Below are 144,179 nucleotides of genomic sequence, written 5' to 3'. Positions count from 1 at the left end.
CATACTTGATACAATTTCAATTTTCTGAAATTTACCAAGGCTTGATTTGTGACCCAAGATATAATCTATCCTGGAGAATGTTCCATGAGAAGTTGAGAAAAATGTGTATTCTGTTGTTTTTGGATGGAATGTCATGTAAATATCAATTAAGTCCATCTTGTTTAATGTATCATTTAAAGCTTGTGTTTCCTTAGTTATTTTCATTTTGGATGATCTGTCCATTGGTGAAAGTGGGGTTTTAAAGTTCCCTACTATGAATGTGTTACTGTCGATTTCCCCTTTTATGGCTGTTAGTATTTGCCTTATGTATTGAGGTGCTCCTATGTTGGGTGAATAAATATTTACAATTGTTATATCTTCTTCTTGGATCGATCCCTCGATCATTATGTAGTGTCCTTCTTTGTCTCTTCTAATAGTCTTTATTTTAAAGTCTATTTTGTCTGATATGAGAATTGCAACTCCACCTTTCTTTTGATTTCCATTTGCTTGGGATACGTTTTTCCATCCCCTCACTTTCAGTCTGTATGTTTCCCTAGGTTTGAAGTGGGTCTCTTGTAGACAGCATATATATGGGTCTTGTTCTTGTATCTATTCAGCCAATCTGTGTCTTTTGGTGGGAGCATTCAATCCATTTACATTTCAGGTTATTATTGATATGTATGTTCCGATTCCCATTTTCTTAATTGTTTTGGATTCGTTATTGTAGGTCTTTCCTTCTCTTGTGTTTCTTGCCTAGAGAAGATCCTTTAACATTTGTTGTAAAGCTGGTTTGGTGGTGCTGAACTCTCTCAGCTTTTGCTTGTCTGTAAAGGTTTTAATTTTCCATCAAATCTGTATGAGAGCCTTGCTGGGTAGAGTAATCTTGGTTGTAGGTTTTTCACCTTCATCACTTTAAATATGTCTTGCCACTCCCTTCTGGCTTACAGAGTTTCTGCTGAAAGATCAGCTTTATCCCCTTATGGGATTCCCTTGTGTGTTATTTGTTGTTTTTCCCTTGCTGCTTTTAATATTTTTTATTTGTAGTTAATTTTTGACAGTTTGATTAATATGTGTCTTGGTGTATTTCTCCTTGGATTTATCCTGTATGGGACTCTCTGTGCTTCCTGGACTGGATTAACTATTCCTTTCCCATATTAGGGAAGTTTTCAACTATAATCTCTTCAAATATTTTCTCAGTCCCTTTCTTTTTCTCTTCTTCTTCTGGAACCCCGATAATTCGAATGTTGGTGCGTTTAGTGTTGTCCCAGAGGTCTCTGAGACTGTCCTCAGTTCTTTTCATTCTTTTTTCTTTATTCTGCTCTGCAGTTCTTATTTCCACTATTTTATCTTCCAGGTCACTTATCCATTCTTATTCCTCAGTTATTCTGCTATTGATCCCTTCTAGAGTATTTTTCATTTCATTTATTGTGTTGTTCATCGTTGCTTGTTTCATCTTTACTTCCTCTAGGTCCTTTTTAAATGTTTCTTGCATTTTGTCTATTCTATTTCCAAGATTTCGGATCATCTTTACTATCATTATTCTGAATTGTTTTTCAGGTAGACTGCCTATTTCCTCTTCATTTGTTAGGTCTGGTGGGTTTTTATCTTGCTCCTTCATCTGCTGTGTGTTTTTCTGTCTTCTCATTTTGCTTATCTTACTGTGTTTGGGGTCTCCTTTTTGCAGGCTGCAGGTTTGTAGTTCCCGTTGTTTTTGGTGTCTGTCCCCAGTGGCTAAGGTTGGTTCAGTGGGTTGTGTAGGCTTCCTGGTGGAGTGGACTAGTTCCTGTGTTCTGGTGGATGAGGCTGGATCTTGTCTGTGTGATGGGCAGGTCCACATCTTGTCTCTATGTTTTGGGGTGTCTGTGGACTTATTATGATTTTAGCCAACCTCTCTGCTAATGGGTGGGGTTGTGTTCCTGTCTTGCTAGTTGTTTGGCATAGGTTGTCCAGCACTGTAGCTTGCTGGTCGTTGAGTGAAGCTGGGTGTTGGTGTTGAGATGGAGATCTCTGGGAGATTTTCACTGTTTGATATTACATGGAGCTGGTAGGTCTCTTGTGGACCAGTGTCCTGACATTGGCTCTCCCACCTCAGAGGCACAGCACTGACTCTTGCCTGTAGCACCAAGAGCCTTTCATCCACACGGCTCAGAATAAAAGGGAGGAAAAGTAGAAAGAAAGAAAGAGGATAAAATAAAATAAAATAAAGTAAGGTAAAATAAAATAAAGTTATTTAAAAAAATTATTATTAAGAAAAATTTTTTTTTAAAAGTTAAAAAACGGACGGATAGAACCCTAGGACAAATGGTGATAGCAAAGCTATACAGACAAAATCTCACACAGAAGTATACACATACACACTCACAAAAAGAGGAAAAGGGGAAAAAATCATAAATCTTGCTCTCAAAGCCCACTTCCTCAATTTGGGATGATTCGTTGTCTATTCAGGTATTCCACAGATGCAGGGTACATCAAGTTGATTGTGGAGCTTTAATCCGCTGCTCCTGTGGCTGCTGGGAGAGATTTCCCTTTCTCTACTTTATTCTCACAGCTCCTGGAACTCAGCTTTGGATTTGGCCCCGCCTCTGCATGTAGGTCGCCGGAGGGCGTCTGTTCTTCACTCAGACAGGACGGGGTTAAAGGAGCCGCTGATTCGGGGGTTCTGGCTCACTCAGGCCAGGGGGAGAGAGGGGTACGGAGTGCGAGGCGAGTCTGCAGCGGCAGAGGCCGGTGTGACGTTGCACCAGCCTGAGGCGTGCCATGCATTCTCCCAGGGAAGTTGTCCCTGGATCCCGGGAACCTGGCAGTGGTGGGCTGCACAGGCTCCCCGGAAGGGAGGTGTGGAGAGTGACCTGTGCTTGTACTCGGGCTTCTTGGTGGCAACAGCAGCAACCTTAGCTTCTCATTCCCGTTTCTGGGGTCCGCACTGTTAGCCGTGGCTCACACCCGTCTCTGGAGCTCCTTTAAGCAACGCTCTTAATCCCCTTTCCTCGCGCACTGGGAAACAAAGAAGGAAGAAAAAGTCTCTTGCCTCTTCAGCAGGTCCAGACTTTTCCCTGGACTCCCTCCCGACTAGTCGTGGCGCACTAACCCCTTCAGGCTGTGTTCACGCTGCCAGTCCTCTCCCTGCGCTCTGACCGAAGCCCGAGCCTCAGCTCCTAGCCCCGCCCACCCCGGTGGGTGAGCACACAAGCCTCTCGGGCTGGTGAGTGCCGGTCGGCACCGATTCTCTCGGCACCGATCCTCTGTGCAGGAATCTCCCCGCTTTGCCCCCCGTAACCCTGTTGCTGCGCTCTCCTCCGCAGCTCCGAAGCTCCCCACCTCCACCACCCACAGTCTCCGCCAGTGAAGGGGCTTCTAGTTTGTGGAAACCTTTCCTTCTTCACGGCTCCCTCCCACTGGTGCAGGTCCCATCCCTATTCTTTTGTCTCTGTTTATTCTTTTTTCGTTTGCCCTACCGAGGTACGTGGGGAGTTTCTTGCCTTTTGGAGGTCTGAGGTCTTCTGCCAGCGTTCAGTAGGTGTTCTGTAGGAGTTGTTCCACATGTGGATGTATTTCTGATGTATCTGTGGGGAGGAAGGTTATCTCCGCGTCTTACTCTTCCACCATCTTAATAAATCTCCTCCAAATTATTTCCTTTAATAATCATAAAAGTTTTACTTAAAAAGGAAAGAAAGTATTTTGTTATGAAACTTGTATGTAGAATTTAGATGTTAAATGCAGAGCTGGTTATGTTTTTGCCATGCATAATCACAACACTAAATGTTAGGTTTGTGATTTGGCCACCTGTAAAAGGGTGCATATGATTGGAAGTTTTCTTTCTTATTCTATTTAGTGATTCTTCACCCAACAGCTGTGAAATGTCGCCCTCTTTGTCATTCAGAAGTGGATGCTTTGCGGGTTGTCAACCACTGCGCCACCAGGGAAGCCCGATCTACAACTACTTTGAAAAGAGTGAAATATCCCAATAGGGGGCTTCCCTGGTGGTGCAGTGGTTGAGAGTCCGCCTGCTGATGCAGAGGACACGGGTTTGTGCCCTGGTCCAGGAAGATCCCACATGCTGCGGAGCTGCTGGGCCCATGAGCCATGGCCGCTGGGCCTGCACCTCCGGAGCCTGTGCTCTGCAACGGGAGAGGCCACAACAGTCAGAGGCCAGTTTACCGAAAAATAATAATAATCATAAAGCAAAATACCCCAACAGGGCATGTAAGAAACATGTGTTTAGTGTTGTCTTCTTGGTGCCTTGTGGAACATATATTGTGATCAGTCACCTGGTTTTTCCTTATTGAAAAAGGAAGATAATCACAGAAGAATTTTAAATGATGACTGTATCACAGCTAGCATTTATCGATTGATTACTATGTGTCAGGATCTGTGCTTATAACTTTACATAAATTAGCTCATTAACAATTCCAATAGGTATTGTTATTATCTACATACTATGGAAGCAGAAACTGAGGCTTTGTGAAGTTAAATAGCATGTCTCTAGCAGCTAGTACGAAGTGAAATCTCAGCACCCACCACTTATTGAGGAGACTGTCTTTTCTCCATCGCATATTCTTGTCTCCTTTGTTGTAGATTAATTGGCCATAGGTGCCAGTTCATTTAAACCTATAAACATACATAGTAACATTAATAACTTCAGTTAGCATGCTATGTTCCAGCTATCTCTACAGGCGTTTCAGGAGTATTTGTCCTTGTATCTAATGATCCTAGAATTCTGTACATTTATAAATTTGATGTCCATTCTCTGATATCCCAGTATCAATATTCATTTTGCAGAGCCATCAGAAGACTCTGTTAACCAGTCTTGCTTCCTTTTTTTTAGCCTGTTTCATATTATCTTTAATTCTACAGACTTAGGATAAACTCCTAAAAGTAGATTCATTTTCACCTATGATTATAACACATAAGTTCTTTTATTTGTTGCTCAAATACTTTATTTCCCACTAATTCCTATCCAGGTGGCTATGTTCCAGATATTATTAATAATGTATGATAATCGCTGCAAATTGAGTGTCTCCTTTATTCTGGCTTTGTGTTAGATGCTTTATATTCATTGTATTTATTCCTTACAACAGTCCTACCAGTATGTAATAGTATTTATGCATTCCATATGTGGGCATTGAGGCTCACAGTTGTTAAGTAAACTTGACAAATGCATTTACGTATTATGTGTTGGAGCTAGGATCATATTCGAGTAGGTAGTTCTGATTTGCAAGCCCATGCTCTGAAAGAAGGATCTTTGAATAAATAGTAATACTGCTGATTTATCACATATCTTTCTTTTAAGTTCAAACTGTCACGTGATTTCTTGTTAGATATAATGACATTCCTGTTTGAGAAAATAGACAGCATTCCCATTTTATAGATAGAAAAGGAAGGTAAGTGATTCAGTTGTAATAACAGATGCACAGCAATGTGGTTTAGCTTAGCCCTCGTCATTTCAGGTGTCTTTCATAAATGATTGCTTTACTTTGCCTATAGTGTTTTTGTCTGTTTTGGGTATTAGTGCTTGTAGCCTTAGAATATTGTATGTTTCAGGAAAAATCATTTAAATGATAATACATTTCTATTTCCTATCGTTATGGTCTGTAGGTGGCAAAGGCATTTATGTAAAATCAGCACTTTGGCTGTACATTACTAGGCATAAAGGAAAAGCACTCCTAGGTTTCTATACCCACCAAAATTGCTGTATTGTAGGAAAATGAATGGAAGTATAAATTTTGGGTGAAGGAAGGAGGCAATAGTGGTTCTTAAATAAGGTTTATATTTGCTGCCAGGCAATCCTTAGAAACCAGTGGAGTTTTCTTGGCTAAATCTCCAGGGTTGACTTCTTAACTGAATGGAATCTAAAAGGTGCATTCATCATGAAACACTGATGTATCAAAAGAAAAAGAGAAAGAAAATTTTATAGCTATGGTTTCCATTTAGAAAGAGTTGAGAACCAGATTTATATTCCAAAGTTTTGCTTTGAAGTTACCTGAAAAGTATGAGCTAATTGGACTAATCATATGACTGGCATACAAAAATGCAACTCTATAAACTTTTGATGATAATTTATAAAATGGGAAATCCAGATTCTCTTTATTCAATGGGGAGATTCTAATTCAAATAATGTACATAGTAAGTGTGATGTGAAATACTATAATGTGATGGTATTGGATATTGGTGTAAAATGAATCCAAATAAATAGCAATAATAAAAATGACTGGAATTGACCACCTCAGCTTCTGGATGATATAACATACACTGTAGGATTATTGGTAGGGTTACATGATTGCCTCTTAAATTTGTTACTATATATTCTTGTATGTACAAAATATATACATACATGAATCCGTTATACTTTAATATGCATCTATATCTATTTAATATTTATCTATCTACCTACCTATCTATCTACCTACTTATCTATCTATCTAATCTCAATATGGATATCAGTATCTACCTCAAAGATAATTGCTATTTCAGTAAGTAACTTGGATCTCATAGATAGAGTTATAGTATTTATCATAAATGCTAGTCAGGTTGGACATTATTATTGGATAAAACCAGCAATACAGTGAAATTTGTGGCTCAAGATGTCCTATTTAGTAGGGTTATTATAATAACCTATCAGCAAACAAAGGATAATTTATTTTTGGCAGATACATTTGTCTCTATATAAAATAGGGAAGGACTTGCCAGCAGTATTGAGAGCCATCACTCTAGGCAGCGATTTTCAGACTGTGATCCCAGGATATGGAGCAGAGCAGCACCAGGGCACATGTGAGAAATGCAAAGTCTTGGGTTCCACTCCAGACCTCCTGAGTCAGAAGCCCTGGGACTGGGGTCCAAGCCTTCCAGGTGATCAAATGATGCACGCTCAAGTTTGAAAACCACGGCTTAAATAAATGAACCTTTCACTGAGGGTTCCTGAACCAAGATGGCAGAGTAGAAGGATGTACTCTCACTCCCTCTTGTGAGAACACCAGAATCACAGCTAACTGCTGGACAATCATTGTCAGGAAGACACTGGAACTCACCAAAAAAGATACCCCACATCCAAAGACAAAGGAGAAGCCACAATGAGATGGTAGGAGGGGTGCAATCACAGTAAAATCAAATCCCATAACTGCGGTGGGTGACTCACAAACTAGAGAACACATACCACAGAAGTCCAACTACTGGAGTGAAGTTTCTGAGCCCCACATCAGGCTTCTCAACCTGGGGGTACAGCAATGGGAGGAGGACTTCCTAGAGAATCAGACTTTGAAGGCTAGTGGGATTTGATTGCAGGACTTTGACAGGACTGGGGGAAACAGAGACTCCACTCTTGGAGGGCACACACAAAGTAGTGTGCGCATCAGGACACAGGGGAAGGAGCAGTGACACCAGGGGAGACTGAACCAGACCTACCTGCTAGTGTTGGAAGGTCTCCTGTAGAGGTGGGGGATGGCTGTGGCTCACCATGGGGACAAGGACACTGGCAGCAGAAGTTCTGGGAAGTACTCCTTGGTATGAGCCCTCGCAGAGTCCACCATTAGCCCCACCAAAGAGCCCAGGTAGTCTCCAGTGTTGGGTTGCCTCAGGCCAAACAACCAACAGGGAGGGAACCTAGCCCCACGCATCAGCAGTCAAGTGGATTAAAGTTTTACTGAGCTCTGCCCATCAGAGCAACAGCCAGCTCTACCCACCACCAGTCCCTCCCATCAGGAAACTTGCACAAGCCTTTTAGCCTCATCCACTAGAAGGCAGACAGCAGAAGCAAGAAGAACTGCAATCCTGCAGCCTGTGGAAGAAAAACCACATTCACAGAAAGATAGACAAGATGAAAAGGCAGAGGGCTATGTACCAGATGAAGGAACAAGATAAAACCCCAGAAAAACAACTAAATGAAATGGAGATAGGCAACATTCCAGAAAAGCAATTCAGAATAATGATAGTGAAGATGATCCAGGACCTCAGAAAAGGAATGGAGGCAAAGATTGAGAAGATGCAAGAAATGTTTAACAAAGACCTAGAAGAATTAAAGAACAAACAGAGATGAACAATACAATAACTGAAATGAAAAATACACTAGAAGGAATCAATAGCAGAATAACTGAGGCAGAAGAACGGATAAGTGACCTGGAAGACAGAATGGTGGAATTCACTGCTGCAGAACAGAATAAAGAAAAAAGAATGAAAAGAAATGAAGACAGCCTAAGAGACCTCTGGGACAACGCTAAATGCAACAACATTCGCATTATAGGGGTTCCAGAAGGAGAAGAGAGAGAGAAAGGAGCAGAGAAAATATTTTAAGAGATTATAGTAAAAAACTTCCCTAACATGGGAAAGGAAATAGCCACCCAAGTCCAGGAAGTGCAGTGAGTCCCATACAGGATAAACACAAGGAGAAACATGCCGAGACACATAGTAATCAAATTGGCAAAAATTAAAGAAAAATTATTGACAACAGCAAGTGAAAAATGACAAATAACATACAAGGGAACTCCCATAAGGTTAACAGCTGATTTCTCAGCAGAAACTCTACAAGCCAGAAGGGAGTGGCATGATATACTTAAAGTGATGAAAGGGAAGAATCTACGAACAAGATTACTGTACCCAGCAAGGATCTCATTCAGATACATGGAGAAATCAAAAGCTTTACAGGCAAGCAAAAGCTAAGAGAATTCAGCACCACCAAACCAGCTCTACAACAAATGCTAAAGGAACTTCTCTAAGTGGGAAACACAAGAGAAGAAAAGGACCTACAGAAATAAACTCAAAATAATTAAGAAAATGGTAATAAGAACATACATATCGATAATTACCTTAAACGTGAATGGATTAAATGCTCCAACCACACGACACAGGCTTGCTGAATGGATACAAAAACAAGATCCATATATATGCTGTCTATAACAGACCCACTTCAGAGCTAGGGATACATACAGACTGAAAGTGAGGGGATGGAAAAAGACATTCCATTCAAATGGAAATCAAAATGTAGCTGGAGTAGCAATACTCATATCAGACAAAATAGACTTTAAAATAATGTTACAAGAGACAAGGAAGGACACTACATAATGATCAAGGGATCAATCCAAGAAGATATAACAATTATAGATATATATGCACCCAACACAGGAGCACCTCAGTACATAAGGCAACTGCTAACAGCTATAAAAGTAGAAATCGACAGTAACACAATAATAGTGGGGGACTTTAACACCTCACTTACACCAATGGACAGATCATCCAAAATGAAAATAAATAAGGAAACACAAGCTTTAAATGACACAATAGACCAGATAGATTTAATTGATATTTTTAGGACCTTCCATCCAAAAACAGCAAATTACACTTTCTTCTCAATTGGGCATGGAGCATTCTCCAGGATAGATCACATCTTGGTTCACCATTCAAGCCTCAGTAAATTTAAGAAAATTGAACTCATATTAAGCATCTTTTCTAACCACAATGCTATGAGACTAGATATCAATTACAGAAAAAAATCTGTAAAAAGTACAGACACATGGAGGCTAAACAATACATTGCTAAGTAACCAAGAGGTCACTGAAGAAATCAAAGAGGAAATCAAAAAATACCTACAAACAAATGACAAAACACGACGATCCAAAACCTATGGGATGCAGCAAAAGCAGTTCTAAGAGGGAAGTTTATAGCTATACAAGCCTACCTCAAGAAACAAGAAAAATCTCAAATAAACAATCTAATCTTACACCTAAAGGAGCTAGAGAAAGAAGAACAAAGCCCAAACTTAGCAGAAGGAAAGAAATCATAAAGATCAGAGCAGAAATAAATGAAATAGAAACAAAGAAAGCAATAGCAAAGATCAATAAAACTAAAATCTGGTTCTTTGAGAAGATAAACAAAATTGATAAACCATTAGCCAGACTCATCAAGAAAAAGAGGGAGAGGACTCAAATCAATAAAATTAGAAATGAAAAAGAAGTTACAACAGGCACTGCAGAAATACAAAGCATCCTAAGAGAGAACTACAAGCAACTCTATGCCTATAAAATGGACAACCTGGAAGAAATGGACACATTTTTAGAATGGTATACCTTCCAAGACTGAACCAGGAAGAAATAGAAAATATAAACAGACCAATCACAAGTAATGAACTTGAAACTGATTAAAAATCTTCCAACAAACAAAAGTCCAGGACCAGATGGCTTCACAGGTGAATTTTATCAAACATTTAGAGAAGAGCTAACACCCATCCTTCTCAAACTCTTCCAAAAAAGCAGAAGAAGCAACACTCCCAAACTAATTCTATGAGGCCACCATCACCCTGATACCAAAACCAGACAAAGATACTACAAAAAAAAGAAAATTACAGACCAATATCACTGATGAATATAGATGCAAAAATCCTCAACAAAATACTAGCAAACAGAATCCAACAACACATTAAAAGGATCATAAACTATGATCAAGTGGGATTTATCCCAGGGATGCAAGGATTCTTCAATATACGCAGATCAATCAATGTGATACACCATATTAACAAACTGAAGAAGAAAAACCATATGATCATCTCAATAGATGCAGAAAAAGCTTTCAACAAAATTCAACACCCATTTATCATAAAAACTCTCCAGAAAGTGGACATTGAGGGAACCTATCTCAACATAATAAAGGCCATATGCGACAAATCCACAACAAACATCATTCTCAATGGTGAAAAACTGAAAGCATTTCCTCTAAAATCAGGAACAAGACAAGGGTGTCCACTCTCACCACTCTTATTCAACATAGTTTTGGAAGTCTTAGCCATGGCAATTAGAGGAGAAAAAGAAATAAAAGGAATACAAATTGGAAAAGAAGAAGTAAAAGTGTCACTGTTTGCAGATGACATGATACTATACATACAGAAGCCTAAAGACACCACCAGAAAACTACTAGAGCTCATCAATGATTTTGGTTAAGTAGCAGGATACAAAATTAATGCACAGAAATCTCTTGCATTCCTATACACTAATGATGAAAAATCTGAAAGAGAAATTAAGGAAACACTCCCATTTACCATTGCAACAAAAAGAATAAAATACCTAGCAATAAACCTACCTAGGGAGAAAGAGACCTGTATGCAGAAAACTATAAGACACTGATGAAACTGAAATTAAAGATGACACCAACAAATTGAGAGATATACCATGTTCTTGGATTGGAAGAATCAATATTGTGAAGATGACTACACTACCCAAAGCAATCTACAGATTCAATACAATCCCTATCAAATTACCAATGGCATTTTTTACGGAACTAGAACAAAAAATCTTAAAATTTGTATGGAGACACAAAAGACCCCGAATAGCCAAAGCAGTCTTGAGGGAAAAAAATGGAGCTGGAAGAATCAGAATTCCTGACTTCAGACTATACTACAAAGCTATAGTAATCAAGACAATATGGTACTGGCACAAAAACAGAAATATAGATCAATGGAACAAGATAGAAAGCCCAGAGATAAACCCACGCACCTATGGTCAACTAATCTATGGCAAAGTAGGCAAGGATATACAATGGAGAGAAGACAGTCTCTTCAATAAATGGTGCTGGGAAAACTGGACAGCTACATGGAAAAGAATGAAATTAGAACACTCCCTAACACCATACATAAAAATAAACTCAAAATGGATTAGGGACCTAAATGTAAGACCAGACACTATAAAACTCTTAGAGGAAAACATAGGAAGAACACCCTTTGACATAAATCACAGCAAGATCTTTTTTGATCCACCTCCTAGAGTAATGGAAATAAAACCAAAAATAAACAAATGGTACTTGGTGAAACTTCAAAGCTTTTGCACAGCAAAGGAAACCATAAACAATACAAAAAGAGAACCTTCAGAATGGGAGAAAATATTTGCAAATGAATCAATGGACAATCGATTAATCTCCAAAATATATAAACAGCTCATGCAGCTCAATATTGGAAAAGCAAACAACCCAATCCAAAAATAGGCAGAAGACCTAAATAGGCATTTTTCCAAAGAAGACATACAGTTGGCCAAGAAGCACATGAAAAGCTGCTCAACATCACTAATTATTAGAGAAATGCAAATCAAAACTACAATGAGGTATCACCTCACACCAGTTAGAATGGGCATCATCAGAAAATCTACAAACGACCAATGCTGGAGAGGGTGTAGAGAAAAGGGAACCCTCTTGCACTGCTGGTGGGAATGTGAATTAGTACAGCCACTATGGAGAACAGTATGGAGGTTCCTTAAAAAACTGAAAGTAGAACTACCATATGATCCAGTAATCCCACTACTAGGCATATACCCAGAGAAAACCATAATTCAAAAAGACACATGCACCCCAATGTTCATTGCAGCACTGTTTACAATAGCCAGGTCATAGAAACAATCTAAATGCCCATCGACAGACGGATGGATAGAGAAGATGTAGTACATATATACAATGGAATATTACTCAGCCATAAAAAGGATCGAAATTGGGTCATTTGTTGAGACATGGATGGATCTAGAGACTGTTATATAGAGTGAAGTAAGTCAGAAAGAGAAAAACACGTATCATATATTAAAGCATTCGATAAAAATGGAAATCTAGAAAAATAGTACAGATAAACCAGTTTGCAGTGCAGAAATTGAGACACAGATGTAGAGAACAAACGTATGGACACCAAGGCTGGAAAGCAGCAGGGGGGTGGTGGTGGTGGTGTGATGAATTGGGCGATTGGGTTTGACATGTATACACTGATGTGTATAAAATTGATGACTAATAAGAACCTGCTGTATAAAACAGTAAATAAAATTCAAAAACTCAAAAATAAATAAAATAGTGAAATTAAAAGTAATAATAATAACAATAACTTATGGTAATAATAATAATATTGTAATAATAACATATTTGTAGAGCATAGAAGTTTACAAAAACTTTTAGTCTTCTTAGTCTACCCTGACATTGGTATTTTTAACTTATCTCTTCCTTCTAGCTCTTTCCCATCACCTGTTCCAGTCTGTCTCTTTTGCTACCATTTTATCTTTACTTCCCTTCTCAGCATGTCTCTTGAAAGATTAGTAATTTAGTCTGCTTTCATTTGTTTTCATCTCCCACTCTCCTCACTTCATTTTGTATCACTCAACCAGTATGTACACTGTTCTTTCCATTGGCATTCTTAGCTTCTTAGTGTAGCTGACATTTAGCTGTTTAAAATAGAAGAAGTAATAAAAACTTCTTCATTAAAAAGGATTCATTTGTTCTGATTCTAAAATCAATGCACTCATTCCTTCATCAAACATACATTGATGTTCTGTGATGTAGGTATTGTTCTGTGTGCTGGAGCAGTGACTAATAGAGAGGATCTTAGACTTCCCTGGTGGTCCAGTGGTTAAGATTCCATGCTTCCAATGCAGGGGGCACAGGTTCGATCCCTGGTTGGGGAAGTTCTGCATGGTGTGGCAAAAAAAAAAAAAAGAGAGAGGATCTTGCTTCAGAGAAATAACATTTTAATGGGAGAAAAAGAAAATAAATACCTCAAATATATAAATAAGTGAATAAGATAATTTCAGATTATAATAAATGAAGAAAATACAGATGGTTCCCAATTTACAATGGTTTAACTTACCATAGTGGGAAAGTTATACACATTCGGTAGAACCTATACTTTGAATTTTGATCTTTAACCAGGCTAGCAGTATATGGTACAATACTTGCTCCTGATACTGGGCAACAGTATCAGGGCGAAGAGTATACTGGGTGAACTGCAGCTTCCTTCAGCTAGGTGATCCCAAGGGTAAACACTTCTGCACTTAGAACCATTCTGCACCCATACAACCATTCTGTTTTTCATTTTCAGTACAGCATTCAATGAATTAATGAGATATTCAACACTTCATTATAAAATAGGCTTTACGTTAGATGGTTTTGCCCAACTGTAGGCTAATATAAGCATTCTGAGCATGTTTAAGGTAGACTAGGCTGAGCTATGATGTTTTGTAGGTTAGGTGTATCAAAGCATTTTCAACTTACAATGGGTTTATCTGGATGTAACCCCATTGTAAGTTGAGGAAGATCTGCACTACAGAATATTGGGAGCAAGAGAGACTGGGGTGGGTGTCTCTGGACTCTGAAGGGCAAGATGCTCAGGAGGTGCTCTCTGTGGAGGTGGTCATGAACTGAAATTGACCGTGCAAAGACTAGAGGGAGAGCCTTCAAGGCAGAGCTAACATTTAATGTGAGGTCTAGAACAAGCTTGGCACAGGGCATTGGTTTGCACCCTTGGAGCTTCCAGGGTGAAATCTGAAACCGGCTCCAATATTTGGAGGGCAAGGAGAGACCCAAGAAAGAGAGACCACTGCAGATTGCTAGGTGGCACATTTAACAAGCAAGAGAACTTACAAGCTTGTCTTGGGTGCTAGAGGATGAGTAGATCTCCACACCTGCCCAGCAGATCTTAAGAGGTTTTACTGGGGTTCAGTCACGTATTCAGTCCAGATGGTCTCGGCAACACATTACTCTCAAGGCTACATCCTTGGAACAGCTCCCACTATGGGCACGGTGGGCAGAATGTACATTCCAAGGACAGGGGAGGGAGTGAGGAGCCTCAGACTGCCTGGGTACAGCTTGAGGGTCAACTGGTGGTCATGTCCTCTGACAGAGGGACAGAGGGAAGGCCAGTGTGGCTGAAGTGTAGGGAAAGAGGGGAACAGGGCTGTGAAGTGAGGTCAGAGAGGTTGAGGGGGGAGATGCTGAGCTTTCTCTCCAATGAGAAATTTAGATTTTTAATCTCATTTTAATAGGTAGGTAAATTCTGAGGTTTTCATCAAGGAGTGGGGTGCAGTATTATCTGATTTACATTCTTTAAGTCTCATTCTGGTCCCTATCAGGAGAGAAGGAACTTGACTTATCAGTTGGAGAATGCTACCTCAAGGTTAAATTCCTGTACTAGATTTGGCAAGTAAAGTTCATGTCATTGTAATTAGTTAATACTAGGTGGGTATGAATGTTAGACCAACGTAGAGAAATGTCCAAAAAAAGACTTTTGTTATGTATTGCCACAGAAGTGCCTTAAGCTCTAGGTGAGGCCAGGTGGTTGGATTCTGGGCAGCAGCTTTTATCTCCTTTGTATATAAGCCTTTCCCACCTTTTTTCCCCTTCCATCTTCTCTTCTCTAGATCAGTTAAACTTACCTTCTTTTTTTACAGGGAAGTGATTTTTCTAGCAGCATAACAGTTTTTCAGCTCTTGCTTATTTATAATTAAGTGCACTTTTAATATCAGTGGGGAGGCAAAGGGTTTTAACACCATTCAAACACCTACATCTCAGTGAATAAAACTGAAACATGTAATACAGAAGAGAAGAGCAGAAGAAAGTCTGGAGATTTAATTGTCAGTCCTCTACTTTGACAACTTTTCACTTCAACATCTTTCACTGTCAAGGTTACCATTTCTGAATTATCCTGTTTCCCTTGTCTTGCCAGCTGCTGCTGCTTGGGCAGCAATTTCAAAGTTTCATCCTCTCTGAATTTATCCTTCAGTTTCCAGTTTCTTCTTCCCTCAGCTTTTGCTGTTATAAAATTCACTTAAATTTTGCTTTTTTTTTTTAAACAGATAAATGTGACAATTCTGAAAGTGCTTTCGGCCCTTGACTGTGGTGGAAGTTTTTAAACTGATACCTGGTGTTCAGCACATTGAATGAGAAGTGAATGCCCCCTCCTTCTGTGCTCTTGTACAAAGTCCAGAAAAAGTGTATCATTCAGCTTTTTTTCTTTTGGGTTTTCCTCTTTGGTGATGCCCCTTTGTCCAAATTCCTTCATTGCCCTATTATACTTCAGTTTGCTGAAACTTGGTTGTTATTTAAAAGTCAGTTAGAATAAATCACATCACAGATTGGATTTCTCCCTTCTCTTTTTCTTCTTGTCCACGGTGCCCTTTCTTTTCTTCCTCCCTCCTACCCCTTTCCCACTTTCTTCTTCCTGTGTGTCCCTTCCTAGTTTTATCCTAAAATAGTGACACATACTTGCTTGTTGTTGACAAGTACACAGTATATTTGGGTCTACCACATGACATGACCAGTGTTCAGCAAATACTCATTTGCTAGTTATTGAGCTGAAACTTGGGCCATGCCCTAGGTATTTCCAAATGTGTGGCACACAGTCCCTATCTTTAGGAATCTTATATGACAGGGAAGGATGGAGATAAGTAAATAGAAAATTATATTACACGTGGCAAGTGCCTAGTATGTAAAAGTAGGGCACTTAACGAGGTCTTGCCCAAATCCTATAGGAGGAATTCTAACCTGCACCCTGACCAATGAATAGAAGTTAGAATTTTGAAGAGTGGATGGGGTGAGGGGGGTGGGTGGCTAATATGTTTCAGGTGACAAGGAGGTGCGATTTAGCTGGAAGCCCTGGAAGAAATTTCGTAGAGTTAAAATGCTGACTATGAGTGTATGTGGAGAGAGAGATGGAGAAGAATGGAGTAAAATAAGACTGGAGATGTAAAGAGAAAGGTTTTTTTTGTTTTTATCCCTGATACCAATACAAGTTTTGTGTAACCCTGCTAAGGATTATGGCCTTCTTTTTTTTTTTTTTTTTAAAATAGAAGGGAATCATGTGAAGGTTATAATCATATGAAAGGTGTCTCATGATCATAGTTACATGTTTGACTACAGCATAGAAAAATGCATTACACTCAGTCAACAGTATTTATCAGGCAGTTACTAAGTACTACATATGGCAAATAGAGTCATGGAAAAAGCAGACACAGACCCTGCCTTCAATTCCAGAGGATGGCAATATTGGCAGCAGGAAGTCCAGTTAGGAAGCTGTGTGTTGCCCATGAGAAATTTTGGTGGTCCGAATTGCAGTATTGCAGTAGGTATGGAACTAAGTGTGTAAGATTAACAGATATTCAGGAAATAGTATTGACAGAACATGGTAATTGACTGGACTGGCGTGGGGGTGGTATGAGAGGGAAGACAGGGGTCTTTACAGACTTCCAAATGTTGACCGGCATTCTCCTTCCTTTTTTAGTTTGACAGCCTGGTGACTTTGTGGTGTTTCTGTTTCCATATGTCTAGTTACCAGTTTGACCAGCTGTCACTTCTGTCATCCCATTTGGTGGGTGGACAATGGTATGGAAAATACAATGGGTCATTGACCTTGTAGCAGAGGCCATTTGCTATGGGAAACCTATTATCAAGAATTATGCTAAGCAGCTCTTCTTGTCAGATGAATTTTGCTAAACTGTTCATTCTGTTATAGGATATGCAGTCCAATATAGTCACAGGGATTGGATGTAGAAGAGCAGGCAGGATAGCTGCAAAAATGTGAGAAAAGTAGGAGCTCATAACAAAGCTATTAGTAAGAGTGCCCCCTCTGCAAAACAAACACAAAGGCAATAGAATGGAAGATTTTAAATGGGCATTTGGTTTACTGAGAGTGAATAATAAACCAGATTATTTCTTTAAGACACTTCCTGAGGACATAAGTATCCTGTATTACACCGTGAAGAAAGGTTTCTGGAAAATGCTGCACACTCATATATGCCTCTGGTTAAAAAAAAGAAAACATCTGGTTAAGTTTGTTGAACCCAGAATTTTGCAAATCTATTTGCCCCCTTTGTTTTTCACTAATACCGTATTAACATTCTGTGAAAGTGATGCCTCACAGAACACACAGATTAGGAAAATGCTGGTCTAATCAAGTAATGACCATAGTAATGGTTAATACTTATTGAGCATTTATTATCTTCTATGCATAGTGTTAAATTTTTTTCATGAACTATCTCATTTAGTTTTCATACAAACAATACTATGAGGTAGATATTGTTGTTATTCTCTCTTTTTTTTTTTTTTTGGTTGCAGAATTTATTTTTTCTAAATTCTTTTTTTTTTAACATCTTTATTGGGGTATAATTGCTTTACAATGTTGTGTTAGTTTCTGCTTTATAACAGGGTTAATCAGTTATACATATACATATATACCCATATCTCCTCCCCCTTGCATCTCCCTCCCACCCTCCCTATTCCACCCCTCTAGGTGGTCACAAAGCACCAAGCTGATCTCCCTGTGCTATGCAGCTGCTTCCCACTAGCTATCTATTTTACATTTGGTAGTATATATATGTCCATGCCACTCTCTCACTTCATCCAGCTTACCCTTCTCCCTCCCCATGTCCTCAGGTCCATTCTCTGTCTACGTCTTTATTCCTGCCCTGCCCCTAGGTTCTTCAGAAACTTTTTTTTTTTTAAGATACCATATATATGTGTTAGCATACGGCATTTGTTTTCTCTTTCTGACTTACTTCACTCTGTATGACAGACTCTAGGTCCATCCATCTCACTAAAATAATTCAATTTCGTTTCTTTTTATGGCTGAGTAATATTCCATTGTATATATGTGCCACACCTTCTTTATCCATTCATCTGTCGATGGACACTTAGGTTGCTTCCATGTCCTGGCTATTGTAAATAGAGCTGCAATGAACATTGTGGTACATAACGCTTTTTGAATTATGGTTTTCTCAGGGTATATGCCCAGTAGTGGGTGCTGGGTCATATGGAAGTTCTATTTTTAGATTTTGAAGGAACCTCCATACTGTTCTCCATAGTGACTGTATCAATTTACATTCCACCAACAGGACAGGAGGGTTCCCTTTTCTCCACACCCTCTCCAGCATTTATTGTTTGTAGATTTTTTGTTGACGGCCATTCTGACTGGTGTGAGGTGATACCTCATTGTCATTTTGATTTGCATTTCTCTAATGATTAGTGATGTTGAGCATCCTTTCATGTGTTTGTTGGCAATCTGTATATCTTCTTTGGAGAAATGTCTATTTAGGTCTTCTGCCCATTTTTGGATTGGGTTTTTTGATTTTTTGATATTGAGCTGCATGAACTGCTTGTAAATTTTGGAGATTAATCCCTTGTCAGTTGCTTCATTTGCAAATATTTTCTCCCATTCTGAGGTTGTCTTTTCATCTTGTTTATGTTTTCCTTTGTTGTACAAAAGCTTTGGAGTTTCATTAGGTTTATTTGTTTATTTTTGTTTTTATTTCCCTTTCTCTAGGAGGTGAGTCAAAAAGGATCTTGCTGTGATTTATGTCATAGAGTGTTCTGCCTATGTTTTCCTCTAAGAGTTTTAGAGTGTCTGGCCTTACCTTTAGGTCTTTAATCCATTTTGAGTTTATTTTTGTGTATGGTGTTAGGGAGTGTTCTAATTTCATTCTTTTACATGTAGCTTCTTTTACATGTAGCTTCTTGGATCGATCCCTTGATCATTATGTAGTGTCCTTCTTTGTCTCTTGTAATAGTCTTTAAAGTCTATTTTGTCTGATATGAGAATTGCTACTCTTGCTTTCTTGTGATCTCCATTTGTATGGAATATCTTTTTCCACCCCCTAACTTTCAGTCTGTATGTGTCCCTAGGTCTGAAGTGGGTCTCTTGTAGACAGCATATATATGGGTCTTGTTTCTGTGTCCATCCAGCCAGTCTATGTCTTTTGGTTGGATCATTTAATCCATTTCCATTTAAAGTAATTATCAATATGTATGTTCCTATTACCATTTTCTCAATTGTTGTGGGTTTTATTTTTGTAGGTCTTTTCCTACTCTTATGTTTCCTGCCTAGAGAAGTTCCTTTAGCATTTGTTGTAAAGCTGTTTTGTGGTGCTGAATTCTCTAAGATTTTTCTTGTTTTGTAAAGGTTTTGATTTCCTTGTCGAATCTGAATGAGATCCTTGCTGGGCAGAGTAATCTTGGTTGTAGTTTTTTCCCTTTCATCTCTTTAAATATGTTCTGCCACTCCCTTCTGGCTTGCAGAGTTTCTGCTGAAAGATCAGCTGTTAACCTTATGGGGACTCCCATGTCTGTTATTTGTTGCTTTTCCCTTGCTGCTTTTAATATTTTTTCCTTGTATTTAATTTTTGACTGTTTGATTAATATGTGTCTTGACGTGTTTCTCCTTGGATTTATCATCTATGGGATTCTCTGAGCTTTCTAGACTTGATTATTTCCTTTCCCATATTAGGGAAATTTTCAACTATAATCTCTTCAAATATTTCTCAGTCCCTTTCTTTTTCTCTTCTTCTTCTGGGACCCCTATAATTCGAATGTTGGTGCATTTAATGTTGTCCCAGAGGTCTCTGAGACTGTTGTCAATTCTTCTCATTCTTTTTCCTTTTTTCTGGTCTGAGGTAGTTATTTCCACTATTTTATCTTCCAGGTCACTTATCCATTCTTCTGCCTCTGTTATTCTGCTATTGATTCCTTCTAGAGAATTTTAAATTTCATTCATTGTGTTGTTCATCATTGTTTGTTTGCTCCTTAGTTCTTCTGGGTCCTTGTTAAATGTTTCTTGTATTTTCTATTTCCAAGATTTTATATCATGTTTACTATCATTACTCTGAATTTTTTTTCAGGTAGGCTGCCTATTTCCTCTTCATTTTTTGGTGTGGTGTGTTTTTACTTTGCTCCTTCATCTGCTGTGTGTTTCTATGTCTTGTCATTTTGCCTCACTTACTGTGTTTGGGGTCTCCTTTTCACAGGCTGCAGGTTCATATTTCCTGTTGTTTTTGGTGTCTGCCCCCAGTGGGTAACGTTTGTTCAGTGGGTTGTGTAGGGTTCCTGGTGGAGGGGACTAGTGCCTGTGTTCTGGTGGATAAGACTGGATCTTGTCTTTCTGGTGGGCAGGACCGTGTCCAGTGGTGTGTTTTGTGGTGTCAGTGACATTATTATGATTTTAGGCAGCCTCTCTGCTAATGGGTGGGGTTGTGGTCCTGCCTTGCTAGTTGTTTGGTGTAGGGTGTCCGGCACTCTGGCTGCTGGTTTTGAGTGGAGCTGGGTCTTACCGTTGAGATGGAGATCTCTGGGAGAGCTTTTGCCGTTTAATATTCCATCGAGCCGGGTGGTCTCTGGTGGACTAGTGTCCTGAACTCAGCTCTGCCACCTCAGAATCACATGCCTGACACCCAGCTGGGCTCACCAAGACCCTGTCAACCACACAGCTCAGAAGAAAAAGGAGAAGGAAAGAAAGAAAGAAAGAAAGAGAGAAAGAGAGAGAGAGAGAGAGAGAGAGAGAGAGAGAGAGAGAGGGAGGAAGGAAGGAAGGAAGGAAGGAAGGAAGGAAGGAAGGAAGGAAGGAAGAAAAGAAAGTTATTAAAATAAAAAATAAAAATTATTAAAAAGTAAAAAAAAAGAAAGAAAGGAGCAACCAAACCAAAAAACAATCCACCAATGATAAGAAGAGCTAAAAAACTATACTAAAAAAACACAAAAAACAAAAAAACGGATAGACAGAACCGTAGGACAAATGGTAAAAGCAAAGCTCTACAGACAAAATCACACAAAGGCCACCGCCTCAATTTTGGGATGATTCGTTGTCTATTCAGGTATTACAGAGATGCAGGGTACATCACGTTGATTGTGGAGATTTATTCTCTTGCTCCTTGTGGCTGCTGGGAGAGGTTTCCCTTTCTCTTCTTTGTTCTCACAGGTTCTGGGGTTCAGCTTTGGATTGGCCCTTCCTCTGCGTGTAGGTCGCCTTAGGGCATCTGTTCTTCGCTCAGACAGGATGGGGTTAAAGTAGCAGCTGATTAGGGGGCTCTGCCTCACTCAGGCCGGAGGGAGGGAGGGCATGGAATGTGGGGCAAGCCTGCAGCAGCAGAGGCCGGCATGACGTTGCAACAGCCTTAGGCGCCCCGTGTGTTCTCCTGGGGAAGTGGTCCCTGGATCATGGGACCCTGGCAGTGGCGGGCTGCACAGGCTCCCAGGAGGGAGGTGTGGATAGTGACCTGTGCTCGCACACAGGCTTCTTGGTGGCTGCAGCAGCAGCCTTAGCATTTCATTCCCGTCTCTGGTGTCCCCACTGATAGGCGCAGCTCACGTCCGTCTTTGGAGCTCGTTCAGGCAGTGCTCTGAATCCCCTCCGCTTGGGCACCCCAAAACAATGGTCTCTTGCCTCTTAGGCAGTTCCAGACTTTGTCCCAGAGTCCCTGATTGCTAGCTGTGGCATAGTAGCCCCCTTCAGCCTGTGTTCACGCAGCCAACCCCAGTCCTCTCCCTGGAATCTGACCTCCGAAGCTGGAGCCTCAGCTCCCAGCCCCCACCCATCCCAGCAGGTGAGCAGACAAGCCTGTCAGGCTGGTGAGTGCTGGTCGGCACCGATCCTCTTGTGGGAATCTCTCCGCTTTGCCCTCTGCACCCCTGCACCCCTCCGAAGCTTCCGCCCTCCGCCACCGGCAGTCTCCGCCCACAAAGGGGCTTCCTAGCGTGTGGAAACTTTTCCTTCTTCACACCTCCCTCCCAGAGGGGCAGGTCCTGTCCCTATTCTTTTGTCTCTGTTTTTTCTTTTTTCTTTTGCCCTACCCAGGTACGTGGGGAGTTTCTTTCCTTTTGGGAAGTCTGAGGTCTTCTGCCAGCGTTCAGTAGGTGTTCTGTAGGAGTTGTTCCACATATAGATGTATTTCTGATGTATTTGTGGGGAGGAAGGTGATCTCCACATCTTACTCCTCTACCATCTTGAAGGTCTCCCCTTCTCATTTTAAATACAATAAAAATACTCTTAGTTAAGTAATTTGTCCAAAGTCATATAGAAAGTAGGCAGGAAGCCAGATTTTAAACCAAGCAATCTAATCTGAAAGATCAAACACCTATTCCTTTGTACATTATCTAGACATGTCACAAGACCAAGGTCCGTGGAGGACTTGCAGCTATTGGGGCCACTGAAATTCTCTCCAGTCATCTCCCTCCACAGGCCTCTCATGCATTCAAGGAACAAAACATCCAAATGACTGAACACTTTCCGGTCTCATTCTTTTTGAGCCCTTATACATGCCAGCCTTTGGGCCAGGCTTTTCACATACATATCCCACATTAGAGAAGAAGAAACTGAAGCAGGAGATCCAGAAACTCGCATAAGATGACAGAATTAAAAACCAGGAGGGCCTGGACTCAAATCCAAACAATCTGACTCGGGGGTAAGTCTGTGTTCTTAGTCATACTGCGCTGTCTCCTCAACATCTGAATCGGCGCGCACAACTTCCCCAGGCCAAGAAGTGTTCATGTATACCCATATTAAATATAAGTAATATATCAATTTATTTTTTCATCCACTTATTGATGTGAATGACTTCTCTTCAAAATTATACAACCATTATTGCCACCACTGAGTCATACTTTTGGATATAGTATATTTTGGAAGTGAAGGTGTAAGGAAAAAGATAACTTAGAGAACTCGAGGAAGGGGAGTCAATCTAGGTCAGGAAGTGACCTCACAAACTTGCAGTAGAGTGAAGGCAAGAATGTAGGTCAAACAAGATTAGAGTTCAAAATAGGATCCGAGAAGGCACAGGGTGATGGATGTATATTTTATCTGCCTCATAAATAAATGCAGATGGATTTTATCTTATATATTTCACTTACCCCTTAGCAATATAGTCGTTAATATAAAGATTTTAGATTTAGACTATTTGAGATTTGACTTTTTACTCTATCATTAAACATGACCTCAGCAAATTTCCAAATTTCATCATCTACAAATGGGGTTAGACATACCAACATCCCCAATTCGTCCTGAAAAACAATTGGAATAATATTGTATTAGGTGCTACAGAAAGTAGTTGCTCAATTTTTATTATGGGTAGCTATTATTTTATTATAACTTTGCTTCGCTTTCCTGAGTTTTGTAGTCTCAACTTGAAAATGTTAACCTGATATTTTTCATTTTGCTTTCCCATTTTTCTTCTACTTCTCATAAAGTACAGCATGGTAGATTCCAGTAATATTAAAATATCTGTGTATCTCTAGTAGTAGTGTTGTACAGTAAGGTGACTTTTTTTTTTTTTTGCGGTACACGGGCCTCTCACTGTTTTGGCCTCTCCCATTGCGGAGCACAGGCTCCGGACGCGCAGACCCAGCGGCCATGGCTCACAGGCCCAGCCGCTCCGCGGCATGCGGGATCTTCCCAGAACGGGGCACGAACCCGTGTCCCCTGCATCGGCAGGCGGACTCTCAACCACTGCGCCACCAGGGAAGCCTGTAAGGTGACTTTTTAAAAACACATTAGGAATAATAGATTTGAAGTGACTTTATTCTATGCAGGGATTCATCACACACATTTTATCTAAACTGTTTACCCTGACCATTTGACCTGGCCTTGAAGAAGGTTTTGTTTTGTTTGTTTTTCTTAAAGTAGAATAAGTCACTTATTTAAAGATTATTCAAACAACTGTGCCTTGGATTTTTTGAATAAGTTGAATCTATATTTATATGGAAAGAAAAATGGTAATGTTTCCCAGTTGATTTAGGCTGTTAAGTGAAATAAGATTGACTGAGGTAGGGCCTCTCTTACCTCTTGCATTGTATCAAGGTACTTTATTTGGAAAACTTTAATATTTTTTCTGTTCATAGTTTATATACAGTGAATAGCATTTTAATATAAGGAATGCAAATTGAGGTGTTAAGGTGTCATGGGAAGCTTTAAATGTAGCACAGTTATAATGGAAAAGCAATGGTTTCACATACTTAGGATTTTTATTTTTATTTTTTTTATTTGCAGGATGAGTAAGAGATACTTACAGAAAGCAACAAAAGGAAAACTGCTAATAATAATATTTATTGTAACCTTGTGGGGGAAAGTTGTGTCCAGTGCAAACCATCATAAAGGTAAGCTGTTCTGTTTTCTTCCTCAGCTCTCTGAGGAAGGGGACTCCCTTTAACACAAACTATTATGTTCTGCTTTTACTGGTCAGTTAATTTTACTAAATGTGGGTCTGCCCATGGCAATTCTCTTTAAGTAAAAATGCAGAAAGAGTTATTCTTAATATGGCTTTGATAGGTAATGAATGATTATTTAAATGTTTCCAGGATTACTGACACTTCTGCAAATAATGTTCAAAGAGTATGGAATCGTGACTTTGTTTTCTTCTTAGCATTTCCATTTTTCAGATAATGATGTTAAAATGTTGACTTGACACGTAATAAAGATGAGTTTCAAATTGCAATCATCCTATAATGAAACCATCTTTAATGATATGTGTCTTAATAATACGTATACATGTAAATTTCCTTTCCGTGCTTTTTGTAGATCATATTTCTTCATGCCAGAGTACATCTTTGGCCACTCTTTTGATTCTACCCCAGTATGATACTGAGAAGGCTCAATTCTGCCATAGAACAGGGTGACGATATTTGTTTTATATGTGTGTGTTAAGCTTGACAGCTCAAAATTATGCCCTTTCTGTTCTCTTTTCTGAGCATAAGACTCAGTATAGTGAATACTTTTTCCAAATGAATTAAAATTCCATTTACTTTTATTTTAGTCTATTTCTGGACTGTCCCTACCATAATCAAGTATTCATAACCTGAAAAGTCAATTTAGATTTTTCTGTGAAATATGATTTTACAATTCTGTTCTCTTTCCTCTGTAAAGTCCACAGACTAGCAACTTACTTTCTTGTTTTATTTTTGATTGAAGAGAAAGTTAAGACTGCCTTGAATTTTGTAACACTTAAAATAGTTACACATGTGCATTTAATTACGGAACAAGTACACCAGGGAATGGAAAGAGGTGGTGTGAGGGAGGTATGCTTATAAGAGAAAATCTTTCCCCCCTGTGTTTAAAACCAAAAAGAGTCATCTTTCAAAATATGAATTTTATAAAGAGGTCCTTCATATTTCACAATCCTGTTTTTGCCCCACAGTGTGTGTGTGTGTGTGTGTGTGTGTGTGTGTGTGTGTGTGTGCATTTCTTCTTTTCTTTAGTACAGCACCTGGATCCACAGATAAAACTTTAAATTCTCTTGAATGAGGGTTACTGGTATAAAATTAAGAAGTTGTTAAGGAAGATGTTATTCACGTGTCTCCAAATTGGCTACAGTAAACCAAACTGAAGGACAAAGCAGCCTTAAATACTTACCTTGTAAAAAGGGGCAAACCACTGGGTCCAGGCCCCATGCCTTGGGCTTAACAGGAGAAGACACATCACCCATACATGGTCACCCCAGTGCACCTTCCCAGCCTATAAAAGTAGAATTGAGAGCTTTGGGGGAGATTCATAGTAATTGTGGGTGTCATTCCAGCAAAGCAAGGGTTCATGATAAGGATGCTTTCTCATCTCCAAAGCCAAGTGATGGGATCTCTAAGAGAATCATTCATGAGGACTGCTCTGCAGTGAATATTGCATACAATTTTTAAAGCTGTTTTTAAGACTTTTTAAGTTGTGTTATGCTCTATGCTAACTCCAAAACTAAGATCTTTTCTTACTTTTTGCCGAAAAATATATTTCTTGGACATAAGAGATTATACTTTGACTCAGAAAACTCAAAGTGCCAAACTCAAAGTTCTAAAACATTATAGAAGATAAACTTTTGTGTTGTTTTGCTGATCCATTTCCACCCTACCAAGAATATTTTGGAGGAAGAATTTAGGAAAGGTTTCTCTGCCTCTCCCTCTTTCCCCTTTTCCTTTCTTTCTTCCCTTTACATTTTCCATGCAAAATGCCCCCTTTGTTTAAACTGTTTTACATTTAATAAGTGTAATGTACGTATATGTTTTAGGACCTATTCATAGAATGAACACAAGTGTGCTCATCCCCGAGTTGAGACATGTAACATATCTAATTCTCTTGAACCTGATGATGTCTGCCACTCTAATTTCATTCCTTTGCCTCCTTACCCAAGAAAATCACTATTCTAAATTTTGTGATTATAATTCCCTTGCTTTTATTTATAATTTCACCATGTATTTATACCTATCCAAATGGCATGCTGCTTAATTCTGTTGTTATTGAATTTACATAATAGTATTATACTGTGTTTTTCTGTAATTTGCTAATTTGCCCAACAATATATTTGCGACATTCATTATACTGGATGGTAACTATAGTTAATACTAATTTTTTTTTTTACCGTTGCCCCATATTTTGTTGTATGAAGTCATCACAATTTATGTATTTATTCTCTTGTACCTGAACAGTTGGTGTTCTATTTTCTTGTCATTATGAACTATGCTTCTATGAATATTCTACTTCTTTCCTGGTGCACATTGCAAGGGTTTCTCAAGAGCACATTGCAAGGAGCAAAATTCTGGGTCACAGGGCATTGCATATCTTCAGTCTTACCAGATTATGTGAAAGGCTTTTTTCCAAAGTGGTAGTACTAAGAAAGTTGTTCAAGTTATTTCTTTTTACTGATGTATAGTAGATTTACAATATTATATTAATTTCAGGTATACAACATAGTAATTCAAAATTTGTATAGATTATATTCCATTTAAAGATTTTATAAAATATTGGCTATATTCCCTGTACTGTACAATATACCATTGTAGCTTATTTTATACATAATAGTTTGTACCTCTTAATCCTCTATCCCTATGCTTCCCCTCCCTCCTTTCCTCTCCCCACTGTTAATCACTAGTTTGTTCTCTATATCTGTGAGACTGTTTCTGTTTTGTTATATTCATTTGTTTATTTTAATAACATACAGTATTTGTCTTTGTGTGACTTATTTCACTAAGCACAATACCCTCCAGATCCATCCATGTTGTTGCAAATGGCAAATTTTCATTCCTTTTTATGGCTGAGTAGTATTCCTGTGTGTGTGTGTGTGTGTGTGTGTGTGTGTGTGTGTGTGTGTGTGTGTGTGTACTGCATCTTCTTTATCCATTCATCTTTTGATGGACGTTTAGGTTGCTTCCGTAGCTTGGCTATTGTAAATAAGACTCCTTTGAGCACTGAGCGTATGAAAATTTCGAATTAGAGTTTGCGTGTGAATTTTTTTTTAATTGAAGTATAGTTGATTTACAATGTTGTGTTAGTTTCAAGTGTACAGCACAGTGATTCAGTTATACACATATATGTCTGTGTGTGTGTGTATGTGTATACACATTCTTTTCTCAGATTCTTTTCCCTTATAGGTTATCACAAATATTGAGTATAATTCCCTGTGCTATACAGTAGGTTGTTGTTGGTTATCTATTTTATATATAGTAGTGTGTATATGTTAATCCCAACCTCCTAATTTATCCCTCTCCCACCTCTTTCCCACTTGGTAACCAAAAGCTTGTTTTCTATGTCTGTGAATCTATTTCTGTTTTGTAAACAATTCATTTGTATCTTTTTTTTTTGATTCCACATATAAGCAATATCATATGATATTTGTCTTTTTCTGTCTGACTTACTTCACTTAGTATGATAATCTCTAGTTCCATCTGTGTTGCTGCAAATGGCATTATTTCATTATTTTTTATGGCTGAGTAGTATTCCATTGTATATATGTACCACATCTTCTTTATCCCTTCATTTGTCGATGGACATTTAGGTTGCTTCTATGTCTTGTCTATTGTAAATAGTGCTGCAATGAACATTGGGGTGCATGTATCTTTTCAAATTATAGTTTTCTCCAGATATATTGGATATATACCCAGGAGTGGAGTTGTTGAATCATATGGTAGATCTATTTTTTTTGTTTTGTTTTTGGAGGCAACTTCATCCTGTTTTCCATAGTGGCTGCACCAATTTACATTCCCACCAGTAGTGTACAAGAGTTGCCTTTTCTTCACATCCTTGCCAACGTTTATTATTTGTGATCCTTTTTATGATAGCCATTTTGACAGGTGTGAGGTGATATCTCATTGTGGTTTTGATTTGCTTATCCCTGATTATTAGCGATGTTGAGCACCTTTTCATGTGCCTCTTGGCCATCTGTGTGTCTCCTTTGGAAAATTGCCTATTCAGTTATGCCCATTTTTTTAATCAAGTTGTATGTTTTTTTGATTTTGAGTTGTATGAGTTGTTTATGTATATGGTATATTAATCCCTTATCCATCATATCATTTGCAAATATTTTCACCCATTTAGTAGGTTGTCTTTTGTTTTGTTGATGGCTTCCTTTGCTGTGCAAAAGCTTTTAAGTTTAATTAGGTCCCATTTGTTTATTTTTGCTTTTGTTCCCATTACTTTAAGAGACAGATCCAAAAATATATTGCTATGATTTATGTCAAAGAGTGTTCTGTCTATGTTTTCTTCCAGGAGTTTTATGATTTCAGGTCTTACATTTAAGTCTTTAATCCATTCTGAGCTTATTCTTGTATATGGTTTGAGAAAATGTTCTAATTCCATTCTTTAACTTGTAGCTGTCCAGTTTTCCCACGGCTTACTGAAGAGACTATTTTTTTTTCCCCATTGTATATACTTGCCTCCTCTGTCATAGATTAATTGACCATAAGTTCATGGCTTTATTTCTGGGCTCTCTGTTCCATTGATATATTTCTATTTTCATGCCAATACCATCCTAATTTGATGGCTGTAGCTTTTAAGTCAGGGAGTGTGACACCTCCAGTTCTGTTCTTCTTACTCAAGTTTGCTTTGTCTATTCAGGGCCTTTTGTGTTTCCCTACAAATTTTAGAATTATTCATTCTAGTTCTGTAAAAAAAAAAAAAAAAAAAAAAAGTGCCCAGCAGCACATTCCCCTCTTGTCATCCAAACGATATGCTCTCAGAATTCCCCCTGAGAGGGCTGCCTAGGTCCTTCTGTTGTGGCAGGCTGACTATGTAGGCTGACTGGTGGGCTTTGTTGGCCCCTAGCCCAGTTGATTACCAGACCCTGCCTTGTGTGGATGTTGCTAGCTACTGACTAGTGGGGCCTGGTCATGAGGCAGCTGACTGCAGAACCCCAAGGGGCCCTGGGGCTAATGTTGCCTCACTGGCGGTAGGAGTGAGGGTCCAGAAGACTCTGGAGCTGTTGCTCCACCTACTGGCAGGCAGAGCTGGGTCCTGGAGTCTGGCTGCAGGGCCCAGGGATCCCAGAGCTGGTATCAGATCACTGGTGGGCAGGGGTCTGGTTCCTGACACAGTTGGGTATGTGGTCCATGGTGTCCTGAAGCTTGTGTTGGCCTGCTAGTTGCAGGGCCAGGGCCCAGGGCCCAGATCCCAGGCCCCAGGCTCCACTGGTCCCAGGGTAGGGTCTAGCTTGCCGTAGGTGGACTAGGTCTTCAGGCTGAGGGACTGTGATTTTCTTGCATCTGGTGTCTGCCCCCTAGTGGGTTAGGCTGGTCTAGAGGCTGGTGCAGGCTTCCTGGATGGCAGGGCTGGTGTCTGCCTACTGGTGGGTGGAGCTGTGTCTTGGCCCTCTGGTCGGTAAGGCTGTGTCTAGAGGTGGCCGTGGGTTCAGGAAGTCATTAGGCAGCCTGTCTACTGATGGGTGGGGATGTGTCCTCACCCAGTTAGTTGTTTGGCCTGAGGCGCCCTAGTACTGATGCCTACAGGTTGTTGGGTGGGACCAGGTCTTGGCACTATTGAGCCAGAGGGAGGATCCCATGATGCCAGCTGCCGGCAGCAGTGTCCGTGTGGTAGAAAGCTCCCTAATATGGCTACTGACAGTATCTATGTCCCAAGAATGAGCTACAGCCACCCCTCACCTCTCCAGGTGACTCTCCAAGACCAGCAGTTAGATCTAGCCCAGGCTCCTGTCAAATTACTGCTTTTGCCCTGGGTACCAGTGCATATGGGATTTTGTGTGGGCCTTTAAGGGTAAAGTCTCTGTTTCCCTCAGTCCTGGCACTCCGCAAATTAAGCTCCACTGGCCTTCAAAGCCAAATGCTCTGGGGACTTGTCTTCTCAGTGCAGGACCCCAGGGCTGCAGTTCGCCCACCCAGGGGTATGGGAATTGATTATATTGTGAGCCCACCTTTCCTATCCTACCTGTCCCATTGTGGTTCCTTCTTTAGGTTTTTAGTTGTGAAAAATCTTTTCCTCGTTCTCGTCTTTTTCATAGATTGTTGTTCTGCAGATAGTTGTAATTTTGGTGTGCTCATGATAGGAGATGAGCTCAGGGTCTTTCTACTCCACCATCTTGGCCAATGCACCTATTCTCTCTTTATTTTTTTCCATTTAAATTACAGTGTGTCTTGTTTTGTTCCTCTTTGAGTTGATCCTCTTTGGGACTCTGTGCTTCCTGGACCTGGATTTCTGTTTCTTTTCCCAGGTTAGTGAAGTTTTTAGGTATTATGTCTTCAAATATGTTCTCTGTTCCTTTTTCTCTCTCTTCTCCTTCTAGGACCCCTATAATGTGAATGTAAGTATGGTTGGTGTTGTCCAAGAGGTCTCTTAAACATCCTCATTTCTTTTTTTTTTTTCTTTTCTGTTCAGCTTCAGTGATTTTCACTACTGTGCCTTCCAGTTCACTGATCCAGCCCTCTGTATCATATAATCTACTGTTGATTCCTTCTAACTTATTTTTTATTTCACTTATTGTATTCTTCATATCTGTTTGATTCTTCTTTATATTTTCTAAATCTTTCTTAAAAACTTCTAACTTCTCATTCTATTCATCCATTCTTCTCCTGAGTTCTTTGATCATCTTTATAATAATTTCCTTGAACTCTTTATCAGATAAATTGCCTATCTCCATTTAGTTCTTCTTCTGGAGTTGTATCTTGTTCCTTTGTTTGGAACATGTTCCTCCATTTGGAACATATTCCTCTGCCACCTCATTTACCACTTTTAATATCTATGTATCTGGTAGTTTAGTTGTTTTTCCCAACCTTGGAGAAGTAGCCTTTTGTAGGAGATGTCCTCTGCGTCCCAACAGCACACTCCTCTCTGATCACCAGAGCTACATGCTCTAGTGGTGCCCCCCTATTGAGACTGTGTGGGTCCTTCTGTTGTGGTGGGCTGACTACTGTGGGCAGTCTGGTAGATGTGGCTGGCCCAGGGTCTGGTTGGTTGCCAGGCTCTGCCTTGTATGGAGGCTGGCTATGGAAGCCTTTGGGGTTCTGGAGCTAGTGTTGACTCACTGATGGGCAGAGCTGGGTCCTGGGGTTGCAGGCCAGGGTTCTTGGATCTAGTGTTGGCCTGCTGGTAGGTGGGGCTGGTTCCTCACATGGCTGGCTACAGGTTCCAGGGTGACCAAAAGCTGATGTTGACCCACTCGTAAATGGGACTGAATCCCAGGGCAGCTTGTTGAGAAGTCCAAGGTATCTCAAGCTGGTGTTGTCCTGATGGTGGGTGTGGCCAGGGTCTGGGGGTTCCTAGGGCTGGTTATCATCCTGCTGGTGAGTGGGGCCAGAGCCCAGGGTCTCCTGGAGCTACTGCCAGCTCACTGGTGGGCTGAGCTGGATCCTGGAATCTCTGGCTGCAGGGACCTGGGGGTCCTGGAGCTGCTTTTAGCCTGTTGGTGGGCAGGGACTGTTCCTGACTCAGCTGACTATGTGGTCCAGGGTGTCCCAAAGCTTTTGCTGGCCGACTGGTGGGTGAAATCAAATCCTGGGGCAGCTGGCTGAGGGTCCCAAGGTATTTTAGAGCTTGTGTTTGGCCTGTGGGTGTTCTGCAGGGCTGTGGTGGTTCTGGGGATGGTATCGGCCCACTGGTGGACAAAGTTGTGTCCTGGGGTCTCTGGTTGCAGGGCCCTGGAGGTCCCAGGGCTAGTGCCTGCACACTGGTGTTTGATGCAGGGTCCTGGTCAGTCTGGTAGACAGGGCCATGTCCTGGGGTAGCTGTGGCATTGTAAGGCAGCCTGCCTGCTGGTGGGTGGGACTGTCTCTCTTCCTGGCTAGTTGCTTGGTCTGAGGCATCCCAGTACTGGAGCTGATAGGCTAGTGGATGGGACTGGGTCCTGGTGCCAATAAGCTAGAAGGCGGATTCAAAAATTGCACTTGCCAGCACCTGTGTCCACATGGTAGAGCAAGGTCCCCCAAAATTGGCTGCCACCAGTGTCTATGTCCCCAGGGTGAGCTCCAGTTGCCTCCTGCCTCTCTGAGAGACTCTCCAAGATCAGCAGGTGGATCTGACCCAGGCTTCTTTCAAATTACCACTTCTGCCCTGCGTGCCAGAGTGTGTGAGAGTTTGTATCTGCCCTGTAAGAGTGGAGTCTCTATCTCCCACAGTCCACATGGCTTTCATCATGCGTAAGGCTTAGAGCAAGGAAGGCCTATTCGCTTATTTCTATTTTTTATTGTGAGATAATTAATAAGAAATCTGTGTCTGATTGAGAGCACTTTGTGTGAGCATTCAAGGTAAAAGTAATACAGTTGAATATTAAAAATCCAACAGCTCTATTCTAAGAGCTTTGTAGATAATAACTCATTTAATCCTTATGACAATCTATAAGGTAGGTACTATTATTCATCCTATTTTATAGATCAGAAACTGTGGCAAAGAAAGGTTAAATAATTTGGCCCAAGTTGCTTAGTTAGTAACCATTGAGAGCAGGATTCAAATCTAGGAAGTCTTGTTCCATGTAACATGATAAATATCTAGCAGTGAATTCTTTTTATTTATACTATTTGGGATTTAGTTGACTTCCTGAATCTGTGGATTGATGTCTTTCATAAACTTTGAAAGAATTTCAGGCATTATGTCTTGAAATATTGCTTCTATACCATTGTTACTGAACTAGAACTCTGGTTAGGTATATGTCAGCTTTCCCTCTCTATTCTCCATATATTTCAACCTCTATTTTATATTTTACACCTTCAAGTCTTTCTGTGCTATATTCTGGGATATTTATTCAGATCTGTTTATTTCTACCACACTATTTCTATGTTCTCTTGGGTCTAATCTGCTCTTTAATGCATATATTGAGTTTTAATTTCATCTAGTACATGCTACTAAAAATTCTTTTTTTCTTACAAATTGTCTTGGCTTTTTATATATTTTGTTCTTTATTTATTTAGTTTATATTTCTTTTTATACATTTTATTTCAAATCTCACATATATATAAAATTCGATGCTTCTATTTTATGAAATTTTTGTGATTTCTTCCTGTTGACTCTCACTCATAGCACTTTATTTATTTTAGGGTTTTGTGATTTTTAAAAATTTTGTGAGCTAATGTTCACTGGAATCATATTTGTGAGAGTTTTTAAGGCCTATATTTAGAATGCATTCTTCCAGAGATGATTTGCATACACCATGTGTCTTAGGTTTCTCTAAAAGCAGAGCCAAGTCAGGAATTCTTGTTTATGTGATTTATAGAAAGAGTGCTCTCAGGAGACAGAGAGCAAGGACAGCAGGATAGACTGGGAGACAAAAGATGAGCACAAATAGAGTCTCAGCTGGAGAACAGCCTGGTCAGGTCCTTTGGGGAGGATCAGAAACATAAATTGCTCCACAGAGTGGAGCTCCTTGAGCTGAGATAAATAGTCTCTTGTACACTTGTGTCCATTTGTCATTGGCCATTGATCTGTTACCCATGGTAGGGAATAGCCTTCCTGGGGAAGTAGCTTCTCTTTAGCAGAGGGTGGATTTCTGAACAAGGGAGGGGCTGTGAATTGTAATCCCCTACCATTCACAGCAAGTGGAGGAAAGGTGCACTGCTGATAGAGAGGATGTTGGCAGTGAACCAACAGCTACACATCACTGCGGTCAACTGCTCATACCCCTCAGCTCTGCTTGCTTCTTACTTTAAATTTACTCTGTTTAGGCAAAGCTTATCAAAGATTCTGCTTGGTTATAATTTCCAAGAAAACCTACGTGAGGAGGAATAGTGGGGCTGCTACTAATGCAGTTGGTACCAAGGCCTTTATTGATACTCATTATCTGCCCACTTCCCTAGCCATTTTAGATTCCTCTCTCCTTCCTGTTCACCTAGAAGGCTTACCTGATGTTTTACGCAGACCTCGTACCTGAGGGTTCTGAGCTCTGGATTATCATGTTCTGAATTCTGGGGTTGTTGTACTTATAAATTTATGTACTTATAAATTTATAGTTGTAACTGGGCATTGGGATGCCAAGAAATACCTCAATGGATCATCTGAGAGCCTAACATATTCTCCCCTGCCCTGGTTCATAGCAGCTACCCATAGCAGTGATCACTGGGGTCATTAAACTCATCAGTATTTAAGTCCTTTTTTTCTTGCTCGTCTATGGGGCTGACTATGCAGCAATTGGAGCTATATGTTTAGCAGGACTCTTACCGTTGCCCCTGGTAAAAGCATTCCCTTTCTGGGAATCAGGACTTCTAGGTTCATAGAGTCTATTGGTAGTTGTCACAGGAATATTTTAGATTGGATAATTCTGATGGAAAATTTGTTTTACTCAATAATTTTCGAGTACCCACAGTAAGGACTGAGAATATAGCAGTACATACAAGAGGCAAAAATTTTCTTTATGGAGTTTTTGTCCTAGAGGTGGGAAGATAGATAATAAAAAGGAAAAGTAAAACAGTTTTATAGTATAAATGCTATTTATAGGAAAAAATAAAGAAAGAAAGAGGTATAAGAAGTGTTCAAGAGGGACTGTAGTTTTAAATAAGGCCTTTGGGTAAGACCTAAATTTTCCAATGGAGCCAGCCATGAAAATATCTGGGGGAAGGATGTTGCAGGCAGAGCAGTAAATAAGTATGAATGCTTTCAAGTAGGAGCATGCCTGGAGACATGAGGAGTAGCAAGGCTGCTGTGTATAGAGCAGAGTATGTAAGAAAGAGAGTGGTAAGAGACTGGGTTATTACAGAACAGGTAAGTATAGGAGATGAAACAACAGAATAAGTAGCTCTTCCAAATACCAGTGCAATAGCACTGTGTTCTCAAGAGCAACCAATTGGAGAATTGTCTTACTCTGTTTCTTGAACATAATGTAGAAACACTGTAGAAATCTAGAGCATTTGTATTTGAAAAATGAGATATGTAAAAATCAGAGAATGTTGTCACCTGCTTAATAAAATCTTCTGAGCTTTGGGAACTAAAAGTCCCTCACACACAGACAAACCTCCACAGAGATTCTGTCCTGAATTCTTACAATTGTCTTCAGCTGGGCATTTTGGGAGCAGGGTGGGTGGTGTGTGGAGGGTGGGGGGGTAGTGGTTAACTCAGAGCATTGTGACAGCCAATCAGAAAGTATAAGCAGTATTTCCCACTTGGAAGCAATTACATTAGGTACAGCTTCAGATAGTGGGGATTAGAGAGGAAATATTTCAGTTTAGAACTCCAAGTTCCCAACAGAAAAACATAGTCATTAATCTTAGAAGGCCAATATGTTTTCTTGCCTTTTCTTCCTTTACCCATCACATCCAAACTAAATCTAAAGAGAATGAGTCATCATTGAATGTTTGGGTTGGAAAAGTATTTAGTATGAAAGAGATTATAAACAGATGAGAGTTATATGTAACAGAAACAAGTTTTTTAAATGTTCATTTGATTAGCTAATATTGAGTGTTATTCCCATTATTATACTAGGTGTTTACTAATCTGAATTGCAACTTTTGATTGAATGAAAAATTTTCAAAGAAAAACAAATTTAAAATAAAGGTGATTTTGAGCCCAAAGCCTAGATGAGAGAGCAGCCATTTAATTTGTTTTGGTAGCTCTTTGTTTGTTGGTTCATTTGATAGTTTATTCATTTCTCTAACCAACAACCCAGAAAACAAAATATATATATATTTTTTTCATTAAAACAAAATTTGTTTTAATTCTAAAACAATAAATATTTACTATTGACATTTTTAAAAATATAAATAAGCAAAGGAGGGAGAAATAAAAATCACCCATAATCCTACCTTCCAAAATAACCACTGTTACCCTTTCAAAAACAGAATACAATTTTGTGACCTCCTTTTCTCACTTTGAAATATACAAAATACTTATTGAGTATCTGTCAAGTGTTGGGCTTTAGGTCAAGTTCTGGAGGTTAATAAGTGACCCACACAGGCATGATCCATGCCCTATGGAACTTACAGAAAAGTAGGCATGAAAAACATTAATCTGATAATCAGACAAATAAATATTTAGCTATAAATTATTAAAGTGTTTAGAGATAAGATTTCAGGATAAGAGTATGTAAACTGTAAAATGGGTAGAGGGAAATCTGGGAGGTCTTTTCTAGGGAAGAGACATTTGAGCTGAGATCTGAATGGGGAGTGGGAGCTGGGCATCCAGATAGGATCAGTAGCCTGTGCAAAGGTGCTGAGACATGAAGGAATAGAATGCTTTGGAGCAAAAACAAGATCACTGTGTCTGAAGGACAAAAAGCAAGGAGGATGGTAGGCACAATTAGGCAGGGGAGGTGGTGGGGCAGATCCTTTGGGGCCATATTCAGAATGTTGGTTTTCTTATAGTTAAAATTGTTTGAACCAATTTCGCTAGGATATTACTAGGTTCTCTTGGGCTGGTTTGCAGTTGACTATGATGTACACCAAAGTTTAAGAACCCTGATTATAATGCATAGTGTTCCAAGGACCTTGTTTATGAGAACAATTGGATTAATGTCCTAAGAGAAAGAAAAATGGCCATAACATAAACTGACTCTACTTTGGACTTTTAACAATATATTTTATTTTTCATTTTATTGAATTTTCAGAGTAATACATGTTCATTGAGAAACTTTGGTAAGAAAAAAATATATCAAAAGAAATCAAATTACCCATAATTCTTACACATAGAAATTATTAGATGCCATGTGGGCATATTTTCATCTGGTTTAATTTAGGAATGTATTAAACATATTTGAGAGCATGATGTTCATTCATTTATTTAATTATACATTTATTGATATGGACTAGGTGAGAGACTATGCTGCTCTGAGCTGGTGATTCTGCTTTAAATGATGAGATAAAGTTGCTGTTTTCTCTTTTTATTTTAAGTTATCTCATTTATACAGAATAATGCATAAAACCCATATGTACACTCAAAATAACAATCATAAGGCAAGCGGCTGTGCAAATACCGACCAGGACAATAAAATATTAGCCCCCCAAACCTCCTTATGCCTCTGCCCTAATTACAACCACTCCTCCCGCAGAGGTACCCCTTTCCTGACTTCTTATGCCTAAACAATAGAGTATTATTTTGTCTGGTTTTTAATTTTGTAAAATTGGGATCCTATTTTAGGCATTTTTTTTTTTAGTGTGATTTGCTTCTTCCCTCAACATTTTTTCTTGAGATTCGTCCATGTTGTGACATAGGAGTCCATTGTGTGAATAGAATGTGATGCATTTATCTTTTACGGTTGATGGGCATTTGGGTTTTTCCAGTTGTTGGCTGTTATTGCCCATGCTGCTGGGGACATTATTTGCACATGTACTTTGGTTCACAGGTGCAGAATTTCCCCCAGGTATATTTTTAAGAATAAAACTATGGGCCGTATGATAAGTACATATTCAACATTACTTTTTTTTTTTTTTCAACATTACTTTTTTTTCCCCCCACTTAGTAGTATAATTAGCAATAAATGATATGTATTTACTTATATATCTAAAACTATCCATAAAAACATATTTTAATTGGGGCATGAAAAAACATTGTAATAATGTGCCCTAAATTACTTAAGAAGACTCTTTGTTGTTAGATTTCTTTGAGACTTTTTTGTTTGTTAATACTAATCTAAAAACATTTGTGTGAGAATTTTTGTTTACATTTAATATTAATTAGCTATCAATTAATTAAATTTATTAATACATTTTGTTCATTTTTAAATTTCTTTACATGGTTAACACAGATGAGAACTTTTGAGGTCAAAGAGAATGAAATTATTAGGTTTGTATCGTTCGACGTTCACTCAGGAAAAAGAAAATCACACTAAGGGGTTTAAAATAAGGAACTGGTTACAACAGTGTTGAAAGAGCTGGAGAAGGTAACAGGGAATGGTGATACTACTACCCAGACATTGGTTAACTGCAGAAAGCTATTACTGCCCCTAGAGGTGGGAGAGCAAAAAGAAAAGCAGAATTACCCAGCGCTCCGGACTGTAGTATTTGCTGTTGAAGTTACTGAAGCACTGCTGCTGCTTTGGGAATCACTTCCACTGCCACTGAGCAGGAAGCCTGGAACCAATTCCCTCGTGATATTGCAAGAGCCCAGGAGGCTGAGTGCTGCCAGCGCTGCTACACTCTCTGCTAATGCTGCTGAAGTCCACAGGCATTCATGTGATCTCCCTTAGCATTTCTGAAGCCAGAAGCAGGGGAAAAAAAAAAAAAAGGTGGCCTCTCTCTTTCTTATGAGTGCCTTCCTCTAAGAAGCAGACTGTAGGACAGAATTCAATATGCAAGAAGTTTATTGGGGGAAACGCTTTTGAAATATAAAGAGGGAGGGAGGAGGAGTAGATGGGGTGAGGCTTCAAACCAGGAGGAAGGGTTGACACCTGTGAAAGAAGAGAAGGAAGGAAGGAGGCTTGAGTAGGAAGAACCCCAAACTTCAGCACAGTTTTGAAAAAGTCTTGGCCAGGCCAATTTGGGGTCCTGGAGCAAAGGCTGCCCATTGCAAAGACTCCCATAATGGGAAAAAAGGCCAGGCTGTTGTGTTCCTGCCATGCTCAGTCACTGACTGATAGCAGCCCAGACAAAGTGTGTCCTGTGTAACTCCACAGGTGGGGTTACTGGAGGCCATTAGTCAACTGTGTTCTTCGCAGTGGGTTCTTTTGAGGGAGAACTAAGCAGACATCTTTGTAGTTGCTACACTTCCATGGGCAGAATCTAACCAGAAGCCAGCTGGCAAGAAAGTCTGAGGAATTTAGTATTTAAGCTTCCAACCCATTTCAACATACAGAGGAATATAGAAAGATAAATGTTGGAAGAAAATGACAAGTGTCTGCCACAGGAACATTTATACATGTTGTTAAATTACTTTTGATTCCCTCACAGAGGTATATAAAACTTCCCTTCTCACCAGTCTGAAAATATTGGCTACAAATAAATATCATTGTTAATTTAGAAGGTCCTGACATAGTCTCTTATTCATATTTTAATTTATATTTTTGAGTTAATGAATGGATAATTTTTGAATTATTTTCATTTTCCATTATTTGAATTACTCATTGATTCCTTTGCCAATTTAATATTTGTCATTGATATGTTTGAAAACCTTGGATAACTTTTAAAGCTTGGTCACATTCATTGTAAATTTTCATGCTTTTCAAATTTAATGTTGTTTTAAAATCGTGTTTATAGCTTTTCAGAACATAAAGTATCCTACACTGTTGTTAGAAAAAATTTGAAAATATATAAAAATATAAAGTAGAAACTTTAAAACACCTGAAATCCTATGCACATGTCACTATTAACTCTCAAATATTATTCATATAATATTAGGAATATACTGTATCCATAGATTTTTCTCCTTTCTTATTATATTTTGAGCATTTCTTCATCTTTCCTGTGAAAATTATTTAAACATACTATATAATTGGATATTAGAGCTGTTTATTTTTCCTCTAATAAAAATAATGCTGCAGTGAACATTTATATTTGCAGTTGCTTTTCCCCATATCTGCTTATTAGGCTAGGTTTGCAGTGATGGAATTACTAGTTCAAATGACTTAAATTTTAAAATATTATTATGTTTTGAAAATGGTATTTTTAACTATAAAATAATTTGTGTTCATTTTAGAATATTTGGAAAGTATAAAAGAAGCACTAACAAAATTAAAATGTAATATATTCATATATGAATTCATTTGAATTCATATAATTCAAATAAACATTCATATGTTTATTTGTTAATATTATGCATGTTAAAAGGTATGCATTTTGATATATATTGTCAAGTTGCAAACATTCCTATTCACATTCCCATCAGCAGGGAATTTACACACCTTTGTCAACACTTGGCCAGATGAATTTGGAGTCCTTGAGATTTATCATTCTATTTAATCTTTGTCAATTTCATCCTGTTTTAATTTGCAGTTTTAAATTATTAAAGATGATAAAACTTTTATTGTTTATTGACCATTAATATTTTTATTAATTACCTTTTCATGTATATTATCCATTGTTTTTATTAGGTCACCCTATTTTTCTTTATGTTTTTATGAGAGCTCTTTATAAAGGATTAACACTTTGTGTTGTTACCGGTAGTTTACATTTTGCCTAATCAACGCGTTAGCATATGGTGTGCATGAGCACAGCTTCAGAACTCCAGACAGTCTGCGTTTTCATCCAGGCTTGTCCTTTTACTAGCTGTAGGTAATTTTTCTTTTTTTTGTTCTTTTTTTTTTGGTTGTGGTAGGGTGATGGTGGGAGTGGAGTATCTGAATCCTTTTAACGTAGTTTCTTTAACCTTAAATTTAAAAAAAGATATTGCCAGTATATATCTAGGTTTTGTCTCTTAATTATTGAGTGACTCTTTTCAAGCTTAAAGTTTTCAAAGAAAACCTTACTTTCATTTTTTATTTAACTAATGCTCTTATCTTTTTGTCCCATTTTATTTTTTTCCTCCTCTGTCAATTTTGGATCTCCTATCGTTTGGCTGTTTGACCTCCCGAATTTGTTTTGTAATAGTTTTCTTTTGTCTCTCTGTTCTTTTGCTCTGTTTGTTTGGAGGAGGGGGGTTGGGAGATTTTGTCACCTTTATTGTAGAAATTTGTGCAAAATTTTATGTCTTTTACAGTTTTAATTTCTGTGTGCTCTCTACTTTTGTTTTCTGAGTGTTCTCCTGCCACCCCCCACCCCATTTATAAGTATTTCTTCTTGCAAAGTCTCTTTTTCTTCCTAGATTTTGTCCCTACTTTATTTTAGTTTCTACTTTTCATGCTAGAAGCTTTCCTCAGATAGCTGATAATCCCAGACTGTCTGTTCTGAAAGCTCTCAGCCTGTTAGTGGGGCTTGTAGAATTTGAGATTCAATGTAAGATGATGTGGCAGGGCTTTTATTGGAGAACTCCAGGTGTTAGTATGTTTACCTTTTCTCTTTTGGATCATCCAGATTCCTTCGAGAGGAATCCTTTAATCTCTTGTCTGAGGTCGTCAAGAATTGAGAGGTGAAAGCAGCTGAGGTGAGGAGGTATGCCCACGTCAACATTCTGTAGTTCATTCAGTACAGTGCCTACAACCTCTGCTGTGTCTTGTGGTCCCCGGTCCAGAGACCACCTCTGTTTCCCCACCCGACCCCGCCACCACAATAAATCTTCAAGCTTTTGCCAGGTTGGCAGGTAAGACGGCTGCCCAGTGACATGGAATGATAGAGAGTAACTAGAGATTTAATTGCTTCTCAGACAGCTTTCACCAATGCTTCTAATTATAGCCCTCAACCCCTTGTCCCTTCCAGAGCTACCTGATAAACTCTCAGTCCCTCGCTCTTTTGATGATTCTCTACTGCCAGCCTAGAGATTCTCTTTCTTGAGTCCCATAAGTCAGTTCTAAAATTTTGTTGCTGTTGTCTCCTACTGAAATGCATTTTTTTCAACCCACCATCTTAAATCAGAACACTAATAATGTTTCTAATTTTGCTATTTTCTTTTAATTTTCTTATCCTCTTCCTTCTCTTCTTGGGCTCTCTTTTATTTCCACGTGTCTCTTTCCCGGTTTCAAAATTTTCCTCCACATCCTGTTGTTGTAGCTCATTCTTCATCTTTGCTTTGATCAACTTCCGTCTTTCTTGAATTATATGGATGTACAAAGCAGGAACTCTATAAATTTTATTTTTAGTTCTTGTAGTATATTTTTAAATTATGCTGTCACATTGCTTGTATTAGAATACTATGGTCTTTGTCTTCTCTGAACTGTTGCAATTCCCTCCTCATCCAAAGTTTCCTGACTCCAGTCAGTTCTCCCCACAGCAGGTGAAATGAATTTCTAAAAATAAATATTTGATAGTTTTACTTCTCTACCTAGAACCCTTAAGATAAAGTTAAAAACTTATACATGACAAATCCCTGTGTGATTTGTCTCTTCTTCAGATACTTTCGCTCTTACTCAATGTGATCCAGACACATTCTCTTTTGCAGTTTCTTGAAGGCCCTGTGCCCTTTTATGCCACATTTCCCTCTGTGTGCTTTTCACATTTTTGTTGCTTTATTTGTCTAGCTAACTGCAGGCCATCATTGATGTCTAGTATCTCCCCCATAAAGCTTTTCTTATCCTTCTAGGTTAGTTTCTCTGTGATATGATCACATAGCACCTTGCTTCCTTTACATCTCTCGTCACAATTGTACTGAATGAATTATTCATATAATTATTTGTTTATGCTTACTTTTCCACTTATTTGTAAGCTCTATGAAGATGGATTCAAGTATTCAGACATCACCTATTCAGACATCACCTGTTCCTAACAGTATCTAACATAAATGAAATTATGATATGGTCTCTTCTTTTAAAGATTTCATATTTCAAAACATTGAACAGAATCTATAAAAGGGTTTGAGAAATTAATGGTGGTAGCAGGTATTCTTAGTGTTTTCTTCCTATTTTAATGGTGGTGGGTCTAGTGTTCCAAGATTAATTATTGACTTTTAGAAAACAGTTTAAAAAATTACATTTAAGCAATCTTTTTCTCTATATTTCCTCTATTTTAAGACATTGGATTTTGCTTTCAGTTTAGAATGTACTTGGAGGTATAGAATTAGGGAAATTCTGAGCATTTAAAGTTAAAACAAATGAAGTAATCCTACATATTATTTCTAGTATGCTTTCATATTCATTATTTATTTGGGCTATGAAAGGAATATTCTTTTACTGTAGTTTCTTTTCATGCATTCAATAATTTTTTTTTTTTTTTTGGTAATAAAACAGATCTGCTAAGAGGAGAGTGAATCTTACTATTTCAGAAGAGAGAGTATAGTTTTCTGGTGTTGGTGGGTTTAATACTCACTGAATGAAGTTATATCATTATTGCATAGCTGTGTGCTTAAAAAAAAAAGAGATGAAAATCATGAAGCATTTGTTCTCTTTTGACTGTGAACAATTCGTTAATTGAAAAATGTTTAGTCATTTCCAGGCATATATACTGGACACTGCGCAGTTATCAACAAGCATTCCATAACATATTTTGGGAAATTTTTTAAATGTATTCCTATGACTGATCCTCATCACCTAGCAACAATTATAGGAAGTCAAAGGAGTCTCGAATTTTTTTAACTTGGCGTAGAACTTGCTAATGGTTGTTTACTGTGTATCTGTTTATGTGCTGTATGTATATCTGTGATTTATAGACAAAGTAAGATTTTTCCATGATTATTTTCATGGTTCCCATGAAACAATGTTCACCCCCTTGGGGGATGATATTACCCTCGTTGCAAGTACATGACCCAGAGTTAATCAGTTTTCTTTACTATGATACCTTTTTCATCTTGCTATTGTTTATCTCATTAATCATTTTTATAAAATTCATAATAGCATATCAATATAACAGACCTTAGGGACTTGGAGGAGTTGGTATAACCTACTAGATCAATAATCTATACATTTGTGAGTTCATATGACAAAATATTTGAGGAAAAAAGTTCTTTTCTATATCTTATAATTTGTTTTCTTTGTATTTTTTTCCACAGTGTCATAATAAAAAGATGATGGCCTGCTGAAGTACTTAAATTTTTTTTCACTCACACCAGGCTTCTAGTCTTGGTCCTGTGAACACCTTTCTTATCAAGTCACCAAACTGTACTGTTCTATAATTTTTATAATAACACAAGTTATCAGGCCACTGGTAAATATGTTTAATATCTTCTCTACTCTCTACTTTTTCATACTGTGAGTTCCATTTGTGTATCCCTAAGTACTGGATGTCTATATAATAGGAAGTCATTTACTTACTAATTCAAGTCTGGTCATGATATTTGGATGTTAATAAAATAAAATCAACAGGACACAAGACTAGATATTAAATTACCAAACAAAATGACTGCTTAGCTGATCACTCATGATGAACATGTCTACTTCCCCAAATAAATTATTTATAAGTTCACAATGAGTATGAGAGAAGACTGCATTTATAGGATAAACAGATTGAAAAACTAATTTGAAATGGTGCCTAAGCTACTTATCAGCGTGGTGAAAAAAAGAAAATTTGGAGTCAGGAGAATTTAGGGTTTGAGCTGAATGCCCTTGGGTGAAATATACTACCACTGAAATTTTAGTTTACCTGTAAAATAGAAGTAAAAGGTGCTCATTTTCCTACACTGGATTGGTGAAGAGATAAAAAATGATAATGCATATGGAATTTCTTTTAAATTGCCATAAGTTATTATAGTTTCTATTATACACAAAATTTTAAATTTTACTGATAATACTTTTATAAATATTGATGGTTTTGAAAGGTATTTCTTGGGAAATAAAATTAAAGTATGAGTCATATAGGGAACATTTTCTTGCTTTTTTGAAATGTGATATATATAATAATCAGTCCCTTAATTCTTTGCCCGTACATGAAATTAATATGCTTTTGAAAATGTATATCTACAAGGGTATTTTGAGGAAGCTGTTACCAGTTAGAGAAAAATCTATCTGCTTTATAATATATTTTCAAGTTATAACTATTGTAGTTCACTGGGAGGTTAATGCTGAGAAAATCAATCAATTGATCAATTTTTTTCCTAATTTGAAACATTGGAGTTATAAAGAGAAGTGAAAATCAACTATAGATAAAAGTGACAGCCCCACTCATAGAGGACTCAGGGAGAAAACATCTATTTAAACATGCTATTTAAACATCTATAAAAAGCATGCTATTTTAATAAGTTATTCAGTTATTTGTGTAGTAGGTACAGCCTATGTGTTATTTCCTAACTCTGCAAATGTCTTATCTCAAAATAGATGTTACTTAAGTAAAATCACCCTTAGCATTGTTCTTGTTTCCTAACAAAGATATGCTACTCTAACATTATTATGAAACACTGTAGCAAATACTCCCCGAGAATGCTCGTGCCCTGGGGATATTTGCGTCAAAGATAGATAAAGCACTTTTTTTCTTTGCAATTTATATATTCCTCAAATTTATGTTAAATAAAATTTGTAAATGAATTCATTTAAAAAATGAAGAAATTTTACTCTTTTTAGGTCAATCATGTTGACGTAGGAATACATATATCCTAACATATTTCTCTTAAACATTTTACATATTATAGTTTTCTCAAAGTATTTATACATACCAGATATTGAAGATAATTAACTTTCAGAAATAATATCAAATTCTCATTGGTTTTTTTTCTTTCCAAACATTTAGTTCCCTAATAATTTATGTATCATTCATTCATTCAACAAATATGTGTTGCATATTTATTATATGCCAGGTATTACTTAGGCACCAAGAGACTATCACGATGAATTCGATCATTGTGCTTTTGAGGAGCTCATCAACTAAAAGAAAAACACATTTGTGTAATGAAAGTCTGAGCACAACAAGTATTTAATAAAATCTTACCTATTCACAGACAGATAAGGACAAAGCATGGGCACATGTGTATAAACAGCAGAAGAAATGGTAAAGTCCACCTTAGTGTTGAAAAAAAAGTAAAATTACTAGACACTGAATAAATATATGTCAGCCTGAGAGGCTCAGTGAAAGTAGGATATGGCCGATATGTAATGGATGAGTGAAAGACTTGTAACGGGAGGAAATGTGTGGGTGGTTGGAAGATGGCTCAGAGAAAGATGAGAAACGTGTGTAAGAAGTAAGAAGGAAGGGATGACTGCAAGCTATGATAACAACATGACTTATTTGATGAAATACTCTGGGAGATGAACTCGAGTCTTTAGGTTTCCTAGAGTAACAGCTTGGATTTTGAAATTGCAGAACTTTGACCACTGTAACTTAACAGTCATTGAAACTCTGTATTTGTATGGAGGAAATGAAATATCTCTCTCAAATATGACTGTCATTCTCAGAGCTGCCATTGACCAGGTGGTTGTTTTAGGTTACAAATCTCATTTAATCACAAATCAAGTTTTTATTTTAATTGAAATAATATTCAAGTTACATAAACAAAGACAGTAACTCTAATCAAGTCAAACTTGATATCACGGAAACATTTAAAAAGTTATCCTTTACAGATTTCTTACTTGAATTTGTTTTGGGGTTGTGATCTTATTTTATCAGAGTACAGAATTCTCACATAAGTTGTAAACTTTTAAGAAATTGTGTCATTAATGAAAATTCTATATTACCTTAGTAGAAGTACTAGAATGAGGCCCACTCATCTTTCAGAAGTATTTTTGAACTTGAATCTAACCATTTAGAGAATGCTATTGAAAGTGAAGATGTATATTTGTTTGAATAGAAGAAACATTGAACCCAATTTCTTAAAAACTTGGAAAAAATATGCTATGGGATATCAGATGTCAAGCCACAATAATATTTACACTACGTTAATAAGCATAGGGAAAAAGTCTATCCATCTGGTATATCAGACATGCAATGACAGCACCTATGAAGATACTCCAGGATATTACTATTGACCAGTACTGGAATTGCCACTTTTCAAGACGGACTTTTTTGTTCCTCAGCTAAAGTTTCAGTTTTCAAAAAGGGTCTGGACTTCTAATCTGGACTCTAAATATATTTATTTCAAAATGTAAGTTAATATTACTTTTTTTTTTTTTAATTTATTTATGGCTGTGTTGGGTCTTCGTTTCTGTGCAAGGGCTTTCTCTAGTTGCGGCAAGTGGGAGCCACTCTTCATCGCGGTGCGCGGGCCTCTCACTGTCGCGGCCTTCTCTTGTTGCAGAGCACAGGCTCCAGACGCGCAGGCTCAGTAGCTGTAGTGCACGGGCTTAGTTGCTCCGTGGCATGTGGGATCTTCCCAGACCAGGGCTCGAACCCGTGTCCCCTGCATTGGCAGGCAGATTCTCAACCACTGCGCCACCAGGGAAGCCCAATATTACTTTTAATATCATCAAGCAAAGTGGAACAAAAGCTTATTTTATACAATGAATTCTGTGGTTAGTTCAACACAAACATTCTATTGTAGTGTTAGTGAAGGAATTATGATCTTATAAAATGGGATTAGGCAACCATTTATCTATTCTATTAATAGGAACATCCTGGACTCTTTCCATACGGTATGTTGGATGTTTTGTATTTTATAGAACCTTATTTTGTGGATTGTTTATATGAATGCTAGTGGCAAAGTGCTTTAGACTTTAGAGTTATCAAATGATTGCTTATGCCTCTGGACACACTGGGGAACTTCAGTAATAAGTTGTATTTCCAAGGGCTGAGATACTCTGTTTGGAAAATGGGTAGTCTTCCCCAGAGGATGCAAACTTATCTCATCCCTTGAGGGGATGTTTAAAAATTGAAGTACAGTTGATTTACAATACTGTGTTAGTTTCGGATGTACAGCAAAGTGATTCAGTTTCATTCATATGTGTGTGTGTGTGTGTGTGTGTGTGTGTGTGTGTGTGTGTCTGTGTATATATATATGCTTTTTCAGATTCTATTCCATTATGGGTTATTACAAGATACTGAATATAGTTCCCTATGCTATACAGTAGGTCCTTGTTGTTGAGGGGATTTTTTTTTTTTAATGTTTCTAATCTGCCTTCTCTCAAAGCCCTGATACCAACTCCTCACAGGGACGATTTCTGTGCTAAAGATCCTATTCTTGTTAATAAATCAAAGGTTGATCGTAGAGCCACAATGTTTCATGATGTGATATTTCAAGGTCTCTATGGCAGTTGTCCTGACCCTATAAGGCAATGAGAAACTTGAGTCTTGGGATATTGGGAGCCAGAATCTGGGGGTGACTAAGCTCTTGGGCATATCTGGAGTCTCCATTTGCTTTTTTTCCCAAAGAGATAGTGTCTCTGAGTAAACAAGGGAACCTAAGTAAAAAGTATTAAGAATAATATAAATTTAAATATATTTACATTTTAGTAAGTCTCACTGAATGGCTGGTGTCACAATAAAGGAGCTCCTATATTTTTGTCACTGCTACAACTGCTAGCAGTGTAGCAATCGCGTCCTATTCGCGGACACGATCAGGCTGCAGCTGTCTTAGACACCTGAGATTTACAATAATAACTGAACTACTTGCCTTGGAAACTTCTCAGTTTATCATCTGACTTTCTTCTAATTATGAAACTTCTGTTTATTCTCTGCTGTTTTCCCAGGAACCAACAGCTACCACATCAAGGAGACTATTTCATCATTCTTAATTCCTTTTGACTCACACTCATTTCTGTAGCTGGTCCTGAGCTCAACATGATAGTAACTTTCTTTGAATTTTAGATAGTCTATTTGTATTATGTTAAGATATAAATATACACTGTGCATATACTTATAAGTTTTGTAATACTGCCAGATAAGGTTGCTTTGTGGAGTGTTTTTAAGGCAGGCAACAATATACCATCTAGGGATGAGGAAACAGCCAGTTACCCCTCATAGACAAAGCTGATTTTCTATGAACTAATAATGGATTCTCACATGGCTGATAATTGTTCACGAGTTGTGCTTTTTAGCCAGTTTGTTAGTTCTCTGTAACTGTGTTTTGTGATATTTTGTTGAAGCACAGTGACTTCTTATTTTAGCAGAATAAAATTACTGTTTGTTTACTTTCATTTCAAATTAGATCATAATGGAAATCTTTGGGTGTAATGAGCTTTAAAACCTAGTTTCTGTAAAAATGATTCATTTTAACCTAAATAATAAAGACCTTAGTCTCAGTAATATAATAATATAAATTTAGGTATCTCAAAGGAATAATAACCGGTTGAAAATATGTAGAAAATGCTGCTTTCTTTTCTACTACTGTAACAATAAAGCAAACTTTTCCTTCTGTTTTGAGAAACAAATGACTCCATATATGATTCATTTCTGAATACTGCAACATTGAAACACTACTTGACCAGATTTCAGTCTTGCTGCAAATGCCTTGAAATATTTCTCAGAAAACCATGTAGGTAAGAGTCTTTTTCAAACAGGAGATGCCTGCCACTCCATGTCAGTCTGAAGCTCAAGGCTGAAGTGTTTCTCTACTGGCTGAAATGTAGAAATAATTTAAAGTGGAATTCTCATGAAGTCTCATTTGGCTTTTCTAGGGAAGGAATAATTAAATGAATAATGAGAAAGTACCAGTTTATAAAAAGTGTCATCTTTAAAGCACCACCTGCCCCAATAATCTACATAAATTAAACACTTTTAGAACCACCTCTTCGAAGCCAAGTATGTATTATTTTTCCAGTATTATTATTAATACTGAACATTTTCTCTTCCCAAGCTAACCAATTAACTCAAAATTTCAGAACTGTAAAATCTTGGAGGTCATATACCATAACCACTAATAAGTGCGTGACTCTCCTCTATGATACTCCTGACCGGTCTTCAGCTTTTTCTATGTATTGCCACAATTTGCTACAAGTTCATAAACTTCATTTTTTGAAATATCGAAGTGTTTGAACTTATTCGAAAGCTTTTTTCTTCTGTCTTTATATATTTATACGTTTGTTTACTTGTTTATGTGTGTATGTATGCAACTACTTCCAAAATTAGAAGTAATTAACGTCTGCTGCACAACTGCAGCCAACTGAAAATAGATAACAAGGCATCGTACGACTATTCCTTCTGTGTAATGATCCTTTAAATATTTTCAGGCACCTGTCTTCTATTAGTCCTCCTTTCTTTAGAATTAATATCCCCCAACTTCCTCAATTCATCTTCAAAAACGGGCTCTGACCTTTATGATCCTTCAAAGACTTACTTCTCTGTATTATAGGTTACTCTAATTCTGGACTATTCAAAGCAGAATAAAATGAGAAATACAATGTTCTGAGTTTTTTCTGTTGCTTTTTCTACAATTGTTTGGGTCAACCTCACTTTTCTGGATTTTCCTAAATAACAATTTCCCCAATATCTAGAATCCCACTGCTTCATAAACAGGATTCTAGCCCCCTCTAATCCATGGGGGATGTGTTCTAAGACCCCCCCAGTGGATGCCTGAAACCATAGGTACTACCAAACCCTGTATATACTATGTCTTTTCCTATGCCTACATGCCTATGATGAAGTTCAATTTGTAACTGAGGTACAGTAAGAGATTAACATTAATAACTAATAATAAAATAGAACAATTATAACAATATACTGTGATGAAAATTATGTGAATCTAGTCTCACTCTAAAAGTATCTTACTATACAAATTTAATGCCTTTTCCATCTTAATTAAGCACTTATGTGCTGTGGCTTTAACTTTTGCAGTTTGAGGTGCGACAGCAAAGCTAGCATGAATTTTGTTTTCCTTCTTCACAATTTCACAAATAGAAGATTCATTCTTATCTTAGATCTTGACAACCTAGGCACACGATATTTTTTCTTATTAAGTCAAGAACTTTCACCTTTTCATTTAAAGAAAGCACTCTGCAGCTTCTCTTTGACATCTCTGAATTGCTAGCATCACTACTCTTGTGTTTTGGGACCGTTATTAAGTAAAACAACGGTGACTTGAACACAGGCATTATAATCCCCCCACAGCTGATCTGATAACGTCAGTCACTCCTAAGTGACTAACAAGCGGGATACACTGAACAAAGGATGCTTCACATCCAGGCGGGTCTGAGCAGGACATTCTGAGATTTCATTATGCTACTCAGAATGGGGTGCAATTTAAAACTTATGAATTGTTCATGTCTGGAATATTCCAGTTAATATTTTCAGACCACATCGCTCTTGGGTAACTGAAACCACAGAAACTGAAACCGTGGGTAAGGGGGAACTACTGTATCCCAACTTTGTTTTAAGAACAGAGTGCCGTAGAGTAATTCAGCAAACAAATAATTTATCTGACTCAGGGATCTCAGACTTGTATTTACAGACAGAGAAGACTTTTCTGAAATAAGCTTTCATGATTGCTGTCTTCTTCCTCACGTGCTTTTAGTGAGATAAGTTTGTTCGGAAGTTTGTCCCTGTTCTCCTGTAAGACCTAATGAACATACTCTGATACAAAGGCAGCCCGTCCCTTAGTCTCCCTCTCCATGTGGTGATCAATCTCAACTCTTCTCTGCATGTCCGATTCCATCTTCCCTCTGTTGACCTACTCCGCTTCTCTGTGCATGTGGCCACTCATCTCCTCTCCAGCTGAAGCAACATCAATTGTTGCCACACGCTGAATCTGAGGCTAGTGTATTTCAACATCAAGTGAAAACTCCTCAGAGAGACATCCTATGTAACTGTGGCTTAATTTTAAATCTGACTTGCATAGGGCTTTGCAGAGAAGGAATGTCTTCTTCAGTGTTGAACAGTTCTTCGGTTTGCCCCAATGTTTCAGTCTGTGGCTATTATTTTGTATTTTTGATGAAATTAAAACATCAAATATTTAGGGCTCCTCATGCTTTGAGGTTTTTGAAAAATTGAGTCTCATCGTATGTGTTTTAGTTTAATTTATTGAAAGTATTGCACTGAGTCCATTGGGCCTTGACATGAGAATCCTTTAAATGGCCTCATTATAAAAATCTCACAAATCTGAATAAACTCAGGTTCTTAACTTGGCCTCTTGTTCTTCATACACATTTATGCTATCCATTGTTTGGAAACTGAAGATGTCAGACATTTCAGAGGATTTGTACCTGACGTTTTCAAGACCAACAGAGTTCAGCTTTTAAAAAAAATCAAGAACACACTGTGCTAAAATAGCCTCTGCCTTTAGAATATAGACACTTAAGTTGCACTTGATATTGACCATTTGACACCCCGCCCAAAATAAAGAGCAAGTTCCCCAATGTGGGAGAAGCTCTTTGATTGAACAAACCAAATGGTATTTTTTTCTCTCCTATCTTTTTCCCTATGTGCTTTTGTAGGTGGCTGAGGAGATTCATAATCTAGTGTTAAGTGTAATTGTTTTCTATACACCTTTGCATCACGAGCAAAAAACAAAAACAAAACTTACCTATGAAGACTGTGCCGTTGAAACCCCCGGTCCTTTTCTTAAAACTTGAGCTTTATCTGGCAGTGACCAGTCTTTAATTTGAGGGTAATACACTGAAAACATGGCTTGGTTTATCTGGGTTCTATTTGTCCATTTACCTCCCTTGACCCATTTGGATACCCTATTATCAGTTGGTCTTTTAACTTTCTACCTTTTTGCTCTTTGAATTAGCCTCAGCCTTAAGAAGTATGCTGGATTGAGAAAGATTTTTCCAAAATACCTTTCTTTTGGGAAGAAAAGAAGTCCTATGTCGACTATTTAAATTTTGAATAAAGGGAGAGAGCTTTTGGTATAATATAATGAAGCTCTTTTGCCAGAGTCTATTCTTGCCATGGCTGTACACTATCCACGGCAGATACAGCGCTATGGACCACGTTTATACTGGGACTCACCTACTGGTACACGCAGACTGTGGCCTGACCTCTCGCTAGGGCTGACCCTTGCTCCAGCAGGAGACATGGACAGGCATAGTACCTTGAGGGTTAGGCACTCCATCAGTCTTTGCTGAATTAAACTGAAGAGGCTTTGTGCCAGTATAAGAACTTTTTTGTAACCGGGATCTTGACTGTCTCATGCTGATGGTTGACCTTGCTTAGCCTTTATTTCTGGCATCTCTATAATTTTTGGCTTCTGACTGCTGGCCTTGACCTTGCTTTCATTCTAAATTTCCTTCATGCTGCCTGTTCCTTGTCTCTTAAGTATTTGTGTATCACCATCCTCACTTTCCCACTGTCTTGGTAAAACAATCTCAGAAGAGAAACTGAATTAAAAGAAACATTATTGTTTTCCTTTGCTCCTTTACTAGAAAGCTGGTCATGAAAATAGTAAAATTTTTGTTTAACTGGAGATCTTGAATAATTCAAAGAGAAAAAGACCTTTAAGAAAAGAAAAAAGCCTGAAATTTTTCCATAATATTATAGATACTGAAGACAGCAAGTTGTGGTGGGAGTTACCTTAGAAACAGATAATTCCCGGCAAACTGGTATCAAATTGTTTTGCTCTCTACCTGAGATTTTTCATTTGGCTTATTTGTTCTGTCATCTCTCAACCAGTGTCTTTAGTAAGGCTTCTAGTCCCAGAATCTGCGCTGCTTATTGTCTTTTCTCTGGTTGAAGGGTATCTATTGCAGATTAACATGTATATAAAATTAAAGGAAGGTTTGTCAAGGAACAATAGAGGTGGGTGTTTCATATATCCAGCCTTATAACCAAAGTAAATTTAAGAAGTTTTAAAATATGCGAGGTTGATTCCTTATGTCAGTCAAACTGACTGGTTGCGAAACATGCCAAATAACATTATCACTGATTTATCACACTCTTGATATAAATATCCAGGCACAGTGAAATACAGAACTCAGGCATTTCAGGCACATGTATAAAAATAGACTTGAAGCATATTAAGTCAGAATTAACCTAAAAATGCCACTGCTTCCCGCTTCACAATACACCAGGTCACAACTCTGTGCTTTGTTAACTCGATTGCTGCTTTCAGTTTGAGTTCCTGCCTCTCTGAGGACAGCAAGGATTTTCCCCTCCAGCATTCTCTCCGCTAGCCTTGACCCTCCTGGGCTCTCTGCTTCAAATGTCCTGAGGACCTGAGCCCCATGGACATTCCATACACTCTTACAGCTCCAGATCTTTGCATTTCAGCCTTCTTCTATGTGCAGTTTTCACCCTATGTCTGCTCCAAACTTGCTTGACTAATTCCTTCTCATTCTTCTGATACTGATTCTGATCCTTCTCTTACCTCCTTAGGCAGCAACTAAGACATCTCTCCCCAAAAAGTGTTCCTTGATCCCCTAGACGGAGTTGGATAGTCACTTCACTGTTCTACAGGATCACATGCTCATTGGTATCTTAGGATTGATAGTGTTGCTGTCTATTCATCTTCACATTTTTCTGGCCTATGGTCCCCCATTAGTAAGTTTCTAGAATGCAGAAGATGGCCTGCTTCAGTGCCTCAGAGGCTTAGGCAAGTTTTAACATCTGGTAGAACAAGGCTGAATGAAATCTCTACTCTGGCTCCTTCATGTCTAATAGATAGTCTTACTATCGCCTTGCTTCGTCTAAGGCAGGGTTTCTCAACCTTGACACGACTGATACTCAGGGGTGGATAATTCTTTGTTGTGGAGGGCCTGTCCTATGCACTGCAGGACTTTAGCAGCATCCCTAATCTCAACCTATTAGAGGCAAGCAGCCCCTCACTTCAGTCCTAATAGCCCAAAATGTATTCAGACATTGCTGAACGTGTCTGGGGGTGGCAGGGTGGGAGGTGGGGTTTTTCCCAGTTGAGAATCTCTGCTCTTAGGTTATTCATAACAATCTTTACAAATGTTACATTTCTTCAAAATTATTGAAAAATGTACCTTTAAAATTTTTTTAATTTATTTTTTTAACTATTTAAAAAAATTGAAGTATAGTTAATTACGGTGTTGCGTTAGCTTCACATGTACAGCAAAGTGATTCAGTTATACATATATATATATATATATATATATATATATATATATATATATATATATATATATATATATACGAACAATGTACCTTTTAAATAATGTTTTCTGGGAAATCAAATACTTATCCCTCCCCCTGCTGCCCCAGCCCCTGCTACACTTTTGCAGCACCTGACATATAATAGGTGCTCAAAAATGTTTGCTGAAAATATTTTTTAAATGCCTGGGAGGAACATATTTTTCAGTCAATGAATTGCTTTTTTTGTTTGTTTGTTTCCTTCCCTTTCTGCTTTAGTACGAATGGTGTGAACATTTCTCATAGGCTATATCCCCAATTCTGTATATGGCCCATAAGGCACCCCAAGATTCCAGCTCTTCCTACCTGACTAGTCTCATCTCAGATGATTTTTCTTTCCATCTTAAAGGATTCTTTCAAAGTCTCAGTCTTTCGTCTGCTTTGAGCCTTGGTGTATGTTGTCTCTCTGTCTGCAGTTCACTTCCCCCCATTTAACATGCTTTTGTGACTTAGCTTGCTTTGGATTGAAAGTTACAGAAATTAATATTCAGCAAGCTTTGGAAAAATAGGGATTTATTGGAAGCACACTGCAGCATCTCACATAACTGCATGAAGGGCCTTGGGGACAACTGGCACAAGAAACTTAAATGCTGCCTGGATCCCCTTTTGTCTCTGCCCCTCATGTCCATTCCTTTCTGATACAAACTTCATTTTCTTCTACAGTTTCCTTCCTCCTCATGCAGAGAACAGCGACAGCAATGTGCTGGCTTTCCCTCCTGTGTTGACTCTTTTCTGACCGGAGTGGCATTGATTCTCCTCTCTTAGGTTTAGTCCCCAGAATTAGCTCACCTTGGATCAAATGTCCATGCCTACTTTAATCAGCTCGGGCTGTGGGCCAAGCTCGCATAAAACAGTTGTGGTAGCACAGAGTTATTCTGAATTTTGTGAGCCACTCAGCCAACTCCAATGGTGTCTAGTCTACTGGCTAATTATTTCCAGTCCTTCAGTGCTAATCTCTGAGAGCATTTCCTCAAAGAACCCTAATTACGAGCTCTTGTAGCGCTCTGCACTTCTTCATAACACGTATTAAAGTTATAATTCCTTTTTATTGGTATAATTTGTTTGCCATCTCTCTTCCCCACTAGAATGCAAGTTTCAGCAATGCAGCAACCACATCTGTTTTTTCTGTGTTATTTTCAGCCATTAGCACAGAATCTTGCTAGGAGTACGTATCTGATTAGTAGTTATTGACTGTAGGAATGAATTCCTGGACTCAGTCACAAAATTTCTAAACAAACATATCAGAAATAAAAGTGATGGATATTGGGAAGTGTTCAAAGGTTCCAAATTAGTTTCATTTAAGAGAACATTAGTGGATTTCATATAATATTTTCACCCTGTCTAAACCGGAATATGACTCATATTTACATACTACTGCTAAATGGTTATATACCAAAGTGCTTTGCAATTTATGTAACTGTCAGGTAGCACCAATGGGTTAAGGGTTATGATGTGAAGAAAGAACAATGTTCAGTTTTATCCTTGTGAGGAGAGATGTTAAAGAATGGAGAAGAAACCACACAGGGGAATAACAAGGTGTGTCAGATAATCTTTGATTGTTAAAACTCAAAGAAATAGTAATAAAAGAAAAAGAAAATGAAAATAAAGTAAAATGGCTCTGAGATAGAACATTGACTGTAATCCCTATCAAATCTGTTGATTGTTATATCATTTACAAGATAGAGATAAGTTTAGAGATGAAAGTTACGGAATGATGAATTTGACTATATGAAATGAATTAAAACTTTGGTCAGTTAACTAACAGACTTCAAAAAATATTTATGACAGATAACGAGGTAACAGCTGAAATACCTTAAGAATGTTTTACAAATCATTAAGGGAAAACCCCACAAACACTCTTACAGGGTAGCAGAAAATTCACAAAGGAAGAAATACAAATTCCCAATAAACATATAAACATAAAAATATTTGTTCCATTTTACTATTAATTTGCTAAAAGCATAACAGTGAGATATATATATATATATATATAATTAGCAAAGATTCTGAATACTAAGTGGTAGCTAATTTATGGTAAATAGACATGAATTAGTTTTGAGGAATAGAATTAGACTAACTTTCAACAAAGCAGTTTGAAATTATTTTATAAGAGCTTTGCTTTTGTTAAGGAATAGTTTATCTTTTATTCATTGTCATTGAGACCAGGAGTGATTAGTTAGTCCAACAGCTGACTTAAGGAGGACACTGTAAAATTTAAAACTGGCAAAAAGATACATCAGTTCATTCAACTTTTATGGAGGGCTAAGGCCTTTACTTTGAGACTGGTCCTCTGAATAGAGTTTTGCCTTATCTTCCCTGTATAAACAACATTCATAATGTATCATCTCAATTTCCAGGTTGGGATTCAAGAATCTGAGACACTTGCTGAATAATCTGTGTGCAACATCTTTCCAGATCTCATTTTCTCTAATCTTTTACACTTTTTCACTCACACCTAACTCTTCAGAAATACATTTTTAGTTATTCCTCTTTCTTGAATCTTACCAAAGCTTTCACATTCAAATAGCATCAGTTTTTATAATAGTTAATTGAATTATGTAAGTGCAGTAACAAGTACAACGGATATAGACATGTTTGGGGACACGCACAACTGAGTGTTGGTAAGTACACAATTCCACTGGGAAAAGTAGCCATTAACCAAGAGTATGCTACTCTTGGTGTTGGGGAATCCACTAATCAAAGGCTAGGAATGAAGAACATCAAATAATCCAGAGTTGCTTAAATGGAAGTTAGTTAAGGGAACATCTACTGTACTTAGTATTATTTCAGTACTGAAGATGCTTAGTTCAATTGTACAATTACTGTATCTCCGGCTGAACTGTTGGCCTCTTAGGATGGGTGCTGCAACTTGTCCATAGCTGTATTTCTAGAGCCTAGGATAGGATCTGGCACCAAATAGGTGTTAACAACCTATCTTTTAGGTTGAATGAAGGAAGGAACAGAATTTTTGTGCTCTTTCATTCAGTAATATTTCCCTCCTATAAATCTATCTTGGGAAAAATTCAGACCTATGTCAGATATCTATGTTTAAGGATAAAAGTTCTTTTTGTTAGTTTAAAAGTAGCTATAGGGTTGCTCATAACATTGTTTGTAATAGAAGTAGAAGATGGAAAGTATCCTAAACATTCAACAGTATGAAAATAATTAATCATAGTAGTGTCTGGTAAAGTATTATAGTCATTAAAAATAATTTGCTTTTTAAATATTAAGTCTCCTTTCCCAAAGAACATGGAAAGTGCACAAAATCTGATATATATAATTTAATTATAGTAAAAACTATGTATAACATTATCCTAATTGTTAAAATATAGTTATTCATATATAGATATATCAAAGCCTGGAAGGAAAAACACATTACTGTTAGTAGTGGCTTAGTTTGGGTTGTAGGTAGTGTTTATTTTCTTCTTGATACCTGTTTGCAGGTTTTATGTATTTTATAGTCAGAAGAGAGTAAAGTTTGGTGTTGAGCTGAAATTTCTCTCAGGCAATGAGAAGAAATGGATTAGCATTTAGTTAGAAGTGTAGAAAATAGTCAAGACAGAGCAGCTGAGACAACAAAAGCAATTATAGAGGCTCATAGTCACAGAGGAAGAAAACTTCAGAAAATGACAGAAAAAAAGAAATACTGTGTTTCAAGAATTAAGTTTGGAGTGACCAGAACCATGGAAGAAATAAATTACATGATTTGATGGAAAAAAAAGTTGCTGTGGCTTCAGTAAGTTGTATAGTATTATTGATTTTATTGCATAGGGAGTGATAATAAAGAGAAATAGCTGTCACTTAAGCCAGAAAAAATAAGAATCCAGTTAAATGATAAAATCTACTATTGGTAGGATTTTAAAGCTGGAAATTTCTTGCAGTTTTTCCCACTTATTTTTACCTGCAGGGTTTGTTCACTGTTTGAAGTTATCTAATTAGGATAGTCCCCCATGAGTTGATGTTTTCCCCAAGAAGAGACTTGGGAAAACATGTACTGACCTCATAGCAAAACAATGTACCAAGCTCCGTACACCAGGTCAGTACACAACTGTATTGAGATACAACCTGAGGGTGTGCTCTATTGCAAATGGAGCTGCAGACTGGCCTGAAGGTGCAGTCAGTTCACCAGATTTCCCTCTGCAGAAGCCAAAGTCACTGGGTCAGGCTAAGTTCAACACTGTGAATCACAGGAGTTATTCATAGCAGAAATAAGAGCTGATGTTCAGGTAAGGCATTCAGCAGCAAGTCTCAACATCAGGCAGCCTGATGCTATTGATTTTACTGACTTCCTGCTCATTCTGCCACATTCTTATTTCTCTTGAGTGAGAAGAAGCAGGAGATTTCTATAAGCTGAACACTTGTCTATGCTAGGCCCAGGAGCAAAATGATGAGAGTAAGAAGGAACTATATCTAAGCTATGTTGATTCTCGGTGCTTGTGAGGATTAAGTGAGATAATATGTATGAAAGCATTTAGATCAGTGCCTGGCATATAGAAAAAATAAACATAGTGTAAATGAGAAAGGGAGTAATGAATTTCAGCAAGAAGAGTAAATGATAAAGAGATATTCCCTGGATCTTGAAGTATGAGAAGAATTTTAATGGGTTCATTTGGTACAGTGGTTTTCATCTTTGGTTTAGGGATCAATTTTGGCTCTGTAAGAATCATATGAGAATAGTGAGACTCTCTAGGCGCTACTCCAAATCTTGCAATGGGGCTATTTCATGTGTATTTTAGACCTCCCCTAATTATTCTGATGCACAGCCAGGTTTGAAGTCATTAAAATTTTGGAGCTGTGAAGTAGTAAAATAGTATAATGAAACACAGGGAGTTGTGAAGGTTTGTGGAATGTTTGGAGTGTTGACTCAGCCCAGTTTATCTGGGCAAGAGAGTTCTGGAACATTATAGATGGAGATACATTCAAAAAGGTAGTTTGGGGCTATTATATAAGGTCTTTTGGGTGCTATGCCACAGATATTTGACTTTACTGTCTAGGCAGTAGAGACTCATTGAAGAATGAATAGGGACTAAGAGTGAGGTCCTTGGTCCCAAGAATCAGGAATATAAATTTTACCATTTCTGGACACAACTAACTGCAGAACAATCATCAACAGAAAGACACTGGAACTCACCAAAAAAGATACCCCACATCCAAAGACAAGGGAGAAACCACAGTGAGACGGTAGGAGGAGCGCAATCACAATAAAATCAAATCCCATAACTACTGGGTGGGTCACTCACAAATTTGAGAACAGTTATACCACAGAAGTCCATCCACTGGAGTGAAGGTTCTGAGCCCCATTTCAGGATTCCCAACCTGGGGGGTCCAGCAACAGGAGGAGGAATTCCCAGAGTATCAGACATTGAAGGCTAATGGGATTTGATTGCAGAACTTTGACAGAAGACTGGGAGAAACAGAGACTCCACTCTTAGAGGGCACACACAAAGTAGTGTGTGCATCAGGACCCAAGGGGAAGGAGCAGTGACCTCATAGGAGACTGAACCAGACCTACCTGCTAGTGTCGGAGGGTCTCCTGCAGAGGTGGGGGGTGGCTGTGGCTCACCGCAGGGACAAGGACACTGGCAGCAGAAGTTCTGGGAAGTACTCCTTGGCATGAGGCATTCTGGAGTCTGCCATTAGACCCACCAAAGAGCCTGTAGTCGCCTTAGTGCTGGGTCGCCTCAGGACAAACAACCAACAGGGAGAAAACTGAGCCCCACCCATCAGCAGACAGGCAGATTAAAGTTTTACTGAGCTCTGCCCACCAGACCAACACCCAACTCTACCCACCACCAGTGCCTCCCATCAGGAAGCTTGCACAAGCCTCTTAGATAGCCTCATCCACCAGAGGGCAGAGAGCAAAAGCAAGAAGAACTACAGTCCTGCAGCCTGTGGAATGAAACCCACATTCACAGAAAGACAAAATAAAAAGGCAGAGGACTATGTACCAGATGAAGGAACAAGATAAAACCCCAGAAAAACAACTAAATGAAATGGAGATAGGCAACCTTCCAGAAAAGCAATTCAGAATAATGATAGTGAAGATGATCCAGGACCTCAGAAAAAGAATGGAGGCAAAGATTGAGAAGATGCAAGAAATGTTTAACAAAGACCTAGAAGAATTAAAGAACAAACAGAGAATTCAGCACCACCAAACCAGTTCTACAACAAATGCTACAGGAACTTCTCTAAGTGGGAAACACAAGAGAAGAAAAGGACCTACAAAAACAAACCCAAAACAATTAAAATGATAATGGGAACATACATATCAATAATTACCTTAAATATAAATGCATTATATGCTCCAACCACAAGACACAGGTTTGCTGAATGGGTACAGAAACAATGGATATGCTGTGTACACAGACCCACTTTGGACCTAGGACACATACAGACTGAAAGTGAGGGGTTGGAAAAAGATATTCTATGCAAATGGAAATCAAAAGAAAGCTGGAGTAGCAATACCCATATCAGATAAAATAGACTTTAAAATAAAAAATGTTACAAGAGACAAGGAAGGACACTACATAATGTTCAAGGGATCAATCCAAGAAGAAGGTGTAAGAAATATAAATATATATGCACCCAACATAGGAGCACCTCAATACATAAGGAAAATGCTAACAGCTATAAAGAGGAAATCGACAGTAACACAATAATAGTGGGAGACTTTAACACCTCACTTACACCAATGGACAGATCATCCAGACAGAAAATTAATAAGAAAACACAAGCTTTAAATGACACAATAGACCAGATAGATTTAATTGATATTTATAGGACATTCCGTCCAAAAACAGCAGATTACACTTTCTTCTCAAGTGCACACAGAACATTTTCTAGGATAGATCACATCTTGGTTCACAAATCAAGCCTCAATAAATTTAAGAAAATTGAAATCATATCAAGAATCTTTTCTGACCACAATGCTATGAGACTAGATATCAATTACAGGAAAAAATCTGTAAAAAGTACAAACACATGGAGGCTAAACAATATGTTACTAAATAACCAAGAGATCCCTGAAGAAATCAAAGAGGGAATCAAAAAAAATACCTAGAGATAAATGACAAGGAAAATATGATGATCCAAAACCTATGGAATGCAGCAAAAGCAGTTCTAAGAGGGAAGTTTATAGCAATAGAATCCTACCTCAAGAAATAAGAAACATCTCAAATAAACAATCTAACCTTACACCTAAAGGAACTGGAGAAAGAAGAACAAACAAAACCCAAAGTTAGCAGAATGAAAGAAATTGTAAAGATCGGAGCATAAATAAATGAAATAGAAACAAAGAAATCAGTAGCAAAGATCAAGAAATCAGTAGCAAAGATCAATGAAACTAAAAGCTGGTTATTTGAGAAGGTAAACAAAATTGATAAACCTTTAGCCAGACTCATCAAGAAAAAGAGGGAGAGGACTCAAATCTATAAAATTAGAAATGAAAAAGGAGAAGTTACAATGGACACCGCAGAAATACAAAGCATCCTAAGAGACTACTACAAGCAACTCTATGCCAATAAAATGGACAACCTGGAAGAAATGGACAAATTCTTAGAAAGGTATAACCTTCCAAAACTGAACCAGGAAGAAATAGAAAATATGAACAGACCAATCACAAGTAATGAAATTGAAACTGTGATTTAAAATCTTCCAACAAACAAAAGTCCAGGACCAGATGGCTTCACAGGTGAATTCTATGAAACATTTAGAGAAGAGCTAACACCCATCCTTCTCAAACTCTTCCAAAAAATTGCAGAGGAAGGAACACTCCCAAACTCATTCTACGAGGCCACCATCAACCTGATACCCAAACCAGACTAAGATACTACAAAAAAAATTACCAGCCAATATCACTGATGAATATACATGCAAAAATCCTCAACAAAGTACTAGCAAACAGAATCCAACAACACATTAAAAGGATCATAACCATGATCAAGTAGGATTTATCCTGGGGATGCAAGGATTCTTCATTATACACAAATCAATCAATGTGATACACCATATTAACAAAGTGAAGAATAAAATCCATATGATCATCTCAGTAGATACAGAAAAAGCTTTTGACAAAGTTCAATACCCATTTATGATTAAAACTCTTCAGAATGTGGGCATAGAGAGAAACTACCTCAACATAATAAAGACCATATACAACAAACCCACAGCAATCATCATTCTCAATGGTGAAAAACTGAAACCATTTCCTCTAAGGTCAGGAACAAGATGAGAATGTCCACTCTCACCACTATTATTCAACATAGTTTTCGAAGTCCTAGCCATGGCAATCAGAGAAGAAAAAGAAATAAAAGGAATACAAATTGGAAAAGAAGAAGTAAAACTGTTACTGTTTGCAGATGACATGATACTATACATAGAGAATCCTAAATATGCCACCAGAAAACTACTAGCGCTAATCAATAAATTTGGTAAAGCTGTAGGTTACAAAATTAATGCACAGAAATCTCTTGCATTCCTATACACTAACAACAAAAGATCAGAAAGAGAAATTAGGGAACAATCCCATTCACCATTGCAACAAAAAGAATAAAATACCTAGGAATAAACCTACCTAAGGTGACAAAAGACCTGCACTCAGAAAACTATAAGACACTAATGGAAGAAATCAAAGATGACACAAACAGCTGGAGAGATATGCCGTGTTTTGTATTGGAAGAACCAATATTGTGAAAATGACTATACTTCCCAAAGCAATCTACAGATTCAGTGCAATCCCTATCAAATTACCAATGGCATTTTTTACAGAACTAGAACAAAAAATCTTAAAATTTTTATGGAGATACCAAAGACCCCAAATAGCCAAAGCAATCTTGAGGGAAAAAACTGGAGCTGGAGGAATCAGACTTCCTGACTTCAGACAATACTACAAAGCTATAGTAATCAAGCCAATATGGTACTGGCACAAAAACAGAAATATAGATCAATGGAATAGGATGAAAAGCCCAGAGATAAACCCACACACCTTTGGTCAATTCATCTATGACAAAGAAGGCAAGGATATACAATGGAGAAAAGACAGCCTCTTCAGTAAGTGGTGCTGGGAAAACTGGACAGCTACATGTAAAAGAATGAAATTAGAACACTCCCTAACAACATACACAAAAATAAACTCAAAATGGATCAAAGACCTAAATGTAAGACTGGACACTATAAAACTCTTAGAGGAAAACATAGGAAGAACACTCTTTGACATAAATCACAGCAAGATCTTTTTTGACCCACCTCCTAGAGTAATGGAAATAAAAAGAAAAATAAACAAATGGGACCTAATGAAACTTAAAAGCTTTTGCACAGCAACAGAAACTATAAACAAGATGAAAAGACAACCGTCAGAATGAGAGAAATTATTTGCAAACGAATCAACAGACAAAGGATTAATCTCCAAAATATATAAACAGCTCATGCAGCTCAATATTAAAAAAACAAATAACCCAATCAAAAAGTGGGCAGAAGACCTAAATAGACGTTTGTCCAAAGAAGACATACAGATGGCCAAGAGGCACATGAAACATGCTCAACATCACTAATTATTAGAGAAATGCAAATCAAAACTACAATGAGGTGTCAGCTCACACCAGTTAGAATGGGCATCATCAGAAAATCTACAAACAACAAATGTTGGAGAGGGTGTGGATAAAAAGGAACCCCCTCCTACACTGTTGGTGGGAATGTAAATTGATACAGGCACTATGGAGAACAGTATGGAGGTTCCTTGAAAAACTAAAAATAGAATTGCCATATGACCCAGCAATCCCACTACTGGGCATATACCCTGAGATAACCATAATTCAAAAAGACACATGCACCCCAATGTTCATTGCAGCAGTATCTACAATAGCCAGGTCATGGAAGCAACCTAAATGCCAATCGATAGATGAATGGATAAAGAAGATGTAGTACATATATACAATGGAATATTACTCAGCCATAAAAAGGAGTGAATTTGGGTCATTTGTAGAGACATGGGTGGACCTAGAGATTGTCATACAGAGTGAAGTAAGTCAGAAAGAGAAAAACAAATATTGCTTATTAATGCAAATATGTGCAATCTAGAAAAATGGTACAGATGAACCGGTGTGCAAGGCAGAAATAGAGACACAGATGTAGAGAACATATGTATGGACACCAAGGTGGGAAAGGGGGGGTGGTGGTGTGATGAATTGGGAGATTGGGATTGACATATATACACTAATATGTATAAAATAGGTAACTAATAAGAACCTGTTGTATAAAAATAAAATAAAATTCAAAAAAAATATTGCACTCACTCAAAAAAAAATTACCATTTCTGGAGGGGTTTGGAAAGAACCAAGTTGCCTTATCTAACTTAAATTCATGGTTATCAAATTAATTGAGACTTAGTTACAATTAATAATTTCATTGGTAGCTCTTAAACAATAACTGTGCCTTGGTCAGAGTCCCTGAAAATCTGATTTAATTGTTCTGGGATATTGTGGGCATTGATTGCAAGTAAGGTTTCCCCATGTGAATCCAATATGCAGCCCAGATTGAGATCCTCCACCCTCATCAATTCACCTATAAACTGGCAAAACTGTTTCACAATTTCTTTCTCTGTGTGCCCTTAATCTTCTTACCTCATGACTTTCAGTTGTTGACTTTGTTCTTTTTTTTTTTTTGAGAAAATAAAAACAATCAGATGAGAACTTTGACATTCTCATACAACCAAACCTGTAAACCCACGTCTTACTCAATCCTCTCCCTTTTCTTCTGTTAGAGAAGATGAACTTTCCGTGCCTCTGTTCATGGCAAATCCTCTACATATACACTAAATAAACCCTGCCTTAACAGTGCAAGGACTTCACTTCTTTAGCTGTTCCTTTTTCTGCCCTGCATCATTTCCTCTCTATTAGATCATTCTTATTAACATAAAAATATACTTGTATCTCATAGCTTAAAAAATTTCTCCTGACCTCACATTTACTTCCTGCTTTATTTATTCACTCCGAATTAGAGCAAAATTCCCTGAAGGAGTTGTCTGAATGTGCTGTCTGTACTTTTTGTCTTTACATTTTCTCTCTTAACCACCTCAGTCAGGCTTTTGTTCTCATCACTCTTCTGAAATTGTTCTTGTCAAGGTCAGCAATAATCTCCATGTTGCCAAGACGCATGGTATATTCCCAGCAGTCACTTTACTTGACATCACAGCAGATACTGACACAGGGCATACTTTCTCTTAAGATATTTCTTCACTTACTTTTCTTGGAGACTCTTTCTGTCCTGGTTCTCTTTTAACTTTATTTGCCATCGTTTTTCAGTCTCCTCAAAGGATCCTTCTCATCTTTCTGGCTCAGTCCTTGGACCTCTTCTTTTCTCTATCTAGACTCCCATGATTTTGAATGCTATCTATATATTCATGACTTCTAATTTTTTTATCTCCCATCCCAACTTTTCCCCTTATTTATGTAGCCACATACCCAACTCCTTAAGTGACATTTCTCCTTTATATCTAATATGCACTTCAAACCTAACTTTTCTTTTTTTTTTTTTTTTTTTTTGCGGTACGCGGGCCTCTCACGGTTGTGGCTTATCCCGTTGCGGAGCACAGGCTCCAGACACGCAGGTTCAGCGGCTATGGCTCACGGGCCCAGCCGCTCCGCGGCATGTGGGATCCTCCCAGACCCGGGCACGAACCCATGTCCCCTGCAACGGCAGGCGGACTCTCAACCACTGCGCCACCAGGGAAGCTCCCCTAACTTTTCTAATATCATATTTTGATTCCTTACCTCCTGCCCCGAATCTACTTTTTCTTAGTCTTCCCCATCTCCATTCTTCTCCTGCTAAGATACAAGCTTGAAATCATCCTTGACACCTCTCTTTCTTTCACTTTCAACATTCAGTCCATCAGCATATCCTATTAATATCTTTTAAATGGATTTATATATGCTTGTTTAACTTTTCACCATCATTCTCTTTTACTCTCAAAGTTATCCTAATTTGGATAATACTCATCCTAGTTACCACCTTAATCTGTTTCACTATCATCTCTCTCCTGAGCTATTCCTATTGACTCTCACTCATCTCCCTGATTTTATTCTTTTTCCCTACAGTCTATTTTCCACAAAATAGCCATATGAACTTTTCAAAATATAAGTCATCAAGTCACTTTTCCGTTCAAACCCTGCAGTACCTTCCATTCTTAGTCAAAGTCGGCTAGATTATACTGTAGAAATACATCCCATTGGTAAACCCCCGGAAAGGCTCTCACTTGTACAGCCTTGTATGTCTGTTTGGGGAAAGGAATGGTGATCTCTGTTCCCCATAGTCCCTCAGGTTCCAGGCTAATAGAGACTCTACATGATTGTAGCTCAACCACGGGGAACACGTAGCCTTATTGGTGGCTCAGGCAGGTAACATGTCCCTCCCACTCATATTTCATTGGCCACATCTAGTCGAAAGGTCTTGCCCAGTTGAGGAGTATATTTTTCTGTGGCCCAAAAGGAAAGGAGAACTAGAGATTCATTGACATATATGATGTTTCCACCTCATCTTACTCAATAAAATCCAAAGCCTCTGTGATAGTCAAAAGATCCCGTCTGCTTCCTGAATAAATCTCTGGCTACATCTTCTACAACTGTCCTGCTTTGTCACTCCCTCCAGCTATTCCTGCCTTCTTGTCGTTTTTGAACACTCTGATCACATACCTCTTCCTGGAATGATCTCTCTATATATGTAGGACTAGATTCCTCATTTTATATAGGTCTCTGATCAAATACATCTTATTAAAAACATCTTCCATTATAACTCTGTATAAAAGAGTACCCCTCTGTTCTTTTCACCCTGCTTTATATTTCTTCATAGCACTGATTTCTACTTGGGATATTATATTATTATATGCTAATTTATTTTCTGTATATCCTTACTAGAATGTATGCACTGTCAGAGGAAGGATGCTGTCTGTTTGGGGCATAGTAATATATATCCAGTCCCTAGAACAGTGTCTGACACACATTGTAGGTGCTCAGTAAATATTTATTGCATGAATTAATGAATAACTGAATTTATAATTTAAATCCTAGCAGTGGATGAGCTAGTCAAGAGAAGACAGCAGGGAAGAGGGCTGGAGGAAGGACCTCTGGGAATGCTTTCTTTTGAGAGTTCGCTAGAGGAAATGAATCCACTGAAAGAGATTGAGGTAGTGAGAGAATCAGAATGTGCTCTGTCATGAATATAAGGGTAAGAGGAATATTTAATTCAAGGTTAGAGAGGATGAAAAATGAGTAGAAAACACTGGATTTAGTTAAATAATAAAGCTATGAAATTTCTAGTTATCTGTTGCTGCAAAATAGATATCAGCTATCCAAAACTTAGTGGCAGATAATGACCATTTTGTTATGCTCACGAATTCTGTAAATCAGAAATTTGGACAAGGCATATTAGTGATGGCTTATTTGGGGTCTCAGCTGACAACACTTGATTGGCTTGTAGTGACCTGAAGACTGGAGCTGGAATCTCCTGGAGACTTTGTTCGCATTTCTGGTGCCTTCTCTGGCATAACTTGCCTGTGGGGTTCAGCTGGAACTGTTGACCAGAACACCTCTAGGTGACATCTCCTCTGGCTTGGGCATGTCATAACATGGTGCCAGGGTTGTTTCTAAGAGGAACTGTCTAAGGGAAGCAGATGTAAATTCCATGGCCTTTTCTGATCTAGCTTGGGAAATCGCATGGTATCTTTCTGCTGCTACATGGTGTTGGGCGCGAGCAAGACACGAAGTCCAGCTCAGATGAAAGGAGGAAAATCAGACTCAAGGGGAGGGGAATTAGACTTCAACTCTTGATGGCTACTGGTAATATCACACTGCAAAAGAACATGTGCAAAGGGGGATTTCATTGCAAACATCTTTGAAAATACAATTTGCCAGAGTTGGTAAATTTTGATAAAGCTATTTAATGTACATAAATTTCTTTTCAAGAAGTTTGGTGGTAAAGGAAAGAAAAGAGATGGAAATAGATTAGTCTTAAAATGGAGTACTTCAAACTCCTTGTTATCAAATTTTAAAAAAAAACAAAGAGATTAACAAAAGAGGTTAAGTGACCTGCATAAGGGCATACAATTTGGGGTAAAGACAGTTTCCAGAAAGTAGAACTCATAAGTTCTCATGCTTTCTGCTTTCCATTCCTTTACAGTATCCTGAAACTCTTTAGGAGTGGGGTGATCAAGAATCCACTGTGCTCAGCGTAAAAAGGAAGGGAACACAGGTGGATTCACGGCCCTCCATCTCTGCTTCAACCAGAACAGCTCTGAGTTGATCAGTTTTATATTGGGGTTCCATGTGGAATTTTATTTTGAGAAAGGAGTTTACTTACTAAAAATATTGAAAACAATAAAGTAGATGTTCTAAAAGTTCCCTTCCATTTCCAAATTTCTATGTTTCTTTCTTTCTAATTTCCTTCGTGGTCCATAAACTGACAATGACAGCAGTTCCAAGCATTAACGGCATAGGCAAGCGGAAGAAGAAAGTGAAAAGCACCAATCATTGAGGATCTTTACATACCAAGCACTGAGTTGAGGTCCTTACATATGTGATCCCATTAAATGCATTCATTACTGCAGAGTAGGTGTTATTATCCATGACTTGTAAGAAACCAATATTCAAAGAAGGAAAATCACTTATCTAGGGTCACCCAGTGGTTCAAAATTAAATTGGTTAGTCTCCAAGACAGTGTTCTAACAAAAATCGAGTTCATAAACTTTTAAAAGCAAAATTTGGAAAAAAAAATTGTATTTATTGGAATTGATTGAATAAAATATTTGTTTAGATGTAAATTTTCGTATATTTTTGGTAGAAGTGCACTGAATACATATATGGCCCACTGAAGCCAAGGCCAAAGCTGAATATCACAATCATAGAATTAAATTCTGAAGTTGATAATAAATCTAAAGTTTTATAAATTTTAAAATTCTTAAATTTTATTATCAAAATATCAAGTACTCAAAGTTTAAATGTTTAACATTATTGTGCAGGCACAGTAACTTCTCTGCACTCTCATCTTTTAGAATGCTTCTGCAGACACTCTATTGCATTATTTGTGATATAAAATAGATGCTTACTGTCCACCAAAGTAGGTGGGGGAGCAAGATATTTTGAGATACTACATTTTTCTCTCAAACCTTCTTCGTTTTCGTACTTTGTGTTCTTTATACTTGGGCTAAAGATGGTTTGAAATAACTATTTTTTAATGTTATCAGTGCTTATAAACTAAATAATTCTGGAAAGATTAGCATTATAATCTTTACTATTCTACCTTACTATTTACATAAATTATTATTATTTACATTTCATAAAAATTTTTGGATCAAGAAGATATATGTTTTTCCTAAAATTACCTAGCTAATTTGTGTATTTTTAAATTTATTAAATATATGTCTGTTCCTATTTAAAGCTTTGGATGTTTTAAATTATTTTTGACATAAAATTAGCAGATTTCAATATTAAATATAAATTATTGCATCATTTTACTCTTAGAAAAAATAAATTTGCTTTAGTGACTGAAATAATTGTTTAATATATAAAGCTCATAGGGATGTTTCCTCCAAGTTACATGTTCTCAAATTAACAATGGATCCAAACGACTTGCTGTCTTTATTTATGTTGCTATTGTGATTAGAAATTAGGGTTATCTAGCCATTCATTACATGAGCATTGATCATACACAAGTTCAGTGAGGCCAGAAATAACATTGAAGTAGGTGTTTGACTATTTGACCTTCTCAAAGCCATGTCTGAAACCAAGCCTAATAGCAGATTTGGGCTTAATACCAAGGCTGAAGCCAAACTTTAGTCCAGCCCATATTAAATGCCCACTCTTTGTAAAAACATGTGTCCAACAAACAGCTCAAGAACCAAATGTATCCTGAGACTTTTTTAGTTTTAAATAGAATTAATACCCACAAATACCTTACCAATGTGATAAGACATTTGAATAAGCTTAATTTGAAATTGTAATTAGGAAAAGAAACAAGAACATTATTAATTTATTCAAGAATATATTTGTATTCAGAACCAAACTGTCCATGTAGAATCATTAGATGGCTATTCAAATGTTTATATATTATCAGAGCTCAGTAGAATCACTATTAATTCTCTTTAATTAAACTACTGACATTTAATGTTGAGAGCTACAGTTAGTCATGTCCAAGAGATTTGACTGAAATCAATTTGATTAGTTAAACTTATTGAATGCAGCTTAAAAAAATTCCTGAGAACTATATATTTGGTCAATTTATTAAAGGGTAGCAAATAATCAGCTTGAAAGCAGCTCGATCACAAACAAATTGGCCAAGACAATAATTCTTTTAAAAAGTTGATCAAAACAAATCATTTAGAAACTCTTTTCTCAAATATTGGTTATGTTGGTAAAACAATTTTTAATTTCATGGTTAAACAGTTACTATTACCATACACATTACCATATCCATTTATATAAAGTTAGTTATGTCATAAATTTTATTATTTTGGTTGATTAGCATTATTTTAAAATTGCTAATAGACTGTGCTTTATTATCATGACTAATGAAAGATTAATGTGGCCCATGCACATATGGATTTATGACTGTATCGTGGCAATAATTATTGATTAGGAGAATGGAAGACTAAATGAGCACTTTAGTTATATAATTCGTCGGCTTTGCAACTCTCAAGATCCTAGTCAAATGGCAAGTAATTAAACTGGTCATACTGAAGATAATTGGCTTTCTTTGAATATTATTTGCTAGGTTATCAGATGACTGAGTGAAAATAAGATTTACTCAATTTACTTCTTCCTCTCTAACATGTAGAATGCTTGTGAAACTGAAATGAATTGATCAAACATTGCTGAAGAGAAACTCAATCTACTAGGTAGATTGAGTATGTGAGTTGTTTCAAATGAGTTCATTGAACTTTCAGATGCCATCATTAAAATGGTAAATGATCCTTAATATACATTGTGGCAAATGAGACGGAGGTCAAAAAGGTGGATGTGGACACATTTAATAAAACTAATTAATATCCTTCTTAATATCTTTATTTTCAAAAGTGAGAAGTGGGTGAAATGGACCATCTTTTGACGTAGCGAATTTTCTGTTATTGGATGGTATCTAAGTAAGAACTGAAGGACCATCTGTTAAACATGTAGTAGGGACTTATACATTATCTAGTGATTCAAAATTCTCCAAAGAATGTTCCACAGAACAGTATTTATAAAGTATGTTAATGTATATTGTGTTAAATGTTTCTATATTCCATTGCTAGGGGAAAAAAGTTAAACATGTTCATTTATTTCAGGAATACTCTTATTTTTGATATGCTAATACGCCTTGTGAATCTTAAAAAGAGGAATTAATTTTAAGAGTTTTCCAAACTTTTTTGACTTTGATGCCCTTTATTTATATTTTACGAGATTACTGCTTGAATTGAATGCACATCAGGAAATACCAGATCATGTGTTACGTAACGCTTCTTACAGCTCTGAGATTATTTGAATATAATCCCTTTTTCAAAGTGGAACAACAAGTTTGAAAGGAAAATAGAACAAGCATGATTTCTAAGAACAAATAACAGCAGAGAACCTATTTCCTCGATAATATACATGAGCCTTTTGGAATCATGAAGATATAAATTCAAAAACATGACAAGATTCAGAGTAGTACTGCTTAAGCAAGACAGAAGGTTATTTCTCTCTCATAAAATTCTGAAATGATATTGGAGCTCTGTGACAAGAATTCATCAAGTTGGAGGATTCTTCTCCTTTTGTGCTTCAGCTTCCTAGTGTGACCCCCTCATCTTCATGGTCCATGATGGTGGAAAAGGGAAAGAAGAGGACAGGCTACTTTCTTTCATGGGCACAACTTATCAGTTGCACATAATACTTCTACTGGCATCCCTTTGGCCAAAACAAAATCAAAAGGCTACCTGCAACTGCAAGGGACTGGGCTTGGTTCATTCTGAATAGTTATATGCCCAGCTAAAGATTGGGAAGTTCTCTTACTATAAGAGAAGGAGAGCATGGATATTGGAGAACAATCTTCAGTCTCTGCAGTGTGGGCCATATTGTCAGTACAGTTCCTTTTGACAACATAATATTTGTAAGAAAACATGGCCTCTACAAATTGACTCTGTTTATTGACATTCTGTCATTCCCTTAAGTATATACCATAAGACTGAAGAAAATCTAGCAAAGTATAAAATGTTAATAATAGAGCTGAGAGAGAGAGAGGAATTACGAATGAATGAGGAGGTGAGCGCAGTCTAGACCATGCATAATGCATCTTGCTGTGAGTCAAAGCTGAGGGTAATATTTTGCATTTAAGGTGAGATTCCCTGGCCACTGGGAAATTAATATGTACTGTGTCAAGACCCACATGGACTGTCTGACTCATAGCCACTCAAATATTCATAAATTATTTGCTTTATATTGGTGTTAATACTTCATATTTTTATATAATATAGCTTCTGTTTCCTAAGCTTACTGTTTCCCAGTTTTCGTTTTTAATCTCAAAACTTGTCGTTCACTATTTCTAAGTTGCGTGTTTCTTTTAAGTATTTAATGAGCAGGCAGTTTACCAGCTATTTTACATCTGTTTTCTCATTTACAACACAATTTCAAATTTACAGATATGTGTGTGTGTATAATTATAGATCAATTGATAAGCATAAGCACTTTTTCTGCATAGGACTATGTTAAGTGCTATGTGTTAAGATGTGAAAAAGAGTGGCACAACATCAAGTTGTGTGCTACACATATTCCAAAATTAGAAGCCACGGAAAACAAGAAAATCTTATAAAACAAAATGCAAATTATAGGACTAGTGGGCATGGTGTTATTTGCTTGTCTGGACTTAACATTCTTAGTCAAGAAATAACTTGCTTTCCATAGCTAAAAGCAAAGTTGTTATAATCCTGCATCTAGCCATCATTGCTTCAACACAGGGGGTTGTATTAAGAATTGGAAAGCATGTCAGAAAATTGCCCAAAGAAGATATATAAAATAACTTCAGATTTCCCTGAACTTTCATCAGTCTTTCCACACTCAATGCAGCTATGCATATATTCCATTTTTATAGATCCATGGCTTATTAATACTATATTCAAAATAGAGACGGAAGGTTTTTTTCCCTTTAATTTTCCCTAATAGAAAAGGGACTTGCTATGTTCCAAAATAACCATTATAGTTGAAATTTGTGCTTTAATTATTTCTATGGAGTCTTTTAGTAAACATTTCTTTTCATATTTTGAAAAGACTCAAACCAGAGCTCTCCTTTTGAGTTTTTGTTGTAAGACATACCCTGAAAAGCATTAAGTAACTCCAATCTCCTCCTAGTTTTCTCGATGTTCTTATCCAAGAGCCTTGTTGCTGGGCCACCTTGAAAAGGTGTCATATGTGTCGCTATGTCCATTTTTCTCTACCACCTTTGTGACTCATCGTAAACCCAATACTCAGCTGAAACTACTGCTTTGTTTCCTCATTCCTTCTCCTTCCCCTCACCTACTTCTCAACCCTCCCTTCTCACTAGTCCTTTATATACAGCAGGTACCACATCCAACTGTTTCTTCTTCACAAGCCAGTACTGCCTCTTAGCTTTCCTCATTCTGTTAATGATGCTTCTATTCCCTCTCATGTAGGCTTGGAACATCAGAATCATTTTCAACTCATCTCTATCATCTGTCTCATGCAACCAGCTGTCCTGCTTCTTCTAGGATCCACGTCCATGACTTCTTTCTTGTCTGCTGGATCCTCTGTTCCATCCCAGCCTGGTTCAGGCCCTCATTATTTTTTAATTGATGCTCTATCCTGTGCTCTTGATCTTTCCAGTAAACCATAATGACTTTCAAGACAAAATCCTTTGTCCTCAGAACATGCCCCTCATTCTTACCTCTGTGTGCCTTTATTCACTGTTTTCTCCTATAGAATGTTCTCTTCCATGTATCCAGTTATTGAAATATTACATGTCTGTAAGACTCATGATTATTTACCCGCAATCAACATTTTTTAAGAAAGATTTTGTAGATGGGTTCATGCAAGCAATTTTACTTTGCTATAATGCATTTATTTTCCTCTGTTCTGAAACTATGATCCTTTAAGACATACAGTATTATAAACAACTTAAACTCTTTTGCACGGTCAACACAGTCTCAAAACTTAGTGTAGTAAAGTTGTAATTTCTCTTAGCACACTAGCCATGTCTTATTCATATCTGGATTCCCCAAAGTACTTTTCACAGTTTCCACAAAATGGAAGTTCATTAAATATGTGATGAATAAGTGAATAAATTTAAGATGTTATTATCAGTATTAGTGGACCCTAACTGTAAAGAATGACCAAAGACCTCATCAGTTACTTTGAGAATAAGTTCCGCATTCATTTTCTAAGGTGCTTTATTTCAATTTTCTGAGAGAATAAAGTGTTACATTTTTGGGGAAATTAAATAGCTATATCTGTTGTTTGGCCATAGGGGAGAAAATGAATCGGAATGCTTTTTACTACCTAAGCGTATGGCACTGATGAACACCCAACACAAAATGCAAGCATGAAAAGACCAAGATTACCTTCACAGTTGTATTAGTTATCTATTGATGCATTACAAATTACCACCAACTTAGCAGTTTAAAACAACGCATGTTTATTATTTCATGGTTTCTGTGGGTCAGGAGTTCAGACACATTACACTGGGTTCAGTGCTTCAGGATCTCACCAGGCTGCAGTCCAGGTTTTGGCTGGGTCTGTGGTCTCATCAGAGGCTCAGCTGGGTAAGAATTTATTTCCAAGCTCACTCAGGTTATTGGCAAGTTCATTTCCTTGCAGCCTAGGGCTGAGGCCGCCCTCAGCTCCCAGAGACTAGCATTTCCCTGTAGTGTGAGTTGTCACTTCCTGGCAGCTTGCTTCTTCACAGCTGGCAAGGAAGAGAGACTCAAGAGCCACTTGACTAGCAAGACAGAGTCTTATATAACATAATCATGAAGTGGCATACCATTACTTTGGCCATCTTCTGCTGGTTAGAAGCTAATCACAGGTCACACTCATACTCAAAAGGAGGGGAACCTACAAGGGTGTGGACAGGAGTAGCTGGGTATCTTAGAGGCCAGTTTAAAATCTTTCACCACGATGATGGCTTTGTGTATATGGTTCCTATTTGTTCACACCTAAATCTTGCCTCATGTTCTGTTGTAAGTATTATTCTAGGAATCATCCCCCCACCTCTTTTTAAAAAAACTTTCATGCCAGATCCCCACTGATAGGATATAAACACTGAAGGACCTGATGGATTTGGAGAGGGAAGGAAGGCTGTCTTTATTTGCTGTTTGTTGCAAGGACTGAAACAACTACAGAGTTTGTACTAAGATTCCTGAAGAGGAGTTATACCAGTACAGAGTGCTATGAGCAGGACAGAACCTGCGAAGTTATCTCGTACAACTACTCATTTTACTGACTTGCTAACAAAAGTGCTCAGAGGTTGAGTGATTTCTCCGGGATTGAAGCTGAATTTGTGACCTACCTGGAGAACCTGAGCTCTTAGATAGCAAAGTTAATGAGTACCTGTACTGAAATTACTTCAGTTAATCATAGTTTAGGAAGGTTGGCTCTGATCCAAAGAAGCAGGTTTTCCAATATTTTTTACAAACATTTTAAAATTGGTAAAACAGAGTGAAAAGTACACAGATATTATGCTTATTTTGGTACACAAAAAGAAAATTAAAACATTCTTTTACACTTTTTTTTTTTTTGTGGTACGCGGGCCTCTCACTGTTGTGGCCTCTCCCGCCGTGGAGCACAGGCTCCGGACGCACAGGCTCAGCGGCCATGGCTCACGGGCCCAGCCGCTCTGCGGCATGTGGGATCCTCCCGGACCGGGGCACGAACCCACGTCCCCTGGATCGGCAGGTGGACTCTCAACCACTGCGCCACCAGGGAAGCCCCCTTTCACACAATTTTTAAAATGAGATTTTTTTGATGCATATGCTAGCTGTTAGCTTATAGAATAAAAAATAACTATCATGGTATTTCCTCAGAGTTAGATATAACTGTATGGAGAGCAAACATGGAATGACTGAATAGTCAAAATGATTGATTATTAATACGTGAAACACTTTGATCCGAACCTTGGCTGTATTCCTGGCTCTTTTTCTGATCCTGGTTAGGCTCTACTCCTTGGAGAATATATTTGTGCTTCCCTGAATGTAAATCATTTATTCTTAATTACATATTGATGCACTTTAGTATATACTGCATACTAGACATTACACTGGCCCTAGGAATACAAAGGTCAAGACTTAGTTCTTACTTTTAAGTGTTTCATAGTCTATTGAGGAAGAAGGAAGCATAAACAAAATTATCATACGATATGCTAAAAATGTGGTGATATAAACTGACCCTGGAGCAAATCTACAGGATGGAACAGTTCCTGTATCTGAAGAGTTGGAGAGATTTTCAGAGAAGTGACAATTAACACCAGGAAGATGCACAGTGAGCAAATACCTTGCACTCCCTACTGGTTTCTTAGTTAGCAATTTACCTTATCTGCATTTTGACTCTTCATGGTTGCATTTTTATTCTGATTTAGGATATTTAGGTGGCTTTGAAATTCTAATAGATTGGAGTTAGGGGCACAGATGAAAGCAGTGTGATTCTTTTCCTTTACTACTTGATACTGCTCCCAATTTAATGCTATTCAGGGCCTCATGGCAAATGGGTACATGCATGGATAAGTGTCTAATAAATAGGTGATTTATTTTAGATCTGCAGTGCTCAAAATACAAGATTTGAGAAGTGAAAGAACCATTTCTCGATGTTTTGAATTCATGTTTTCTCATCATCAGCAAAGAATAAGATGAACACCTTTACCTATTAGTAGCCACAGATTGAATTAGTACACACATTAATTTTATCTTTTAGTGCAAATGATTCCTTTGGAATGAATGAGAAATTATCACTTGCAAAATATATTCAGAAGAGAGATTTTCCATAAAATCTATCATTAAATTTCTTGCATTTATTGCTTTATAATTGATTTTCAGTTCTAGCAAATTTTTTAAATAATTCATTTAATCACATATAACTGTGATTATCTGTAAAATGGGGCTAACAATTCCAATTTACCCTATAGGTAGATTAGAAACTCAAAGACGATAATGACTAGGAAAATTCCCTATAAATTAAGAGCTCTACAGAAATGAAAATCATTCAATATTGGGAATACTAAGTTCAGAATTTTCATTTCTTAAGTTTTGGAAGCAAGTTTTGAGGCATGGCTGAACACAAGTTAATTTAAAAAAAATTTTTCTCTGAATTTAAATCCCATAAAGTCAGTTACACATTGTTATAATTAACATTCTCTTGCAGAAGTGCTGGTGGATTTTTAAGGATGGAAGGTAAATATGTTCTTATTAGAGTTCTTACTTGCAAATTTATGTTAGTATGAGTCACATTCCAGTGACATACAGAATTTCCTAGAACAGCTCTGAAGCAACATTGTTTCTAAGGGTCTCTCTCTCTTCTCCTCTCTCATTCTCCCTACCTCCCTCCCTTCTTCCCTTGTTTTCTTCTTCCCTTTCTTCCTTGCAATCTACTTTATTAAAAGATAATGCTCACGAGGCTATCTGAAAACTCCAATTTAGGTTCTGGAAGAGAACTTTTATTTAACTGTGGGTATATTTTGGTTTTCTTTTTATTTCCTAACCACTTCCTAGATTAGCTATTAAAAAGAATCATAAAAACAGATTCCATTTAATAAAAAATTGAGAATTTTCAAGCCATTTACCTGTATAATAAATTCTTAATCATCATTACAAATATATCAACATTTTACCCTATAGCTAGAAAAAGTAAGTTAAGAGATGTATTTATCTTACATACAGCAGTTAGTTCAGATTGCAATGAGATGTTTCATTGCATGGTGTGTGTGTGTGTGTGTGTGTGTGTGTGTGGCGTAAGCCTTATCAAATGAAGTGTCAACACTATAAGTAGTCTTCAGAAAAGAAGAGGAGCTAATCATTGAATGAATGCCTATTATGTGCAAGGCAATAAAAAATACTGTCTCTCTCACTAACAAATTAGAGAAGGTACAGACATCTTCCCAAAGTTTAGTATATAGATACATACATTGAATAATATTTCAAAGCAAAAGACATGAATCTTTCTTCCTTTCTCTCTCTCTGTATGTGTGTGTGTGTATATCCCTTTTTAAAAAATATGAAATAAAATAAAAACTCATAGAATGTTACTGCTAGAATTACCAGTCACCTAGTCCCAGTCCTTTGTTTTATATGTGAGATCCAGAGAGGTCAGGTGTTTTCAGATATTCCATCGAGGGACAAGAGCTTGGATTTGAATCCATCTCCTTTCCCAAGTAGAGTTACTTTCACTTTGTTTTCACATTCATTTATTCAGAGTCATCAGATACTCAGTGAGTGCCTTGTTCAGTAGGGCTGAAACAAAAGGTAGTATAATTAAGCTTATCTTTTTCCTCTCCTCTCCTTTCCTTTTCTCTTTCTCTCCACCCCCCTCCCTCTCTCCCTTCCTTCCTCCTTCTCCTTCTCCTCCTTTTTGTATTACTTACTCTGACAGGCATTATTCTGGATATTGGGAGCTCCTAAAGCTCACAATTAGGTAGAGTGAGAGAATCAGATAGCTAGGAAGAAAGAGATAATACTATTACTGCTTATTAGAGGTAAGTGAAAATCAGTGAGGGGATGCATGTAGATGTTATAGTTAACCTAAACTTATATTTCCCACATTATTTGGATACGTCGAGACAGACTTAAGGTTGAAACACAATACAATATTATTATCTATTGGTGTCCAGTTATTTGAACAATTCATGCCCACACCATCATTTTATAAACATGTCATGTTGAAGTGAATAAATTAGATGCACTGTCTATCATTATGTCATCATTGATCCACAGCATAATGGAATCCTTGACACAGTGAGGGGTGTTGGCAAATATTGGGGCAGGAGAAACTGATATAAATGTAGTTTCTTTAAGAATTCAACAGTGATTATTAAGACTTGTGCAAAAAAAAATTTTCCCCATATTATCTGGATAGGGTAGAGTGGCTCTTTTCAAGATCAGCTACACTTTTAACAAAATTTGGAGACCAATGAAGTTTCATGATTATTCCAGAAGTTTGTCCATAGATTTTGAAAAGAAAAATGTACAGTGATTTTGAAACTTAAAACTTTGGAGGAGAAAGTTTTTACCTCCCGGATGTTGGTGCACTTATGAAATTTAATAAAATTTCATGGAAATGCACACTGAAAAATACCTTCCAGGACATTTGTCAGATTCTCAGTATCAATTCATGAAATGGAAGCCAGAAACTGTTCTGAGCTGTAGCCATTAGGTAACAGATAGTAAACATGTGTTTTCGACGGATGAGTAGTTGGCAAATTAGGCATCTGGATGAAGTGGAATTTTGGATTCTATATTGCATAAGTCACCCCTGAATATCTGCCAGAGGAAAAAGAGCAAAGATAGCAAAGGTATTCTAAGGACATGGAATTCAGTTGATTATCTGAGAAGAAATCAGCTTATCTTTACATTCTACTGTTGGAAAGATTTGACAAGTGCTAGAAATCCAGTGTATGCCCTGAACTTGATGGTGTTTGGATGGATTAAGAGGATTTAAAAATATATTCTTTGAAGTAACATTTTCAGGTAACCACAGTTTTCCTAGTACATTTAAAAATCTTAGGTTTGGAAAGTTTTAACTATTTATAAATATATCAATGTTGTCATCTCTATGTCTCTCTTTAGGTCAAAACTATTATTTCTTACCACTGTACGTAAACCTACACCTTCTTATTGTTCTACTTTTCACTAGGATAAGTAAATACAAATGTATTCCATGGGTTGTATATTCTGAACATCTTTACTATACAGTATGTCAGAGAATGTAATTAACCAGTGATGATGGCTGGATGAAGGCTAGGTTAGGAAAAGGTGATCTGGTTTAGAGGTAATATACAATAATAGAAGAAACAAGAGTTTGAATCCCATCCTAGCCTCTAACAAATATATAAATTTAACCAAGTTATAATCTCTGAGTCTCTGTCTTTTCATTTGTAAAAATTAGTATGATAGCATTATTGGGGAGACTTGAATGAGATACTGCTTATGGGGTAATTCAATAAAACAAAAATTGGCACTCAACAATATTATAGTTTCCTTGCTGATCAATCTTTCTTTCCTCATTGAACAGAATCTTTTGATATTGGAGCTAGAGAGGGACTTACTGATCACTTAGTTCAAAGACTATCATATGCCCTTGAAGTCTTGAGACTTGGAAATACCTCAGGAGCCATCATTAGAAAGGATGACGAGGAACCAGGGGGACAGGGCTCTGGAATCCTATTTCAACCTGCATCAGATGGTGCTCCTTTCGGGGCAGTTTGTTTTGTACATTGGTATACAATAGCATTTGAAGAAAGAATCTCACTATTTCATAAAAGTTTGAAATCCACTAATTTTAATTCACCCCACCCCAATTTTACCGATGAGAACATTCTATTCTATTTGGCAAAGAAAGAAAGAGACGTGACAGTATAGACCAGAGAGAATGAGTTGAAGATTTGATGATGGGTAAGCAGGATAGAGAGAAAGGTGGGGCTTCAGAAAAATGATCGGCATCAATGGGCTGAAAGTCCCAGTGGAGGAAGATGTAGAGTCCATTCTTGTTGTGAGGATGGCAGGCATCCTGCTGCTGAATTGTGAGGGAGAATGGTACAACTGATGTTGGATGCTTGGAACAGCCTATTTTGGAGAGTTGGCAGCCTTGGGTGTTGCTGAAGGATGACGGAAGCGAGAAGTGAAGGTTAACTGAATAACAGATGCTTCTCAGAGCCATCATTGTGATATAAAGTTTCTGAGAATGAAATTTGAAGCAGTTGGGGGAAAAAAATGCCTGGAGAAAAGTAGAGGTTGGTTGAACAGACCACAGAATTGTGTCAATATGTCATTTTGAAGTGGCTGATTGATATTTATTTTGGTGATTTTTATATATCACTGGTATTGCTTTTTGCTAAAATTCACTCATTGTGGCTTTTTTATGGCTGCTCTTAGCTACATTAATCTGCATCAAAACTGGAAAGAGTTACAGCATCGGTTTTTAAAGACCTAGGGCATACCTAGTCACCACTTAACACAGAAAACATCTTTAAAGCTCTAACTTTAAGATGACCTTTGGAGTAGGAAAATATAAAAATCTCACTCTTGGGGGAAAAGATTCTTGTCTAGGAATTGATTGTGTATGTTTAAGATTTCCAGTAAGTCAAAACCTTACAATATAAATTCTTCATCATATATTCTCTATCTCCAGAGCATCTTTTGGCACTTTAGTTTCTTAATAATGTTATCCTACTAATAATTAGGATATATTATCCTAATATGTATTTTTACTATCATAATCATTATTATTTTCCCTTTCCAACCGACTTAGCCCTGTCATATGCAGGTAGGACAGGAAGATCTGTTTATTCCCATTTGCAGATTAGGAAATTAAGTCTCAGAAGTTACTTACTAAGGTCCCCAATCCTATTATGTGTAAAGTCTGGTTTAAAAATCTTGTCTTCATATAAACCCACTTTTAGTTCACTTTATCAGGATGTCATCGTGTAGCATATAATGTAGTAGTGTACAATATGCTGCTTTTTTTTTTTTTTTTGCGGTACGCGGGCCTCTCACCGTTGTGGCCTCCCGCGTCGCGGAGCACACGCTCCGGACGCGCAGGCCCAGCGGCCATGGCTCACGGGCCCAGCCGCTCCGCGGCACGTGGGATCCTCCCGGACCGGGGAACGAACCCGCGTCCCCTGCATAGGCAGGCGGACCCCCAACCACTGCGCCACCAGAGAAGCCCCAATATGCTTCTTGATATATTGCCATCTCAGTCACTGTGTTTTTATATATAGTCTCTTCAAATAAATCATGAGCTACTGGAAAGAGCAACAGAATCTTTTTCTTTTGGCCTTTCAAATCTAGTACATAATATATAGTTATTATTTGCTCATAATTTTTCAAAGGCATATATAATAATATATATCATAATAATAGCTATCTCAGGGCTTCCCTGGTGTCGCAGTGGTTGACAGTCCGCCTGCCGATGCAGGGGACACGGGTTCATGCCCCGGTCTGGGAAGATCGCACATGCTGCGGAGCTGCTGGGCCCGTGGGCCATGGCCGCTGAGCCTGCGCATCCGGAGCCTGTGCTCCACAATGGGAGAGGCCACAACAGTGAGAGGCCTGCATAACGCAAAAAAAAAAAAAAAAAAAAAATTGTTCATGTCATGGTTCATGTCCTTTACATATTCTTATTTCCCACAGTCCTTGAATATCATCATGCCCTGTACATAAACACTTTCTAATTGAATGAACAGTGAACTTACAAATTTGCATTATTCTTATTGGTTTGCATTTCTTAATGTTCTCTTTATTCACTAGCTGTATGATTATCTTCCAGTTGATGGGTATTTTAAATCCCTTCTCTACCAACTAATATCAGTATAATCTTGGGCCAGTCACTTAGCCTCTCTGTGCTTTATATACATAATTTTCTTTTAAAGAAAACATTTTTAATCTTACGGTACAGTACCTTGAAAAGTACAGTAGCACAGTACAACAGCTGGCATACAGGGACACATTGGCATCTTTGAAAGTTTGCAACTTGAACGTTTGTGTGTAGGGACTTACTGTACTCCAAAGAACGTTGGTTTTTCATACAGGTTCCCTCATAGACATCTGAGTAATAGGGTCAGAAAGATGCTATGGTATGAAGAGAAAATGAGGAAGACAACTGATCCTGGTCCTATAAGCAAGTTTAGCCAATTTAGACAAGTTTAAGCCTGGTATGGCCAGGTCAGTGAGGGCACAGACGGAGGAACAAGAGTCCATGTCCCCTGGCACAGCCATGAACGTGGTCAGGTTTGTTTGCGTTATGAGTGTACTTCCTCTCTAATTCTAGGTACCCCATTAGGGAAACTTGTCCTCCTCTCCTCCCACTCAGTCCCATGACTCTCTTACAAAATCTCTTCTCAAAGGTCTCCAGTTTGAAGCCAAATGATCTTATCAAGGGAGTTCCACAGCACGTTATTAAACAAAAAACAACTGTTTTAAAAGTTTATATGCTTTATATTTTTTAATGGTAGGGTTTTCAGAATTAATTGTGATAATGTATGTAGAATTGTACATCATAAGCAACTGATAAATGTTAGGTAAATTGTAAAATGAAGTTTTATTTTGTATTATTATTAATAATAATTGTTACTCTCTTGACATTACCATTTAGAAATCTCTCTTTGAGAGAAATTTTTATTTTTACTTATATGTAAGTTATATAGTGTTAATGTAGTTTCCCTTTACTGTGTAGTAATTGGACTGGATGGACTAGTTAAGATTACTCTAGCTGCTGTAAAAAATAAACCACCAAATCTCAATAGGTTAATACAGTACAAGTTTATTCCCTGACAGTGTCAGGAATAGTGGTGGGTTGGTCTTAGTTCTCACCCAGTCTTTCAGAAACCCAGGCTGACTAAAATGTGCTTTCTTCAACACCTGGCTTACAAGGTCACCTTAAGTAAATATTTCCAACTGGCTGATGCGAGAAGAACAAAAGATCATTGAGGATTGTATAGGAGATTCTTATGCCCCAGGACTGGAAGTGGGTAATCTCACTTCTACCTTGATCCCTTTGACTACAGCTTGGCTTCACCAAGGTAAAAGGGAAGCTGGGAAATGTAGTCTCTAGCCAGGCAGCTACTTTCCAGCAACAGCTCTGAAATAAGCAAAGGAGTACAAGGGGGGGATAGCTGTCTTGTTAGATAACAAGCTATTTCTGCCATATTATTTAAAGTTTATTAATACTTAAATGTTATTACAGCAGTCACCTTAACGTAATAGGAATCATATCTTGTGAAACAATAATTCGAATCTGTTCTTGGTTGCCAGCACTGCCCTCCCAATCATTTAAACTTTATCTGAGGCTACATTTAATCTCCTAAAATGTACTTAAGTGTAAGTGGAAATATCTACATTTAAAGACACAGGAGTCATGATATTAAGTTACATACATATGCTTTTTAAAAAAGGAACTCAAAGTAATGACTCCTTTAAAACACTTTTTCCCCCCATTAGAGAAAGAGTAGAACTATTTTAGGAAGTAAGGTTTAAGTTTAATACACTGAAAATCAGAGGCAGAATTTCTTAAAATGTTGGGTGGGGCTTATTTTGAGGAAAAATGTTATGGTGTTCATTTTTACCAATATTTGGGGTAAACTTTAAGTGATGAGAGGATAGGAAGAGGAAATCTGTGTTTATATTTTACACAGAAAGAAGTCTTTTATCAGATGGCAAAGGTGATGGGAGAAGCAATGTATTGGGTTGGCCAAAAATTTCATTTGGGTTTTTCAGTAAGGTGTTATGGAAAAACCCGAACGAACCTTTTGGCCAACCCAGTAGTTCCCAGGAGGACTCTAACATGTGGAGGGGTGGCCTGTTATGTCTGCAGAAAGCACTGTGGGATTGGGAAGTTGTATGGAAATTACCACCTGCAAATGCTGGCACTTATCAAATTTAAGTCACCTATGCTTATAGGTATTGCCATCCAACTTTCCCTTGCAAAGGTAGCTATTAAAGTTGAGAAGGGCTTGGGACTTTGTGTTGATGACAATAGGGTAAAGTAGGTTCACAAGCTTACCGCCCCCCACCCCAAAAGGCTCTTCTGTACTTAACCTTAGGTAAAATTTAGATTTCCCTTAGTACAAAAAATTAAGATATAAAACTAGGAAGAAAATCCAGTAATGCTGTTGGTTGAAAACTGTTGTAGGAATAATGCTTTTTTTAATTGAAAAATGTTCACATGTTCTAATCATGACTCTTGTTAGTATCATGAGTTAGACAATAATCAGTTCCTGTGTTGTTCTTTTTATAAGGAGCTATATACAGCCTAATTTTATTATGACAAATGCCCTGAGACTCAGTTAAGTATACCTGACACACATCTGAAAGAACAATCTCCACATGAATGTAACTCTGTGGAAAAGAAAACCTCAAGAACAGCACCTAACATTTACTGATGCTTACTACATGTAAGACAGTTTGCTAAGTGCTCTACTTTTATCTCAACTCGTAAGTATTATTCTAATGCCATTTTAAAGATAAGTAAGTACTATCACTATCAGTTTTTTCAATATGAGAAGACTGAGGCTCACGTGGTAAAATAACTTGCCCAAGTTTAGCTAACAAACATTAAGTCTGTGATATGATCAAGGCAGCCTGACCTTTGCGGTTGCTCACTGAACCCTGTGCTCTCCGCCTCTCCTTAGGTGTGGTCTTGCACACAGAGCACCTTCAAACTGTGTGCTTTCACATAGCTCCAAACTTGGGTGTCATCTGTGATTCATCGATTTCCCATAACCACCGTTTCTAAATGCCTTTACCAGCCTCACTTTCCGTTTTGATCTCATAGTTCATTCGTTGATGCCTCGTTCGGTAAAACATTTACTCATTACATATTGTGCTGCAGGCACTGTGTAAGGATGTGAGGCTACTGTGAACAACATTGAATCATTGATTCCAATCTTTCCCTCCTATAACTCATCCTGCATTACTCCTTCCAGACCAATAGCCCTTCAATGTTGCTTTTATCCTGGAAACCTAAGCTCTTCTGCTTAAACTTAAAGGTTTTTAAAACACCCATCTCATCTTAATGTCCTGCTAAACAGCATGTCCTATCCTCTCATTTCTACCTCTATGCTTTCACAGTTGCTTTGCTTCTCAGCTTATCTAAATTCTAATCATCCTTTAAGGTTAGTTTTCCCATGAGGTTATTATTCCTCATGAGATAGGGAAGGCACACACATATACATACATACAATTACATACCATTTTTTTCTAGTTGGTATACATTTACACAGAAAGGATAAAATACAAAAATAAAAATCATACATTTTCCTTGCAAAAATACAACACAGTGTTGGGGAACCAGCCATCCTCTGCCCTCTTCATCCCTCACATCAAAGTAATCAATGTTAATAGTTGTCACTTTCCGTCTTTTCTCTAGATATTTTGATTATAGAGACTATATCTTAAGTATGTTTGTGGTTAGTGTTGTATATTGCTGAGTACATAATAATAAAGAATTTAATATTTTAATTTGTTAATTCTATTGAAATGAAACCATGGGAAATTTAGGGTCAATCCCACCCCAGCTCTGGAGTCTATGAATAGATTATAGTCATATTAAAAACATATTAATGAGTTCTTCTTAGTGGTATCTCTGTACTTTCAAAAGGTAAAATTAAATAAGTTGCCATTTGCACATTCTAGTGAATACAGTTCCTTATTTCTGTAGGAGGTATGTATTCATTCTGGAAATTATAAAGCATCGCCTAAGGCATCTTGATGGACTTATCCTGCACAAAGGAATTACCTATCATAGTCATGAAGTTGCCATGATCATCTCCACCACAATATTAAATATTAAACAGTATTTAACATTTGGGTTATAAACATAGAATCTTTTAAAAATATTTATTTGGCAAAAATTCAAAATGTACTTTGTCTATTTTTGTTTAAAATAATAAATATATTATTCTAAATTTAGTAAATATAATCATAAAATTCATTGAAGTTTGAGCTTTTGAATTAAAATTGAATGTTTCCACATAGTCATGAATGAGGTGAAGTATAGAAATCTCACTGGTATGTGTTCTGGGTCTCAGCTGCCCATTTCTTAGAACTGCTAATGTGTTTTGACAAATAATTTTTTAAAATTTAGCAGCTACATATTGTGGCCAATTGTTGTACATTAGAAAGAATTGTGCCTTCATTCTACCCATTTTATTTCCTCAGGCACTATTTATTTTAAATTAAATGAGTAAATAATCATTAAAATAAAATTTTGATCATAATATATATTGTCTTTATCATGCATTAATACAAGATATGTACCCCATTATGGATAGATAAAAATAGAATTGTTAACTTTGTGCAAGGAATAATCTTAGCATTCATGCTATCTACTAATTATGCTTTTAAGCTTAATTGGTCACATGTGAATGTGTGTAGTAAGGCTTGTCCTGCTGTCTGGTTTACAATGTCAAATCATTTTTATGTAGAAATAGGAATGTTATAGGTGCAGTATAGGTAACTTTCCAAAGACCATTTGAATTTGGAAGTTTTGTTAATTTTGTTTTTGATTCTCCCAATTATGAGCTGTATGATCTTAGGTAGTTACTTAATTTCTATGGACCTCAATTTTCTCATTTGAAAAATGCGAATAACAAGAGGTATAAAGGATTAATGTAAAATTTAAATGAGATAATGTGCATAAAGCACTTGGGGCCTAGAAAGTGCTTCAAAGGTGTTCGAATTTATTAATAAATTTAATAATTTATTAATTTATTAAAATTTATTAATTTTAAAAGACTTTCAGGCGTTAACGATTCCACAGCATACTTATCGTAGGTGCTTGTTTCATAGAAGCTTAACTTGGCTCAACAACCTTGACCCAAAGATATTATATGAATGGCACCTAGAATCATTGTAACACAAAATGCTGTTCCTGACACAATTCTCTGCTCCAGACTTGACCTAATCTATTTCCTGGACAACATTAGCATAAGTTTATAAGTAGGAACTAGTTGAAGTACCCTTCTGTCTTTTTCTCCTGGTGAAGATCAAAGAGAGTGTGCCTGCTGAGCTAATTCAAGTCTCCCTGAATTTGAAGTTGTGGGAAGAGGGTAGCATAAACCATATGGCTTTGGTTATAGCAAGTTCCTGACAGATATGCTTATGAATGCTTATAATTAGTGACAAATGTATTTGAAGATGGACATAATATATATTAGCCACATTAGTAGTGAATTGGACACTTGTGTCAACTGCCTGTTAAATATTGAAAATTTACAAAAGAGAAATATGGCTCATAAGTTTTTTTATTTAAGTATGAAAGCCATTATATTCTAGTTTTGACTTGGTTGGGAAACCGTGGACCAGTACTTCCGGTCTCAAAGAATTCATATTGTCATTTGAAGATGTTGAGTATTTTGAGTGGGAAACTTTGAACAAATGCACTGAGTTCAGTCCTACCTTTCTTCCTTAATTTGCTGAGTGAATAACATTGTGTTTAGTAATAATACTTTTCTGTGGGCTTATTATGAGTATTAAAAATGTAATATATGTAATATGCGTATAATTACACTTGGCACATAGGGAGTGATATGTAAATCTTAACTATTCTTATTGTTCTTATTATTCTGGAATATGTACTATATTTTTGTTATTTCAGTGGTTTATAATAGCAAATCTCTTGAGATCTCATTTAGCTAGTCATGAAGGAAGAAGTTATTATGCTTCAGATTTTAAAAATTAACAAAACTATTTAATAAATCAACAAACTATAGTTACGTATTAGAAAGTTGAGTGAAATCTTAGAAAAAAAAATTGTGTTTATGTTCAATTCATGTATTTATGCCAGTATAGGGTTGACTGATACAACACATGCCTAAGGGGATTTAGGCTAATTTTGTTATCCATAAGATGCACAATTACTGACATAGGTTCTTGCTTTTAATCATAGAAAATTCTTATTTAGTGTAAGTAGAGGGAACAGAACATTGATACTTAAAGTTGGGAGCAAAGTGGGTTGCAGAATCTGAATGAAATCCACCCTAGATGAAATCAGACACTGTTTTTGTTACTTGAGAGTGAATTTTTATACCTTTGCCATCAGTGATTCCTCTTTTACACTTTCTACTCTGTTGCATGATAGACTTTCAACTCCAAGGTAACGTCTCCCTGGTCAGAGACTTTGAGCTAACAGAACTTTGGACTTTAGTCCTGAGGACAGAGACATGCTCCCTAGTAAGTCTTCCCAGTCATTGAACATATCATTGATTCTTATCAAGTGGTTTGTCTTGCTCAGCATTTGTACTGCAGGGATAAAATTATTGATTAGGTCTATATTTCACAGGAAGAAAATATTAAATAGTTATATCTGCTATCCATTCTTAAAAAATGGAACATATTGTTTTTCAAAGTTCAAAAACAGCTTTTAAAGGATGCTAGAAGTTTCAAGTTATAATGCTTGCAGTGTAGAACAATGCACACATGGAGCTCTCTGACACTGAAAATACCTAGCCCCGTGGATTCCTTTGAAGCAGTCTTCATAACTGACATGCACTACAGTGATCCTTGCTGGCTTTACAGTGTCTTACACTGAGGATGATAAATGGCATCTCATTAACTTTTATCTCTTTTGTTCCATGTGGAGTCTATTTCTGACCCTGTGATTTGTAAGTGTTCTCTTGAAGGTCAGCAAAGGACTTTTCTCCCTAAGGGTCCTCCTTAGCCATTCTGAAGCATTTGACACAGCTGCGTACAACCTCTTTCTTAAAGACGTTCCATTTCTATCTCTAGTTGGCCTTATCCTGTTTCTCTGTATCTCTGACTATTCCTTCTCTTTGGTGCTCATTCTTCTCCCTTTCTAAACTTCTGCCTTCTGAGTCCTTATCATCGCTTGTGCCCTCTGCACTCTTAAAACTTCATAGATTTTACCATTGTAGCAAATTACTTCTCAGCTCATTTCTCAGGCCAATCAAGTTGCCACATTTCCAACTAAGTGCCTGATGAATTTCTCCCTCTATATTGGGCTGTTACCAGTATTCAACATGTCCAGATAAAGTCCTCTCATGTTCTCCTGATTTCAGTTATTGAATCAAGGTTTGTCACTTGGCAGCTTCCTCCTAATAAATATAAATTTCATAAAGCTGTCAAATTTTTCTTCTGAAAGCAAGGGTCCAATGGTGCAATTTTTTTCTCCAGCAAGTTTTAAACTTGAATTCAGAGTTCCCAGACAAGAGTACTACCAATTTCTTAGGGTTGTATTGAAGATTAAAAGAGACATTGTAGATAAAGGTGATCAACATTATATGTGCCACATGGAAATATAGTCAATGTATTATTCGTGACTATGACTAATTATATTATCTTCTGATCACTAATTTTATTACTTCAAATACGTTCTTTTTAAGTGCTATTTAAATTAATTCTATGATATCATCTCAGTTATCATTTATATAAAAATATCTATTACTTACCATTACAAATGATAGTATTTATTTGTGAGCAATATAATTTACTTGATTTTATGCAATCTTAAACTAGAAGGAATAGAAAGATTAATACTTCCCCGAGAAAAAGAGAACTGTACTAGAAATCCAAAACCATATCTCTTTGGATTCTACCACTTGGATAAATTATTTTATCCTCTGTATCTTTGTTTTTTTAATCTCTAAATTGGAGATATGAATATATTTTCTGACTGTTTCCCTTATAGGTTTATGATGAGCCTTGGATAGTGGTTCTACCCCATTAGGCCTTGGGTTCCCTTGCCCTCTTGGAAGGGCTGCACCCTTTGCCTCAGTTTTCACACAGGCCCCTCTTATACCCATCAAAACCTGATCCCAAGATAGGAAAAACATCCTTAATGACAAAGTCTAAATAATTGATAACACTTATTGTGTGACTTCTTCCCAAAGGTTAAAATAATAATAATAATGACAATAATATACTGCCAAGCAGTGAACAACATATTATTATTTTTTTAACAAGAAGAAAAGGGGAACAAACACATGCTGTGAGGATCACAGATGGACTCTGTAATACTGTTCCCCATCCACAAAGTATTATTGTCTGTCTGAGAACTTAAAAGTGAAAAGTGTGTTTAACTCAAACATTTGGTAATAAAGCTTACATGCAAATTTGGTACAAGTCCTATAGAGACCCAGTGGAGCTGAGAATGAAGGAAGCTGTGTTTTCTATCTGCCTTTGTTTCTTGGCTGAAAGCTATTCTAGGATATGCTGCTTCTTGCTGGGTTCAAACTGTTGGCCCTTGGCCCTATGAAGGAAAAATGGAGAACAAAATTTGTTGAAGCTGAGTGTTTCCTCTTAAAGATCATATAATCCATTATCTTAGATAACATTCTACAGAACATTTTAAATATCTCATGTATCTAGTAGATCTCTGTATCACTGATCTTTAGTATCTTTTTGTAAGACATTTAACAATATAACATGTAAGTATGAGAGAACTTTGCATTTGATGGTGGTACTATTATATGCTCATTCCTATTCTGTAGAAACACTGTGAAACACAGGTACCTAGAGTAGTCAAATTCATAGAGACTGAAAGTAGAAGGGTGGTTGCCAGGGGTTATGGGGGGAGAGGGTAATGGGGAGTTAGTGTTTAATGGGTACAGAGTTTCGGTTTGGGAAGATGAAAAGTTCTGGAGTTGGATGGTGGTGACGGTCGTACAACAATGTGAATGCACTTAATACCACTGAACTCTACACTTAAAAATGGTTAAAATCGTAAATTTTACATTATGTATATTTTTCCATAATAAAAAAATTAATCACATTGTCAAGGGCAGTGTTTTTCAAACTGCAAACCATGATGCATTAGCTGATCATGAAAGCAATTAATAGGTCATGATCAGCATTTAAACAAATGAAAGAAAGAGAATAGAACAGAATAAAACATACAAATGCATTGCTCATAGTAAGGGTAAGAAGTATGGTTCAAACTTGTGTTTCATGATAATTTAGCCAGTTGGTATTGGTATGGTGGTAATGTGGTGTACTGATGCCTTAGTCTCTTTGGTTAATGCCCTATTCTGAAAGATGGATGCCTGTAACACACTGGTTGTTAAATATTTGGAAAATCACCTCTGTGTGTATAGTGTACTGGATCATGATATAAAATTTATTTCTTATTGTGGTGGATAGTCAAAAAATTGAAAGACAAAACTTTCAGATGGGAGAAAGTCTTACTGACAGGCAGCAAACTCTTGCATCAGCAAGCCCAGCGAACTGGTGTCCAGCACATGCCTACAGCTGTAATTGAAGCATTGGCAATAAAGCTTTATCTGTCTCTCTGGCCATGGAGGGGTCTTGATTTTGTGGAAGATGAGATCACCTATTCAGAGAAACATGCTTTCACCAGTGCTAAAGCACTGATTGAATAAAATAAGTCCCTGTACACCCAGGAGGCTGAAGTCAGATGGAGGAAATCTGGCCAGGTCTTAAGAGTTTTTACATGAAGTACTCCATCTGTGGTTTTCTGGGGTTTTTTTGTTGTTGTAGGTTTTTTTAATAACAGATTTTTGCACCCAGCTGAGTCTAGGCCAATTTGCCGTGTAATTCATATAAAATTTTTCCTGACTCAGCAGCTATAAATCCATTCAGCTGTCCTTTGCAGCTCATGGGCAGTGTCCCAGTACTATTTGAGACTTAATTTCACTGGGTCATTAGTGCATAACTCTCTAGAGAATGCTTCCATTTTAGTTTTCCTTGATTTTTTTCCAAAGAGGAAAAGTCTTGCTTGACAGACGGCTGTTACTGGTGGCTGGCAAGCAAGCTGATGGAGGAGGATTTTCTTCCTCTGGAATGTGCAGTGGGGCATGCTCAGCAGTGTCGCTGTGGCAAACTGTTCATTAGCCTTGCTTTGGGAGGCTACTAGAGATGCTGTTGGCGCACGATGCTGTGTGAACTCTGCTCACATCTAGCTGGACTAAATAGGTTAATTGCTCAGTGGAATCAGCTCTTCCGTGTTAGCTGGCCTAACATCTGGGTGGTAAACATCAAGAATTACTCGTGTGAATTCACAACTGCTGTCTCTGGTCTGATTGAGAGTTTTGTAACAGCTGTTTGAAACATGTATGATAAAGCATGTCTGCTTTACCTGTACTACTTGCTAGTTGTTAGGTATGTTTCTGCATTTACTTTTATGTAAAACTGTGCAGTCAGTAAATTTCAGATTGAGAAAGACTCCCTGTCATTTCTCGTAATCTGGGACCAAGAAGATGCTTCACAATATTGTTCAGAGCTAAAGAATTAGACAAGTTTAAATATAAGTTAATTTTGTCATCTATTCATCACAAAGACAGTAGCTGGACTCAAAACTGCCAGACACTCATGAGTTTTCTAGTCAAACCACAATTTTAATAATACCTTTCAAATCTCATTTCTTGATTCTTACTTTCCTTTTGAGTAAGAAATTTCTTTCTTAGAATAGGAAAATAATGTAATTTTTCCTTGTTTTCTTCTTTTCTAAAATCTTGCCTTCCTGCTTTTTCCTACCTCACCTTAGCTTCCAACTCCCAGGCAGCCATGAATCTGCTTTCTGTCATTATAAATGAGTTTGAATTTTTCTAGACTTTTATATAAATGAAATTATATTCCTTAAGTCTGGCTTCTTCAGCATAATTATTTGAGAAGCATCCACGTGTTGCTTGTATGAATAGTTCACTGCTTTTTAATACTTAGTAGTATTATGTTGCATGATTAGATCACAGTTTGTTTATCCATTCACCTGTTGATGGCTATTTGAGTCATTTGAAGTGTTCTATGGGTGTGCCTCTGTGTGTGTGTGTGTGTGTGTGTGTGTGTGTGTGTGTCTGCTATAAACATTTATTTACAAGTCTTTATGTTGACATGTGCTTTTATTTCTTTGGGGAACATACTAGGACTAGAATGACTAGGTCATATGGTATATTTAGCACTTTAAGAAATTGTCAAACAATTTTTCAAAGTTGTTGTTCCATTTTTACGTTTGCACTAAGTGTATGTGAGACTTCTAGTTTTTCCATTTCCTTCACATCATCACCAACACTTGGTTTAGTTAGTCTTTTCAATTTTAGCAATTCTGATAGGTGTGTAAGAATGTATCATTCTGGTTTTGTTTGAATTTTCCTAATGACTACTGATGTTGAACATCCTTTCACATGCATACGTGCTGCCTGTTTTATTTTTTTATTGTGGAGGTGTTCCTTTTGCATGTTTAGACAATATTCCCAGCACCATTTGTTGAAAGGTTGTCTTTTCTCCTCTAAATTGCCTTTGCATTTTTGTTGAAAGTCAATTGTCCGTATAGGTGTGGGTCTATTTCTGGACTCTTTATTATGTTCCACTCATCTATTTTTCTATCTTTATGTCAGTACTATATAGTCTTGATTATTCTAGCTTAATAATAAATCTTAATATAAGGAGGTATTAGTTCTCTTTGTTTTTCTTTTTCAAAGTTATCTTGGGTATTCTAGGTCCTTTTCATTTCTGTAGTAATTTTAGTTGCTGTTTATAAAATTCTACAAAAACCTCCTGCTAGGCTTTTGGTATCCATTAAGATTGCAATAAATCTGAAGATCAATTTGGGGAGAATTGACGTCTTAACAGTGTTAAATATTTTGACTCTCGAACAGGATATATCTCTCCATTAACTTGGATTTTTCTTAGTTTCTTTCAACAGTATTTTGTAATTCTCAGTGTATACAGCTTGCACATCTTTTCTCACTTTTATTCCTAAAGCATTTCATAATTTGTGATGCTATTTACAAATTTTTTCAATTTCTAATTGTTGCTCATATACAGAAATACTATTTATTTTTGTATGTTAATGTTGTGTCCTGAAACCTTGCTAAACTCAGTTCCAGTATCTTCTCTGTAGATTCTATAGGGTTTTCTACATAGGTGATCATGTTGTCAACAAATACAGTTTTACTTCTTCCTTTCCAATCTGGATGCTTTTTATATCTTTATCTTGCCTGATTGAACTATCCAGAACTTCCATTAAACAGTTAATAGAGGTTGTAAGAGTGGACATCTTTGTCTTGCTTCTGATTTTAGGGAGAAAATATCAATCACTCACAATTCTGTAGGAGAGTTGTAGGTTCTCCATAGATATCCTTTATCAAGTTTAGCAGGTTGTCTTCTATTCCTAATTTGCTGAGAGTTTTTTTTATCATGAATGCATGTTAGATTTAGTCAATTGCTTGTTCTCTATTTATCAAAATCATTTTTTCAGCTTATTAATATGGCAGATTACATTGATTTTCAGATGTCAAACTCTGCATTCCTAAGATAAACACCACTTGGTCAATCTGTTATCATTTTTATATATTATTATATTTGTTTTGCTAAAATTTTGTTTAAAATTCTTAAACCTATGTTCATCAGGGAATTTTTCTATAGTTTTCTTTTCTTATAATGTGTTTGTTGGTTTTGTTATCAGGGTAATGAGGGCCTCAGAGAATGAGTGGGGAAATAATATCCCCTCTTCAATTTTCAGAAAGTCTTGATAGAAATGGTATTATGTCTTCCTTAAAGACATTTATAGAATTAACAAGTGAAGCCAGCTAGGCCTAGATTTCTCACTGTGGGAAAGTTGTAAACTAAAAATTCAATTTCTTCAATAGATATGGGCTATTTATTTGGGTTATACTGTTCTTCTTGAGTAAGGTTTGGTAGCTTATGTTTTTCAAGGAATTTGTCCATTTCATCTAAATCATTAAAATTATTGGCCCAAAGTTATTTTTTTCCCCTTTTAATATCTATAAAATTTGTAGTGATGTCATATCTCTCATTCTTGTTATGGGTAATTATTTTTCTTCTCACATTTGTTCCTGATAACCCAGGCTAGAGGTTTATGAATTTTATTGAATGTCTCAAAGAATCAGCTTCTGGTTTTATTAATATTCTCTATTTTTCTAGTTGACTGGTTTTTAACTCTAATATTTATTATTTCCTCTCTTTCGCTTACTTTACATTTAATTTCCCCTTCTTTTTCTATAATTTCTTAAGATGGAAGCCAAGGTCATTGATTTAAGATTCTTATTCCTTTATAATTTAGTTGCTTAGTTCTGTAAGTTTCCCAGCATCCCATAAATTTTGACAGATTATATTTCATTTTCATTAAAAATTTCAGTTAAAAACAACTTTTAACTTCCCTTTTCATGTCTCCTTTGATCTATGCCTTATTTAGAAGTGTATTATTTTGTTTCCAAATATTTGGGCAATTTCTAGATCTCTCCCTATTGTTGACTTCTAATTTAATTCCATTGTGGCCTTTGTATAACTTGATTGTTATATCCTCTTGATGAACTGATTCTTTATCCCTGTTTGTATTCTCTTTTGCTCCTGTTAATATTCTTTGCACTGGAATCAACTTTGTTTGAAATTAATACTCACACCAGCTGTTTTGATTAGTGTTTTCATGGTGTGGCTTTTTCCATCCTTTTATTTTAACATAGTTGTGTCCTTATATTTACAGATGATTTCCTGTAGCCAGAAGATAGTTGTGTCTAGAAGTTTCATCTAATTTACTTATCTCTGCCATTTAATCAGAATATTTAGATAATTTTGTTTAATTTGATTATATGGTTAAGTTTATTTATTTATTTACTTTTTTAACCTTAAAAAATCTGTGTATTTTATTTTATTTTATTTTAACACCTTTATTGGAGTATACAATGTTGTGTTAGTTTCTGCTGTATAACAAAGTGAATCAGCTATACATATACATATATCCCCATATCCCCTACCTCGTTTGTCACCCTAACACCCTCCCTATCCCATCCCACTAGGTGGTCACAAAACACCAAGCTGATCTCCCTGTGCTATGCAGCTGCTTCCCACTAGCTATCTATTTTACATTTGGTAGTGTATATATGTCACTGCCACTCTCTCACTTCATCCCAGCTTACCCTTCCCCCTCCCTGTGTCCTCAAGTCCATTCTCTACATCTGCGTCTTTAGTCCTCTCCTGCAAATAGGTTCATCTGTACCATTTTCTTTTTCAGATTTCATATATATGTGTTAGCATATGGTATTTGTTTTTCTCTTTCTGACTTACTTTACTCTGTGTGACAGACTCTAGGTCCATCCACCTCACTACAAATCACTCAATTTTGTTTCTTTTTATGGCTGAGTAATATTCCCTTGTATATATGTGCCACATCTTCTTTATCCGTTCATCTGTTGATGGACACTTAGGTTGCTTCCATGACCTGGCTATTGTGAACAGTGTTGCAATGAACATTGTGGTACGTGACTCTTTTTGAATTATGGTTTTCTCAGGGTGTATGCCCAGTAGTGGGATTGCGGGGTCGTTTGGTAGTTCTATTTTTTGTTTTGTTTTGTTTTGTTTTGTTTGCAGTACACGGGCCTCTCACTGTTGTGGCCTCTCCTGTTGTGGAGCACAGGCTCCAGACGCTCAGGCTCAGCGGCCATGGCTCACGGGCCCAGCCATTCCCCGGCATGTGGGATCTTCCCGGACCGGGGCACGAACCCGTGTCCCCTGCATCAGCAGGCGGACTCTCAACCACTGCGCCACCAGGGAAGCCCTATTTTTAGTTTTTTAAGGAACCTCCATACTGTTCTCCATAGTGGCTGTATCAATTTACATTCCTACCAACAGTGCAAGAGGGTTCCCTTTTCTCCACACCCTCTCCAACATTTATTGTTTGTAGATTTTTCAATGATGGCAATTCTGACCAGTGTGAGGTACTACCTCATTGTGGTTTTGATTTACATTTCTGTAATGATTAGTGGTGTTGGTAGCTTTGTAGTATAGTCTGAAGCCAAGGAGCCTGATTCCTCCAGCTCTGTTTTTCTTTTTCAAGATTGTTTTGGCTATTCAGGGTCATTTGTGTTTCCATCAAAATTGTAAATTTTTTTTTCTAGTTCTGTGAAAAATGCCATTGATAGTTTGATAGGGATTGCATTGAATCTGTAGATTGCTTTGGGTAGTATAGTCATTTTCACAATGTTGATTTTTCCAATCCAAGAATGTGGTATGCCTTTCCATCTGTTTGTATCTTCTTTAATTTCTTTCATCAGTTTCTTATAGTTTTCTGCATACAGGTCTTTTGTCTCCTTAGGTAGGTTTATTCCTAAGTATTTTAGTGGTAAATGGGAGTGTTTCCTTAAATTCTCTTTCAGATTTTTCATCATTAGTGTGTAGGAATGCAAGAGATCTCTGTGCATTAATTTTGTATCCTGCTACTTTACCAGATTTATTGATTAGCTCTAGTAGTTTTCTGATAGCATCTTTAGCATTCTCTATGTATAGTATCATGTCGTCTGCAAACAGTGACAGTTTTACTTCTTCTTTTCTGATTTAGATTCCTTTCATTTCTTATTTTTCTCTGATTGCTGTGGCTAAAACTTCCAAAACTATGTTGAATAATAGCAGTGAGATGGGCAACCTCGTCTTGCTCCTCATCTTAGTGGAAACAGTTTCAGTGTTTTACCATTGAGAACGATGTTGGCTGTGGGTTTGTCATATATGGCCTTTACTTGCTGAGGTAAGTTCTCTCTATGCCTACTTTCTGGAGGGTTTTTTATCATAAATCGGTGTTCAGTTTTGTCAAAAGCTTTTTCTGCATCTATTGAGATTATCATATGGTTTTTATCCTTCAATTTGTTAATATGGTTTATTGCATTGATTGATTTGCATATATTTAAGAATCTTTGCAGTCATGGGATAAACCCCACTTGATCCTGGTGTATGATCCTTTTAATGTGCTGTTGGAATCTGTTTGCTAGTATTTTGTTGAGAATTTTTGCATCTACATCCATCAGTGATATTGGCCTGTAGTTTTCTTTTTTTTGTGACATCTTTGTCTGGTTTTTGTATAAGGGTGTTGGTGGCCTCGTAGAATGAATTTGGGAGTGTTCCTCCGTCTGCTATATTTTGGAAGAGTTTGAGAAGGATCAGTGTTAGCTCTTCTCTAAATGTTTGATAGAATTCGCTGGTGAAGTCATCTCATCCTGGGCTTTTTTTGTTGGAAGATTTTTAATCACAGCTTCAATTTCAGTGCTTGTGATTGGTCTGTTCATATTTCCTATTTCTTCCTGGTTCAGTCCTGGAACGTTGTGCTTTTCTAAAAATTTGTCCATTTCTTCGAGGTTGTCCATTTTAGTTGCAGGTAGCTGCTTCTAGTAATCTCTCATGATCCTCTGTATTTCTGCAGCGTCAGTTGTTACTTCTCCTTTTTCATTTTTAATTCTGTTGATTTGAGTCTTCACCTTTTTTTTCTTGATGAGTCTGGCTAATGGTTTATCAATTTTGTTTATCTTCTCAAAGAACCAGCATTTAGTTTTATTGATTTTTGCTATTGTTTCCTTTATTTCTTTTTCATTTATTTCTGATCTGATCTTTATGATTTCTTTTCTTCTGCTAACTTTGGGGTTCTTTTGTTCTTCTTTCTCTAATTGCTTTAGGTGTATGCTTTGGTTTTTTATTTGAGATTTTTCTCGTTTCTTGAGGTAGGATTGTATTGCTATAAACTTCCCTCTTAGAACTGCTTTTGCTGCATCCCATAGGTTTTGGGTCTTGATGTTTTCATTGTCATTTGCTTCTAGGTATATTTTGATTTCCTCTTTGATTTCCTCTGTGCTCTCTTGGTTATTTAGTAGCATACTGTTTAGCCTACATGTGTTTGGGCTTTTTTTTTTTTTTTTACAGTTTTTCTCCTTAATTTATATCTAGTCTCATTGCACTGTGGTCAGAAAAGATCTTTGATATGATTTCAATTTTCTTAAATTTACCAAGGCTTGATTTGTGACACAAGATATGATCTATCCTGGAGAATGTTCCATGAGCACTTGAGAAGAAAGTATATTTTGTTGTTTTTGGATGAATGTCCTATATATATCAATTAAGTCCATCTTGTTTAATATGTCATTTAAAGCTTGTGTTTCCTTATTAATTTTCATTTTGGAGGATCTGTCCATTGGTGAAAGTGAGGTGTTAAAGTTCCCTACCCTGATCGTTTTATTGTCATTTTCCCCTTTTATGGATGTTAGCGTTTGCCTTGTGTATTGAGGTGCTCCTATGTTGGATGCATAAATATTTACAATTGTTATATCTTCTTCTTGGATCGATTCCTCGATCATTATGTAGTATCCTTCTTTGTCTCTTGTAATAGCCTTTATTTTAAAGTCTATTTTGTCTGATATGTGAATTGCTACTCCAGCTTTCTTTTGATTTCCATTCTCATGGAATATCTTTTTCCATCCGCTCACTTTCTGTATGTGTCCCTAGGTCTGAAGTGGGTCTCTTTTAGACAGCATATATACGGGTCTTGTTTCTGTGTCCATCCAGCCAGTCTATGTCTTTTGGTTGGAGCATTTAATCCATTTACATTTAAGGTAATTATCAATATGTTTGTTCTTATTACCATTTTCTCAATTGTTTTGGGTTTGTTATTTTAGGTCTTTTTCTTCTCTTGTGTTTCCTGCCTAGAGAAGTTCCTTTAGTATTTGTTGTAAAGCTGGTTTGGTGGTGCTGAATTCTCTTAGCTTTTGCTTGTCTGTAAAGGTTTTAATTTCTCCATGGAAGCTGAATGAGATCCTTGCTGGGTAGTCATCTTGGTTGTAGGCTTTTCTCTTTCATCACTTTAAATATGTCCTGCCACTCCCTTCTGGCTTGCAGAGTTTCTGCTGAGAAATCAGCTGTTAACCTTATGGGGATTCCCTTGTATGTTATTTGTTGCTTTTCCCTTGCTGCTTTTAATATTTTTTCTTTGTATTAATTTTTGATAGTTCGATTAATACGTGTCTTGTCATTTTTCTCCTTGGATTTACCCTGTATGGGACTGTTTGTGCTTCCTGGACTTGATTGACTATTTCCTTTCCCATATGAGGGAAATTTTCAACTATAATCTCTTCAAATATTTTCTCAGTCCCTTTATTTTTCTCTTCTTCTTATGGGACCCTTGTAATTCGAATGGTGGTGTATGTAATATTGTCCCAGAGGTGTCTGAGACTGGCCTCAATTCTTTTCATTCTTTTTTCTTTATTCTTCTCTGTGGTAATTATTTCCAATATTTTATCTTCCAGGTCACTTATCCGTTCTTATCCCTCAGTTAGTCTGCTCTTGATTTTTTCTAGAGAATTTTTAATTTCATTCATTGTGTTGTTCATCTTTCTTTGTTTGCTCTTTAGTTCTTCTAGGTCCTTGTTAAACATTTCTTGTATATTCTCCATTCTGTTTCCAAGATTTTGGATCATCTTTACTATCATTACTCTGAATTCTTTTTCAGGTAGTCTGCCTATTTCCTCTTCATTCGTTTGGTCTGGTGGGTTTTTACTTAGCTCCTTCATCTTCTGCGTATTTCTCTGTCTTCTAATTTTGCTTATAGTTACCGTTGTTTTTGGTGTCTTCCCCCAGTGGGTGAGGTTGGTTCAGTGGGTTGTGTAGGCTTCCTGGTGGAGGGGACTAGTGCCTGTGTTCTGGTGTATGAGGCTGGATCTTGTCTTTTTGATGGGCAGGACTGTGTCCGGTGGTATGTTTTGGGGTGTCTGTGAACTTAATATGATTTTAGGCACCCTCTCTGCTAATGGGTGGGGTTGTGTTCCTGTGTTGCTAGTTGTTTGGCATGGGGTGTCCAGCACTGGAGCTTGCTGGTCGTTGAATGGTGCTGGGTCTTAGCATTGAGACAGAGGTTTCTGAGAGATCTCTTGCCTGTTGATATTACGTGGGGCTGGGAGGTCTCTGGTGGTCCATTGTCCTGAACTCAGCTCTCCCATCTCAGAGGCCTGACACCCGACTGGAGCACCAAGATCCTGTCAGCCACATAGCTCAGAAGAAAAGGGAGAAAAAAATAGAGAAAGGGAAGAAATAATATAAAGAAAGTTATTAAAATTAAAATCATGTATTATTAAAAAATTTAAAAAGTAATTAAAAACTAGAGAGCAGCCAAACCAATAAGCAAATCCACCAATGATAACAAGCGCTAAAAACTGTACTAAGTAAACATAAAAATCAGAAACTAGTCAGTTGCATACAGCATACCCCAAGTCTACAGTTGCTCCCAAACTCCATTGCCTAAATTTCGCGATGATTCGATGTCTATTAAGGTATTCCACAGATGCAGGGTACACTGAGTTTATTGTGGATATTTAATCCACTGCTCCTGCGGCTGCTGGGAGAAATTTCCCTTTGTTTTCTGTTTGCACAGCTCCTGGGTTCAGCTTTGGATTTGACCCCACCTCTGCATTTAGGTCGCCCTCTGGCATCTCTTCTTTGCACAGACAGAAGGGGTTAAAGGAGTGGCTTATTAGGGGGCTCTGGCTCACTCAGGCCGGTGGGGGAGGGGTACGGAATGTGGGGCAAGACTGTGGTGGCAGAGGCTGGCGTGATGCTGCAACAGCCTGAGACGTATCGTGTGTTCTCCTGGGGAAGTGGTCCCTGGATCACGGGACCCTGGCAGTGGCGGGCTGCACAGGCTCCCAGGAGGGGAGGTGTGGATGGTAACCTGTGCTTGCACACAGGCTTCTTGGTGGCTGCAATAGCAGCCTTAGCATTTCATGCCCGTCTCTGGTGTCCGCACTGATAGCCGTGGCTCACACCCATCTCTGGAGCTTGTTTAGGCGGTGCTCTGAATCCCCTCTCCTTGCACATCTGAAACAGTCATCTCTTGCCTCTTAGGCAGGTCCAGACTTTTTCCCGGACTCCCTCCTGGCTAGCCGTGGCGCACTAGCCCCCTTCAGGCCGTGTTCACGTAGCCAACCCCAGTTCCCTCCCTTGGATCTGACCTCTGAAGCCCAAGCCTCAGCTCCCAGCCCCCACCTGCCCCAGCAGGTGAGCAGACAAGCCTCTCAGGCTGGTGAATGCTGGTCGGCACTGATCCTCTGTGTTGAAATCTCTCCACTTTGCCCTCTGCACCTCTGTTGCTGTGCTCTCCTCCGTGGCTCCGAAGCTTCTCCCTGCCCACACTGCCGTCTCTGCCAGTGAGGGAGCTTCCTAGTGTGTGGAAACTTTTCCTGCTTCACAGCTCCCTCCAGAGGTGCAGGTCCCATCCCTATACTTTTGTCTCTGTTTTTTCTTTTTTCTTTTGCCCTACCCAGGTGTGTCGGGAGTTTCTTCCCTTTTGAGAAGTCTGAGGTCTTCTGCCAGCATTCAGTAGGTGTTCTGTAGGAGTTGTTCCACATGTAGATGTATTTTTGATATATTTTTGGGGAGGAAGGTGATCTACATGTCTTACGCCTCTGCTGTCTTCAAGGTCCTCCCCTTTGGTTAAGTTTAAATCGCTCATCTGCCTATTTTTTTCTGTTTGTCCTATATATTCTATATTCGTTTTTTAATTCTTTTTTCTTTTCCTGAGTTCTCTTGGATTGAGTAATTTTTATGATTCTGTTGTATCTGTTGTATCTTATGATTCTGTTTTATCAAAAGTCTTGCTAGCTATAACATTTTGGTTTTGCATTGGATGCTTTAGAGTATATAGTACATATCTTTAACTCAAGGAAACAGTCTACCTTTCAGTGATATTATGATGCTTCACGTATAGTGTAAAAATCTTACAATAGTGTACTTCACCTTCTCCTTCCCGCACTCTTTGCTGTTGCTAGCTTACATTTCACCTTTACAGTTGTTAGAAACCTCAGACTACACTGTTATTGGTTGTTAGAAGACATTGTCTTTTAAATAATTAAATTATCAGAAAAATCTTATATATTTTTTCACATAATACTACATCCTGTACCCTTCATTCCTTTGTATATATTCATATTTCCATTTGGTACTCTTTCCTTATGTCTAAAGGACTTCCTTTAACATTTCTTGTAGTGCAGCTCTGCTCCTGATGAATTATTTCCGCTGTTGTATGTCTAAAGATGTCTTTATTTTGCTTTCAGTTTTAAAAGATATTTTTTGCTGGATATAAAATTATTGGTTACAGTTTTTATCTTTCAACCTCGAAAAGATATTGCACTACCTCTCACTTGCATTGTTTCCAGTGAGAAATCTGCTGTCACCCTCATCTTTGTTCTTTTGGGCCTAACAGGTCTCTTTTCTCTGGCAGCTTTTATGATTTTCTGTTTATCAGAGTAATATGATTATAATGTTCCTTGAAGCAGTTTTCTTCATGTTTCTTTCTGTACGTAGGGTTTGGTGAACTTTTTGGATCTGTGGGTTTAATTTTTAATCAAATTTGGGGGATTTTTACCCATCAGTTCTTCAAATATTTTTTCTATCCCCCAACCTCTCTCCCTTCCTTCAGAAACTCAAACCAGATGAAAAAAAAAAATGTAGTTGAAAAATACACAATCTAAAAAAAGAAAATCCAATTACACATATTTTAGGCCCATAGCTCACTGACCCTCTGCTTATGTTTTATTTTTTTAGTTTTTATTTCTCTCTGTGTTTTATTTTGGATAATTGCAGTTACTATGTCTTTATGTTTACTAATGTTTCCTTCTGCAGTGTCTAAACCACCGTTAATCCTATCCTGTGTATTGTTTCATCTCAGACATTGTAGCGTTCATATTCAGAGTTCCATTTGAATTGTTTTTATATTTTCCTTTTCTCTAAATATTTTCAATCATTTTTTTCTCTAACCTCTTGAACATGTGGAACACAAATACAGTAACTGACTTGATGTTTGTCTGCTAATTCTTATTTTTTTTTAGATTTTTTTTTTTTTGATGTAGACCATTTTTAAAGTCTTTATTGAATTTGTTACAACATTGCATGTGGGATCTTAGCTCCCCAACCAGGAATCAAACCTGCACCTCCTGCATTGGAAGGCGAAGTCTTAACCACTGGACCACCAGGGAAGTCCCATTGTCTGCTAATTCTAACATCTGTGTCAATTATAGATCAGTTTCAATTGCTTTATTATTTTATTTTCTTTATTATAGGTCATGCTTTCCTGCCACTTTGCATGTCTGGTAATTTTTGACTGGTTGAAAGTCTTTGTGAATTTTACCTTTTTGGCTGCTGGATTTTTTTAAAATTAGAAATACTATTAAACTTCATTTTGGTACACTGTTAAGTTACTTGGAAATAGTGTTATCTTCTCTGGGTCTTGCTTTTTAAGATTAGTAAGGCAGGACCAGAGCAGCATTTATTCTAGAACTAATTATCCTCTACTACTGAGGCCAGGCCCTTCTGAGTATTCTATTCAATGCCTCATGAATTATAAGATTTTCCAGTCTGGCTGTTGAAACCAGACACCATTCCCAGTCCTGTGTGATCTCTGGCTACTGTTACTTTTAATCCTTTTGGGTGTTTCTTTTCCCTGCCTCAAATAGTTTCTTCATAAGCATGTGCTGATCAGTACTTTGCTGAATACTCGCGTTCTCTCTCTGTACAGTGTCTCCTCTCTGGTAAACCGTTTTGTAAACTCTAGCTGCTGTTTTCCCCCCAGACTCACAACTCTGTCTCCTCAGTTCAGAGTCAGCCAGGTTCCATCTGGGATCTTCCTCCCTATTTTTTTTTTTAAGTTTAATACCTCATTTTGTATGTGATTCTTATAGAGATTAAACTATTCCCATATTGGGAATTAGTTTCCTTTGGAGAAAACATGAAACTTTAATTCTTTAGTCACCGAAATTTTTTTAAAGTAACTTCCAATATACCACAGTTAGTTTAAGGCTTATAACAAGTATCTGGCCATTTGGTGATTAAAGCCATTTCAACTGCATAAAACTAGAATTTGGAAACTGAAGAGCTGAGTTTCAGTCCTGGCTCTATCACTTATTAACGATGTGGCCTTAAGCAAGTTGCTAAACCTCTCTGAGCCTGTTTCTAAAAGTGTGAATTTTCCATGCCTACCTGTTATGAAGTTACAAAGTTTATATGAGATAATAGATGTAAGAGAACAGATTCAGTATGCTATTCTGGGCTGTTCTTAAAGGTAATATTTGGTTTTTTTTTTTTTTTTTTTGGATACCAGTTGAGGAAAAAGATCTGGTTTAGATGGTAATATAAAGACATACTGAATCATTACAAATTGAGTATGAGCTACTGATACAGAGGTTTATGGATAGAAGTTACCTTTATGCATGCTTTTTATTTCACTGTTAGAACAGCAAGTTTTGATAATATGGCATATTTATCTTATAATTTAGAAAGTACTTTTAAGAGTAAAATCCTCATAAACAATATATTTTGCTAAAGCGCTTTTTGTGTTTTGTGCTCAATTTTTAATTTCTCACATTTCTAATATCTCCTATTTTTATTGATAATTATTTTATTTTTCCAACATTTCTTACATAGGATTTTGAGAGGAGCCATGTGTATATATAAATCATTCATTTTTTTTCTGCCTGTATCAGAGTCAATATTTTGGCATCAGTAAACAATTATAATACAAATTTCTTCATATATTCACAGTGCAGAGGTATTATACTCCACATCCTTACAGAAAGTTCAAGGCATGATTGGCACTTCATGGGCTGCAGAAAGGCAGGATGTGCACCTGGCTTCCAGAACTGTGAGAAATCAATGTTTGTTGTTTAAGCCACCCAGCCTATTGTATTGGTGTTATAGAAGCTGGAACTGACTAAGTCGCCTAGGTCTCCTACTCACCATCCTTCCCTTCCCCTCTTCACTTTCCTTTGTTTCTGTTAAGGAGGACTTATTTCCAAACTCTTCAAAAGAATTAGATTATGACCTTTCCTTCTCTCCTGTTTTCCTTCCCTTTTCCAGAAAAGGCCTGTCTCACAAGAGAAAGCATGACCACCCAAATAAACCTTGGGATGACAAAAGTATACTGCTTTCATAAAGTGGCCGTGCTGCTTTTATGTCTCTGACTTCCAGTTAATCTTCTGCTTATGCATGATCTAAAGTTTGTCTTAGGTTACTTAAGTAAAAACACCACTAGAGTCATCTCCTCTGACTAAATGAACTACAAATGCCTTGAAATGAAACAATCAGCTACATCAATATTGAAAGGACATACTTCTATTCCTTCTTAATGACATTGAATTTGCTTTAAAATTGTAAATATAGGGTGCTGAATTCTTGGGTTTTTAGTGGGGTCTTGTTGATGATTTTGTCTTGGGACCTAAGAATCCGAATGAATTAAATTTGAAATAATTTAGTACAGTAGAAACCAACACAATGTTATACAGCAACTATACTCCAATAAAAATTCATAAAAAAAGAAAGTAAAATAATTTAAAATACTAATCACCTACTGCTTTACTAGTTTAAAAAGCAGATCCCCTTGTCCACTTCCCTTTCTGAAGTAATTTTCTATTAATGTAGTAAGTAATGTCAGGTCTGGGATAGGAAGTGAAGCATACTTTGTTAGCTTCTGGTCTGACATAGCCTTAGTGTTCATTAATTTCAATTCAATAAATGTTTATTGAATACCTACTCTGTGCCAAACTCAAGAAATCCCTGTCTTCGGTGAGGAAGCCAATTCTTACAATAGAGTATGATAACTAAGTACACTGGTGGGGCAAGAGAGGAGCTGTAACAAGCTCTTCAGTTTATTACCAGAAATAAGACTTGATTCTGTCATGTGTGATTAGACATATGAAATCAAAGCCTATTCACATGAACCTGTCTTAACCAAAATAGGGAGGCGTTATTCAACAATTCCATGTAAAATGAATATTAATTTCTGTATTCATTACAATATCCCTTAATTGCTTTGTTTTCATATTTCTGATTGATCTTCTGTGGGCTCCAAACACTGCAGACTTCCTTGCCTGGGGCTGTCTGTCAGGTAGTTAATGATCTGTAAGCAGTGTTTTATGTAAGTAGTTTTCAAACAACTTATCGACCCTTTGATGTACAGTATGTTGAGAACTAAATATGTATTTTAGCATAAATTCTCCACAATTAAATATTTTCCTCAAGCTTTAAGATTAAATTCTAGAACCTCCTGGAGAAAAATTATAAATGTCAGCTGTGCTTTTCATTATCAGGAAATAAAAGAGATCTTTCAAATGTTCCTAGGGGAAATAGGTTTCAAATCTTTGCTAAATACCTTAAACAAACAGGCAATAAATATATTTGCTTCACCTAAGCTCATAAATACTGCATTAAATATGATGTCAACTTTAGTTAAAACCTCTTCAAATAGTCCCTGAATTAAGAGGAGCTTGAAACCTGATTAAATAACGAAAGGATAGGGAAAATCTTTGCAAGTTTAATTTTTTAGGCCTAGAATTGAACCTTGTACCTTTGGGCTCAAATATTTCCATGGGAATATAGACTTTTTTAGTAGTCATTTATACCACCGTATGTAACACACGATTCCTCCTGACCCAAACCCCACTGTTTCCTAAGGGAGATCCCCCAGTTCAGGAGGTAAAAGAACAAAATTCAAACATGTAGAAGAGTTTTGTGAGCTTTATTGGTTGGTGAGTGACATGAAATCTCATAGGCTTCCATTTTCACTTCTTTTATTGGCAACTATCCCTACGCGAAAGTAAAATTGCTGCTCTTCTTGATTTTTAGTTGTAGTTATTATTTTAGCTCAATTATTTTGTTGGTTAGAGGTTTTTAGTAAAATTTTTTGTAGTAATATATAATTGTGTTACACTATTTTTTCTATAAGATTCATTAATGACTTTAAGATATATATATATATTTATGGCTTGTTTCTAACGTTTTTACACTGAGGGCTTTTTTTTTCCAACATAGCATTGTCTGTCATGGAGGGGGATTGGTCATTTTTGCTTTGCCTGAGGCTGTGGTGTGCGTACACACACACACACACACACACACACTCACACACACAAATTTGATTCATGCCATAGAAAGAAGAGTAGTAAAACCATGTCAGATTTCAAGTACAGTGATATTCTAAAATCTAAGCTACTTTATAAGTCAGAAGTGTTTAAGGAAACAAACCCTGAACATCTTCATTAATCAAGCCCGGTGTGGCTGCCTGTGTTTGCAGCTGCACGACAAAAATACCTCAGCCCCCAACTTCTTTTTATCCAAGCCCAGTTGGAAGTAGATGAGGCAGATTCTAGGCTAAGCCGTAGATCTTGTGAAATTTGTCTTTCCCCTCCTTTTCCTGACTTTCCCCTCCTGCACATTCCCCCTCTTTGTCCTTCTATTCCTCTCACGCTTCCTGCACCCATTTATACCTATTGATTGACTGCTTGCACCACTCCTGAAATGCCTTCACACTGAAGCGATACCTCAACCAGACTTTTATCTCTGATTGTAGGAGAGGCTTATTCCTTGTTAGGAAAACCTTGTTTCCTCTGCAAGCTGGTGAAGAGATTGTTTTTGGAGAGTGAGGTAGGAGGAGGCCCTTGGGAGCTTCTGAAATCACAGTTGTCTTAGTCACGCACATTTGATTTAGACCTTATGATGTTTTCAGTATCCAAGCAGATGCTGTACGGTAAGCCCCTGTAAAAGAAAAAAATTGTGCTGGACCCTTGTTAAAAATGGCAAGGAAAACTTTATTCAAGACTATTCTTTACTAAACTTTACTAAACTTTATTCAAGACTATTGCCAAGGGAAGAGAGATGGAACTCCACTGAAATAAAAGGCAGGAGAATTTTTAAACACTGCAGGCGGCGGGGGAGGAGGGTGAGTTGGAGGACAAGTACTGGAGGACCTTGAGGGGAGACTGGTCAGTGCGATTATCTGTGTTCATCCGCATCTGCTAATTGGTGCAAATAAGAGTTAGGCTCCCACTCTCCCACAGAGACTGGGACACAGGCTCTATCTCCCTTGATGATTGTATTTCAAAGGGATGGCTTCTTTGAGGTCCTTGAGAAAAACATCCCTGGGTTGTAAAACTGGCAGGAGACTGGAAGAAGATTCACACCTGAAAGGGGCAGAAGAATTTTCAATTGCAAATTGGCTACAGTAAATGCTATAAGAAAAGGACAGTCAGGGGACTATAGTGTGGGGAGAAAAACCCCCAAAAAACCTGTCTCAAGTTTAGTCAAGCTGAGAAACTGACCCCTTCTTGTCATCCACTTTCCTCATTCTTTCCTTTTCTAACCCCACCTCTAAGCTCTCCAGTTGTTAAAAAACATTATCAAGGTTTCTGGTTCTCACTGAAATTGATTGAAGTTGATCTCATGTCCCGGCATTATTGGTTTCTTCCATTTGCGACCCTTGTCCTGCCCTAACACAGGTATACCCGTTGGCATTTATCCTCTCTCTCAGTAGGTTGCCTGCCCTCTATTTTGATTTTAATCTGAGCTCTGCCGTTTCTTCCATATACCCTGTCCCTGAATCACCTACACTATGTTCTGGGATGTTTGACATTGTTTTCAGAATGGGCATTTAATGATTTTCATGTTGTAACTGTCCTTATTTGGACAGATATCCTCAGACACACCCGGAACACAGAATTATTTACACCTCTGGTTGTAAAGTTTTGCCAAAATCAATATCGTTTGGGCTGCATTCTCTTCATTAGTAGAGATGTTCTCATACTGAGTATTAATATTTATAGTAACACAACAAAGGGAAAGAGCAGATTGGATAGAAAGACACCACGGATGCAGCAGCTTTGCTTTCTGACAGTGAGAGGAAACCACGTGATTGCACCTGGGCAAACCTCCAGCCCAGCACAGGCTTTTCAAAGAAAACATGGCTGATGCTTTGGAGTGAAAAATCTCCATCCTCATGTAGGAAAGCATGTTTCCTACCAATTGATTTTAGTCTCCTCTAGAATTTTAGTTTCCCATAATCCCCACCATGAGAGTTCATAGGACATAATGATCCAAAGCAGCACATTTTCAAAAGCCTGGGTAGTTAGCCCAGAATAAGACCATTGTTAGCAAGGGCAGGCTTTAGCAGAACAGTTCCGGGTGAGCATTGGCTGTGATTATATGCTCCAGTTTGCACCCAGACAGCTCCATTTAATACCTATTATTCCAGCATAATCATTAATAGCAAACCCCTTTACTCTCAAATGGGTCCTGATTTGGATAATAAATTATATGGTCACTTGAACTTTGTCACTCCAAGTACTGATTCCTTCTGAGGGTCCTCTACACCTGTACCCGTGTGTAGTAAGAGTACTCCTCATTCTACTTGCTTTCAGATGTGCAATTATTGGATTAAATTTTCTCATATTCACTCTTTCTCTTTCACACACACACACACATACACATGTACAGACATGCATACCACTACCTCCAAAGAAAAAAATGTACTTCGTAGGCTGACTACCTTTTAAGCATAATTTAAGAAGAAAAATGTTTTCTTAAATACAACATAATATGCAAAGATACTTGCCCATAGTGAACGCAGAGCTTTGTATTATTGATATGACGCTAAGCACAGTTCCTTCTCCAACTGGGCTCATTGCTTTGTGTCTTCAAAAAGCAGAGATGTGGTGGTGACCTTTTATCTACAGAAAGATTTGAAAATTATTTTAAAGCAAGTTTGAAGCCAAAGGTTTGAAAATTATTTTAAAGCAAGTTTCCTCTTCCTTCTGTCTTTGTAAGCAAAGGGTAACTGGTAAAATGATTTATTTTCTTTGGTCTTAAGCAAATTCCCAGAAGCAAGTAAGGGGGTGGTTACTCATGGAGGAGGGTTAGTCATCTAGTTACAAGTGGACATTGGTATTCACATTTCTCAAAAGCTGAAATTGAATCTCAGAGCAATTACATAATTCATTGAAGACATTGCTAATAAGCAAGAGGGCCAGGGCTGATCTGATTTCATAGCCTGTATCCTGAATCAGTCCCCTGTGCTGCCTTCCAACTATGTCATAATTTGCTTCTCCACCAAGGCAGAGACTTTGGCCTCCCTGTGTTTAGCATACCACGGGCATTGGGTAAATATTAAATGAACAAATTATTGAAGTCATGCATGAGAGGCAGAGGGAATAAGAGTGACAGCCAGAGTGGGTGGGGGGCACAGGGTTGGACCTAAAAGGTCAAGGATGGTGGCAAGTGTCTGTCAGTAAATGTTCACAAGACATCATGAGGACTCTCACTAAGAGTCCCAGGTGAGAAGCAAATTTAGCATGGGGTGGTGGGGGTCAAACGATATAATGAAGAATAAGGTTCAAGAGTGAGGGTTTGGTGGCAGAACAGTTTGACAGTTTTTCTGAGCAGCTTTCTTGCCCCTTAGGCTAGAGAGACAATTCAGGATTAAGGCGTGGGCTTTGAATTCACTGAAGCCTCAGGTTGAGCCCTTTAAAAAAAACCAAAAGTATAGAGGTAACCGCTTTACATTCAGTATCCCATTTCATTCTCACAATGGTTTTTTGAGGTAGATAGTTTGATTCCTATTTTATGACCAAGCCCCCTGAGACTTTGGAGTGAAGTCACTTGAACGAGGTCATGCACAATAGGTCAGCTTTCCAATCCAGGTGTGTCTGGCCCTAGAGAATGGGCTCTCAGCTGTCCTTCTCCTCAGAAGGGCTTCATGAGAATGCTGATGCCACTGAGGTAAGAACAAACCACCAACCGCATCTCACTCCCCATCAGTTACACTACCTCCTACCTCACCAGAGGTGTTAAGCAAATTGTCATTTCTATCAATAGCAAACATTTACAGAATATGTACTGTGGCCAGAATCTGTTGCAAATACTTTCTATGTATTAATTAATTAAGTCCTTAAGACAGTGCTATGAGGCACATACTATGATTTTCTTCATTTTAACGATGAGGAAACTGAGCTATAGAGACGTTAAGTAACTTGTCAAAGGTTATGTAGCTAGTAAAGAGCAGAACTGGAATTTGAATCCGAGTAGTCTGGCTCTAGAATTTGTGTCCTCAACTACAGTTGACCCTTGAACAGTGTGGTGGTGAGGGACATCCACCCCTGGAGCAGCCAACCATCCCCATAAAACTTACAGTCCACCCTCCGTGTACGTGGCTCCCACGCATCCAGGATTCTGCTTCTGCAAATGCAGCCGAGCACGGATGGTGCAGTACCGTGGTATTTACTACTGAAAAAAACTGTGTGTAAATGAATCTGCACAGTCCAAACCCGTGTTGTTCAAGGGTCAACTGTGCTATGCGATTATTTACATTATCTACTGACTCTTCGATGAGAGGGTAACTTGCTGAGGACTATATCCATTAATTAGTTTCATTTAAAACCACTGCCATCGTCCTATCTTTCATCCTGAAGAGTGTTCTCGCAAGGATAATAGGAGCCCTGGATTTGTAAGAGTGATGATAATAATAATAGCTAATAACCACTGAACATTGTCTATGTGGTAGACACAGTGCTAAGAGCTTTACCTCCCTTTTGTAATTTAATCTTCCCAACAACATTGTGAAGTAGGCTTATTATTCTTGTTTTGCAGATGAGGAAACTGCAGCTTGAGTGTAAGAAACTTGCTCAAAGTTACACAGCAAGTCACAGCTGTGTAAAAGCCAGCATCTGTCTGCTTTCCTCTTGAAACCACCAGATGCTCTGCTGCCTCCCAGCCTAAGGCTGCTTGAGCCTTTGATTCATTAATTAGTTTTGCTGGATGGTGTCCATTTTACACTGCCCATGAGGGCCTGTTACTGTACATGCTCACTTCGCTTTCAGGAGAAAAAAGGCAAATTACCAAAAGAATGAATTAACACCAGGGAGCTTTTCCACAAAATAACATTCCTGGGATGCCACTTGGTTAGTATTCACTTACTGCTACATTTCACACTGTGTCATGTGTTTTTTTGCATCCGTTTAAAGCTATACTTCCAACACACCAGAGGACTGGATGCCTATAATCAAGGCAAAGATTAAACTGAAAAGTTAAATGAGGCTTAGGATATAAATGTTTAAAGAAGCAAGATAACTGTTTTAGAAAGTTTTATGTTATAAATATTTCAATATAAGGTTTTGGATAGTATATGTACTGTGGTTAAATATATACGTGTGTAAACAAAACAGAAATAAATACCTTTCTATATTGTTATTAAAGATGTCAGTGAAATTATAGAAATTTAAAACTGGAGGAAGCTTAGAGGTCATTTAGTCTAGACCAGGAAACTAAGCAGGACCAATATTGCTGACTTGACTTGGCAAGCTTCCAAGAATCTTGCAAAATTCAGATTAAACATCATCTTCTTTACAAATTGTTTCCTATCTCCCTTCTCACACCTGCCCCTTCCTGGCTGCAATTCATTTTTTAAATTATCTTAGTACATTCTGTGGCTATGTGGGTCATGGCCTCTTTATCACTTTATTTTACATGGCTCTCCCCCTCTTCTGCCTTCTAAGCTCCTTGAAAGCAGGGACTGTTTTCCCTTCAGTTTTATATTCTCAGGAGACAGCGCAATGCCTGGAACTTCGTCAGTGTTAGATGACTCTTCTAACGTGTGTGAATGAGTTTGCAGAGATCTCAGGGTTAGTTAATAGTGGAGTGCAAATGAGGGCACCGATTTTTCCGACTCACCGACCAATGATCCTTCTTCTACACTTTGCTGCTTCTCTATTCTAATTTGAATTTCCCATCATAACTGAATTGTAAACACGTTTTTTAAAAAGGACATTATCAGAAGCTATCAACAACCAAAAAAGTTAAATTGATATGTCGGTGTAAAATTCTTACCCAGTGACTAGGGAGTACAGAATATAATTTCTCAAAGAGCTACTAGCATCTGAAAACTTTTTTTAAAGGCTTATGTAGTTTTCCTTAAAAATTCGACTTAGGATTTATATCCTTTTGATCTAGAGTGACACTCAGAACCTGGATGTTCCATATTGAAATTACTGAAGTGTTGAGGAAAGATAACCTAAATTTGCTTTTTATGTCAATCACTGGGAACAAAGCAAACCTTCCATGTGTGAGAGAAGATTTGGTTGGAAGGCAAAGATTTTGTTCATTCTTGAATAATACCAATTTCTTCTGTTTATAGATATCTTGCTGGCTTCAAAAAATACTTCAGATGTAGAAAACCTCTTAGTATATTGAAGGGTATGGGATTATGAATCTGCAAAATTAGATACAGGAAATAGAAGTTCATCCTTCTCTCAGTAGATAATCATTTTTTAAAATTAAATTACTTAATGCCTCTATCTATCTAGATTTGTATGTGGCTTATAATATATTTTCAGAGTGGAAAAGAAACTTAGAGATCCTTCTAATTTTGTAGTTGAGGAAACTGAAGTCCAAATAAGTAAAGTGATTTTTCAAAGAGTTGTCCTGACCAATTTGGGACCAAAGTCAAGGTCTCCAGGGTCAGAGTACAATATCCCACTGCTTCTCTGATGAACAGGTTTTCACTGATTATGTTGGAAGTTTCTTCTATTATGTACAAATGCTACTGGTTGAAATGCTTTTAGCTGACATTACATTTTTTTCTTTAATACATGGTATTAAATGTTCTATCATATATGGCCAACTTCCTTATTTTATGGATGATAAATTGTGATTTAGAGAGATAGTTAACTGAATTACCCAAAATTAAATAGTCAATTTGTGGTCGTTCTGGAAATAGAATTTAGGGCTTCTGACCTCCCAATCCAGGGCTCTCTTCTTGAAACTCTACTTGGTTCTCCAACAGAGCAAATTAAACACATATCCACAAAATAGCAAGGTCAAATGTTTTTACAATTCTAATAAGTTCATCTAAGCCTAGACTTGAAAAAATGATTAAATTTACTGTTTTTTCTCTCTTGAGAACTCTTGTAGTAAACCATTTATGTATTCATTTATTCATCAAGCATATTGATTTTTCTATTATGGATCTCAAACTGTGCCTCAAGCTGGGGATTCGGAGATGAATAATCATGAGTTTGGGCCTCACAATTTAGTAGAGGGAAAGAGAGATATAAAAAGTAAATATAGAAAACTGTCACAAGTGTGGCAAAATAAGTAAGAAAGTGTTAGAGGACAGAGCAGTCCAGTCTACCTGAAGGGTTGATTAAATCTTCATTGAGTAGGTGTTACAGCGTTCTGAACTTTAAAGATGGGTTAGGTGTTCCCGTGGAGTAAAAAGTGGGGCCAGCACTCAAGAAAGAGTGAAAGGTGCTGAGCAATGATATAATAAAATTATAAAAATAGTTTATATAACTTCCGCATAGGTTGCAGCAGGAGTGCCCAGGAAAGTGAGGCTGGAGAAATCAGAGTTGGCCTGATGTAAGGATATGTGTGCTATGCCCAAGAGTTTTGAATTTATCCTATGAAAAACAACGAGCCAAGGATACTTTTGTACCCTAGGCTTTATTTTAGAAAGACCTACTATGGTAGAATGTGTGTGTTTATGTGTGTAAGGGAACGATCTAGCAAATAGGGACCCTCGTGATTCTTCAAGGAAAAGATGCTAAGGATGCCTAGGCTAGGACAGTAGAAGTGAGGTCGTAGAGGAGGGAGAGGAATTAAGGTGTAAAAGAGGCAAAAGGAGAGGAATTTGGTGAGCAAAGAGATGTGGGGAGTTGGTAATGGAAGTGACATCGAACTAAAATTAAGAGAGCTGAGTACTAATCTATGATCTTGAATTAGGATTATGTTTTCTAACCATCAATTTCTTTTTTGTCAAATGGCCAAGTAGGACTTTATTAGACTTGAAGTCCCTAAAAATCAATTGATTCTCTTTTAGATATTCACATTGTATATAAATCGATTCAGGGATTTAAGGCCTCCATAATAATTATAACTAACATTTACCCTTTATCATATATCGTTATGAATGTTGACTCAGTTGATCCTCATTGTAACCCTTTATGGTAGATGATAACGCAATTCCCATTTTACAGATGACGAGCTGAGGCTTAATGTTTTCAAATCACATCTTTTATCTTCTGCATGTCTTAGTCCACGTGGGCTGCTATAACAAAATACCAAAGAGTGGGTGGCCTAAAAACAACAGAAATTTATTTCTCACAGTCCCGGAGGGTGGAAGTCTGAGATCAGGGTGCCAGCACGGTAGAGTGAGGGCCCCCTTCCGGGTTTCAGACTTCATGTTGTATCCTCACATTGCAGAAAGGGTAAATTCGCTCTCAGGGCTCTCTTTTATAAAAGCACCAAATCTAATCACCTTCCAAAGTTCCCAAAGTTCCTACCTCTTAATACTATCACCTTGGGTATTAGGTTTTCAACATATGAATTCTGGGAGGACACAAACATTCAGACTATAGCACCGCTCTTTTTATTCTCTGTGTAATTTTTCTCATGAAGCACTTGGATTGTACCCAACTCCTTCCTAGGTCCATTACTAGGAATATTATTGCATATTAATTAATACTGGCTATTGTAGCAGGCATAACACTCAATCTTATTGGTTTAACATAGCCTAAGTTTATTCCTTGTGCATGTGAATCCAGTTAGTATCAGGAGGTAGATCTCTCCTCTACACAGTCATTCAGGGGCCCAGGCTGATGGTGACTCTTCAAGATCACCTTTGGCACTGACATCTATCCGAAAGGGGAAGAGAGAGAGTGGCTGATAGAGTGGGAGGTTTTTTGTAGGCCTGGTCTTGAAGAAGTATAACTCATTTCTGCCCCTCTTCCATGTGTTACGTGCAAGGGAGACTGGAAAATGTAGTCTAGTTGTGTGCCCAGGAGGAAAGAAAAAGGAGGCTTGGTGAATAGGTAGATACTCTCTTTTAAAGGTGGGACTTGAACCTGGACCATCTGACTTCAGTCTCCTCACCCAAACCACCGTGTTACATATTACCTTTTGGAGTTGATTGCTCTCATGGAATCAACAGTAATCAAACTATTTTGTACATAAAGCAACGTGAGGATACAGGTTGACTTTACAGTGAATATTATACTGTGTAGTTAAGATTTGTGGCTTCATACAGGTAAGAAATAAATCCAAAATATAAATTTCATAAACTCTCTTCTCAGTTTCTCATTAAGTTCAGTGACTTAGTGAGGTTAATTTGTCAGTTTGAAGCAATTAAAAAAATACATTTTACTTCGACTTTCATTTTCTGATAGATCTCACATATTGTACCCATTGTAATGAAACTTAATCATTTCATAAACGCATAACACTTTAGAAATGGAAGGAACCTTTAAATTATCTCTCAAACTAGTCTGATTTCCTCATTTTGCAGATGAGGATAGAGACTCAGGGACTTACTCAACATTTCACTCTTCAGGGACAACATCCCGTCTTTCTTTTCACTGCTCTCGCTGCTCACTCTATCATTTCCCTGAAGAAGCTCTTGGGCTGCCTGCTCTCCTTCCTAGGAGCAATTACAGGAATATTATTAGTCATAAAAGAACAGTGTGACTCTCATAGTGTTTAGGAATTGGGGATGTTCTGATTCTTCACATTTTGGGGGTACAATTTGGGATTAAGCAGGAAATCTACTTTTAAACGTTTGCCTTTAGAAACATTTAAAAGAATATTATGGGTCATTTTCCCCTCGTAGTAATTGGAGTTGGTTATCTTTTGAAATGTCAACTTTCACTATGAGGTAAATATGGGAAGTGAGACTGTTGAATGGTGAATTTCCTGGATCCTACTTTGAAGGTGGAAACTTGTCTTTTGCTCTTAAAAGTGGGAGTAGAAAATACTTCTTTTTTTTTAAATTGAAGTCTAGTTGATTTACAGTGTTGTGTTAGTTTCTGGCATACAGCAAAGTGACTCAGATGTGTGTGTGTGTGTGTGTGTACGTGTATATATATATACACGTACACACACACACACACACACACACACACATATATATATATGTTCTTTTTCATATTCTTTTCCATTATGGTTTATTCCAGGATATTGAATATAGTTCCCTGTGCTGTACAATAGTTCTGATTGATAATTAGCTTTTGTTAATTTTAACTTTATCTAAAAAAAGGAAATATCCTAGTCAGTATATTATTTTTGGTTCAAAGAACAGAGACATCATCAAATTACGTCAGGAAAAAAGGGGCTCACTGAAACCTATTCTATAAAATATTTCAGGAATTGAGGAAAAAGTTCAGGAAGACCTCAGGAGAGGCAGACACCAAGGCAGGTGGTGGAACTACCTACTTCTTTATCTCTTACCTTTGCACCTGTGCTTTTTTCCCACTCCTATGTGTCCCCATGTCTCAACACAGTGAGGCTCTCACAAAGCTCTCCACAGATTACCTGACTCCTGATGCCAAATGACCTTTGGACTCAAGTGCCCATTTCCATGGGACAATTCTGTGACTTTTAGTTCAAATTTCTAGAGAAATGGATTTGATTGGTCCAGTTCCTCTTTTTCACAGCAGACCTTACCAGCAGAAGTTGTTGGACAGTTTATAAAGAGACCAATATTCTTTGAGGTTTGCCTTCCTCAGCATCACTTCTCATTTAAAATGTGGATATAGAAGATGTTCATGATTGAGCTGAGGGGCAGTGAATCTAAAACTCCCCCAAGAATGAATCTTCTTCTGTTCTGCCTCTTTCTCTTAAAATAGACTGTGGTACATCCTCTGGTTGAGAGTTTGCTTCTGTTAACGGAGACCGTACTGTTATTAGGATTATTATCCTTTGTGGCAATCTGTTTTTCCCCAATAATTTTATTTTTTCCATATGAAACTAGAGCAGTTTGAGAAAACAAGCTCTGTAAAAATGTCATTGACATTTGGTTATTTCCTCCCCAATCATCCTGACTTCATAAATTATGTGAACTTTTGAAATTTCATTGAACTTTTTAAATGGCCATTTCTTTTAATTAGATTGCTTCATCATGAAAGTCTAAAAATGTGCCCTATTTTTTCAGTCTAATGAATTAAAGTGAGAAATTGGCTGTCTCAGCAAGTTTTTGTTTCAGCACATTTTTTCCATTCAAAGTGATTTACAGCAACCTGAATCCACTAACTAGCTTGCACTTCAGATGCCTATTGGTGCACGTAGGTGATGCTTGATTTCTGCTTAGAAGGTGTAATGCATACTCTGGGGAGCTAGTCAAGCTGGGTAAAACTGTTAAATAGGAGTGTATGGAGACAAACAAAATTTCAGAGTCAATGAGACAAATCAGAATACAAATAAGAACTGAAATCTAATGGAGAGGAAACCAAGTAGGAACAAATTCACAACTTGACGCTGAATTTACTCTCTTCTGTAGCTTGTGTCAGATTAATTTTTTTTACATGCGTCTCATGTCAACACAATTATGTGTGTATACATATATATATATACACATAGATTTTTTTAAATATTAAATTAGAACTTTTATAGAATATAGATCTTTCTCTAACAACTATATCTTTTAAATTTATATGTTATATCATTTTGGTATTCATTAATTACATTAATAGTTAAAATTAAAATAACATTTAAGTAATGCTATACAATTTAAAAGCAGTTTCACATACATTATCTCATTTGGTCTTTATAAGGACTCGATGGAGCTATCTTAGAGATGAACAAACCAGTTCTTTGACAGGTGAATGGGCTTAAGCATTTACTCAAGTATAGTATAGGTTAGGGTAGACTTGCACTGAGATATTTCAGTTCCAGAGCCCATGTCCTTTCTAGGCTACCAAGCATCACATGTAGGAACAGTGACACACTTCTTGCTTTCCTTCACATCACCTGGAACTATAGTCTACTGCATGTGCGTGGAGCTCTGTAGAAAAGGCGTCATATGATAGTGTTGAAGATCATGGTTTCTGAAAGCAAACTGTTTGAATTCTCACCTCTGGTTTTCTCTATTACTGTTTTACTTTGGGCAAGTTTCTTACCATTTCTCTGGCTCAGTTTCTTCATCTGTAAATTGGGGATAATTATAGTTTCCTCTTTAATGGTTGTTGTGATGATAAAATGGAATAATGCATAGCATACAGTGAATATTCTATGGCTGTTACTTAGCAAATACCACTATTCCTTAAATTGTTTCCAGAGTGAATGGATTATTCTTACATTTAGAATGTGATATGCATAGCTTTGTGCTCTTATTGACCAAAGGCCAGCAAGCACTACTCAAGGTAAATGATTTGCATAAATACTATTCTGTGAACCCATTTTTCATATTTATGTATACAGTTGGTTCACAGGTAATGGCTAAAATGTGACCATATTAACATATATATAAACATATATGTGTATATAATTATATATAATTAAATGTGTCTATATAGGTATGTGTATGTATATATATAATTTTTAAAAATTTATGCACACATATAAACCAAATGCTATTCAGATTTTTTTTTCTTATGGAGAAGGTAAAAAATAGTTAGAAACAAAGATTTTGCTAAAATGCCTTATAAGACTTCATTCCAGAGTATTCCAGTCATAATAGCTTTGCAAAAACATTTAGGAATCTTAAGATATGATTTAAGAGGCAGTCTCTTAAGGCCATGTTTCTGGGGAACCAGTAGGGCAGTATCCTATTGTTGAAATGATATATGAAGGTAATAACCTTGAAAGGCAACAATTAGAGCTGGGCAAGACTTAGTAATCCTGTTTTCATAAGAATTAAAACCTATGTGTTCTCTAGTGTCATTTCACAAAAATGTAGGAGGCAACATTTTGTATTAATGCATCACATTCAGGGAGGAGAAACTAGCGGAAAGGTGTGGGGCTTTTTGTTTTATCTTTTGTGACTTGGGGATTGTCACATGAAGAAAATTGTTCGTTCTTTTTTCATTTAAATCTTCTCCAGGGGGTCTTGCATCATTTTAGTATGACGCTGATTGTCTGTGAAGTCTATTTTGTTCATTTGGAAAGCCCTAATATTTGATTAGATTAGTTTATCATGAGCTCTGTCTGACTCCGTGTAGAGAATTCTAGTAACTGCTTGAATTTTTTACAGTCTCATTAACCTTTTAAAGGAAAACCACAGGAATTAGTTTTACCTTCTTAAATTGCTTGTTTACCATTTATTAAACACATGCCACATACTAGCAGTTTACATGAAAACTTAGCCTTTGTCTACAAGAATTTGACATGAGAAGTTAAGATATATAGCAGACAAATAAGAAAACTATGTGTGTGTGTATGTATGCCATGCTTAGGTGAACTAAATTTTGCTAGAAGATTCACTTCCCTATTTTGAGATATCTCATTTTACTTACCATATATACTGGCATATATAAAAATATTGAACAGTCAATATTCTCCCTACCCATGCCTTAAGACTCTTTGAGTGCAGGATTATCCATCCTTCCATCCATCCATCCACCCACATCCACCTACCTGCCTACCTATCATCTATTCTATTTTAACAAGGTTAATCATCCCCTTCTCATCCCCCCACAGAAAGCTTTACAACCTCAATTTTAATAAGAAGGACAAAATCTGATAGAGATTTTTCACAAAATCCTATTTCTCACAAGGAAACTCATCCTGTGTGTCTGTGCATTTTATTCACAGACAATGAAGAGAAAGGTCAGGGCAGAAAGGCCTTGGGTCTGTGAGGCTTGCTCTTCTGCGTCACCTTTGTTATTAATTCCTTAACATTTAGTCCCATATTCTCTGAAGGGGGAGGACATGCCTCTCTTCTTCCCAGTGCAGCTCCTACCTTATCCTTCTCTTCATTACACCATATGGGCATCATTTTCCCTCCTTTCTTCTCAAAGAAGAAATAAGCACACTTTCTTCACCAGAGCTCTGACATACTGAACTTAGCCAACATAATTATCCAATTGTAAAATGACTCTTTACAACCCTTTGAATTATATAAATATCTGAACAACATTTTCTTGTTTCTGTTCGTTCTGCATTGACTCAATAAGCTAGAATGATCCAGGTTTTTGAGATATCATGTTTCACTGACTTATCCTTCAACGAACACATTTGACAATATATATCCTACTGCACAACCTAGGAAGCAATGGAAAGTACTACTGTGTAGTCAGGGTAGGCTAAGTTTTGTGACAGTAGCAAAAAACCACCAAATTTTAGAGGCTTATAACACTTTAAGGTTTCTCACTCATATGTCCATATGGTTGGCAGGGACTCTGTTTCATGTCTCTTGGGGACTCAGGCTGATATAGTCTCTACTATCAAGAATGTAATTAGTTGCTCTTGCTTGTGGGAGAAATCTGGTGAATGACACTAGCTATTAAAATGTCCACACAGACTGATATCCTTTGCTTTTGCTCATAAGTTTAGCTTTAATTTCATTGGCCAAAGCAAGTCGCATCACCACATCTAGATTTAATTAATGGGGTGGAGAAGTACAGTTTTCCTTGTCAGGAAAAGTAGAAATGAATTTTGACATTGGCATTGGGAAGGGAAAACCAGGTGCAAATTTTTCACCTGTCAATTCTTTTCCAACATATGATAAAAATTTCCTTGTAACAAAGATGATAAAATGGCCCTGGTGGATGATGCTGAAATGGTGCCTGCCTCTTTTCTCAGGATAGAGACTAGTGGAACCTCACTGTGTGCTCCTGGCCGCTGCAGTTCTGTGGAAAAGAGAGCCCAGCCACTATCCAGCTCTTCCTGAAGCTGTCTCAGCTCGGTCCTCTGCCTGCTAGCATCACTCTCTGAAGAAACCCTAATAATCTCTTGTTCTCTAAACTGGCTTCCATTCAAAGACTTGCAGGACACATCTCATCATGACTTACATCTCTGTTTCCCTAAATTGCTATCAGAGCTCCAAGCATCCCAAATTATCTATCATCACACAGACGTTTATTTCCATTTTGTTCTGTAATCCCACCCCTTCATTCATTCCACTGTGTCCTCTACAGTTTACTGGGTGTATCGGCCAACTCCCTGCCGGGCAGTCCTACTACTCTTTCCCAGTAAATTTATTCTTCCTCTTTGAAATATATATTTCATATTCTTTTTTTCTTCTCAAACATCTCTCATATTTCATAGCAAAATGAGATAAAATCAGATATGAAACTTCATCTTCTCACCAACTAATCCGCTCACACCTACCTGACTCTGTATTCACATATCTCACCTTCATTCTTAGGATTAAATGTCCCCACATGAATCTAATGCCAACCCCCTAGGTGCCCTCAATCTCAATTCCTTATTTCCCTTTAAGGACATTCTTTTTTTAATTAGCCACTTTCTCTCCTATATTGTCATTTTCTTTTTCTCAGATTTCTCCAGCAAGCAAGCATGCTTTTATGGCATCCATTGAAAAAATTTCCTTGAACCTTTGCTTCATTCCAACTATTACTTCATCTCCTTCTTCCCTTCACAGAAAAACTCCTTGAAAGAAATTTTTATGATTATCTGCAGTTTTGCATCTCATTCTCTAATAAACTTACTATAATCATGCTTTTATCTTCATCATGCCATTAAAATGATTTTTATCTAGATCAAGTGCTAATAATAGCTAACACAGAGTACCTGCTATGAGGCCGGGAGTGTTCTAAATACTTTATACATATTAACTCATTTAATCCCCAAATCAACCATATGAAGACGGTGCTATTAATATCCCTCTTTTAGATATGAAAAAATACTAATCAGAGATATTTGATGATGTGTCCAAGGTTACAATGCTGTTTGAAGAAGCTTAGATTTGAACCTAGCTACTGTGTTTTTGGAGGCTCTGTTTTAACTGCTGCATCATATTATTTTTTTAGGAGACAGTTATTTCACTTCATTTATTAAACCTTTCAGCAACGTTTGACATAACTGACCAATCCCTCTTTCTTGAAACATTTTATTCTTTGGTTTTCCATGCCTTTATCTCATGTTCTTTTTCTCTTACCTCATGTTCTGCTCTGTATCAGTTTTTTCTACTGTCTCCCTTCTTCCAGATTTAGGTTCTGGACTATTCCTTCCCTACTTCTCTATCGGTAGCGGTAGCCTTTCCATGGTAATTTAGTCCAGTCTATGGCTTTAAATATCACCTATCAACGTAGATCTCTTAAGTGTGTATCTGCAGTCTAGATCTCTTCCCTAAGCTCCATTTTATAAATGTTGCTGCCTGATTTACATCTCTACTCCTGTGTCTTATAAGAATCTCAGACTTAACACAGACAAAACAGAACTACAGTAATTTCGACCCAACCCAACTTTTGCCAAACTCCCCTTTCCCAGGCCTCCTCTATCTTCCAGAACCACCAAATTCTAATTCCTCAGGACAAGCTTAGGAGTAATCCTTAATTCCTCTTCCCCTCACAGCTCATACTCAATCCATTAGCAAGTCAAACCAACTCTACTCTGAAATATGCCACATCTGGTACTTCTTCCCAACCCTTAGTCTAGTCTGTGTCCCATCCTTCACCTCCTGAACTCCTGCAACCCCTTCACGACTGGTCTCCCTGTTTTCACTCTTGCTTTCTTCAGTCCATTCTCTAAAGAGCAGCTTGAGCAAACTTCTGAAGCATTAATGAGATGACAGCATTTCCACCCAAAGGCTTTCCCTTGCAACGAAAGTAAAATCCAATCTCTTTGCCGTGGCACCCGCCCCTACACCATCTTCCTACGTTTCTGACATATTGTCCTCAGCCTCTCAGCTGTTCAGCCACAGTACATCCACACTGGCCATCTTGCTGTCCTGGGAACACACCACACGTTTCCCCATTTCAGAACCTTGTCATTTTCTGCTCCTTCTCTTTGGAAAGTTCCTCCTTTCTTAGCTCTTCATCATGGAGGCTTTCTTCTCATCATTCAGGCCATTATTCAGGTTACCTCCTCAGAGAGGTTTCCCCTGAGACTCACAAAAATCTGCCTTCCCTCCATGTTTGATTACTCTCAATCACATTACCCTACTGCATTTCTTTCAAGGAGCTAGAAAATCTAATATTGTCTTACTTAATCGTTAATACCTAATTATTATTTGTTTTCTCTACAGGAATATGAGCTCTTTAGGGGCAGGTCTATGTCCATCTTACACATTGTTGCATCCCCATTACTCAGAACCATGCCTGATATGTGGTATTGACTCAAAATGTGACTAAGTGAGGTTCAGTGTAGAAAGCAGTATTTTGACTCGTATAATATTACATAAAGCATTCAATAAATTAAAACAAACTGAATCATCCTTAGCTAAGAAAATATTTTCTAGAGCACAAGGAACAGAAATCCGGCTTTCAAGTTTTTAGCTTTTGTTTGATAGCCTTGTGTTTGAATCACATGGAGAAATCCCCATTTGTATCTACCATGACAGAAAAATCTTTGTGACATTGGAAATGGTATCTGCTTCTTTTGAGGATTATGTGTCAAAGTTGTATGTTACACCTGAGTTTCTCGGTTTCACATGGGGAATGACGTGGACAATCCATGCGGTTTGGTCTCTCTTAGAAGAAAAATCCAAGCAATCTAACCTGAGTTACTGCCTGGTGGTTCCTCATCTCTGAGGGGAAGATTGATATGAATGCATGATGTACTCATCTCATTTACAAAATGATCTCAGTATACTTTATAACATTAAACAACTTCCTGTGTCCTACTTTTCTATTTAAATCTGTTTTTATATCAGTCACGTTCTTATGTTGTTGAAAGCATAACATTTCAACAGATGTTTGATTTTAAGCTGGTTTTATCTTTAGCAGATGGAAATTTTGCTTGATCATTTCACAGGAGGGTTAATACTTTGAAGAAGAGATGCTGGGTAGAAAACACAATGAAGGCAAACTCGAACCCTATCCTAATGTGATAAGTGAGGTCCAAAAATTTCAATCACCCAAACAGTTCAGTAGCCTCACTGTGAGGTTAAGAAAATGGGTGATGGGTTCTTCCAGGCTAGATATAAATCCATCCACGTTCTGGCTGTGGTGGTTGTCATTCAGTGGCAGCTGTTCCCTCAGGCAAAATGGAAAGGAATGATTTTTTTTGTTTTTTTCCCTCCTGAACAGGCATTTAATAGTCTTATTTCAGTTGGAAGCAGTAGTTGGAGAATAAGTTACAGGAGCAGACAAACCAAAAAAAAAAAAAAAAAAAAAAAAAAACCCCAAACCAAAAAACTCCACGTAACTTAAAGTGCTTCAGACTGCAAATGTAAACATGAGGGCGAGGGGAGGCCACCGAGCTCTCTCCCCTGACCTGAGGCAGGAGGGTCATGTCATTGTCGGGTCCCTTTACCATCACCACCCTCTGATCTCAGCCCTGCAGGTGGGAGGGAGGGAGGGAATGTCAGAGGCAGGGAAGAGGACTTAAAGGAACGAGGAAAACACTTTGTAAACTTAGAACCAGGGTGCAAGGTGGGGGGGCAAGGGAGCTCCTGGAGCCCTTGCCCTGGCTGAGGGGTGGGGCCAGCCCCCCCAGGAGGTGCAGGAAATACTGTTGGCTTCATGCCGCAGCCATCCCTGAGACTGGATGGAACGTTCAGGAAAATGGCAGCAATTTCAAAAATCACCCAATTAGTTCATTTCCAGGGAAATTGAGCAGAAGAATCCTGAGGAAGTGGGTTCCCACCCTCTGCCTCCCTGATTTCTGAAAAGAATTTCCCTTCCTGGCCCTTACACTCACCCCTAGATGAAGAATATAACCTTTATCAACTCACCTACTTTGAGAATAAGGTTTGTCTCAGCCCTAGTACAGGGCACCTTGTCCGGGGGTTCCCTTACTTTGATCAACACGTTGAACAAAAAGGTGTAAAAAAAGTCATATGCAAATAAATATGTTTTTGATGATACCACACATTGCGTCTATATTTCAGACTGCTCTAACAGCTCATTCTAATCTAGTCACTAATTGTTCCTGCTTCACCAAGCATACTGACAGAAATGGTCCTACCACATTTAACAAAGAGATCAAATCTGCATTATGGAGTCAGCATCATTGTATTTCTAGTTTCATGCATGGTGGATCCTTTATAGAGCTATATTTAATGTGCTTCTAATTAAAAAGAGTAGGGAGTATCCAAGCTTTCTCAATGTTATCTCAACTTTTGTTTTTGTTTGTGCAGCTCACCATGTTAAAACGGGCACTTGCGAGGTGGTGGCACTCCACAGATGTTGTAATAAGAACAAGATAGAAGAACGGTCACAAACAGTCAAGTGCTCCTGCTTCCCTGGGCAGGTGGCAGGTACCACACGAGCTGCTCCCTCTTGTGTGGATGGTGAGGCTTCTTCCATTGCTCTTTGGGATAGGGTAGACGAGGACTGCTTAGAACTGGAATCCCACTGTGATGCTGATGACTGGGGTTAATCCTGGGGGACCGCACCATCAACCACGTGGTTGGTACAAGGTCACTTGAAGAGCGTTTTGAAATCTAAAATCTATTGGAAGATGGTCTAAGATCTTATGCGGTTTTGTAGCAAAAGGCATTATAATGAGGTTCCAATAAGTACATGTGCCTCTTACTTTGATGCCATGAAATATTGATTTGCCAGTGGAGGGCGAGTGTGTGTGTGTGTGTGTGTGTGTGTGTATAAATTATTTGGCAAAGGAAAAATGAAATAGGTGATTAAATAGTGTGGGTACCTAAACACATGGCTGGTTCTTAACAATGAAAAAATAAACACTGCACAGATGAGTGAACGTTTAGCTGTGGATAGAATTCACATGAAATATTTTTATAGAGATTTATCAAAATATTAATTTCTTTCTTGGAGGATTCACCTAATTACAAAGGATATAAACATTTATGTGGGTCTATATAATTGATGTTATCATAAATAATAATGTGTTAAGTGCTCATATTTTCATGGTGCACTCCTTGTGATGATAGTTACTGCCCACAGTAAAAAAAAGATTGTGTTCATTTGAATGCCTTCCTGATTTTAGCCTACTTGTGGGAAATACTACACTGATTCTAAAATATTGACTCTGGTCATGGACTCACTTTCTTATATGTTTATGTAAATCAGCACATGCATGTATCCACATAGTTTCTTTCCAATATGTTATTGTCCAATTCATATATGTCCATAACATATTCATGGACAATATGTTATTGTCCAAATTCTTTCCAATATGTTATTGTCCATGAATATGTTATTGTTGCATGAAATATCCTTTAAAAATGTGCCTATCATTAACAATACTGTATTATACACTTAACATGAGATCTACCATCTTAAAATTTTAAGTATTCTTACCACAGTAAAATAAAAATTAAAAAAATATTTTTAGTCAAAAAATCTAGAAAGATTTATTCCCTTTGGACAAAAAAAAAAAAAAAAAAAAAAAAGCATCCTTCAAAATCTAATCATCCCAGTGGTGGGAAAAATATGTGGCTGTTGTTCTTCTTTAAATGTGCACCCAAAGAATTAACAAGCCCAAACAGAAAATATTAAATTGATTTTTCTATCTCCTGTAGCTTCAATAGTGGAACAGAAATGGTGGTGCCATATGCAACCATGTCTTGAGGGAGAAGAATGTAAAGTTCTTCCAGATCGGAAAGGATGGAGCTGTTCCTCCGGGAATAAAGTGAAAACAACTAGGGTAAGTGGACAGCCAGCCTGTGAAAGCAAAAAGTCTCTCAATTAATAGAGCACGGAGCACGTGCAGTGACATCTTTAAGTGGTGGTTGTAGGATGAGAGGTAATAGTTTTCCATAGTACATTTTTCTCCCATTTTCTCCCTGCTTCATTTTTTCATAACACATTTTTATTTCATCCAGAATAACATCTTCTGTAGATCGCCATCAACTGTCATATTACCTAATAATTAAATACTCTTTGTTCCTTCATGAGATACTGACAAAAACGTGAATGCCCCCGCCCCAAGGATGCGTGTTAAATGCTGGGAAGGTGACCCCAATCCCTCATTCTTCTGATGGATAGTGATCTGAATAAATTCTGAAAAAAAGAGAATTTATATATGACTCAACAAACATTTCCCAGTTAATATTCTTTCATTTTTATGAGAGTAATTATTTTGACCTCCCTGATTTCTGGATCAATAAATAGTTTTCTAATGGTTAAGTTTGTAATCATTGTAATGAGTTATCAAGAGGCGTTTTCAAATCTCAGGGTCAATATAAAAGGAATGCTCTTCAGACAGTGAGGTATTTCAGCTTGCAATGACTGATTTCTGGGGGGTAGGAGAGAAGCGAAAAATAGCTTTATTCTTTCATTTTCTAATTACCTCCATGGATATTCTGGACTGGCAGAATTTAAATTCTTTGTGGAATCAGCAAATGAAAGTTTTGTCTTATTTTGCTTTTTGCCCTAAGGGGAAAGCTGACTACTGTTTAGAACTGGATAACTGGGGGCTAGAACAGATAATGTTTTATAAAAAGGGGATATTTTATTTAATAAAATGTAACATAACACTAGAGACTGTAATTTACGGTATTGATTAACAATAGCAGTTTTTTTTTTTAAACCTTGTGTGGACATATTCAAGAGGATTATTTTAAAATCCCATCAGATATATAATGTTGAGTAATATCTTTAGTGCATTGGCTATTCAGACATACAGAGAAGTAACCAAGTTTCTAATAAATAATAACTTTATATTTTGTCAAATGATTTCATGACTCTAGACTCATCAGTTAAAGGCTGACACTCTTCCAGAATCTGTGGAGTGCCTGACCAGTTAATTAGAATAATTGTATTATTCAGTTAGCACATGATATAATCCATATTGATTTGTTAAAACCATTCTGGCAATGTAAAATTTCCTTATAAGCTATTTATAGCATGAAATTTTTTTTCCTAACACTATTAATCCTTAGTCTAAAATAACACTCATGTAAATGCCTGGAGATTTAAGATTCTGAAACAATTTTTTTTTTTTAAATAGTGAGTTCTCTACATCTAAATTCTATGTTTCTATTACATCAGTGGGTATGAGGAAGCTAACACTTATTAGATACTTAAAACATATGCCATATACTGAACAATGTACTTCATGTGAATTAGCTCATTTAATCTTCTTAATAGCCCAGTGAAACAAGTAATATTATTATCTCCTTTTACAGCTGAGTAAACCAAAGCTTTAAAATGTTAAGTGACTTCCCAAGGTCATATAGCTAATTAATGGGAAGTTACGGATCAAACTGTATATTTTCATTCCAGAACCTAATCTCTTAACCTGTAGTTTATACTAGATCATTTAACTTATTCTTAAGTAATAGTGATGAAAGTTTCCTATAATTCTGTTCATATAAAGTAGACCTTTAAAAATATTTTTAGCTTTTTGGATCATTGAAATGAAAAGGTCAGAAGCATGTGATCTAAATTCTCATAATAAATTATTTTAGAAGTGTTGCTTCACTCCCTGTTGGGCCATATTCTCAATAGTTCAAACGTAAAATTGAGTCTCTGCTTCACAAATTCTTCATAATGTAATTAAACAAGATAGATGAAAGACTGAGAACTTGTGAGTAGGGAAGACCACATCTAGATCCTCTAGTTTGTTTTATTTATAAATTCATATAACTTATAGTGGATTGCCCTTTCTATTTTTCCTTCATCTCCTTTGCCCTGGAGAACAGCTGTTAATGGAAGACCTCATTGAAGATACTGTAGAGAGGATTCATGCAATAGTGGGTGTTTGTATTAAATTATCTTAAAAATTCCTTCCAACCCTGGGAGTCTATGATTCTCATTTAAAAAGGAAAAATCATTATATATAAGAGAAGATAAGAGGGCTTGAGAGAAGGAGCTTCTTCAGTACAATCAAAGTAAATTATTGTTACTTTTTCCTTCACAAGTAAAAAGATTGCTGGTGAAAATGAAGCTACTTGGACATTTTCAACTAAAGGAACGTCATGGCATTTCAAATGCCTGGGCAAAATGATGCTCAATTACGAATATTAGTTTGGCTCACAAAACAATTAGGTGAATTTCCCTGAGGCCCCAAAGAAGCAAAGTTGTCAAGGTCATCATGTTATTAGTGTTCTGCCATCTCCTTTGAAATAGTCCAAAAAGTATTGGAGATGAGATAAATTCTTGAAATAGTTCTGGCACGACATTACTTTGCCCACAGTGGAAGTGTTGGGTAGAGGTAGGTTCTGCCCTACATAAACAGCAGCAATATTATTGAAAAGAAATCTGATCATTATTTTAATCACTGGTGTTATTATCCACTTGCTGGTCTTGAATAAGGTAGCCATGGCTGTGGTGAGCCAAGAAGCCACTGAAGCCCTGGTTTGGCAGGTCCTAGCCACAAATGGGAAAGTCTAGAAGTTAAGCAGGAATAGGCTATAAAAGTAACTGAAGAGCTGCTCTCAGCAAAAAGTCATTTGGGTTCCTTACGCAAGATATGTTGGTCTTATGGGATTATCACTGTAAACAAAATGGCTCGAGAAATGATTAAAATTTGCAGTAATGTACATCCTCCTTCATAACTGCCCGTGTCCAATCTGGAGTGCTCTGGTAAATTTAATGTTAGAAAAAAAGCAGTCAGCCAAAAACATCAATGAGGCTTGCTTGGCCTCACCAGAGATGCATGGTACTTTCCAGAATTGACTACAGATCAGGGGCTGGGTGAATTTCTCGTTTAAGACTAATTTGGAACTTACATTGTACTTCCCATAAATGCTAATTATATCCTCCTTCTGTCTTTGTACTAAATTCAGGAAGCTTATTGTCATAACCCATTTTCTAATTGTCCTAACAAGGGGAAAAGGCAAAGAATAGACAGCCTTTGTTAGAACAGCAATATTTGCATACATGCTCTTCAAAACCCCAAACATTTAGTCTGCAGAGAAAGGAGGGTGCAACATTGTTTCCTGAACCCTACTTCTCACCTTAAAGCTGGAAACTAATGACTGCGTATGATATCTGTAACCATCTACTGTATTACTTTAAAGAACTCCTAAGTTAAAAGGAAAAAAAGGAAAAACCATGAAAGCCTTTTGATTTCAAACTCACTTTCAAAGATAAATAATAAAGAACTTTTCAAAGAGTCATTAATAAAAGAATAGTCTTTCCAGTGTGAAAAAGCACATAATTATATGCTGATTATATAATAGAAAAGTAGAAGGGGGGAAAGGTGCTGTAGAGCTTGTAAGAATTGAGAAAAAAAACTTTGATACCATTATTAGAATCCTCAGAGAAAACAGACTGTGATTCATTTCTTTTAATGTTTTGATACTCTTTCTCTGTGGACTATCTCCTAAAAGAAGTCACATTCTGATTTTAGGATTTACAGCCCTTGGCCATTGGTATGGACTCCACATTCCTATGGTCATGCAGCTCAGATGTCTGGTTCTTACCTAAGGAAAAATGAACTTAACTTGATATAAGATTTTTATATTTTCATTAGAAATATTATCTTTATGAATCATGAATCCTCATATGCTTAAGAAGACATTTTCTGAGTAATTTTTAACTAATTGGAATTCTTTCATCTTTACTCATTTACTTAAAGTGCCTTAAGCAGATAAGAACTCTATAGTTTTTTAATGTCCCTTCAAACATAAATGGATTTTAAGGGCATAAAATATGACTTTATTTTGTTGTATAATGCAATGAAAATCAACAAATGTTAAAAAATTTCCTGTGCATAAATATTCTATAATAAGAATGCTCATATTATAATCAAAGCAACAAAATCAAATATGAAAACATTCACTTAGCTCTTAAAGTGTGCTGGGCACTCTGCTAAGTGCATCGCAGGTATTATTTAATTTCCCCAACCACAGTAGTTACTAACTAGAGCACAAAGATATACATAGCATGATGCCTGCCCACCAGGAGTATGCCCTTGAGTGGGGGAATGAATAGTAGACAACTGCATTATTCTTTTGTTATCCATATGCAGCCCACTAACAATAAACATTGGAATCACTGGTAAATATAAATCGAGTAACATTATTATAATAATGGGGATAACATAAGTCTCTAGTTCAGCTTCCTCATCTGCAAAAAAAATGAGGATGTTGAGCTATATTCAATTTCAAGTTCCTCTAAACAATATTTATTCTTTGATTCCTTGTGCCAAGGACATTTCTAACTTCCTTTCCAACTAAATTTATATGACACTAATAACTAGCTAATCTCAGAACAGAGGTAAGTGTTAGGTTTTTCATCCTCTCCCTCTAAGGGAGAAAAGAAATAGCATCTTAGGGTGCTTTGTTGATTGAAGCCTCAAGTCATCCCCTTCCAGATGCTGCCTGATTTTACACCAAGACTCGGTGACTCTGAGTTGGTGGGTCTGAATGATGTCCAGGGGTGCTACTCCAGGTCCAAGGCAAAGGAAGAACACAAGAGGAGAAAAGTTCATTTTCTCACCTTAAGGGGTGCAATTTGTGAATTATTCAATCACAAACTCTCTTCTTGTCTTGTAAATTTAACATAGACTTAGGGTAGTGTGGTCCTTTTTTGATCAGCCCTTTCTAACAGACACATTCCCCATTCTTTTGTTTTCATCTCACCTCTGACCCTGAATTGCACCCTGGTCCACAGGACAGAGCATGACAACTTTTAGGGCTGTGGTTTTCAAATTATCTTGATGGTACCTAAGTAAGAAATACATCTTACGTTGTGATCCAACATATACACAACACTCCCACACACATACATATACACTCATATACCCCACACTAAAATTAAAGTTCTGATTTTTTGGTTTTATTTCCTTCCTTCATTTCTCCCTCTCTTCCTCCCTTCCTCAACCCCATAAATTGATTTTATAACCCATCAATATGTTACAACATGCAGTTTGAAAACCACGGCTTTAGAAGCGGTATTTGACTGCTTCTCGTGTTGGCTCCATGGAAGTGGTAGCCACTGCTAACTGGCAAAGATGCAAACTACTGAATAGACAGTTTTCAAATCAATTCATCTTTTACATTTTAAATATTTTTAGTCAATATTTTGGGGTAAAAATTTGATAAGATCTTGTAAAATATAGATTTCATGGGAAAAAATGTGTATACTGGATACATTCTTCCATTCAACGAGTGTTTACTGTCTTTTATTGTTGGGTGCTATTCTGGGTTCTGGAGCACAGCACAGGGGAAAAAAAGAGAGGATCCCTGCCCTCATAAGGCCTAGATTCTAATAGGGTGTATTGGTTTTCTATCGCTGCCTTAGCAAATTTAGTGACGTGATACAACATCCATTATTTGTAGGTCAGGCTTCCAGGCACAGCGTAGCTCGGCTATTTGTCTGCTCTGGGTTTCACAAGGCTGAAATCAATGGGTATGCTTCATCTTTTCACAACAGGGCTGTGGTTCTTTTCTGGAGGCTTTAAGGGAGAATCTGCTTCCAAGCCCATTCAGGTTATTGACAGAATTCGGTTCCTTCTAAATGTAGGAATGAAGTTTCTACCCCTCCAGTAGCTGTCATCTGAGAGCCTCTCTCACCTCCATCAGAATATCTGCTTTCTCCATCACATTGCCTCCTTCATCTTCAAACCAGTCAGGGCACACTGAGTCTTTCTCACACATCGAATCTCTCTGACGTCCCCCTTCCGCCATTTCTCCTCCGCTTTACTCTTCTGCTTTTAAAAGCTCAAAGGATTACATTTGTCCCACCCAGATAGTCCACGATGATTACCCTATTTTAAGGTTAGCTGATTAGCAACTTTAATGACATTGTCCCCTCACAGCTGTGCTAAGATTAGTGTTTATTTGAATACCTAGGGGACAGGAATCTTGAGGGTATATCTTTAGAATTCTACCTATCAGACAGGGGGAGACAAAAATTAAAATATATGAGTAAAGTATATGTTAGATGGTGGTAGGTGCCAAGGGAAAAAGTAAAGCAGGGAGGGGAAATGGAGAGTGCTGAGCCAAGGGTGTTTGCATACTGAAGTCTCCAAGGAGATGAGGGGATAAGCCACGTGACTATCTAGAGGACACGCTTTCCAGGTAGGGGGAGAAACAAGCATAGTACCCGCCATGGAAGCTACCCTGGGAATACCATATTCAAGAGACAGCAGTGATGCTAGTGTGGCTGGGGGGAGTGAGCAAGGTAAGTGATCATATTTTGGATTAGAAAGGTATTATGAGGCATGTCACTATAGACCCAAATTTTTGTCCTGAGCAAACAGAATGAGGAAGTTGACATGAGGTGAGTGGGAGAAAACTGTGGGGAGAACAGATTTTATGTTATACATTAATATTCATTAAATCTAGGTTATTTAACTTAATAGAAATTTAAATATGGTATAACATCTTGAAGTTGATATTTATTAAGATAGGTGAAAATTTTTTACTATAGTAAGAAAAATGTAGACATTGAAATTCATATCAGAAAAGATTTAAGATCTCAAATGATATGGACATTTGAAAAAGGCACTTAAGGAACTATATAATTACTATAATGACATTAAGTTTTTTTTGTTTTTTTTAACATCTTTATTGGGGTATAATTGCTTTACAATGGTGTGTTAGTTTCTGCCCCATAACAAATTGAATCAGTTATACATATACATATGTTCCCATATCTCTTCCCTCTTGTGCCTCCCTCCCTCCCACCCTCCCTATCCCACCCCTCCAGGCAGTCACAAAGCACCGAGCCGATATCCCTGTGCCATGCGGCTGCTTCCCACTAGCTATCTACCTTACGTTTGTTAGTGTGTATATGTCCATGACTCTCTCTCGCCCTGTCACAGCTCACCCCTCCCCCTCCCCATATCCTCAAGTCCGTTCTACAGTAGGTCTGTGTCTTTATTTCTGTCTTACCCCTAGGTTCTTCATGACATTTTTTTTTCTTCTTAAATTCCATATATATGTGTTAGCATACGGTATTTGTCTTTTTCTTTCTGACTTACTTCACTCTGTATGACAGACTCTAGGTCTATCCACCTCATTACAAATAGCTCAATTTCATTTCTTTTTATGGCTGAGTAATATTCCATTGTATATATGTCCCACATCTTCTTTATCCATTCATCCGATGATGGGCACTTAGGTTGTTTCCATCTCCGGGCTATTGTAAATAGAGCTGAGATGAACATTTTGGTACATGACTCTTTTTGAATTTTGGTTTTCTCAGGGTATATGCCCAGTAGTGGGATTGCTGGGTCATATGGTAGTTCTATTTGTAGTTTTTGAAGGAACCTCCATACTGTTCTCCATAGAGGCTGAACCAATTCACATTCCCACCAGCAGTGCAAGAGTGTTCCCTTTTCTCCACACCCTCTCCAGCATTTATTGTTTCTAGATTTTTTGATGATGGCCATTCTGACTGGTGTGAGATGATATCTCATTGTAGTTTTGATTTGCACTTCTCTAATGATTAATGATGTTGAGCATTCTTTCATGTGTTCGTTGGCAGTCTGTATATCTTCTTTGGAGAAATGTCTATTTAGGTCTTCTGCCCATTTTGGGATTGGGTTGTTTGTTTTTTTGTTATTGAGCTGCATGAGCTGCTTGTAAATTTTGGAGATTAATCCTTTGTCAGTTGTTTCATTTGCAAATATTTTCTCCCATTCTGAGGGTTGTCTTTTGGTCTTGTTTATGGTTTCCTTTGCTGTGCAAAAGCTTTGAAGTTTCATTAGGTCCCATTTGTTTATTTTTGTTTTTATTTCCATTACTCTAGGAGGTGGGTCAGAAAGGATCTTGCTGTGATTTATGTCATAGAGTGTTCTGCTTATGTTTTCCTCTAAGAGTTTGATAGTTTCTGGCCTTACATTTAGGTCTTTAATGCATTTTGAGCTTATTTTTGTGTATGGTGTTAGGGACAGATCTAATCTCATACTTTTACATGTATCTGTCCAGTTTTCCCAGCACCACTTATTGAAGAGGCTGTCCTTTCTCCACTGTACATTCCTGCCACCTTTATCAAAGATAAGGTGTCCATATGTGCGTGGGTTTATCTCTGGGCTTTCTATCCTGTTCCATTGATCTATCTTCCTGTTTTTGTGCCAGTACCATACTGTCTTGATTACTGTAGCTTTGTAGTATAGTCTGAAGTCAGGAAGCCTGATTCCTCCAGCTCCTTTTTTCGTTCTCAAGATTGCTTTGGCTATGTGGGGTCTTTTGTGTTTCCATACAAATTGTGAAATTTTTTGTTCTAGTTCTGTGAAAAATGCCAGTGGTAGTTTGATAGGGATTGCATTGAATCTATAGATTGCTTTGGGTAGTAGAGTCATTTTCACAATGTTGATTCTTCCAATCCAAGAACATGGTATATCTCTCCATCTATTTGTATCATCTTTAATTTCTTTCATCAGTGTCTTATAATTTTCTGCATACAGGTCTTTTGTCTCCTTAGGTAGGTTTATTCCTAGATATTTTATTCTTTTTGTTGCAATGGTAAATGGGAGTGTTTTCTTGATTTCACTTTCAGATTTTTCATCATTAGTATATAGGAATGCCAGAGATTTCTGTGCATTAATTTTGTATCCTGCTACTTTACCGAATTCATTGATTAGCTCTAGTAGTTTTCTGGTAGCATCTTTAGGATCTCTATGTATAGTATCATGTCATCTGCAAACAGTGACAGCTTTACTTCTTCTTTTCCGATTTGGATTCCTTTTCTTCTCTGATTGCTGTGGCTAAAACTTCCAAAACTATGTTGAATAAGAGTGGTGAGAGTGGACAACCTTGTCTTGTTCCTGATCTTAGTGGAAATGCTTTCAGTTTTACACCATTGAGGATGATGTTTGCTGTGGGCTTGTCATATATGGCCTTTATTATGTTGAGGAAAGTTCCCTCTATGCCTACCTTCTGCAGGGTTTTTATCATAAATGGGTGTTGAATTTTGTCAAAAGCTTTCTCTGCATCTATTGAGATGATCATATGGTTTTTCTCCTTCAATTTGTTAATATGGTTTATCCCATTGATAGATTTGCGTATATTGAAGAATCCTTGCATTCCTGGAATAAACCCCACTTGATCATGGTGTATGATCCTTTTAATGTGCTGTTGGATTGTTTGTTAGTATTTTGTTGAGGATTTTTGCATCTATGTTCATCAGTGATATTGGCCTGTAGTTTTCTTTCTTTGTGACATCCTTTTCTGGTTTTGGTATCAAGGTGATGGTGGCCTCATAGAAGGAATTTGGAAGTGTTCCTCCCTCTGTTATATTTTGGAAGAGTTTGAGAAGGATAGGTGTTAGCTCTTCTCTAAATGTTTGATAGAATTCGCCTGTGAAGCCATCTGGTCCTGGGCTTTTGTTTGTTGGAAGATTTTTAATCCCAGTTTCAATTTCAGTGCTTGTGATTGGTCTGTTCATATTTTCTGTTTCTTCCTGATTCAGTCTTGGCAGGTTTTGCATTTTGAAGAATTTGTCCATTTCTTCCAGATTGTCCATTTTATTGGCATAGAGTTGCTTGTAGTAATCTCTCATGATCTTTTTTATTTCTGCAGTGTCAGTTGTTACTTCTCCTTTTTCATTTCTAATTCTGTTGATTTGAGTTTTCTCCCTTATTTTCTTGATGAGTCTGGCTAATGATTTATCTATTTTGTTTATCTTCTCAAAGAACCAGCTTTTAGTTTTATTGATCTTTGCTATTGTTTCCTTCATTTCTTTTTCATTTATTTCTGATCTGACTTTTATGATTTCTTTCCTTCTGCTAGCTTTGGGGTTTTTTTGTTCTTCTTTCTCTAATTGCTTGAGGTGCAAGGTTAGGTTGTTTATTTGAGATGTTTCCTGCTTCTTAAGGTGGGCTTGTATTGCTATAAACTTCCCCCTTAGAACTGCTTTTGCTGCATCCCATAGGTTTTGGGTCATTGTGTCTCCACTGTCATTTGTTTCTAGGTATTTTTTTATTTCCTCTTTGATTTCTTCAATGATAACTTCATTATTATGTAGTGTATTGTTTATCCTCCATGTGTTTTTATTTTTTACAGATCTTTTCCTGTAATTGATATCTAGGCTCATGGCATTGTGGTCGGAAAAGATACTTGATATAATTTCAATTTTCTTAAATTTCCCAAGGCTTGATTTGTGACCCAAGATATGATGTATCCTGGAGAATGTTCCATGAGCACTTGAGAAAAATGTGTATTCTGTTGTTTTTGGATGGAGTGTCCTATAAATATCAATTAAGTCCATCTTGTTTAATGTATCATTTAAAGTTTTCATTTCCTTATTTATTTTCATTTTGGATGATCTGTCCATTGGTGAAAGTGGGGTGTTAAAGTCCCCTACTACGAATGTGTTACTGTCGATTTACCCTTTTATGGCTGTTAGTATTTGCCTTATGTATTGAGGTGCTCCTATGTTGGGTGCATAAATATTTACAATTGTTATATCTTCTTCTTGGATCGATCCCTTGATCATTATGTAGTGTCCTTCTTCATCTCTTCTAATAGTCTTTATTTTAAAGTCTATTTTGTCTGAAATGAGAACTGCTACTCCAGCTTTCTTTTGGTTTCCATTTGCATGGAATATCTTTTTCCATCCCCTTACTTTCAGTCTGTATGTGTCTCTAGGTCTGAAGTAGGTCTCTTGTAGACAGCATATATAATGGTCCTGTTTTTGTATCCATTCAGCCAATCTGTGTCTTTTGGTGGGAGCATTTAGTCCATTTACATTTATGGTAATTATCGATATGTATGTTCCTATTCCCATTTTCTAAATTGTTTTGGGTTCATTATTATAGGTCTTTTCCTTCTCTTGTGTTTCTTGTCTAGAGAAGTTCCTTTAGCATTTGTTGTAAAGCTGGTTTGGTGGTGCTGAACTCTCTCAGCTTTTGCTTTTCTGTAAAGGTTTTAATTTCTCCATCGAATCTGAATGAGATCCTTGCTCGGTAGTGTAATCTTGGTTGCAGTTTTTCTCCTTCATCACTTTCAGTATGTCCTGCCACTCCCTTCTGGCTTGCAGGGTTTCTGCTGAGAGATCAGCTGTTAACCTTATGGGGATTCCCTTGTGTGTTATTTACTGTTTTTCCCTTGCTGCTTTTAATATGCTTTGTTTGTATTTAATTTTTGACAGTTTGATTACTATGTGTCTTGGCGTGTTTCTCCTTGGATTTATCCTGTATGGGACTCTCTGTGCTTCCTGGACTTGATTAACTATTTCCTTTCCCATATTAGGGAGGTTTTCAACTATCATCTCTTCAAATATTTTCTCAGTCCCTTTCTTTTTCTCTTCTTCTTCTGGAACCCCTATAATTCGAATGTTGGTGCGTTTAATGTTGTCCCAGAGGTCTCTGAGACTGTCCTCAGTTCTTTTCACTCTTTTTTCTCTATTCTGCTCTGCAGTAGTTATTTCCACTATTTTACCTTCCAGGTCACTTATCCGTTCTTCTGCCTCAGTTATTCTGCTATTGATCCCATCTAGAGTACTTTTAATTTCATTTATTGTGTTGTTCATGGTTGTTTGTTTCATTTTTATTTCTTCTAGGTCCTTGTTAACTGTTTCTTGTATTTTGTCCATTCTATTTCCAAGATTTTGGATCATCCTTACTATCATTATTCTGAATTCTTTTTCAGGTAGATTGCCTATTTCCTCTTCATTTGTTAGGTCTGGTGCATTTTTATCTTGCTCCTTTATCTGCTGTGTGTTTTTCTGTCTTCTCATTTTGCTTATCTTACTGTGTTTGGGATCTCCTTTTTGCAGGCTGCAGGTTCGTAGTTCCCGCTGTTTTTGATGTCTGTCTCCAGTGGCTAAGGTTGGTTCAGTGGGTTGTGTAGGCTTCCTGGTGGAGGGGACTAGTGCCTGTGTTGTGGTGGATGAGGCTGGATCTTGTCTCTCTAGTGGGCAGGTTCACATCTGGAGGTGTGTTTTGGGGTGTCTGTGGCCTTATTATGATTTTAGGCAGCCTGTCTGCTAATGGGTGGGCTTGTGTTCCTGTTTTTCTAGTTGTTTGGCATAGGTTGTCCCGCACTGTAGCTTGCTGGTCGTTGAGTGAAGCTGGGTGCTGGTGTTAAGATGGAGGTCTCTGGGAGATTTTCGCTGTTTGATATTATGTGGAGCTGGGAGGTCTCTTGTTGACCAGTGTCCTGAAGTTGGCTCTCCTACCTCAGAGGCAGAGCCCTGACTCCTGGCTGGAGCACCAAGAGCCTTTCATCCACACAGCTCAGAATAAAAAGGAGAAAAAGTAGACAGAATTAGTAGAAGTATGAAGAAAGAAAGAAGGAAAGGAGGGAAGGAAGGAAGGAAGGAAGGAAGAAGCAAAGAAGGCAAGAAGGAAAGAAAGGAGGGAGGGAGGGAGGAAGGAAGGAAGGAGGGAAAGAAGGAAAAAAGACAGAAAGAAAGAAGATACAGTAAAATAAAATAAAGTTATTGAATTAAAAAATACTTATTTAGAAAAAAAAGGGACGGATAGAACCTTAGGACAAATGTTGGAAGCAAAGCTATACAGACAAAATCTTACACAGAAGCATACACATACACCCTCACAAAAAGAGGTAAAGGGGAAAAAATCATAAATCTTGCTCTCAGAGACCACCTCCTCAATTTGGGATGATTCATTGTCTAAAGGAGGGAAGGAAAGAAAAGAAAGAAAGAAAGAAAGAAAGAAAGAAAGAAAGAAAGAAAGAGATAGAAAGAAAGGGAGGGAGGGAGGGAGGAAGAAAGAAAGAAAGAAGGAAAGAAAAATATAATAAAGTTATTAAAATTAATCATTAAGAAAAAAAATTTTTTTAAAAACCATGGACAGATAGAACCCTAGGACAAATGGTGGAAGCAAAACTATACAGACAAGATCTCACACAGAAGCATACACATACACATTCACAAAAAGAGGAAAAGGGAAAAAATCATAGATCTTGCTCTCGAAGCCCACTTCCTCAATTTGGGATGACTCGTTGTCTATTCATGTATTCCACAGATGCAGGGCACATCAAGTTGATTGTGGAGCTTTAATTCGCTGCTTCTAAGGCTGCTGGGAGAGATTTCCCTTTCTCTTCTTTGTTCTCACAGCTCATCAGGACTTAGCTTTGGATTTGGCCCTGCCTCTGCGTGTAGGTCACTGGAGGGCGTCTGTTTTTTGCTCAGACAGGACGGGGTTAAAGGATCCGCTGATCCGGGGGCTGTGGCGCAATCAGGTCGGGGGGGAGGGAGGGGCTCTGGGGGGGAGGGAGGGGTTTTGCGTGCAGGGCGGGCCTGCGGTGGCAGAGGCCGGCGTGACGTTGCAGCAGCGTGAGGCGCGCCGTGCGTTCTCCCGGAGGAGTTGACCCTGGATCCCGTGACCCTGGCAGTGGCGGGCTGCACAGGCTCCCCGGAAGGGGGGTGTGGATAGTGACCTGTGCTCGCACACAGGCTTCTTGGGGGCGGCAGCAGCAGCCTTAGCGTCTCCTGCCCGTCTCTGGGGTCCGCGCTTTTAGCCGCGGCTCGCGCCCGTCTCTGGAGCTCCTTTAAGCAGCGCTTTTAATCCCCTCTCCTCGCGCACCTGGAAACAGAGGTAAGAAAAAGTCTCTTGCCTCTTCGGCAGGTCCAGACTTTTCCCCGGACTCCCTCCCGGCTAGCCGTGGCGCACTAACCCCTTGCAGGCTGTGTTCATGCCGCCAACCCCAGTCCTCTCCCGGAGCTCCGACCGCAGCCCGAGCCTCAACTCCCAGCCCCGCCCGCCCCGGCGGGTGAGCAGACAAGCCTCTCGGGCTGGTGAGTGCTGGTCGGCCCTGATCCTCTGTGCGGGAATCTCCCCGCTTTGCCCTCCGCAGCCCTGTTGCTGTGCTCTCCTCCGCGGCTCCAAAGCTCGCCCCCTCCGCCACCTGCAGTCTCAACCGGCGAAGGGCCTTCCTAGTGTGAGGAAAGCTTTCCTCCTTCACAGCTCCCTCCCACTGGTGCGGGTCCCGTCCCTATTCTTTTGTCTCTGTTTATTCTTTTTTGTTTTGCCCTACCCAGGTACGTGGGGGTTCCTTGCCTTTTGGGAGGTCTGAGGTCTTCTGCCAGCGTTCAGTAGGTGTTCTGTAGGAGTTGTTCCACGTGTAGATGTATTTCTGGTGTATCTGTGGGGAGGAAGGTGATCTCCGCGTCTTACTCTTCCGCCATCTTCAAGGTCCCCCCCTCAAAATAAATTTTAAAAGATACTCTAAAGAGAAACTTCTCCGGAGGGATCGAATCGGCGCATGTCCCCGGCGCCAGCTGCCCCGGGGCCGCAG

At 37.6% G+C, this 144,179-nt stretch overlaps 1 protein-coding gene across 1 annotated transcript; it reads left to right on the top strand.

The window, feature by feature from the left end:
• Nucleotides 1-24,497: 24,497 nt before the first annotated feature.
• On the top strand, nucleotides 24,498-129,769 carry TAFA2 (TAFA chemokine like family member 2; the record flags this gene model as incomplete). Its single annotated transcript, XM_082666563.1, has 3 exons — nucleotides 24,498-24,603; nucleotides 128,244-128,396; nucleotides 129,600-129,769. 3 exons carry the CDS (start codon nucleotides 24,498-24,500, stop codon nucleotides 129,767-129,769), a joined length of 429 nt encoding a protein of 142 aa, XP_082522689.1.
• Nucleotides 129,770-144,179: the final 14,410 nt, after the last annotated feature.

This window comes from Grampus griseus, assembly GCF_964374135.1.
Source record: "Grampus griseus genome assembly, chromosome: 11".
Classification (NCBI taxonomy): Eukaryota; Metazoa; Chordata; class Mammalia; order Artiodactyla; family Delphinidae; genus Grampus; species Grampus griseus.
Note: the sequence above shows the minus strand (reverse complement) of the source record. Positions and strands in the feature narration are given on the sequence as shown.